Source organism: Nelumbo nucifera, chromosome 3 (assembly GCF_055504915.1).
Source record: "Nelumbo nucifera cultivar China Antique chromosome 3, China Antique-T2T, whole genome shotgun sequence".
Lineage (NCBI taxonomy): Eukaryota > Viridiplantae > Streptophyta > Magnoliopsida > Proteales > Nelumbonaceae > Nelumbo > Nelumbo nucifera.
This window is the reverse complement of record NC_142651.1, coordinates 73,951,276-74,095,454: the sequence shown is the minus strand read 5'-3', so window position 1 is coordinate 74,095,454 and position 144,179 is coordinate 73,951,276. Positions and strand designations below refer to the sequence as shown.

The window sequence follows — 144,179 nt, the reverse complement described above, 5'->3', positions numbered from 1 at the left end:
ACACTTCCTCCATTTATTATTGGTGCTATTATACAAAGTCACCATTTACATCCTCATCTCACCTCTATTTTCTCTCTCCTCTTTTCCTCCTATCTCCTCCCCCTTTTTTTTATTTTCTATGACACTCATGTGTCACCCCTTCCCCCTCTCTCTTCTCTTTTCATCCATTTTCATCTCCTCTTTTTTTCTATCTCTTTTTTACCATAACTTTTAATTAAATCTGAGGGAGGGTGATTTGACCCGACCTCCTGACTAGGTGACACATGGACATGACTCAATGTAAGTGATAGCTCAGCATGATAGCCTGGCTACAACTTGGCGTAACGAGCTCGCTACAAGATAGCTCGCTACGAGGCAGCTCGCTACAAGGTAGCTCGCTACAAAGCAGCTCGCTACAAGACGGCTCACTACGAGGCAGCTCGCTATTGAGCAATTTGAGGGTTTCGGTAAGCTTCTTATCTGACAAGACCATGCCCGTCAGACTGCTCCCACGTCCCTTGTCTGACGGCGCAGCACCTGCCAATCCAGAGGACTGCACCCACGGTTCTCATCAGGCGGCATCGTGCCTGCCAGCTCCGAATAAATGTCTTTCGACTGACAGGGTCGTACCTTGTGACTGTTACATGCGCCCACCTGCTCAATCCTGGCAAATAACGGTTGCGGCAGAGGTTCAGAGGCGGTTACACCCGATTTGACAGGGCATTAATATATAAGGGCTCCAACCCCCAAGGAAAAAGGTAATCGAAAATTGTGCATCTTCACTCTTAGCCTTTATTTCTTCGCAACTCTCTCAGTTTTCCGCCAAGTTCTAACTTAAGCATCGGAGTGTTCCCGCCGGGCGAGATCCCCGGGAATCCTTCACCTTCTTCTTTGCAGATACCTCGTCCAGCGCCAGCTAAGAGCATAGCCCTTGCCAGTTAGGAGTGACCAGATCGTGCACCATCAAAATCCATTTATGTATTTAAAATAACCCAACTTAGTAGGAACATGTAGAGCTTAGGAGAAATCTAGGTATTCTTTCTTATTAAAAACTTAGTTTGGGGCCATTGATCTAACTTATTCCATTTGATATCTAAATTATAAGGGTAAATTAAAAAGACCCATGTACTATGGGGTCAGTTACAATTAGCCCCCTAAACTTTCATTTGCGACAAAGACCCCTTCAATTTTCACTTTGTGACAAAAACCTCTGGCAAAAAAGTTAAATGACAAAATGCATTAGATTACCAAAATACCCACATGAACATTTCTTATTTTCTTTTTCTCTCCCTTTTCTTTTAACTAATAGGACAAAAAATCCTTAATTTATTGTAAATGAAACCAACTAAAATAACAAGTCATTTCACTAACACAGAAGAAACAAGTTTCTTTAAATTATTGTTTCTTGTCACTTACATGAATGTATCTCTTCATCTTAAAATATAAAAATTATCTAAACCAAATGAAACCTAAATTTATCTCTATCAGAAAGAAACTTCTGCCATCTCATCTAAATATTAAAGTCCAACTAGAAATCTGCAATGAACTATTAAAGCAATCAAGAAGACTTCAATATTACACTTATAAAACTAATCAAAGTATAGACAATTCAAATAAATAAGATTAATTTGGGAATTAAAAAAAAAAAAACTGAATGAGAACCTTTTTTGAAGTTAGCTAATGAAACTCTAACAATGGGGTAGTTGTTGTAAAGTATAAGTTTAGAGGGCTTTGTTACAAATGAAAGACCAGTGGGGTAATTCTCACCAACCCCATAGTATAAGGGGGTCCTTTTTATTTATCCTAATTATAAATTTAACTAATTAGGTTTTATTGGATTTTTAAAGGATTTTTTTCTAAATAGATTTTTTACATGATCTAAGAGTTTAAATTAGGTCTTATATGTAATTAATAACCTACTTTGTTTAGAATAAATGGTCCTAAACAACTTATTGTTTCACTTAAGATTCAATGTGTATGCTTATGTAATCCACTAATCCACCCACTAATTAACGGTTTGGGTTGTAACCATTTAACTTGGGTCACTAGCAGGCTGGTTAACCCAATAAAGTGTTATTTAATGAGTTGAGTTGGGCTGGGTCACGGTTATCCAATGGGTAACCACTATCCCCCCTCTCTTTCTCTCTTAAACACCTAAAAACTTCTCTCTCTCTCTCTATCTAATCAATCACATCCAAATATCAAAAAATAATAGAAAGCAACAATTGGAGCATGTGAAGACGAGCAAAACTTCACTCTTCCTCTTCTTGCATTTTTTTTTTAATTTTTCACTTGACTTACACAACAGTAGAAGTGTAAATTGGACCATGATGGGCTGGAATATCACAACTTTGTCGGTTTCCGGTGTTTAGTGGGCCTATCAGGGTCATGCCAGCCTCCTTTGGGATCCTTAAGTGGTCAAGCCCAACATAGCTCATGGAATGAACCCAAACGAGCCTGTGTTAGGCTTTAGGTTAAGCCATAAGAGGCATATTTTTTAAAAGAATTGAAAAAAAAATAGTGAAATTTATTAATAAATTAAAAAAATATACAAAAAATGAAAAAAAAATCTTAAAATTTTATTTTATATGAATTTTGATGTATACATTTGTTTATATATGAAATAATAAAATTAAATTAAAAAATAACAATACAATTGGAATAGAATAGACTTTGTCCCAAACCACTTATTGTAATTAAAAAAAAAAATCACAATACAATATAATAAAAATCCCACTTTGTCGTATCGTGCCAATGCCAACCCGCATGCTTGAAAATCGAAGCCCAACATGGCCTAGAGGCATGGGTTAGGCCGCAACATGGCCCGCGTGCAACAGTAATGAGTTGGGCTCAACACAGGCCGATTTACACCACTATGCAAGAGTCTTCATCAATTGGTGTTGAACACACTTCTTCATTGGGCTTCGTTTCATCGGGTTTGGATCGAGCTTTGCCTCTTTATTAACAAAAAATGTCTAGGCCCAAGTTTGAGCTAACCCTTATGTAAAGCCCCAAACCCAGTTTGAACATAAAAACTCTTACCTATGGTGTAATTGTTGTTATTTTATTTTTTATGTTTGTTTACAATCCTAGTTATATTTTCCTATAATTTTGTTATTTTTTCATTTTCTATGTTTATTTATAAGTTTTGTTATATTTTCTTATATTATTTCTTTTTAAGTTTTTTATAATTTTTGTTATATTTTCTATAATTTATGTATGTAAGATTAATGAGTTGGGTTTGGTTAAGGCAATTATGGGTTGAACCCAACCTATTTAAATTTTCCTAATTGAGTCATTTATTTTCTTTTTTTTTGCATAGATATGTTACATGTTTAAAGATAACTCTTTTCCTAAGAGTGGAACTAACTAGTCACTTTATTTTAAAGTAGGTATATTTGTTTTCATTGTAGAGTAAATATTAGCACCCCCAAAATACAACACCTCACACATAACAGAATAGATGTGAGCCTACGCCATTAGGTCGCCAGCAAAATCAAATATTTTACCCAATTTTCCTTCTAACTCTTTCTAGCGCCAATCAACCACCTCCAATGATTATTAGCTAACTGTTTCACTATTCAACAATTTCTCATCCAAATGATGAATCTAAGTTCTCATTCTTCATTAAAATACTACTTTAAAACATTTCTCATGGTTATTTTCTTGTTCTTTTCAAATTGAAATCCCACCTTAAAATGTTTCTCATTCCTCATTTAAATCCCATCTTAAAATACTTATTTACTAACAATAGTAAACAAGTATTTTCCTATAGCCTTCAACATTCTAGATTTGTTTCCTTTCCCCATTGATTAAACATTTAAAGAAATTATTGAACCATTTTCATTCTACATCCTAGAGTATTAGGTATTATACATTTCTTTGTTTTTTGGGGATATGTAAAACATATCACCTATATATTCACCCCATTTATATTGTTATGAAGCATCTAGTTCAACAAGTAGTATGGAACTATTATATTTTTCTTTTTCTTTTACTTTTCCATGTTGACTATTATTACTAAATAGACTAAAAACATTTTTTCCTTGTTGGCTTATAATAAATGCTGGTGGTGAATTTCTCAATCTCTATTTAATAATTCTTTTGAGCAAACAATCTTCGACAAAGGATATTATTGGTATTTGGACAAGCTAACAAGACTTAAATGATGATGAAGGCAATGTATTACCATGATGAAAAACATTATACAATTGCAATAACAATCTAAGAGGTCATAATATAAATATTTTAACAAAACTTATATTGATTAGTATGCTAATTATCTTTTCTTTTGTAGATCTAGGTACTTGAGTCATGATTCATTTTAATCCTTGTTAATGTTTTTATCATCTCACGATGGGGTTTTAATTTGAAAAGTAATAAATAATATGTGGCTTTGATGTATGATGGCAAAAAAGAGATTCAAGATTCTATAGCTAGTTTTGTCTTTTTAGTATTAGTTTTATTAGTGTGGAGTTATGACAATTTAAAACTAACATAAGAATTTGTGAAAATAATATAAGGGTCTTTAGCTAGGGTTTTTTATTTGGTTTATCTTAATGCCTTTATTTGGATAGGTTAAAACTTAAAAAAAAAAATTAGATATATTGATTAAGATAGAATTAGGGTTGAAAAGGCTAGGCTTATGCCATGAACAAATCTAAATTGTTGATTTTATACATTAATGAGAAGACAAATAAGGTTCTAATTGAGATGTTAAATATTAATCATTTACCATTACCAAGAACTAGTAATAATTGAGGAAAAACAAGCCCTATAAGTGGAATGAAGTATTTTTTTAATAACATATAAGAACTTAGAAATAAATAGAAAGATGGGATGGTAATTGAGAAAACATTAACTAATTTCTCCTTCTCAAAGTTCACATACCTAAAACTTAGGGCCTTGATGGGGTTTCCACCATAACAGAAGAAAGTCCTCTTTGTTAGGGTGAAGTAGGTAGCTAGGTTGTGGTTGGATGTTAGGTTCTTGGGTTAGTCTTAACCCATGTTCTATTAATGCTATAAATAAATAAATGAAAGAAACAACAATATTCAAGAGAAGCAAAAGAGAGCATATCTATATATAATATTTTTTGAGTTTTCTAGTATAGCTTAACAGATGGCTTACTTTCTCTTTACTAGCTTCATGTAACAAATAGACCGGTTGAATTATGACTCGAGGCACTAGTCAGTTCAGTCCTACCCTAGAAATAAAAATTAGTAGAAACTGGCCAAAATTGATTAATGGTAATTTCAAAATAACAATGGCAAAACTTGAACTCATGACATTATGTAGGTGGCCTAACCCAGGAGGGGGTGAATTGTGCTTTAAATTGTATAGTCTTCCCTCTTTCTAATATACATGCAAGAATAGAAAGATAGAAAGCAATAGAACAGTGAGTGCAAGAATAAATACAAAAATAGTATCTACAAAAAGCACACAAAATTTATAGAGGTTCAACTATTCAAAACCTACGTCCTCTCCCCAAGAACACCACTGTGAGTTTCAACTCCACTATTTAGTTGGACTTTCCAGATGCCAACAAGACCTCTTACAATTACCAAAGAGGCTTGAGGGCGCTATTCATACCTTTCCTTGTTCAATCCTAGAATACACAACAATTCCATCTAAAAATCCACTACTTGTTTAGGCTCAATTTGGAAGGAGTACAAATACAAATATGTAGATTATAAAACCTTGTATTTAGTATTATTTTGTGTGTATTTGTGCAGTGTTAAATTCTTAAGGCACCCCCTATGGTTTAGCAAATGAGCAAAAATTTACCTACAGTTCAACAAATTACCTAAGGTACCCCTAGATTTTATGACAATGGACAAAACCGTTAAATATTGACTAGAAAGGTAAAATGGCAATCTTGACCTTTCGTTAAGTAAAGAACTAACAAATTAAAAATTGCAAAACATACCAATGATGGAAAATGACTATTTTGATCTTATAATCTATGGGAAGGAAAAGCTTTAGTGAGAGAATATTTACTCTTACAAAAAGCTTTCCTAGAAACAACACGAAAGGAACAAGACTCAACCACCCAAACCCTAATCGCCAGAAGTCGACGTGCTTGCTACAAAGGGAAAAAAGCAAGGTTTTCAAAAGAAAACTAGGTAGTCTAACGAGATCTCCTTCTAGATGTGCCCTAAAAGCTCTACATGTTAGATGTCTATAAGAAAAATCAGATCTAAAGCCCCAAAACCAAATCTGCCCTAACAATTCTAGATGTCGGATGCCTATCAGAAAAATCAAATCGAAGTCCCAAAACCAGATCGCCCAACCACTCTTCTCTCTCACTCTCTCTCACATACACATTTCTGCTTATGTATCCCATAGATGAGAATACTCGCACACTTGTTGTGATGTGGAATGTTAAAAAAGTTTGCTTTTATGGGGGTAGCTTTACAACTAAGGATAAGTGTATGGAGAAGGAGTATGGAGGTTTTAGAGATTGAAAATCAAAACACGTGGAAGGAGAAATCCTACAGGTTTTGGAGTCAAAATGGGCTAGTTTAGGAAAGAAGCCCATCCAAGTTTTAGAAAGAAAGGGAGGGAGTATGGAGAGCTATGGATCTTATTCTCCTAATTTGCTTGTTTGAGAGAGAAATCAGCCCGAATAATTTCCCATTCAAACCTCACAAATCCAAGCACTTTACAAAATATGTTCCTCCTCTTTTGTTGCCTACCTCCTCGATCCACTCTCCCATCCTCTCATTGATAGGCTCTTAATGCTTGAAATTTGGAAGCAAGATTTCATGGCCTCAAGTTTAAAATTTTAAACACCTGTCTCCCACACGGCTACACCCATGGTTTTTAAAAACAAACCGGTGACCGAATCAGTCAGGGGTCCGGTTACTAGTTTGAACGGTCCAACCGTTCGATCTGAACGGTCGATTCGTTCTGACAAAAAATAAAAAAATAAATAAATAATTGGAAAACGATCAAAACCGTTTGAATGGTTCAAACGGTTCGAACGGTTAACCAGCTGGTTCAACGGTTTGCTGACCAAAATCAACAGTTTTAGAGGAAAAAGCGGTTTTGGAGGAATACAGAACTGGTCAAGTGACCGATTCTTGGTTTTTCCAGTCCGGTCCGATTTGAAAATAGTGGCCACACCCACTCTCAACTATTCTGAAGATCCATTATGTTCTTGTGTTTGTAGCTCTGGTGCCGTTGAAAAGAAATGAGTGTCTTTGTCTCATAGCTCTAATGTCATTGAAGTGAAGCAAATGCCTTTCACCACTGTCTGAAAAAGAGATTAAGAGAAATCGTCATCAAAGGTCAAAGGGTATTTTTTACCATAAAAGGGTTGTTTATGAATTTAAGAAAATAAATATGTCACATGGCATCCCATGTTAGCTAATATTAAAGGCGAGCTAATGGTAAAGGATTATTTTGTCCATTGTTAAAAAAGTTGGGGGTACTTTAAGTAATTTTTTTAAATAATAGGGTAAGTTTTTGTCCATTTGCTAAACTTTAAGTATTTAACCCGTATTTATACTTGTACTCCTTCCAAATTAAACCTTAAATACAATAAGATAATGAACGAATAAAAGTTTAAACCAACATAGTACCTCAAAAGGATAACATTCAAATATAAGCAAACTATTCAAATGCAAGATGTGCACAAGTAAAGCTAGGGCTTTAGCACTTGAAGAGATTTTAAGTTTCTTAGTTAGAAAACAACCAAGCATAAATCAATTTTCTCTTTTTCTCGTAAAGATAACACTCTTTAATCTCATAATCTCTTTTCAGACCTTTTCTTTCCTTTTAATCACCTTTTTCTTACTACTTTTTCCTCACTTGGTTTATTATTCTTCTTCAGTAGAAAACTTGTTTATCTATCCATAACTCGATGGAAGAACTCATATGGCTGTTATGGAGTTATTGAAAACACCTTTTTCTTTTAGGGCAAATCTCTTGAAGTACTCACCAAGTTTTAGGAAATTGACTAACTTCATCCCTACTGTTTGTATATTGTCTTAAAGTACCCTAAGTTTTTTGACAGTTGACAAAATCCTCCCCTGTTGTTAGTAGTGTCCATTAATTTTCATCACAATCCGTTCATATGTAACACCACGTGACGCATAGAATTTTTTTTAAACCTAATATTACCCTTATGTGGCAGATTTTGCCCTCCATTTTTCTTTTAATTTTCAAAATATAGTTCAACAAACTTCAAAAGAGATTAGAGCTTAGCATCAACAAAATTTGAAATTTTAACATATTCATCCACAACCCATGATTTCCTTTTCCCTCCTCTCCTCTTTCCCTCATCTCCCCATTAGAAAGCCTACATTTGTAGTGCTTGAGAACCAAACCCGATTGAAATTTTCAATCGGAAATTTTGAAAACTGAATGCCATTGTTTGGATGGCAAGCCTGGATTGTCTCACTTGATCCAACGGCTGTCTCACTCTCACCACTATTCCATTGGTATACCAAATTAACTTGGCGTGGACTGATGGTTGTTGTATTGTATGTAGCCATATAGGGACCCATCAATGGTGTTGGGGCCTACTAGAACCAATTGGATTTTGCCAAATTTAAGAGTAAGGTACTCTCATCCAGATGCATGTGTTGTTGGTATCATCATCTACCAAAATCACAACACAAAAATACATATAGACAGACTAAAAGTAAAGTGGAATTTTTATGAGCATTGATCTTAAAGTTATCTTTTGTCTACCCAAAACTTTTTTTTTTGTTCACACTTGGCTCTCCCACTCAAATCCATATGGCCTTCCCCCCTTCCTCTATCATGTCTTCACACCAACACGACCACCATTATTACTAGTATCAATACCAAAACAACTGCTAACCCACCTTTATTTAAGTTATTATATTTTCTTTTTATTTTAATAATTTATTAATTTTTTAAAAATGAAATTGGAGCAGATGAGATTCAGATTTCCATCATCCTAATTGCATATGAGATCCGATCGGATCTTCAGTTTGGATTCGAATACAGCCTGATTTGAATTCAATCCACTTCATTTGCATCCATATCTTCTTAGTCTCCGCCATCCATAGACCATCTTGTCAAGCAATCGTTACTCAACTCCTTCGGTCTTCCCAGACTCATCTCGCCACTTGCTACCTCAAACCCCAACTATAGAAACACCACCAGCATAGAAGAAACAATACCAATAAGAGCGCCTCCAAAACCAGCTAACCCTGGTGGGACAAACTAAGGCATGGGCCACTAATTTTCACCATAAAACTAAAAAAAAAAAAAAAACTGAAGAGATGACAGTCAAGGGTGTGGGGCAGTAGGTTTGGTGCTTGCATTTCCGTTAACATCAAGTTTATTCAAATGTTTCATTTTAAAAATTTAAAGGCGAATGATGGGTAAAATAGTCTTTTCCGTCTTTCCATTAACAAATGCTAATGACAAGGAGCATTTAGTCAATTATCAGAAAATTTAGGGATACTTTAAGTCAATTTCTAAACAATAGGGGTGAATAAGTCAATTTCCTAAAACTTATGGATACTTTAAGAAAATTTTCCTTTCTTTTATTAGAAATTTTAAGAGATGATTTTCAACCATTTCCATGGCTTTCTAGGAGATGAAAGAATCATTAAAGTCTTCAAATGTTCAAACATAGAGAACAATTAGGTAAGATCTGTGCAAAGTAGGTAAGAACAATTAGGTAAGATCTATGCAAAGTAATTGACTACTTCAGTTGTCAAAGTTGAAGAATTTTGATAGGATCTTCTAGAAGTCGACTCCTAAGGCTAGATAGTCGAATCACACACGATCTATAATCTTTTTTCTCTAGTACTCGATTATCAAAGTTAAGTATCCAATTGCTTGGTGTACCCAGTCTTAGCTATCACAACCAATCGACTATCATACTTGCGGTAGTTGACTACTTGGGACAATACCCTTTGGAGGGCTCAAGTAGTTGACTCCTGAGGTTAAAGAGTAGACCTCAAGTTTCCAAACTTAGTGTAAGTACATGTAGAGAAGCATTGCAGGGATTGTGATGAGGAACATAATGATATAGAGATGATTACCATAGCACGTACGATGAGCATTGTGCTTGCCAACAAATTTTCCAAACAAGCACAATCACGAACCTTTGCAATGATAAAAAATCACTCTAACATGAAAAAGACAATCATGTATACGTGCGATGTCATATATTCTTCGATCATGGCCACTTGGAGCTTTAGTGAATAGAGCTTGCCTCACGAGTAGCTGCGATTGCCTACAATGACTCGCCTTGCGCATAGTTGTGATGGCCTACGAGGAGTCACCTTGTCACACTAAGCCATGTCACCGAAACATCTCATCACCCATAAGAACTTTACCCCTAACATGTGACTGTGAGTAGGTGTGAAAGGGCTGTAACAAAAAATGTGCCATGTGAGAGTTCTAAGAGAAGGGGAATCCCACTCTCAAAAGATCCTCATTGGACACATGGCAAAATGCCAATAAGGTTTACCCGCTAGGTATTCAGAGGATTGTGATTCACTTTCCTAGTGAGAAAAGTTTTTATTTGTATGTTTCTCATTATAGCCTTGGCAATCTCTTTATAAAAGGGAGCTAGAGACTCAAAGACCTCCACAAAGATCAATCTTGAGATCCTTAGGAGAATCCTTGAATTCTAGCCTTCTTGCTCCCTTCCTTTACTACACACTATCTTCCTCCTCATTCAGACTCCCCCATCCACATAGACCTCCGGCCATCCTCTATCCTTCGAGGACCATTGCCTTACCACTCTACATACATTAGAATCTCCCATTATTTCCATAATCACAGAGATAGCCGCTAAAAGAATAAAACTCTCTCCTATCTGAGAACAAGCAATTGAAAAACCAGGAATTCATATAGAACGAGGAGACTGCGATCTTGATTCCTCCGGAGTCAGGGAACCATGCAGACATAGAATTCCTATCTTACAAAGTCAATGAGTTCGAAGAGGTACCACATCAGACGGATAGCATGACAACATTTGAAGATAAGACAGATGTTGTAGTTGCTTTTTTAACGCACGGTTGCACCCAAGAACTCACCCCTTACCCCGATTGGCCCACTTTTCCAACACTCCACACACCCTAGGATTGTCAACCCATGACCGTCTAATCCCCAACACCAAGACACCCATGGCTCAGCCTTCGCAGCATAAAAGACGGGAAAAACAACCCATATTTCCTATGCCCTCCCCCAAACTTTGGTAGATATAACAAAAAGCCGAACTATGCCAGTACGTTCAAATTTAATAGAGGCCAACCAAAACAAGTCCCAAGCCTCCACCCTCCTTCAAAAACCATACTCAAGTAGAATTCTTCACAAACCTTATGCTATCGGGTATGTAGCATCCCAATAGTGTCACACACAGTATTTGACGGTGCCTTGGGGAAGACCACTTGGCCTATGTAATGCAATTCCAGAAATCGACACTGTTGAAAAGTAAAATAAGTTGGGCCAGTCGGTGGCTCACCGAATTTATAATCGGTGGCCCACTGAGCTGAGCCCACCATATTGAACAGTGGCACACCGTTTTGTTGTTTATTTAACGTTGAAGAATATTTTTAAAAAACCCCATTATACCCCTCAGCTCAAGTATAAATAGGGGTCCCCCTATGTTATTTTAAAAACATACTCCATTTCATTTCAGTGTATAGTGTATGCAGTGTGTTGAGAGGAGTATTGTGTTTGGGTGTATTGAGTGTCGGGTACGGGTGTGATTTTGGTGAGGTCATCTTTGTATTTTCTCCTGTTTATAATAAGAATGAAGCTCCGAGCTGCTGCCCGTGAACGTAGGCATTTTGGCCGAACCACGTAAATCTGGTGTTCTCTCTTTCTTTTTTCTTTCTCTATTGCTATCTGCTTTTTATTTTCTTTTTGTGCACGTACAGATTACATTATTTTCGCTGTGCAATTCCAACAATTGGTATCAGAGCCACACGGTTCTGTTCCGGGATTCTGCCAAAATCTGTATTTGCTGTTCTAGTATTGCACGTGTTGAATATGGCAAGTTCGAGCTCTACCCGGTTCAACATACCGAAATTCAACGGATTCAACTATGCAATTTGGAAGCTGAAGATGCATGCTGTGTTGGTGAAAGAAGATTGTGCAATTGCCATAGAAGGAAAAGAGAAGAAGCCTACTGATATGAAAGGCGAAGATTTTGAGAAGAAAAACCAGATAGCCATGGCTGATATTCTTCTTGCTTTAGAAGATTTGGTTCTATTCAACGTGTCTGAGGAAACCACTGCCAAAGGTTTATGGGACAAGTTGCGGAATCTCTACGAGGGGAAATCGATGTCCAACAAAATCTTTCTCCGGCGACAACTCTACAATCTAAGGATGAAGGACGGAGCCTCTTTGCAAGTACACTTGAATAAGTTCAACACTCTAGTAAGCAAATTAGCAGCTGTAGAGGTACGTATTGATGACGAAGAAAATGTTGCTCTTTTGCTTTGTTCTATGTCAGACACTTTGGATAGTTTGATAATGAATTTGAGCAATACTAAAGATCTGTCATTAGAATCTACTATTTCTATGTTGCTTACGGAAGAATCTCGTAGAAAAGTTGGTGAGAATTCTTCAGGTGATGCAATGATGGTACGAGGTAGATCGAATGAGAGAAACTGCTCTATCAAAAATCAAACGAGATCCAAGTCAAGAGGCAACAAGAAATGACTCAAGTGTTGGAATTGTGGTAAGAAGGGGCACCTTCGAAAAGATTGTTGACAATCCAAAGCAGAGCAAAATCGGCCCAACTCTGACAAAGATCCGGCTTCAAATAATTCCCAAGGAAACATCGCAGAAGGAAGTGATTCATCAGAAGATGATGAGGTACTGTCTATTGATTCTTGTGAAAATTTAAAGCATAACTGGATATTAGATTCTGGTGCTTCTTTCCATATGACGCCATGCAGAGATTGGTTCTACACATACCAATCGTGCAATGGTGGGACTATTTACATGGGCGATAATAGCACATGCAAAATAGTGGGATTTGGAGATGTTAGAATTACTATGTTTGACGGCATCACTCGTACAATCTCTGGTGTATGGTATGTTCCTGAACTGCGAAAGAGTCTCCTATCACTGGGAAAATTTGATGAAGACGGTTACAAGTTTTCTGGAGAAAAGGGCCAATTGAAGATCAGTAAAGGAGCTATGGTAATTGCAAAAGGAAAATTACAAGGGAAGCTATACCACTTGATCGGGGATACCATGGTCGACGATGCCATCGTTGCAAATGCTGTGACCGATTCTGTCATGATTTGGCACAGACGTTTGGGTCATATGAGCAAGTAAGGACTTAAGGTACTTCTTGATCAAAATCTTCTTCCTGGTTTAAAATCTACTGATTTGAATTTCTGTGAAAATTGTTTATTTGGGAAACACCATAGAGCTAATTTTCACAAGTCTAAAGCTAGGAGTAGAGAGGTATTAGATCTAATACACTCTGATACGTGGGAAGCTACTACGGAATCTCTTTGAGGTTCATTATACTTTGTTTCTTTTACTGATGATTTCTCCAGGAAAGTATGGGTATATTTACTCCAACGGAAGAGTGATACTTTTTCCTATTTCAATAAGTTCAAAGCTCTAGTTGAAAATCAAAAGGGGAAAAGAATTAAGTGTCTAAGAACCGACAATGGGAAAGAATATACCTCAAAAGAATTTAAAGGATTTTGCAATGAGCACGGCATTCTGAGACAGTATACGGTTCCACAAACTCTACAACAAAACGAAGTTGCTGAACGGATGAATCGTACACTTATGGATCGAGCTAGAAGCATGTTGAGTGCAGTTGGGCTGGAGCAGTACTTTTGGGCAGAAGCAGTCAATACGGCATGTTACCTAGTAAATTGCTCTCCCACTACGGCACTTGATTGCAAAATTCCAGAAGAGGTATGGTCAGGAAACCCTGTTGATTATTCTTTCCTACGTACATTTGGTTGTGATGCTTATGTTTGGATTCCTAAGGAGCAAAGGACCAAGCTAGAGGCAAGATCCAAAAAGTGTATTTTTCTTGGCTATGCAGAAGGTATAAAGGGATACATATTATGGGATCCTACTGCCCACAAGATAGTTGTTAGCCGAGATGTTGTCTTCAATGAAGATTCGATGCAAAAAGAATCAAGCTCTAAGACAACAAAGAAAGTTGAAGTGGAATCTTTTCAAAAGATTCAAAAGCAACAAATTGATACAACTGTTGATGTACCTGAAGAGCACATTGAAATTTTTGAAGGAAAGACTCATGGTGATCAAGGTCGATCAAGGAAAGCTACAAGACCTCCTGTCTGGCCTCAGGATTATGTAACAGCTTATGCTTGCATTACAGAAGAGCATGAGCCTTGTTCATACCAGGAAGCATGCAAATGTCCAAATGCTCGTCATTGGCAAATGGCAATGGAGGAAGAAATGGAAGCTCTAAAGCAAAATAAAACTTGGGACTTAGTCAAACTACCTAAGAATCGAAAGGCCATTGGTTGTAGATGGGTGTACAAACTCAAAAAGGATACTAGCGGGAATATCGAAAGATACAAAGATCGACTAGTTGTAAAAGGATATGCTCAGAGATCAGGTATCGACTTCAACGAAATATTTTCTCCTGTTGTTCGATTAAGTACTATTCATATTCTATTGAGTATGGCTGCAGTACTTGACTTGAAGCTGGAGTAGTTAGATGTTAAAACTGCAATCTTGCATGGTAATCTTGAAGAAGAGATTTATATGACTCAACCTGAAGGCTTTGTCGAGAACGACAAAAAGGATCTGGTTTGTCAGCTGACCAAATCACTTTACGGTCTAAAACAGGCACCAAGGTGTTGGTATAAGCGATTTGATTCCTTCATTGTGAGCTTGGGCTTTAGCAAATGCGAAGCAGATCATTGTGCCTACACATACTTTGGTAATGATCATTTCATCATTTTGTTGTTATATGTTGATGACATGCAAATTGCAGGTACTGGATAAAGAAAGTATCTCAACACTGAAAGCTCGTTTAGCTAGGGAGTTTGACATGAAAGATCTGGGGGCGGTTAATCAGATTCTTGGGATTATGGTATATTAGGACAGAAAGAACAGGAAAGTTTGGATAACTCAAAAGAGTTATGTTCAAAGGGTCTTGTAGCGCTTCAACATGCAAGATTCCAAACCAGTCAGTATCCCATTTTCTGTTTGTTGCAAGTTGTCTTCGGAACAATCACCTAGCACTGAAGCTGAGAAGACAAAGATGTCCCACATACCATATTCATTAGCAGTAGGGAGCCTTATGTTTGCCATGGTGTGCACCAGACCAGACATTGCACAAGTAGTGGGAGCAGTCAATAAGTTTATGGCAAATCCAAGAAGAGATCATTGGACTGCGGTGAAGAGAGTCCTTCGGTATTTGAAGGGTACTTCTGAAATCTCTATTTGTTATAGTGGTCAAAGCTTAAAACTAGTTGGTTATGTGGATGCAGACTATGCAGGAGATCGCAATAATAGAAAATCAACTATTGGTTATGTGTTTTCTTTAACTAATGGTGCAGTGAGCTGGGCATCAAAATTGCAATCTGTAGTGTCTACAATAGAAGCAAAATATATGTCAGCTACACAAGCATGCAAAGAAAGTATTTGGCTAAAGAGGTTGCTTGATGAATTCCACATCAATAAAGAAGTGGTGACTATTCATTGTGACAGTCAAAGCGCATTACACTTAGCAAGAAATCCTGTCTTTCATGCACGGACTAAACACATTGATGTACAGTACCACTTTGTTCGTGAGGTAGTTGAAGATGGGCAGATCTCGTTACAGAAGATCCACACTAACAACAATGTTGCTGATATATTAACAAAGCCGGTGATGAGAGAGAAGTTCATCTAGTGCAGAACTTCTCTGGAACTTGAAGCCACATAGCAAGAGATGATCGGCAGCTATTCTCGAGCAAGTTTTTTCACTATGAAAATTGTCTTCAAGTGGGAGAATGTTGAAAAGTAAAAAAAGGTGGGCCAGTCAGTGGCTCACCGAATTTACAATCGGTGGCCCACCGAGCTGAGCCCACCATATTGAACGGTGGCACACTGTTCTGTTCGGTGGCACACCATTTTGTTGTTTACTTAACGTTGAAGAATATTTTTAAAAAACCCCATTATACCCCTCAGCTCAAGTATAAATAGGGGTCCCCCCTATGTTATTTTAAAAATATACTCCATTTTATTTCAGTGTGTAGTGTATGCAGTGTGTTGAGAGGAGTATTGTGTTTGGGTGTATTGAGTGTCGGGTACGGGTGTGATTTCAGTGAGGTCATATTTGTATTTTCTCCTGTTTATAGTAAGAAGGAAGCTTCAAGCTGCTGCCCATGGACATAGGCATTTTGGCCGAACCACGTAAATCCGATGTTCTCTCTTTTTTTTTCTTTCTCTATTGCTATCTGCTTTTTATTTTCTTTTCGTGCACGTACAGATTACATTATTTCCACTGTGCAATTCCAACAGACACACACAGTATTCTACGAACATGCCTCACAAAAGAACTTCATCGAGCAGTGCGTTCAGGGGATGTAGTTGACGTACCAAATTGGAATTGAAAACATCGAATTGGAAAGCTTCAACCAACTCTGGCACTATGTAGAAAGGACCACAAGAACAGCTGTTGCACCAAGCTTCCAACAATACAGAATTGGCCTACCTTGCCAATAGCCGCAACAAGAAGCATACGCGGTTGATCGCAAACAATGCACCAATTGTAAACCTGGTCAAACCCCATATTCCAGACTTGGAAGCCAAGGGAGACATGATGACAGACCACCACCACAATTCGGATGCAACAATAGTGAGGTCTAGGGGTGGCCACAAGCCAAATTTTTCATGAACTATTTGAGCTTAGCTCGTGAAAAGCTCGTCTTGATTTGGTTTAAACCGAGCTTCGAGCCGAGTTTGAGCCTGATATATAGACTCATTTGCTAATCGAGTGAAGCTTGACTCATGAGGATCGCGAGCCTAATCGAGCCTAGTATAATAAATAAATATTTTTTATTACATACATACATACATACATACATACATACATACATACATACATACATACATACATACATACATACATACATACATACATACATACATACATACATACATACATACATACATACGTACATACGTACATACGTACATACGTACATACATACATACATACATACATACATACATACATACATACATACATACATACATACATACATACATACATACATACATACACATATACATAAATATATATAATAAATAATTTTTATAATTTTTATTTTTTGTATGTAAAAGAATGCATTTTTATATGTATATTTTTTATTTTTACATGTATAATAATAAATAATTTTTCTAATTCTTATTTTTTGTATGTAAAATAAAAAATATTTTTATATTTATTTTTTATTTTTTAGAAGAAACTTGACTTGTAGTCAAGCTCGAGTAGAGCCAAGCTTGAACTTGCAAGCTTTAAACCGAGCTGAGTCGAGCTTGAACTTGCAAGGTTTGAACCAATCCGAGCTTGAGCTCAAGCCTAACACAAATTCAGTGAGCCAAGCTCGAATAGCCAAGTATTTGGCTCGGCTCGGCTCGAATCCACCCCCTATGAGGTCATAATGATCATGGATAAGCTTGTAGAGGACCGAGTCATAATCTTACCTCCCCCACCCTCTCGTGTCAACCAAGAAAAAGATAGGCATGGTCCCTAGTGATGCGATTCCCATCAATCCACCAACCATGACCTGATGAACTGCTTCACCGTACGGAGACCTCCTTAAGCGCAAACCAGCCCAAGTCGACACTAATCCCTAATTTAAAGTTATCAAAGAATATTAGTGCAATGTATTATTATTTTCTGATTTTTAATCATTGATTATTGAAAATTATTAGTCTAATTTATTGTTATTTAATATTTATTTTTTATTGTAATTTACTTTTATATTCTATTTTTAATCATTAATCATACAAAATTACCAAAAAATAGTGTAAAACTATAAAAAATTAATAATTAGTGCAATTTAATGTTACTATAGTTTAAAATTATTTTATGATATTTAATTATTAATTATTGAAAATTATCAGAAATTAGTGTAATTTATTATTATTTAAAATGTAAGTTTTTATTGCAATTTATTATTATTTTCTAAATTTTAACATTAAGTTTTGAAAATTGTAAGAAGAGTAATTATTTACTATCATTTTCTGATTTTTAATCATTAAATTTTGGAAACTACCAGAAATTAGTTTAGAGTTATCAACAATTAGTGTAATTTATTGTTATTTAATATTTCATTTGTTAGTATAATTTATTGCCATTTTCCGATTTCTAATATTGATTGTTGAAATTTATCATAAATTAGTGTACAATTACAAAAAAAAAATATATAGTGTAATTTATTGTATTTTACTATTATCTTTTGAGTTTTAAATCAGCAATTATTGAAATTTATTAGAAATTAGTGTGAATTATCAACTTTTTATTTTTAATTATTAATTATCAAAAATTAGTGTAATGTGTTATATTTTGGGAATTGAAATCAAAATGTAGTAGTGCATTAAGATAAATTAATATAATTTTGGAAAAGGAAATCATTGATTAAAATATTTATATTGGAAAATAAAAGATTATAAATTGGAAAAAGGATATTAATAACTAATAAGTATTGGAAAATAAAAGGTAAATTGGCATAATTTTGTAAATAAACTATTTAACCAGTATTTAATTACACCGGTCTCCACTAAATTCACTAATACATTATATGCATATATAGTCTAAATCAAACGTCTCTACGTGGTAAAAAGAAAAGGGTGGAAGGTACACCAACTCCACCCCTACAAGCAATTATAAGCTTTTTGAGGGGGCAAATGCAGTATGGTTTGGTTGTGATGGATTTATCTAAACAAGAAAATATATAAAAAAAAAAAAAAAAAAAAAAAAAAAGAAAGAGAAAGATTTGAGTGTGATGAAGAAGATGAGGGCTGTTTGGATGATCAGCCCAATGCCCCAATCACACTTCATACATTTGAGAAGCAACCCTATTTGTTGAAAAAGTCCAATCCCCTTTTAAGTCAAGGCGGGTTACTTGGAAATTTGAACTACTAATAAATGGTCTTTATTTTTCCAAGCGTCAATACAAATAATAAATGTAGTTCTATATGAAGTCACCCAAACACATAATCGTTCGTCATTTAATCTCTCTTAATCATGGCTATAATCGAATCATCTTTAATCTTAATTACAGTCAACTTGTCCGACTATTAATTAATTAATTCCGTTAATTAATATTAAGTAAATTGATTATTTATCTGTCCACGTTGACGTGTTCAAGATATGAGCCTGGCATTTGAATGAACGATTTGGGCTCACTTTGGACGCCTTTAAACTGGATGGGCGGGAAGAACGAAATCTAACAAGGGTACGACAGACAGAGAGACAGCTCCCCGTTCTCCGGCTCCAAGACAAAGGTTGAGCCTTGATCTTGGCGGTGGCATGCGTGCCAGCTCCTGTTTCCAAACTGGGAAGGTTCGGTTCCATGAATTATTTACGAAAGGCAACTTTTAGGGTTGCCGAAAACCGATGCCCATGAGCCCATCAAAAATTCGAAATGGGCATATTCCTGCAGCCAAACGTTCCCATTTAGCCTTCGCGGCCGTGATAACATGGCGTCGGATTGTACTCTTAAAATTCCGATCTGACGCAAGAGAGGCTTAGTGCCTATAGTGGCTCCATTGATTCTTTTTGTAATCATTTTAGGACATAAATCTATATTTATTATTATATATAAAAGTATGGGTGTAATGTGAAATTTTTTTGATTAAAATTATTTTTTATTTCTTTGTTTGATAAAGGATATAAAAGTTATTTTATTATAATTTTAATGGCTACTATAATGGCCATATTTCTGTATTTAATCAATCTCTAATTTTAAGGGTTGAAAATTAATTTTAATTATTACTTTCTACCTCATTTAATCCCCTCTCATTAAGTCTTATGCTTAAGGTATTAAATCCCATTTTTCTCTTATTAAGTCTTATATTTTTAAGTCTTTTTTTCACTAATAAATGCTACTAATTAGATATATGTCAATATTTTTAACAATTTAAACCCGTATATTTTAAAACTCACTGAAAAACAAAACTATTCTTTGTCCAAGTGTTAGCTAAGCAATTCAACCATCAAAAGCAAATTGATCAACCTATGAAGTCATTGTTAGGTAATCAAAATTTTAAAATATAAATAAATATAAAAGTTTACAAAAAATATAGGAAAAATGAAATGCATTTATGATATTTTTATTAATCAAATTAAAAAATAAGTGCAATAAACAATAATTTTTTTTATTGATAATGTAAATGAAATACATAACTTATAACTTACCAAAATTTGAAAATAAAAATTAATAATAAATATTTCAACTTTTCGGGTTAAATGTGTTAATCTTTAATGACATAAATAAAAATAAAAGCTAATAAATATAAAAATACATAAATTTTGCAAAAAAAAAAGCATTCAGGCACATGCATATCATGTATTTATCATATTAAACAAAAAGTAAGTGTGATATATCAAAATTATTTTTACACACAAAAAAATGCAAAAAAAAATTGAACACATATATAATTCTATATTTACACTGCTACTAAAAATATTAATAAAATTGTTGAACTTTCTTTTGATTAAAATCAATGCTTAAAAATTGACCTAGAAAATGAACTACTTTGGATTCCCATTATCATGTCATTAGTTCAACTATTTAGTTTGGGTGGATCAAACTAGTAAGATATAAAATATAATGTAACTTTTTAGTTTTATTGTTAGATTACGATTGGGTTAAAAGTCCACCATATACATACATTATTATGAGATATGAGTGTATGGCTTTGAGAATGAGGTAGTTGGTTAAAGCTGATAAGTAAGAAAAAAAAAGAGAAGAATAAGATAACGAAGCGTCGTCAATAACTATCTCTATATTCATCATCACCACCGTTATAACATTGTTTGCCCTCTTCATACATTTCTCTTATATCTTTATGAAAGAATGGTAAGCTCCACCATATGGACGCCAAAAGGGTGCGGAATGGGTGGACGAATTTAAAAAATTTCTTACCTTTCTTCCAACTGGGAATCATATTCCCTAAATTTAGAATACAGTACTAGGATCTGATTTGAACCAAAACCGAACAAGATCTAAACCAAAAGAGAAGGGAAAGGATATATCTAATTCGGAGAAACAGTATCTCCCAATGTCGGTGTTCACGCCCAAAGAAACTCTCAAGAACCGCTCCCACTGAAGATGACACAATGATAATGAAGCAAAACCAGCAGTGTTCGCCCCACGAACCATGTCCTTCTGAAGAACTCGATGGAAGCAATGAGCACCACACACGATCAACCTTTCAGCAAATATTGATATCAATAACCTTTCTTGATCTTTCCCTTACAGAGAAAACGAACTGGCAGTAGATGGCGACGGCTGCTGGAGAAGAGGGCTAGAGCAGAAGGTGGCAAATAGCTTTCTTCTCTCTAGGATTTTCTCTGAGATCCTATCTCTAGATGTAGTGTGTTCTACGAATACCCTTAAGGTTTGAATTATTGTAATCCGAAATTAGGGTTTATCCTCTTTTCTTAGTGATTAAGAAACATCATAATCTCATTAGGAGTTATCCTAATCCAAATCTGTATTTGGATAAGGAGTCTTCTTAATCCTATTTGCATATTAGATAAGCCCACTCATGATCTTATCATGAGGTTACCATATTCAAATCCTAATTTGAATTTGGTCTCCATGAGTGGATAGGGTTAAGACCCAATCCTTTTTAGCTTGACCTAACCTCATATCCGCTCCTTTAGGTGACTAATCAAATCAGCATAGTTCGAAATGGGCTTTAGGCCCAATATGCATCAAGTGCTCGATAGACTTCCAAACTGCTGCCCAGTTGGGCTTCTTTGTATGGCGTGGGACCCAAACATTGATCTACACATCAGCCACATGGGTTCGATCCAGCCTCTGTTACAAGGCCTAGCCGAATTCACTGGAAAGCTCTGTGAACCCCTTGAGCCCATCACATGGACTCTATGGGCCCAACATTTACACTAAGTGGTCCATAGGCCAAGCCATCTTATAAAAACCCAGTGATTGTGGGCAGATGCAAGATTAGCCCATCAGGTATAACCCTAAATGGCCTTACACTTAACCTCTCAGTCCATAATGATCCAAAACACTGTCCGACAAGAGAGGACCTCTCCCTCGACTGCAAGGCACAATGCTGCATTCTCCTATAGGATGGACCCCGGGGATTAAAACCTTATTGCAAACGAGTTGAAATCGTACATATATATTATATCATTATAAATATATTTTGAAAAACAAAATTCCAACGGTTGAAATCGACTGCCGGCAGCTTTTGATTTCCATTAGAGATAGTGCATCCCCAATCATTACCTTTGTCTGACAAAGGGGCTGATCCTGTCACTATGATCACCCACTCAGATGGGTTCATGAACCATTCCAACATACCCAGGTTTTGACCCCCTCTAAGGATCTCACTGATTGGCATATCAAAGACAGCCCAATCCGCCACCTAGTGCAATATCATAATCGAGTCTAGGGGTCAGGTGTAACTTTTCAGTTTTGTCCACTCATCACCAAAGTACAGGGCAATACTAGAAATCTGGTATGGTTCAAGGTTTTAAGTTGAACCCTCACTACATGTACCTCGGGTCTCACCCTAGCGACTGAGACAAGCCTCCCCAACCAACTTTGCGGCACATCAGTGTCAGCCTTATCAGGATAGGTTTTCCCAGACCGACCCACTGGCTGTGAACATTTTAAACTAACACGAGTCTCATTAAGTGTCCAGTTTAAGGGTCATACACAAAAACATACCACACAACATGAATCAAACATGCACTTTATTCATTTACACTAAATGTCTAAAGTACATCAAAACTGATTGGAGCTAAGGGCATACAAACTGTCTAACACTTTAATTATCTCTCAAATCTCATATTGTTTTTCATTGTTGTATTTTAGATTTGAATATAAGACAGGTATTTAATCTTTCGCCTCTTGCATCGATTTTTTGATTTATTCACTGTAGTTGTTATATATATATTTAATTTATATTTAAAAATAAACAAAAAATGGAATTAATCTGAAGCAACTCGAGAACCGTTAAATGGTCAAACATTTTAACGATCAAACCACCAAGGTCAACAATTCTTTGACCATTTCAATAGTTTTTTTTTGGTCTGTGTGTGTAAAATAGCGGCTCAAGGCCAAAATAGAATTGGTGACCTCACTGATTCCTAAGCCAATCAGTTTGATTGCCTAGTTTGGTTTGGTTTCTAAAACAACAACTAAAATACTTATTTTTGAATTTAGTCTATATTTAATTGCAAAGTTTAAACTGTAAATTGAACTATTACTCTTTTTCACCTCATTCAATTCCCTCTACTTAAATCTTACATTTATTTGATAAATGAACAAAATAAAAATAAAACACCAAAAAGATAAAACACTACAAAAAAAATAGTCTAACCAAGCAGGTGATTATATAATCAACCACATTTGGGTTTTGCAATTTGAATATGTTTAAAAATAAAAAACAAAAAAAATACATAAAATTTATAGAAAATCTTAAGTATATTATTATTATAATTACCATCATATAAAATTATCATATTCAAAGCATGTACACACTTATTAGTGTCAAAAAGTAAGGGATGAAATTGCATTCCGCCTCATTTGCATAAATGACAATAATCTCCTCTTATTTGTCTAGAAGCTGACTTTTTTTAGAAATATATAATACCAACAAAACATTTAAAATAAAGCCGCACATTGGGAATATCTCACTTATCATCGATGAGAAGATGTTCCAAATGTGCAGCTTCCATGGCTGGTTGGGACATGGTAGTTGATTCAACAACGTGTTTGCAAAGTACATACTTGAATTTTTAGGAAAATAAAGCATAGAGTTAATCATTTAAGGCCCGGTTTGCTTTTTGAGAAAATACTTAATCGAGTAAATGCTTTTCAAAAATATTTATCTAAATAAATGTATTTATTTATATTCTTTTTATTTCTCATGTATATAAGATAATGACTATTAAGCAAACTTATCCATCTAAATATTGACAACTTTCACCAGAAAATTATTCACCAACATGAGTATCACTTATCTAATTATATAATAAGTGATGCTTAAGGAAAATAGATTTTACCTGAACCTCGCGTAACCTCACGAAAAATGATAAAAAAATATTGGCAGCCAAGCAGTCGCCAGTCAGTCAATCACCAACCGTGGGCTATTTTGTTAATGGAGGGGCATTTTTTTGGTATCCTTGGACCGTTACATTGTAAACGGCAGATTCCGTTCGCAATATCTTTCCCTCCACAAAACTTTTTGAATTTTCTAAAATACCCCTGCATATCCCTCATCATGACAAATCTGCAATCCTGACCGTAGATTGTCAACACTTCCCACACATCCCCAATCTTGCAAGTTCAGCATGGTTCACAGAGTCACAGACATATAAAATGTGGGACCGGTAAGCCTTGTCGGAGGGTAATTTTGTCATAACAAGTAGAATGGTCACCTCTATAGTTATCAGAAATCCCTTAAAATTAAGTAAAGGCCAATAAACAAACAGGAATATTACAGTAATTTGATGCGGAGTGATTTTTTACCCTGTCCTCACTTTTGTTCTTCACTTTTTTGTTTTTGTTTTTCTTTTTTAAAAGTGCGGCCGATGCTGCACTGAAATAAGCAGGTTTTCAGACGATAGTCCATATCAAAGCCAACAGAAGTCTTATTAGACACATTCTCTCTCCGTCTCTCTCTCTCACTTCTGTACTGTTTATCATTTCTGTACTCATGCATTGCAGCGTAGAGTAACAACTTTTACTGTTTGGCCCTGGCAATGGTTTAATCCCTCGCGAGAGCTTAGTGGATCTAGAGTGAGTCGAAGACTGGAAGGTAAGATCGACAATGTATTCGCTGTTTCTGTTGCATTTTGGATTTTATAGCTTCAGATTCTCTGTTTTCTCTTCTTGAGTTACTTAGATCGATGTAACATACTCGGGTTCTAGTTCAGAAACCTGCATTTTCTTCGAGATTTTTCACAGATCTATGGAATTGGCGAAAAGTATTCGTTTTTATCATGCTTAAGTGGATGCTGGGACTGGGAGTTTTGGACTTGGAACCGGTTTGCGTGGTGTAAATTCGGATGTTTTGAGTGGGGTTTTGCTTGATTTTGTTGATTCTGAGTAAATGTGGTTAGGGATTACTTTATTGAAGCTGGATTAGGTTCTCTTTTATTTGGCTTTCTTGCAGAACTGGGTGGAGAAATAGTGCTTTTAGAGAAAAATGGAGGGTTCGCCAGTGGAAAGTGCTACGAAATCTTCGAAACTTGTAAAAGCGGGTGTTACAACGGTAGCCAAAGCTTCAGGGCCAACTACTTTGAGCAGGAAAAGAGTTGATGGAACGAGAGTTTCTGATTCGAGTTCAAATGCGGTCAAATCGACTCTGACTAGGCCTACTATTAGTAGTTCAAATGCAACTTCATTGAAGAGGAGAAATAGCACTGGAGGCTTGACAGAGAAACAGTCGGTATCGGTAGCCAAACGGCAGGAGAATGTTAATTACGTTGCAGGAAGAAGAGCGACATCTTCTGCTTCGGAACCATTAAGGCGATCAGCCACCGAAATTAGACGAGCTTCGTTGCCTTCAGCTACAACAAAAGCGTCGAATGCAGCCACTACAAAAGTACTGAATACCACGAACATTTCTGAGACGAAAAAGGCATCTCCAGTCACACCTACTTCTAGGACTTCAAGAGCATCACCAAAATCCGATGCCAGCAAGCAAGATTCTGTTAAAAAGCCCACACTTCGACCGTCACTATCGGTTTCTTCTGCAAAGAAGGTTCCTTCTTCATCCTTGGACAGTAGTGGCAGCAGCACCCTTAGGAAGACTGTTTCTAAGGTTTCTTCTCCATCAGCCCGTTCACCTTCGGTTACCAGTATGTCAAAGCTTGGGTCTTTGTCATCATCGGTAGACAGGGGATCTTCTTTATCTGGACGTAGAAGAGCATCAACTCCCGAAAGCCGGGATTCTTGTTTCATTATGCTCCCACAGGTGGAGATTAAAGCTGGAGATGATGTGGTGAGCACTGTGTTTACAAACTTATTAGGTGATATCCTACTCTGTGTATAGGTTTGATCAGGTTTCTGGTTCTGCTGGTTTGAAGAAGGAAGTGAATCTGCAATTATGGTCCCCTTGTTTGATCCATTTTTTTAGTTAGGTCTAGTGCCTATGGTTTGGTTGTTTAAGAATTTTGTCAGATCAATTAGGTTCTGAATCTGATATTGGTATGTGTTTCTTTGCTTTTTCGTATCATAAGTCTTGCTTTGGATCCATGGCAATGGGAATACATTTTTCGACTCTCTGAATTTAGTAAACATTAGGAGGAATAATTTTTCTATTAATTGTAGTTAGGAGGCTCTGAACAGAATTTTTATATTTTTGTTATTACCCTTCATGCACATGTTTTTTATTGATTCTTCGAGTGTATATTGCCATTTTCTTTGACGGAGGCAAATTCGAATTTTCAACTATGATGGTGAAATACAACACTTTAAAGATTATTTGCTTCTTTTCTTTGTGTTTTTTGGTGGTTATTGTCGTGAGAAGGTTCTTTTTCCCCTTTAACTAATAAAATTTTCCCCTTGATATTCTTTCTCATTGTTTTAGAGGCTGGATCGTAGAGGCTATAGAGTTCGAAGTCTCACAGGTAGCGGGTTGAACTTGTCACACAATTTAGAGGTAAATCTTATTTGCATTTTCTTGACATAGCTGTTTCTCTGTTTGGCTGTCTTATTGGTTACCTTGTAAGTCATTTCTCTTAATAATATCTTTTTTATTTATTTTTATTTATTTTTTAAGTTATAAACAAATGTAAAGGTGCATTGATGCTTGGAGGGGTAAGGGGTTACTGGTTAGATGATTAGCTCAATATATATTTATGCATGATGGAAAACCTAAGGGGGCATGGCTTTGTGTGCCATTGCACCTGTCTATTCTTCTTATGAATGCCTTCAACTGCATGCTAGATTATCCAGAAGCTTTTTGTCTCCTTGGTTGCTTGATGCTTAGCTCTGATCTTCAGTTGGGTGTTAAAATTGACCTCAGTTTTAGCACAGAATTGCAAAGTCACCAAGGCTAGCTTTTTTGTGTTTTCCCCCCATAAAATCTTGTAACTTTGAAATAGAGGAAGCTTTGTTTTCCCCCCATAAATCTTTTCCCCCCATTGTCTACCTTTTGCAAGCCCTCCTCTCATATGGAACACTTCAATTAGTAGGTATGATTTATTAGAAAAGGAAAGGTGGTAAGCATTAAATAAATGTTGCTATCCATAAAAAATGTTGCATTGACTATCCTAAAGGGATGATGTCTCCATGTTGGGCATGCGCCACAATCTGACACTCCATGGATTCTTGATGTCACTTCTATGTAACATTTCCTTTCCTAGCATTATTTGGCATAAATGAACAGATGTTGTACAAGATGCCATTTTCATATCACTTGTTACTTGGTAACAAACACAACATCTTAGATCCCTTTTGATGGTATATAATGTCAGAATTCAAGAAATATGAACTATTTCAATAGTATATACTTTTCCATAGATGTGTCCTGTGTCCATTAGTCCATGTTTTCTCATCTTGTTGAGTCAGACTTTGCATATATGTTAGATTTCAACTCCCATGTCACTGTCCATTAGTGATTTAAAAGGTGCACCTAGGCGCATAAGCGAGGCACATTTTAGGTTATGTGCCTTGTCTAGGTCCTAGGTGCAACACTTTCAAAACGCATACACCTGGTCTGCCTTGTGCTTCAGCCTAGGCGCATGTCTTTTGAAAGATTGTGCATTTTTTCTTTTCTTTTGTGTGTGTGTGTGTGTGCTTAGCAGCTGCATTGGGGGCTCCACCCCCAGACCCGATTAAACCAAGGTTCAAAATATCGATATGCCCGACACACCGGTAGAGGCGTATCGGTAATTTTTTTAGTTTTTTTTTTCAAATCTGGTTCAGAGGGGCTGGTTTAAGGTCCGTCCACCTCCTGAACCGGTCAAAACCCCGATACACCCTCTGCAGGGGCGTATCAGGAAGCTCCCGATATGATACATATCGGCTGATACATATTGATACTTTGAACCTTGGATCAAACCCCTCAAGGCTAGCCCAAACAAGTCCATATTAGGGTCTTAAATTCTTAATTCCTATAAAAAAAGTTTTATGACTTTAAATGTCTTTTGAAAATATATTTTATTAGGATGAATGAATGAGCAACATTAGCAAATACAGTTTCTTGACTGAGCGCATAGTCCTATACAAAACATTGGTCTTCATTCCTTCTGAGAATCTGCTTTGAAGACCTCTTTTAGTTGATAGTTCTTTTTAGGTTCATAATGCATTATTACATGGCCACTTTAGGTTGTGTTCTTGTTACTGTTGAATCTTTTTTTTTTTTTTTTTCCTGAAAGGTTGCAATTTCTGAGTTTTGAGCAATCAAATTCCTGGGGGGTGGGGTTCATCATTCATCTTATCAATGTCTCCAGATATAGTTGAGGCCATAGTATTTCTTTTTCTATTTCTACATGCTAATAATTTTCTGCTGCAGTTTGTTTATCTCAGGGACAATCTCTTATCATCTCTGGAAGGAATTGAGATTTTGAAGCGGGTGAAGGTCTGTTTCCATGATTTACCTCACATAAATGTGTATATAATCAATGGGCAGGGTCCGGCCCGATGGACCTGATGGACCCAAACTGATTGGCTGCTTCTGGTTCCAGGATCTGTATTGATGGGCCACTTCCGGTTCCTGATCCATTGTCCTAATTATTGTCGGTTTGGAATTGGTTCTACTCAATCCCGAACCGACTCAGACCCGACCTGATCCACATATATAATCATATACACATTAAATGTATATTAAATAAATTATATATGTTAGGTAAATATATATATATATATATTAAATAAATTAACTTATATATATATATATTAAATGCATAATATTTTCAGCAGGTTTATTATAATCGTCGGGTCCATCGGGTCAGACCTGATTGTCCTGAGAACTGATCGGTTCAGTTCTGGGTCTAAAATTACAGGCCCTGTAGGGTCTGGTTCGGTTCTGGTTCTGGTTCCTTGATATATCTTGTCAGGTTGGTTCCTGTTCTACCCTGTCCCAATTCCGACATGGCCCATTGAGAACCCTATTTCTGCTTCTGCATTTTTGGGATGACATTTTCCAATCTATATTTACAAATTTATAGTTTAGTGGCTGATTGAGATAACTCTGTCTAGGTTCTTGATTTGAGTTTCAATGATTTCAAAGGACCTGGGTTTGAGCCACTTGAGAATTGCAAAGTCTTACAGGTCTGTATCTCTCTCTACTTCTGGTGTTTGACTGGCTTATGTTACATGTTTAACTTTTCTGTGCATAAAGATCTGGGATACGTGTTATTAATACAGCAACTATATCTTGCTGGGAATCAAATCACATCACTTGGAAGCCTTCCTGAACTTCCAAATTTGGAGGTATGATCATAGGTAGATTTTGTGATATTGGTAATATTTGCGTCCATGCTTCCATTGCCATGGCTTTGAAGACATTTTCCATTAAAATCTTCTGTTTTCCAGTTTCTCTCAGTTGCTCAAAATAGGTTAAAGACTCTTTCAATGGCGAGTCAGCCTCGTCTTCAGGTCTATTTTTTTTTTCAAAAATTTGTCCTTGATATCTGTATTTCTTTGGGCAATGATATGTTTTGTTTCTTTATTTATTATTTCAATCCTTTTGGTGTTTCCACAGGTATTAGCTGCCAGCAAAAACAAGATATCAACTCTAAAGGGTTTCCCACATTTACCAGTTCTTGAGGTAGCTTTCTTGCTTGGTTTAAGTAAAGAATGCATATTACTTCATTATTCTTGCTATGCATTTGAAATAAGAGTTGATGTACTGTTTCTCTTAAGTAAACACGTTCATATATGTGCAAACGTACACACACAAATAAATTTCTGTGCCAATGAAATTTCATATAGCCGAGTCCATCCTTCAATTTATGAACTGTTATCATTAAAGTAATTGAATTTCTATTTTCATGATTCAATATTAGTGCCGTTCTTATAGTGGTATATATTAGTAGGGATATGCATGTCTTTTGTCCATACCTTTTACAAATTAATTATCTTTAATCATCCACAGTGTGCATTTATTTTGCCTTCTTAAGTGCAACATAATTTATGGCGTGCATAATTGTCCACATGTATATATTGTCCATGCAAAGCTTTTTTTTTGTATGGGTTTCTCTTTCTCTCTATATTTGTTTTCCATATTAAACTCTATGTTACTTAGATATGGATGAAACAGTGATTTAAAAGGTGCGCCTATGAATTTTGCATTGGGGCAGTGGTGTGGTGTCCTAAATTCAGAAGACCTCTGATTGGGAGATAGAGGGATGTGTGGGGCTGTTGGCAAAGCTTCAAGAGGTGGAAGTGAATCCATCACTTCCAGATGCTAGATGGTGGAAAGAAAAAGAAATGGAAGATTTTTTTGTCAAGTCTCTTTACAATGCTTTGTCCAGAAATCAGGTAAAATCTGATTCAGTTAAAGGAGGCTTTTGCTTGACTCATCTCAATGGGGAAGTAGTATCCTGACTGAAAGACAATCTGAAAAAGAAAGGCCATCAGTTTCCTAGTAGATGCCTGCTTTGTTGTCTGAAAAGGAGTCTATCCTTCACCTACTGGTCCGTTGCATATTCATTAGGAGTATGTGGGCCTATTTTTTCAAGCTGTTCAACATGGATGGATGGAATCTTAGAGACTGCATGGGGATATTTGGCTGCTGGCTGAGGGTGAATGAAAGCATCAAAGTAAAAATCATCTGGAGCTGTGTTCCTTTTTCTGTACGCTGGGAAACCTGGAAGGAAAGAAATAAGAGAATATTCAAAAGCAAATCGAGAAGCAACAGAGAGTTAGGGGCTGTCATCAGTTCAAGAATTGTAGGGTGGGTCTTAGTTTTGTCAGAATTTGAAGGATTAAGCAAAGCAAATATCGGAGATGACTTCTGGAACACTTTGAATGGTTAAGTCTAGTTGTAATCTTTTTGTTTCTTCTTTGGTTCTCCTTCGTAAGAGTTGGGGTGACTTCTTGTCATGAAAACATTGTATTTTTCTGCCTGATTGAATGATTTTTTTTCTTTATTCTACATCTTGAGATGTTGTCGTCATGTATATAAACATAATAATAATAACAATTCACATTGTAACCAATCGAATTAGAGCCGAGAAAATAAAATTGCAAAAAATACACACCTGCTGTTATTGACAAAAAAATACCACTGCTATTCTTATTATAGAGATTTGATATCTTCCTAAAATTTGAGATTCCACCTAAGTTAACTCAGTCATAAGGTATTCTCAGAATGACCAAAAGGAGCATATGGGGTTGTGGGCTCCATGGATGGTTATAGGTTCTGCAAGACAAGTGTCTTAAGAACTCAGGCTTTCTCCCCCATGTTTCTTTTTCTTGTTTGCTGTGTTTGCGACATGGGGATTGGGGTCTATGAGTCAACCCATTAGCACTCCTTACCCACTCTTTTCTTAAATTTCAAATGATTAAATGTTGAATAATGAAATTGCATCCCTTTAACAAAATCGTTTTTCGTCATGGAAGACATGTTATCCTATCTGAAACAATAATATATTCCATTCTTGTAAATGTCACAGATGGTTTCTCTAAATCTGGTGCACATCTGGATGTAATGTTTAGTAATAGTTCTCTTCCTTTGTAGCCTATTCGGCTTTTTTTACTTTTTTCCTGATGTACATCTTCTCATGTACTTCTTTTAATTGAATTTCAGTTATTTAAAAAAAAGTATATTTTTTGGAGCAAACAAATGCAGCAGACTAGTTTTTCTACCTCCACCTTTATTGTGTAGTTAGTTCTTGGATGGAGTCCTTATCCACTATGACATGTTGCAGCATTTACGAGTAGAGGAGAATCCCATACTTGAAATGCCTCATTTAGAAGCTGCTTCGATATTGCTTGTTGGCCCTACACTCAAAAAGTTCAATGACAGAGGTATTGTGGAATAAACTCATCATTATACATGGCCAAGACTTCTTGATTTTGTTTTTCCTCAAAATTCTTTTAACTTTTTTTTAAGTTGGTCATTTATGCTTAATATGCAGATCTTTCACGTGAAGAGATAGAAATTGCCAAGCATTATCCTGCTCACACGGCTTTATGCATCAGAGATGGTTGGGAGTTCTGTCGCCCAGATCTTGCAGCTGGTGAGGCTTTTTGGTGTTTTACATTGTACAATTAGTGACTTATTTTTGGTTACTGTATTCACCATTCCACCAATAAATATAATCATATCTTTTAGTAATTTAGCTAGATTATTCTCTTAAACTGATCTGTGAGGAGTTTTCTCAATTTAGCATTTTATGTTTTCACATAATGTTTTTTGGTAATAAATAGGAATTTTGTTAATAAAAGAAAAGGAGTACATCAACCAGGGTGATGAGGAATCTCCAAGCAAAAGGACAACAAAAAACATTCCAAAGGAACAAATAGTCAAATACAATTTTTTTTTTCTTGAATGTATTTCAAATAAATACTAAAACCCAATTCCAAGTACTCCTTTGAGACTTGTTCAAACTCTGGAAGAATGAAAATCCAATCCATGATCCTTTTTTCACATATTGCAGCAACTTGATCTCTTCTTCTTGCTTTGTCTTCAAATATCATTTGTCTCTCTCTTTCCAAACTTTCCAGCAGATGGCAAAAGGTACACAGCTCCAAACTGTCTTTGCCTTGATATTCCTTCTCAATGTAGGCCAATGTTCCCTGGGGTTCTTGGTTCCAAGATGTCAACTTTGAAGAGACCAAAGAAGAATCACATTCTCCCCAGCAGGTTTACATAAAATAGCATCTTCCAGCCAACTGAACTCCCCTGTTTTGAATGTGGTCCATCATAAGAATGCTATCCAAAGCAACTAGCCAAGCAAATGCTTCCACCCTAGGTGGAATAGGATTTCTCCAAACTCCTTTTGTCTCTGATTTCTCCACATGATTCCTTGGAAGGGCGCTGTAAAAAGATTTAAGAGAGAACACTCCATTCTTGGATTCCTTTCACCACCTTAAGTGTCTTCTTTCAATTTGTAGCTCAGCCAATTGCAGTTTTGATAACAAATCCACACAATCCTCAGTTTCCCAATCCAGCAAAGGCCTTCTAAACCTTGGATACTACACCACCCTTCCTTGTAACACAAGTGTAGTTATTGTTTTATTCTGTGTTATAGCTTTTGCGGTTGGTTGGTGGAAGCTGGACTAACATATGGTTGAAATTTGGGAATGTTGAATGCAAATTGATATCCAACTATTTGTGCACGGATGCAAGGTGCCAACCAGCGGGTTGGTAAGGTCTCCTGCTGGTTGTAGCAGAGACTTGGAATTGAATCCCACTTGCACCTGGGTTGGGGGATGGGCTACCCCCCATTGTGTAGCTCTTCGAAAAGAAATAAAAAAACTATTTGTGCACGGATTTTTTCTTAATTTCTTAGTTTTTTTTTTCTTTTCATCTATGGAAGTTCTGAACATTGCTGCTCTACCATTTTAACAGAGTCAACTTTTCGTTTTCTCGTTGAACAATGGAAAGATCATTTGCCTCCGGGATACCTTCTCAAGGAAGCCTCTGTTGATCATCCATTTGAAGATGATGCTTGTCGCTGCCACTTCGCCTTTGTCAAAGACCGCACTCTGAGTACAGATTCTGAATTGGTACTCAAATACCAATGGTTTGTAGGAGACAAAACACCTACAAATTTTGTGGCTATCACAGATGCAGTGGGAGAGGTAGTGATTATTTTCAATATTGTTTTTTTGTTGTAAACTTCTAACTGTTTGTCATGGTATGCCAATAACACTGGTTGATAAACCAGGTATACTGGCCGAAACATGAGGACGTTGACAGATTTCTGAAGGTTGAGTGCACTCCTATTTTAAGGGAGACCGAGTACCCTCCTATTTATGCAGTGTCTTCACCAGTTTCACCTGGTATACTTTCTGTGCACTTTTCTATGCTGTAAAATGTCTTATCATGCCCATTCAGAAACTAACACTTACAAACCTGATATCCATTTTCATGCTAAGAGTGGTGAGTGGGTGTTATAAATGAGTTTTGATACCTTGTTCAAATATCATATTATCATGTTCTTTTAACTTGTTATGACCGATGTTCAGAGAACCAGATTGGGCATAGAATTGGAAAGGTGAGAGGTTCAACCGGGATCAAACCGAAGGTTGAACTGCAATGATGTGGCATATATGTATATATACTGCGGGCCATATAACTGATATATATAATGTATTTTGCAAATTATGTCATAACTGAATGTGGTGGATAGATGGCAAGTTTCTTAATTTTTAAAGCAAATGACCAAGGTTCAAGCCTCTTAACTCACATTTTCATTAAAATACATGTGTAATAAAGTAATATATACAATCAATTATGAAAAAAATAAAGTAATATATACAATAGATTATATAAAATAAAGTGTCATTAATTAGCACAAATAATGAAATGGATTAATGGTAATTAAGCAAAAACACAAATAAGAGGTCATGGGTTCAAGTCTTGCCATATGCATTTTGAAATTTCCATTGTTTAGTAACCCAGATGGTTTCATGAAACTGGGACTGGTTCACCGGTTAAACTGGACGGTCATCTGGTTTTGATTGGTTTTTTATGAATTCCGATTTTTAGGGTATGACCAAACTGGCCAGGGAGTGGGTCACAGTTCAATCGGTCTGACCAGCTGGTCTGGTCCTGTTTTATAAACACTGATTCTGACCATAAAATCCTGTGCAGGAACTGGGTTTCCAAAGGTTTTGAACTTGAGTGTACATGGTGAACTTGTCGAAGGGAATGTGATCAAGGGATCTGCTGAGGTTGCATGGTGTGGTGGGACTCCAGGAAAGGGTGTTGCTAGGTAAGGTTTCCTCGAGAATGATTAAACTGGTTGTTTGCATTATTTCTACTATTTCAAAACCCTAATAATTAACTCTTTAGGAAACAAATTCAGCATTATTTATATCATATGAGTCGCACATGTATTCTCAATAATATTTTCCTCTGCAACTTCCAGCTGGTTAAGACGAAAGTGGAATAGTAGTCCTGTTGTAATTGTGGGAGCTGAAGATGAAGAGTATCGGTTAACTATAGATGACATTGATTCAAGCTTGGTTTTCATGTACACACCAGTGACAGAAGAAGGTGCCAAAGGAGAGCCTCAGTATGCAATGATAGATTTTGTTAAAGCAGGTAAGATGTTGCTCAAGCATTCATAATATTGAACTGCTATTCTAGTTTTCATTTTCCCTATTTTTGATCATATTCATTCTTTTTGCTCAATAAACTTCATCTCAGTTTACTATAGAATGTGAACAAATTATTATCAACTAGTGCAAACATACATATGGGTTAATCTTAACAATTTTCTTTGTTGAGTTATTGCTTGAAAATTTTCTGAATCTATCCCAATCACAATGGTTGAAGAAATACTGATTTTTTATTGATCAAAAAAAAAAAAAAGAAATACTGATTTACAAATTGAACTGTAATTAACTAATTGGTTCCATGAACCTTTTATTTGCAACTATCATGCAGAAAGGTGTGGAACCTTTGTACTATCTTTTCTTTAACTGTGGACATGGGTTCCACAGATTGAAATGAGAGCATAGTGCAAACCATGCCATTGTCCAATAGCCTGTACAAACATACCATCCATAGCACCATACAAAAGATAGGCTAAAAGCTCTGCATATCTAATGTATCTTTTTTCAGCAGCACTTTGTTTATTTAAGTAATGATCCTCAGATTCTAATGTTTGATTTTCTTGTGGCAGCTCCTCCATCAGTTAGTGATGTTAAGATTATTGGAGATGCTGTTGAAGGAAGTACAATCAAAGGTATTGGGAAATACTTTGGAGGAAGGGAAGGTCCTAGCAAGTTTGAGTGGTTACGTGAAAATAAAGATTCTGGGTATGCTGCGTTTCCATTTTTGAACATTTATCTATTTAGAAGTTTGAGATTACACCATTTTACTTGGTGGTCCATTTCGTCGCAAGTTTTCATTCAACTTTTTTGTTTATATATTTCCTTTTTGTGAAATTTATAGGAGACATTCGTGAAACATCAAATTTCTCGCATAATTTCTTTTTGTAGTATTTCTAAGATTGTTTAAGAAGAAAAACACAAAAGAAAAAAATAAAAGAATGGGGAAGGAAACTCCCTTTGTAAAGAGGCTGAATGGTGAGAGTAATCTAGCTGTATGCAAAGAACTAGAATTCATACAAAATATGAGCCAATTCATGTTGCAAGTGAACAAATCAGATCTCCTCAAGTTCCTTGAAATATAAGCTTTTGGTTTTTACCAAAATATGCTCGATAGGCTTGTAATGGTCTTTTAAAATCCATATTTTTTGATGAATAACTGATTACTTCATTGAATTTAAAAGAAAGTGTACAAGAGAAAGTGGGAGAGAGACAAGCCCTCTTATCTCTCCCCTTTAACTTTAGTTATAATTAAAATTATATTTGTGCCCAAAATGTTTGAATTCTCCCAACCCCTTGCTTGGCTAGTGCATCAGCCATCGAATTAGCTGTTCTTTTCACCCACTGTATTCTCAGTTCCATGTCTTTTGTGATCCATCTGAATTTTTTCTTCTCATTATTGTACTTCCACATCCTACTTTCCTCATCCAGTAGCCAAGCCACTACCAGTTTGGAATTCCCTTCAATGATTTGCTTTCTAACATTCATGGTTCTAGCCCTTTGCACCCCTTCCATAACTGCCATTACTTCTGCTCTTAGCGAGTCTCCTTCACCTGCTGGGCCTGAGAATAATGCACACACTTTACCCTCCTCATCCCTAAATACACCTCCAATTCCTGACCTTCCTGGGTTTCCCATGCTACTTCCGTCAAAGTTAAGCTTTATAAATCCTCTTTCAGGAGGGGCCCAGATAGGAATAACAGGCTGCTTATTGACATTTGAGTGTGCCACTACCTTCCAGTTTCTAATGGTGTCATCAGTGGATATATGTGAGAAGCTTTCTAAGGATTTCAGCCATTGAGCCACTCTAATCAGTATTGATTCAATCAAGGCCTCTTTTGTTCTTTCCTTTTCTCTAAAAATTCTTGCGTTTCTTTCTTTCCACACTACCCAGATTATTGCTGCCCTAGCACTCTTCCACATGATGTTACCTATCTTCCTTGGCCATGGACAGGAAGTTGGATCAAAGAGTCTTTTGATGTCAGCCGGAGGTGTCCACCTGCATTCAAATAAGGAAAAAACCATTCCCAAATGCTAGCAACAAACGGACAAGTAATAAACAATTGAAAGCAAGTCTCACTATTAGCCTTTCAAAGAAGACAACAGTGTGGGGAAAGGCACCACTTTTTCCTCTTCCTTTGTAGCCAGTCAAAAGTATTTATTTTTTCGTGTACAACTTCCCAACAAAAATCCACAATCCTAGGTGGGATAGGCTTGCATTATACCTCCTTAACAGGAAAAGATTGAAGGGGACTAAGGGGAGGTTGGGTTAAAGCTTTGAAGAAAGAGTTACAGGAGAACAGACCCGAAGATGAAGGTGTCCAAATTCTTTCATCAGACTTATCAGGATCAAGGAAAGTTCCTTCAAGGTTTTGGATTAAAGAGAGTACACTATCAATTTCTGAATCCCTTAATCCCCTTCTAAAGCCAAGGTTCCAATCAAAATCATTGATTGAGTTTGAAGGGACTAAGAAAGTGGAAATGGGCTCACTCTTGAAACATGATAAAGAATACAAAGAGGGGTATAAGTCCTTCAAAGGGGAGTTCCCATACCAGATTTGATCCCGAAATTTGATTAGGTTGTCGGAATTGAGTTCATACCTTACAAGAGGCAAGAAGCAAGGTAGAATCTCTTGTATGGCCTTCCAAGGTGAAGCTCTAGTAGCCCGTTGCAGTGAATCAGCGTCCCATCCATTGTCCAATAGCCCGTGTATGTGAAGGGATTAGAGATCCATCATATGGATGGCCGAACCCTGCAGGTAGGTTGGGCGAAATTTCAAAATTTCCTCTCCCCTCATCTGGGAATCACATTCCCTGTTTTAGAAAATCTGCATTTTCAAGGATCAATCTTGAACCATAAACCAAACCAGATCTGAAACCAGAAGCAGGAGAGGGATATACCTGTTACAGAGAAGCAGTATCTCCCAATGGAGGTGTTCACGCCCAAGGTAGGAACCAAAGATTGCTCCCACTGAAGATGGCGTAGTGAAGGATGGAGCAGAATCAGCAATGTTCGTCCAACGAACCGAATCCTTCACAAGAATTTGCTGGAGGCTGTGAGCACAACTTCAGATCAGCCTTTCCCAAAGACTGATATCAAAATCTAATCTTGATCGTTCTTGCTAGAAGGAGGAAATCGAACTGGCAGTAATGGCGGTAGCAGGAAGGAGGCGACAAGGAGAAAACAGCTCAGTCTCACTGGGTGCTTCTATAGCTGCCGCCCCCTTCTCCTTTTATAACCTTAAAGGGATCAACTCCTAATCCCATTAGGAGTTGCTGATCCAAATCATATTTGGATCTGAATTCCCTTTAAGAGATAAGGATAGACCCTTATCTTATCTGCAGATTAGATCAACCCTCTCCTAATCTTATTAGGAGGTTTCCAAATCTGAATCTGTATTCAGATTTGGACTCTCTGAGTGGATAGGGTAAGACCCTATCTCATCTGCTAATCTAATCTCAGATTCGCCCCTTCTTTAACTGATCAAATCAGCCCAGTTCGAAATGGGCTTTAGGCCCAATAAGAGTATGTGCTCACTTAGTCTTCCAAATTGCTGCTCAGTTGGGCTTCCTTGTATGGCGTGGGACCCAAGCATTGATCTACACATCAACCACAAGGGTTCGACCTAGCCTTTGTTACAAGGCCTAGCCGAATTCACTGGAAAGCCCAGTGAGCCCCTTGAGCCCATCACATGGACTCTATGGGCCCAACACTTACACTAAGTGGTCTCTGGGCCAAGCCACCTTGTAACACCCAGGGACTATGTGCAGATGCAAGATTAGCCCATCAGGTATTACCCTCAATGGTCTTACACTTAACCTCTCAGCCCATAATGATCATACACTGCCCGACAAGAGAGGACCTCTCCCTCGGCTGCAAGGAACAGTGTTGCACTCTCCTCACATGGATCCCGGGAATTAAAACCTTTTGCAAACAATTTGAAACCATAATATATATATATATATACTTTTATATCCGTATATAAAATATATTTTGCAAAACAAATCTCAACGATTGAAATCGGCTGCCGATAGTCTTGGTTTCCATTAGAGAGAGTGCATCCCCGATCATTACCTTTGTCCGACAAAGGGGCTGATCCTGTCACTATGATCACCCACTCAGATGAATTCTCGGACTGTCCCAACATACCCAGGTTTTGACCCCCTCTAAGGATCTCACTGATTGGCATATCAAAGACAACCCAATCTGACACCTAGTGCAGTATCATAATCGAGTCTAGGGGTCAGGTGTAACTTTCCAGTTTTGCCCACTAATCACCAAGGTCCAGGGCAATATCGGAAATCTGGTCCGGTTCAAGGTTTCAAGTAATCCTACACTGCATGTGCTTCGGGTCTCACCCTGGTAGCTGAGACAGGCCACCCCAACACTTGGCGGCACATCAGTGTCAGCCTTGACAGGATAAATCTCCCCAGACTTATCCAACGGCTGTGAACATTCTAAACTAACATGAGTCTCATAAGTGTCCAATTTGGAAATAAAATTCTTGCTTCTTCTCCCATTAGTTAAGGCGTGAAAAAAGTTTGTGTTCCCATCCCCTTCTCTAATTCATTTGTGTTGGGATTTTTGTCTCCAATTGACTTCCTCCTTGTACAAAATGTCTTCCAACTGCTTTTTTAGCTCCCATCTCTGTCCTCTATCTCTCTCCTCCAAAATTCCTTGAGTTTCCTTCTTATCTAGCCCTTCAATTCTATCAATCACTTCTTGTTTCTTCTCTTCTATTCTCCCAAACTCTGTCAAGTTCCACTCCTTAAATTTTCCTTTTAGCATTTGTAACTTTCTATGGACTCTCATTACTTTCCAATTGGCTCTAGGTTTGCCTTCTCTCCACCACTCCTCCACTTTTTTTAGGAAGCCTGATGGGACAACCACATGTTTTCAAACCTGAAAGGTGCAGGTCCCAGGCTGAAGCTTCCTTCCTTACAGATGGTAATCGGCCAATGGTCAGAGGTGACTCTAGGTAATGCTCGGGACACTAATCCTCCCCATTTTTCTTCCCAATCCAAGGTAAACAGGAATCTATCTAGTTTCTAACATATTGGGTTTAGTTGCATATGGACCAGGTGAAGTTATGGTGTACTAGAGGAATTTCCAGGTATTGATAAATTGGTTAAACTTCCTCATGCTAGTATTAATTCTCTGTCTCTGGTTATTTGTTTCTTCTGTGAATCTTATTACATTAAAATCTCCTTCAATACACCAAGGCCCTTCCCATAAACCTCTTATGTCACCTAATTCTTCCCACATCTCATTTCTTTCCCTATAGCCATTTGGTCCATAGACATTTGTCAAGACCCATTCAAAGTCATCCTCCACTTGTCGGAATTTAATTGAAATTGTGAATCTACCTATCAGTTCCTCCTTGCCTTGTACTACCTCATTTCTCCACAAAATTATAATTCCTCTTGAAGCTCCCCAAGAGGGTGACCAAGCCCAACTCAAACCTCTAGATCTCCAAAGACTTCTAGCCCATTTATTATCAAATTATTCTAGCTTAGATTCCTGAATTATTACTATGTCAGGGTTTTCTTTCCTAATGACCTCCTTTATTACTACTTTTTTCCTCACACTCCCCAAGCCTCTAACATTCCAGCTCAAAATTTTCATCTGAAATCACCTCAAATTAAGCCTAGGCTGGAAGACCTTACTACCTTTTCTTCTCTCCCTCCTCTCACTAAATTCCTTATCCCCCCTTCACATCTAGTTTCAGTCTCTCAACTTCATTTAACTTTTTCTTTCTAGTTTTTTAGGACCATCTGAATTTCTAATGAGGGCCTTTAGAGCATTCGGATTTTTCAGTTTGCAGCCTAATTTCTCAACAAATCCTGCTACAGTTTCTATCTCTTTTATTATATCTTGGGTCTTCTTCCTATATTCCTGTTTTGAGTCTGGTAACTCCTTACCCTTTTCTTCCTCTCCATTTCCTTTGTCCTCCCTTGTACCTAGCAACAGTTGTTCCTCCATCCTCTTTAACTGCTCCAAACTAGCACTTATTTGCTTCCAGATTATCTCTCCTCTTAGCCTCTCTTGCTCTTCCTCATATTCTCCTTCAACATTTCCACTTGCCTTATCATCCACTACTGCCCCAACTTTGTTTACACAGGCTCATGGCTTGGTTCCGATGTTGGATGCTTGAACACCTGCTAAAGGCACATACACCTTATTAGTATCAAAAACCAAATTGACTACCATACCTGGGGGGGAATGAGAGGGTTGCAACGAGGTGAAAGGCTTTTCTGAAGCAAAATTTTCCTGCTCGGAGTGTAAGCTTAAGCCTACTCTCACAGACGTATTGTGGTCGATGGGTGCTATAACACTATCTTGTTTACTTTGACCGCTGGGGGTTTCTTTTAGCCCTTTCTCAATTGGGGTAGTCTTAATAGACTTACAGATACACTTGGCGGTTCCTTCATTTAACACCTTTATGAGTTGTGGGTTTATGTTTGAATTTCTTGTATTGAAGTTGAAGGCTTTCTCTCCTACTGCTATTCTCTCTCCTCGTAGGTCTACAGTGCCTTCACAGTCGATATTTCGCTGTGCATAACTGCCTATATCTCTGGAGTCTTCTTCCTCTAAAAATAGTATGTCTGTGTTCAGGTCTTCCGAAACCACACCACTTTCTCTTTGATAGTCATCAACACTACCTTCTCGAAGAATTTTCGATGGAGTCTCCATTGTCTGAACCACTACAATCTACCCATCCTTCATCTTCACCGTCAAAATCTTCTGCTTTATCCCTAGAATACCTAGGGTTTGGTCTGTCACCATTGGATGTATTGTAGTCTTTTCGAGGTTGCCACTGCAAAGATGAAGTCTGCTCCCTTGAAGCTTGTTTCCTTCTCGACCGAATAGGAGGGAGCGAACTTGAAGATGATAGACCACAAGTTCGATCTAGAGGTGTAAAGGTGGGCGGCCTGCGCAGAGTGCGGGCTGTGTTGTGCTAGCCTGCGGGGCGTCATAGGTCGTGCTGCCCTCCTTGGTGAAAATTTTGGGGGTCGGCCCAGCATGGCCCACGGCCCAGGCCCGTGCGGGCCCGTGCCGTGCCGCGGACTTGTGTTGGGCCGTGGTCTTGGGCCATGCCGGGCTAGGCCACAGGGTGGGCCTTGGGCTTGGGCCAAACCGGGCTAGACTGAATGGATAACCCAAAAAATAAATAAATAAAACAATTCAAATAGGAATTTTATTTCATTTAAATTTGAATGATACAAATTACAAAGCATACAAGTATACAATGGTTGGATACTTCATACTTGGATGAATGAAATATGAAAATGGAATAAATTAATAAAATATAAAAAATACAATATAGTTACAAATTGAAAATACAAAATTACATTAATAGCAAATAAATTAAATAAAATTAAAACAAAATTTACAATAATTTGAAAAAAAATAAAAAATTCTATACAACTAGTCAACTATTGTTCATGAATCAACTATTAGCTGCTGTACAAGGGGTGCAATTTGCAAACCAGATGGGGGTACAACACCTAACAATCGAGGGGGATTCCAAAGTGGTGGTGGGTTGGTTGAAAAATCCTGAAGAGGCTATGTGGCGTTACAAGAATGAAATGAAGAAATTTAGTTGGTTGACAAGGAATATGTTGGTCACTGTATAGTGGGTGGGGAGATCAGCAAATACTTTGTCAGATGTGTTAGCCAAGCAAGGGGTAAATAGGGAAGAATTGTTTTGGGCTTAGTTGTGATTCTTGCTTTTCTTTCCTAGTTTACTTGTAAGATTCAAGGAGGGGCTGCAGCTCGCACCTCTCCCTGGGATGTTGTATGAACTCACTCTAAATTTGCTTTTGAATTACTAAATTTATTATCATTCATAAAAAATCATGACTTTAATCATATGCTTCAGGTGAAATATCCGGTGTATGTAGTAGTATCATGCCCTCCTTTGTCTTGTAAAGTTGTAATCTATCTTCTGCATGACTGCATCTAACCAACCCTGGTACAGTGGTACCTGCACGGCTGCACTAAAACAAGACTCCGATGGAACTGTAGACATCGGAGGGGTTAGTAGATCATGTGCCATTGGCGGCGGGAACTGGATAATTTTTTGAATGTTCACTCCACTAGGCTAAAATATCAAAATAATTTGTTCCCTCACCTAAACTAGAAAAATTTGCTTGTAAATAAATTAAGTTCAGTAAATGAACTTGTTGTAGAAGTAACAGATTTCTGCCTTCTACTTATTATTTCCTATTGCTTCAGATAATCAGATTCATATAAACCGTACATTTTAAAATAATAAATTATTAATTTTATTCTTTTTTATTTCCAATTTCAATATTCATATTTTCACAATATGTTTGAAGTGAAATATCAAAACCATCTTTCCTAATCTTAGGATCTAATATTGTAGCTAAGCAATAAAGGGGAGAAATGTTCTCCCAATATTTTTAAAATTTATTTTCCATTATTTCAACAATTCATTTAAATTGTGGATTATTTCTTCTTCCTTTTCATGTGTGAGAAAATGTCTGCTCAAATGGCCAGTACCACCCTTGCTACAATAGCTAAAGTCTTTTCTACATTTTTGGCAAACTGCTCTTTCCCCTTCTCAACATCCCCTATTTTAAATATTTTCCAAATTGGGCTACTAAACTTGAGGTTTTGGGAAGAGTCAACCATTTTTTTTAAATAAAAAAAATAATTTTTATTTAATTGGACTTACCCGGATTGTCGATTCAGAATCCCAACTTGATTTCAACGGTTAAAGCCTTTCAATGCCCAAGCCTCCCAAATTGCTAACTTGAGATACTTGAGCTGGTTGAGCAAGGCAGCAAGCCTTCTTCTTGTTGAGTTCACTCAGATTGCAAAGAATGTATGAGAGAGAGGGAAGAGATTAAGAGAATTGTTGAATGTTGAATTGGTATGGTGAGAAGAATGGTGGAGGATAGGGCTATTTATAGAAATTGAGAATAATTCAATTGCCCAAAATACCCTAAAAACTAATTGTTTTTTAGTTGATGGGAGGGGTATTTTGGCCATTGTAAAGTTATTTATAGATTTACCCAAAAAGCCCCTAAACTAGTTGTTATATAGCTATTGGGGGGCATTTGTGTCACTTTTCTTCCCTCCATAAGCAAAATACATAAATACCTCCCTATATAGCTGTTTATAACTGTTAGGGGGGTATTTATGTAAACCCCCCCCAAAGCTAAAACTAGGCGTTGGGGGGAGGGGGCCATCGGGCCAGACGGCTAGTTTTCGGATGGGTCGAGCACGACCCGCTATGGGCCGTGCCGTGTTGGCACGTGGACCGCGGGTGGCATGGCACGCACTGTCGTGTCGATTCGTGGACTACGAACCCCCGGCCCAGCACGACACGGACCATCGTGCCGAGCCTGGCACGACATGTGGGCTGTCGTGCCGTGCCGAGCCACGGGCGGCACGACCCGATTTACACCTCTAGTTCGATCCACTAGCTTGCCCCCCTTCTCTAAGGTCATGTGGTTACTTGAAAAGTCACGAGTAGGTGAGTCCTTTTTACCACCCAAGAGCATCCTGAGTGAGCCAATATGGGCCTGGGTCGTTCCTTTTGAGATTGGACCTAGTTCAGCTTGGCCTGCTTTTTTATTCAAAAAATTTTGTAGATTGCTTTTTAAGGAAGGTACCACCAACTGAGGGATTGACCTTTGTTCACTGCTGCAAGCAACCACTTGTGCGAAGATTTTGATGCTGGCCGTAAGATTAGATCCCAGTTTTTTGATTTGACACCATTCATTGGGGGCCTTTCTTCTTTTCCTTGTTCAGGTGATTGTTTTTCCAAATCTGTGATAACCTGCCAGCTTTTCCATTGCTCCCTTCCCAGGCTAACACCTATCCTCTTGCTTTCCACATCAGCATCGTCTTCCCCATCATTCATAGGGGTCGTTCCTACCAATTGCACCTTAGCTGCCTAGAGGTCTGAGAAGCTATATGATTCCATTTATCCCCCGCACATTTTAGATATTTTAATGAGGATATCCTCTGACCAAAGCTGAAACGACAGCCCTAGGATCCTCAAATTTATATGGCTTATTGGCTCCACCAACTTTTAGTTACAACTGGGAGACCACCACCCAGCTAGCACTAATCCTTGCGATGTTTCTAGAGATATCGCTTCAACTTCCGTAGGTTTTTGTTGGAAATCAATTAGGGCTTTTTTGTCCTTGAACGGGAATACCTTTACATCTCCTGTGACCTTCAAGACTTCTTTTACTTCTCCTAGGCTTTGCTAGTCTTGTATCTTCCGCTGTGCTGTCAGCACCCATAAATTTTGCAAGTTGTCTTTAAAGCCTTCCACCCACATCTTTAGTCTTTTGTTGCTTGCAGCAAACCTTATGTCTTCATCATCCTTTGTGACTTATATTCTGTTTCGCCTCAACCTCTAGACTTTCCACCTTCCTTTTTTCCCTACTTATCTCTGAATCTCCTTCCATTTTCCCATTCTTGACTGTGATATGTGCTTCAGTGTTGACCAGATATTCTTGGAGCTTTGATGTAAAAAATTTCCAGCCTCTGTTTTCCTTCCCCTCTAGGATGCTGAGCATTTGCCTTTTACCATTAGCGAACCATTCTGTGGCTACAACAAACCATCCTTTTCCATTTCGTTTTAGTTCAGTTGAGTAGCTAGTAGTCGCTCAAGATTGAACATACACTTAAAAGGAGAAGAAAAAAAATAAGGAGAGAGAGAGAGAGAGAGAGAGAGAGAGATTTTGATAAAAGAGAGTTGGGTTGATGTTTGAAACAGCCACCCCCCTCTTAAATTTATATACATAGTATCATACTTGTAAAAGGACTGAATTGCTTACATGGCAAGATAAGATAAGATAAAGCTGAAAAAAGACTAATCCTAATCTTATAAAAGACTAGTTCTAATCTTATCATAAAGAACTAATCCTAATCATAACTTATTGCTGACATACGAACAGTGGGGACCACCTTAGTGGGGTCCACATTAGTGTTCTCTACACTCCCCCTCAAGTTGGGAGTAGATGTTTGTCATTCCCAACTTGCATAGATTTGCCTCTAACTTCTTCCTTCAAACCGCCTTGGTGAGAAGGGTCTGCCAGCTGCATGTCGGAGGTGATGTATGGAAAGACATACTTCTTGAGATGTAACCCGTTCTCTGATAAAATGTCGATCCACTTCAATATGCTTAGTTCTGTCGTGTTGTACCGGATTATGGGCTATATTGATGGAAGCCTGATTATCACAGTACAACATCAAGGGTTTCTCATAAACAATAACTAACTCCTCAAATAATGATCTCAACCATAGAATCTCAGCTACACCATTTTCCATGGACCTATATTCAGCTTCAACACTGGAACGAGAAACAACATTTTGTTTCTTACTCCTCCAAGAGACAAGGTTACCTCCTACAAAAGCACAATATCCAGGGGTAGATCTTCGATCAACAACACACCCAGCCCAATCAACATTTGTGTAAACTTCTATGTTCATGTGATCATTATTCTTGAATAAAATGCCTCTATCTGGGCACCTCTTCAAATATGCTAGTATCCTCTCAACTGCAAGGAGGTGAGTAGTCCTAGGAGAGTGCATATACTGACTAACCACACTGACTGCATAACTGATGTCGGGTCGAGTGAGACATAGATAGACAAGTTTTCTAACTTTTTACATAGCTTTATCTTCAAGGGGCTCTCCACCCTTTGCATTGTTCTTGTGATTTTGTTCAATGGGTGTGTCAGTAGGCCTAACACCCAACTTTCCTGTTTCTTCCAACAGGTCAAGAACATACTTTCTTTGAGAAACAAAAATCCCATGCTTGGATTTGGCTACCTCAATGCCCAAGAAGTATCATAGTTCTCTCAGATCTTTTACCTCAAACTCTTGATGAAGGAGTTACTTAAGGGACTCAATCTTAGTATTATCATTTCCTGTTACTACAATATCATCCACATATACTACAAACAAGGTTAAGGAAGAATCCACTCTCTTAATAAACAAGGTGTGGTTTGACTGGGCCTGTACATATCCGAACCTTTCAAGGGCTTGTCTAAATCTATCAAACCAAGCTCTGGGAACTGTTTTAGTCCATACAAGGCTTTGCTCAACCAACAAACCTTCTTTCCCGTCTCTGTACCATAAAATCTAGGAGGCAACTGCATGTAAACTTCTTCTTGCAAGTCTTCGTTGAGGAAGGCATTTTTAACATCCATCTGATACAACGGCCAAGAGTAACTGGCTGCAAGAGATAATAAGACTTTGATAGTGGTCATCTTTGCTACTGGTACAAAAGTTTCCTAAGTAATCAATACCATATGTCTGAGTAAATTCTTTTGCAACTAATCGGGCCTTATACCTTTCAATAGAACCATCAACATTATGTTTCACAGTGAATACCCATCTACATCTAATTGGTTTCTTACCTTTAGGCTGATCAACTATCTCCCAAGTATTGTTTCTGATGAGGGCATCCATTTCTGCTTTTATTGCATCTTTCCATTCTGGTACTTCTAATGCTTCCTGTATTGTTCTGGGAATGGGAACATCAGTAATGGATGCGAGAAAAGACTTATAGGATTGGAGACAAATGGTCGTAGGACAAGAAATGAGAAATGCTGTGAGCTGTGGATGTGGTGCAACGACGCTTGTCCTTACGAACTGTTATGGGAAGATCAAGATCATCTAATGAAGGTGAAGGCTCCATGGTGGGATGCCTCTCATTTGTAGTATCTGTGGTACCTGGATCTGGCTTTGCAGAAGGAACTGGGGCTACTGTGGTACCGGAATTTGGATCTGCAGAGGAGATTGGGACTGGCCTGCATTGTTGATGTCCGAAATCAACCTGTTTCCATTGTCTGTGATAGACTCTCACACCCCTGCATCTCTGACAGCCCTCTCCATTACACCCCTCTTCACTTAATGGGATAGGTAAAGGAACTTCTGACGAGTTAATCCCAACCTTACTACTCTTCCCCTGAGGAGAAACCCTTGGATAATAGGGTACATCTTCAAAGAAAGTGACATCCATTGAGACAAATCTTTTCCCAGAAGTAGGTTCATAGCAGCAATATCCCTTTTGAGTTTGTGCATAACCAAGGAAAATACATTTTGAGGCCTTAGGATCAAACTTGGAACAATGAGGGCCAAGAATCTGAACAAAGCATGTACAACCAAAGGTTTTAAGGGGAATGGTAAATAACTCTTTATTAGGATATAAGAGGGTAAATGGAGGTTTCATGTTAAGAACCCGTGAAGGAATCCTATTGATGAGATACACTGTTGTAAGAATAGCATCCCTCCCAGAAATGTATAGGCACATTGGAGGTAAACATAATGCTTCTGGCTACCTCCAATATGTGTCTATTCTTTCTTTTAGCAACCCCATTTTGCTGTGGTGTATGAGGACAAGTATTCTGATGGATAATCCCATGGTCAAGCAAATAGGAGGCTAATGGGTTTGCAAAATATTCTTTCACATTATCAAATCTAAAAATTTTGATTTTGAAAATTGGGTTAAAATCATCTGATGAAAGATCCGGGTTAATGCTGGAACCTCATCTCGAGAACGCATGAGATAAATCCACGAAAAACGAGTATAGTCATCAACAAACAGTAGGAAATATCTGTACCCCCCCCATGGCAATGGCATGGTAAGGTCCCCAAACATCAGTATGCACAATTTCAAAAGGAATATTACTTCTATTATTACTTAATGAATAGGTTGTCCTATAGTGTTTTGCAAGTTCACAACTCTCACATTTCAAACTAGACATCTGGATAGATTCGAATAAACTAGGAAACAAACTCTTCAAAGCCTGAAAAGATAAATGACCCATCCTGATCAACAGACTAAGAAATACAAGGCCTCTTAGTTTCGCTATCTTCCCAATGAGGACTCCCTCTAAGCAGATAGACTCCATTTGCCTCACGGCCAGTCCTAATCACCTTCCTTGTCTCCAGATCCTGAACAACACATCGATTCGGAAAAAAAGGTTACTGAACAATTCTGGTTTTTTGTAATGTTACTAATTGAAAGCAAGTTAGTACTAAGCTTAGGAACATGCAAAACCGAAGATAAGGAAATAGCATTAGACAACTTGATGTCTCCCTTGCCAGAAATAGGAACGAGGGAGCCATCAACAATGGACACTTTGTCTCTACTTGAAGATAAGTGATAGGTAGTAAATAGTGACGGCAAGCTAGTCATATGGTTAGATGCTCTAGAATCTATTATCCATGAATGTTCTGTATTACCTGTAGCTGAGGAATGGTGAGCTGAGGCCCGACTACCTGATTGAGCAGCTAAGGTAGGGGGTGCTGATGGTGTCTGAGGAGGTGGAGCTGAATTACCAACTTCATTTTCCAGCTGATTAGAGCAGCTCAGACAGCAGCTAGAGTGTCTAGAGGATTGCCTTTTGTGCTAGACGAGGTTGTACTATCAGTGTTAACAGCCATATTTGCATTCCCCTTTTTGTTTCTAAGTTTTGTTGGAACTAGATGTGGATGCAACTTCCAACAGGTCTCTTTAGTATGTTTAGGTTTCTTGCAATGCTCACATACTAGGTCCTTCTTAGCTTCCTTCTTCATGTCTCTTTCCTTATCACCCTCAGATTTGGGCTTAACTACTGCCAGAGCTGGTTCAAAAGGCTGTTGCTGTAGCTTAACTTTTCTCCTAGTCTTTTCGCTGTGCACTAAGGAATAGGCCTGGGACAGAGTTACTCTGTCTCTTGTCAACAATTGCTGATTCACAATATCATATTCCGAATTTAGACCAGCCAGGAACTCAAACACTCTATTAGTTTCAATCTGCTTTCTGTAAATCTGTGCATCCTTCGGACTTTCCCATTCAATTGATCCAAGGTGGTCAATTTCATGCCACAGGGATTTCAAGATTGGAAAATAAACAGAAACTTGTTTCTCACCTTGCTTGAGATTTTTAACCTCACATTTCAGCTCATAAGCCCTAGCAACATTAAGGGGCTGAGAGTAGGTTTCTTTCACAACATCCCATATTTCTTTAGCTGTTTTTGCCCATAAGTAATTTCGGGTGATGTGTGGCTGCATGGAATTGCACAGCCATGTCATCACCAAATAATTTTTCTGAATTCACTTAGCATAAGTGGGATCCTCCTTATTTGGTTCCTTCACATCTCCCAACAAATAGTTCAGCTTTCCTCTTCCCCCAATGGCCATCATGGCTGATTGGGCCCACTCTAAGTAGTTTGAACCATCAAACTTTACAGTTGTAATCTGGAAGGTGTTTTCAGTCATGCCACCTGAACCAGTCCCAAAAACACCCTCCCCTTGGTGCTTGAACTCCATTCTTGGTTAGGGGTTAAGCAAAAAACACCTTCTATTTACTGTAACAATCACCCTACTGGGTCTGAAAACTAATGACAGTAGGTCTAGAAGCAGAAATCTAATTCAGAGAAAGAAAAAATTTCCAATTCACTGTATCACTGTATCAATCAGCCTACTAAATCTGAGAACTAATAGCAGTTGGCCTAGGTACAGAACTCCAAAAACAGAGATTAAAGAACAGAAATCTGATAGCAGCCAAACTTAAAAACAAGTCTAATCTCTTATCCGGACACAGTAACAGTCTTGGATTTCAGGGTTTTCTCTTTAAACCCTAGAAGAGAAAAAGAAAAAAAGAATTCTGTATAGCCGTACCTCACAAATTAAGCTATCCTTGCTGCTGTCCTCAAGAAGGAATAAGACCTTACCTAGGAATTTCTGAAAAAACCTGATTTTGATTAAAAAATCTTCCTGAAATTCTGATCGCCAACTTCAGTTTGCTCAAAACTGATCTTGATTCTGATCAACCCGAGAAACTTCTGAAACAGAACTGATCTCAGAGAAAAATCTTCTTGATCGCCAACTTCAGTCTTGATGAGAGAACCAAAAAATCTGATTGGCACCTCCAATCTTGATCAAAGACCTAACATTGATCACTTAATTCTTCTCTGATTCTTCCTGATTACAAGGAGCACTTTCCAATCCTTGGACAGTTGCTGAAGACTTCTCGTAATCTCCAAGAATCAGTTGAATGAAAAACTCAGCCCTAAATAATTCTCATGTGGTCGGCTGAATTAATTCCACATGAGAAACCCTAGATCGAATTCTTTGATACCAAGTAGTCGCTCAAGATTGAACAGACACTTAAAAGGAGAAGAAAAAAATAAGAAAAGAAGAGAGAGAGAGAGAGAGAGATTTTGATAAAAGAGAGTTGGGTTGATGTTTGAAACAGCCGCCCCCCTCTTAAATTTATATACATAGTATCATACTTGTAAAAGGACTGAATTGCTTACATGGCAAGATAAGATAAAGCTGAAAAAAGACTAATCCTAATCTTATAAAAGACTAGTCCTAATCTTATAAAAGACTAGTTCTAATCTTATCATAAAGAACTAATCCTAATCATAACTTACTGCTGACATACGAACAGTGGGGACCACCTTAGTGGGGTCTACATTAGTGTTCTCTACATAGCTCTTCCTATTGAGTGCTAGTTGACTCATCCAACCTTCCTTCTTGACAGAATAAATTGCTCCATCTAGGAATTTTTTCAACCATTCTGTTGCATCACCAATGAGGAATACTGTTGCCTTCCTCTCTTCCCTGATCTTCAATGATCTCATCCCGTTGTTTCTGCAGTCCTCAAACTTAAACTTTTTGGCTTCGACCTGTAGTTCCCCTCTCCATTTCATGGCGGCTCGAGACCTCTCCATCTCTTTTAAAATCCATTGCTTCCTTCCCTTTCAGGTAGAGAATTGCAACAAGAGTGGAAGTATCCAATCTGCCACTCTTATTTTTTTGATGAATAAAGAAAAATTTGATTACTTCATAACTTAAAAGAAAGTTTTAACAGCATACAGCAGCCTTTGGTGAGGCATGAGCTGCAGCCTCTTCCAACTGATTTCAAGGAAATAAGAAAGAAGAAAGAACAAGCATTACAGCTGAGCCCAAAACAAGACTTCCCTAATTGCCCCTTCCTTAGCTAAACCATCAGCCAAAGCATTTGCTGATCTCCCCACCCATTGTATAGGAACAGGCATATTCTTTGTCAGCCACTGAAATTTTTTGATTTCATTCTGGTAACGCCATATAATATCCTTGGGATTCTTCAACCACCCCACCACCACCTTGGAGCCCCCTTCAATCAGTAGCTGCCCTATGCCTAGTTGATTTGCGGATTGCACTCCTTGTAGGGGCCATAGGGCTGTTAGTAATTCTGCCCTGACTGAATACCCCCCCCCCCCCCCCCCCCAAATTCCAGAGCGTCTTGGATTACCTTGACTGCTCCCATCAAAATCCAGCTTCAAGTGAGCCTTCATGCAGTGGGATCCATCTTGTTACTGCCCTAGTCTTACTGGATGAACACCTTTCTATTGCTAACCAATTTCTCCATAAATCTATAAAGGAGAATTGATGGAACAGTTCCATGGTCTTTAACCAATGTATTGCCCTATTCAACACACAATCCTTTAAATCCTGACTATTCCCCTCCTTCTCTTGGAATATTCTAGCGGTCCTTTCTTCCCAGATTGTCCAGATCAAGGCTGGCTTAGAAGGATCCAAACAAAACTGATTTAAAAGACAAATCAAATTAGAGAGGGAATCAATCTCCTCACCCCTTAACCCCCTACGAAAGCCAAAATCCCAATTCGGATCCAAGGGGGTTCCCACAGGTGAGATAAAGTTTGAGACAATCTGCCACTCTTGTAGTCACTAATTTGGTGATCCAATTTCTTGTTGTTAATAACTGTGGCATTTCTATTCTTCCATATCCTCCATGGAAAAGGTGAAAATCTACACCTTTCATTTTTAAAACTTTGATAATTTTCTAGTTTTAAATTAGTTTTCTTCTTTCCTTTTTTTCCCACTTATTTTCACAACTTTTTTCTTTCTTTTTATATGGCACTTCCTGGCAGTGATTTCATTTTGGTATCCACCGGTACTGCTGAGTATGCTCTGACCAAAGAAGATGTAGGCCGGCGCTTGGCTTTTGTGTATATTCCTATCAATTTTGAGGGTAGGTGCATGCCCCATAGTATTGGCTTTTGTTCTGAATAGTCAATTCTCATGTATTTGTCTTCCACAAAGACTTTTAATTGTTTATTACAATGTGATTTTTATGATTTTTTTTTCAGGGCAGGAAGGAGAATCTGCATCAACAGTGACTCAGATTGTAAAGAAAGGTATCTTGGTTATGTTCTCTCTAGAGGTTATGGTTATACTTTCTTTTTAATATTTCCTGCATCTTTAATTGAACTAGTTCTTTCTTCCATTTTTTATATTAAAAGAAAAATTTTAAGAAGAGAAAAAGTATACACAGAAGTTACAAGGTACCCCACACCTATACAAAACTCACGAAATGACCAAACCTCTTATCATAAGCACTATGTATGGGGGTGGCAAATGGGTGGGTTGGGTGAGGGTAAGTTCTTTTGGTTCTTTTGTTGTTGAGGTCTTCCCTGAATCGTCTCAAGTGGGGAGTTTGGTTGCGGTGGACCAAGGGATTGCAGGGCCAGAGAGGGAGGAGGGTAGTGAGATGGACCAGGGGGAAGGGGTGATAGAATATGCAAGGGGAGAAGGGGAAGTCCAAGAAGGAAGGTCGGAAGAGGAGGTCGTTGTTAGGGGTGTGGACAAGAGATCGGAAGCCAATTGCTTGGCAGTTGTTGCGGACGGAGAAGAGGAGATTGGTTTATCTGTATGTCAGGAGGATTTTCTAAATTTGAAGTCCCAGTTGGTAGGCTCTGCGTCGATTTTGGTTGAAGAAGATCTTTGAGTAAGGATGGTGTGGACATCATTCCAGCAGTGTTGAAGAAAGCTAGAGAAACAAGTAAGTCTCATATTGTTCACGTATCAAAAGTTTTTTCAAGGTTAAAAGACAGACTGGTTGGAGTGGCCCTACCTATAAATGCAAAAGAGTATACAAGAGAAAAGAATAAAAAACAAAGGTTTGAGGAAGAAGGTTGAGGAGAGGCGATAAGGTGAGTCTCAGGCCTCGGAAGGGGAGCAACTGTTGACTTCTGAGGAAGGAGGATCAGTGGGTTGGCTAGGGCCACGGGGGGAAAGGAGAAGGAGAGTGGTAAAGCGGGTGAGAAGAGCCTTGTGGAGTGCCAGCCAGGGAGAAAGGAGGAGAATGGGGAAAAGCAGAAATTGAGAGTTTGGCTGACAGGACTGTTATGGTTGGCACGAGCTTAGGACTGTTCTATTGGGGTGTGAGGAGTTTGCCAGAAAGGCATTCGAAGCTTTTGAAAGAAGTAAGAGGAAAGAGAAAATGAAGGCCACATTAGGGGAAGGGGAGAGGTGTGGAATGAGGAAGATGATGGGCAATAAGTATTTGAAGAGATGTTTAGCAGATAATGAGATGGGGAAGTGTCTTAGGTGGTGGTTCCTTGCCTTGGCAATCACTGCCTTTGGCATTTCTGTTGTCTTTTGTAGTTGGATTAGGTGTTTTCTTAACTCTCTATTTGCTTGTAATCAGTTTTTTTTTTTTTTTTTTCCTTTTACAATAAAATTTCACTTTTTACCTTTCAAAAAAAAAAAAAAAAAAGAGGGTTGAGCCCATCCATATTTACCCAATAACCCATCTGACACCCATATTTAAGCATCTTAGTGGGTCACAACCCACCCTGAACCTCATCCATCCTAACTCACCCATATTGACTCGCTTACCCACCACACTCAACATTTTTTTTTTCAAAACATAGAAAAAATATGCAGAAAACACAAACATAGATAAAAATTAAAAAATTATACATTTTAGCAAAAAGAAAATATTTTAAAAACATAAAAAATGAAAAAAATAAAAAATATATTTCATCAAAAAAATCAGAATTGCAGAAAAATACATCAAATGATAAAATCTTTGTAAAAATTATATATCTCAAATAAAAAAGATTAATTGAAGAAAAACAAAGAAAATAATAAAAATTCAAAAAATATATATTTCATTGAGAAAGTAAAATTGTAGAAAATATATAATTTGGTGAAAAATAAAAAAATTATATATTTCAACCCAAAAAAGAAAGTACAAAATTGATAAAACATAGAAACATATATACTTTTCCTCTATTTCAAATGCATAAAAACATAGAATCATATATTTCAACTAAAAAATATAAAAATAATAAAGAAATTCAAAAAATACTTTTCAACTAAAAAAATAAAAAATTGCATAAAAACACAGAAAATGGTGTGTGTGTGTGTATTACATGTAAAACAGCATGAATTGCAGAAAAAACATATAAAACTATAAAAAATTTAAATGAAAGTATGCATATCAGCTAAAAAATAGAAATTGTAAAAAACATAGAAAATGATAAAAATTCAAAATAAAATTATATTAAAGCCAAAAATAGAAGAAATTGCAATCAACATAGACAATAATGAGGCCAGACTACGATGGTTTAGGTGTATGCATAGAAGACCAAAGACAAAACAAAGAAAATAATAAAAATTCAAAAAATATATATTTCATTGAGAAAGTAAAATTGTAGAAAATATATAATTTGATGAAAAATAAAAAAATTATATATTTCAACCCAAAAAAGAAAGTACAAAATTGATAAAACATAGAAACATATATACTTTTCCTCTATTTCAAATGCATAAAAACATAGAATCATATATTTCAACTAAAAAATATAAAAATAATAAAGAAATTCAAAAAATACTTTTCAACTAAAAAAATAAAAAATTGCATAAAAACACAGAAAATGGTGTGTGTGTATTACATGTAAAACAGCATGAATTGCAGAAAAAACATATAAAACTATAAAAAATTTAAATGAAAGTATGCATATCAGCTAAAAAATAGAAATTGTAAAAAACATAGAAAATGATAAAAATTCAAAATAAAATTATATTAAAGCCAAAAATAGAAGAAATTGCAATCAACATAGACAATAATGAGGCCAGGCTACGATGGTTTTGGTGTATGCATAGAAGACCAAAGACTGTACCAATAACAAGTGACTTGATACAAGTTAAATGATCTAGAAGAACTAGGGACTTGCACAAAAGAGCATGGGTTAAAGTAGTGAAAAGCAACCTGAGGCCAACAATCTAATTATGTATATGGTTGTAGACATAATGGAATGGTAAAGAAAGGTTCATGCAACTGATCCATAAGTAAGGTTCATAATGGAATGGCAAAGAAAAGCAACCTGTCCATCTTCCTTTTCCCACATAAGAAAGTGATTTGATCTTTTCTTCAAGCCTTTATATTCTTTTATCATTTATGAGTTTATTTGCTTTTAGATTTTTTTTTCTGATGTTAAGTAAAAAAATCCATTATTGGAAAAAAAGATTACAAATTTACAACCATTTAGTGGAAATATTTCACCTCCTTGTACAAAAACAAAAACATAAACCATATGGCAACCTAAAAATCTCATCCATTTGTATTAGCTAAGTCCAAATTTACTATAAACTTGACTCAAATACCTCTGTGTTACACTGTCAAATTCTGGATGAATTAATGCCTATTTTTTTGATAAAAATAAAAAGAAAATATCAGTATATAAACAAGATTGCAAGAGCTTAAGGTGATGAGGTAATAGGCATCACCCAATGCAAAAAGAAAAAGTGCATAAAACTTTTCAACCAAAGCCTCCATTTTCTATCTCAAGAGTCAAGAGTAGACCAAAAACTGGATCCAGAGATTCTTTATTGATCCCCTTAAATTCTAATGAAACCAAAATCCAGTCGAACAGTTTAGACCCTATTCCTGCATAGAACCTCCTTGTCTCTTCATTTTCCTTAAAAATTTCCTCTTTTCCTTTCCTTCCAAACCTCCCAACAAACTTCAAAAGGAACACAACTCCAAAATTTTTTTCCCTATCTATTCCCATTAAGAACTGGCCAAAATGCAATGCAAAAGTCAAAAGTGCCATTAGGCTGCCACCACATCTCCATTTTTTCTTTGATAATTGAAAAGTTACTTCATTACCAATATGTAAGCAAAGTTACAGCACCCCAAAGAGAGGCACTAGGTGCGACCTCTCTTGAAAGTAAAAGAAAGTGTAAGAAACCACAGTACACTATAATCAATTCATTACAAGGTTGCCCAATACAGATGTTCCCTCAAGATCCCCTGTTTAGCGAGACTATCATCCATAGCATTTACTGACCTTCTCACCCAACATGAACTAACATTCCTGTTGCTTGTTAACCAGCTTGCCTTCTTTAGGAAATCCTTGTAGCACCAAATTACTGAACTCGGGTCTGTTAACCAGCCCATAACTGCCTTAGAATCTCCTTCAATTAGGAGATGCTCCACTCCTATTTGATTTGCTATCTGAATACCTTGTAGAGCTGCAATAGTGTCCACATCTCCATGTTAAGAAGTCAGAAATGTATCCCCAAATAAATTTTGTATAGCAGCACCCAAAACATGGATGGAATACATTGTGGACTTCTGATTCACATAGAAAAAACCTGTTAGCCAGATGAAATCCTTTACTTTTGAAATGATCTTGAGGAAGCATACTATCCATTGCTACCAGCCACGCAAATGCTTCCACTGTTGGAGGTATTGGATTACACCAAACACCTTTGATTGAAAGATCTTCCAACCTGATTTCTTGCCAATGCTTTGTAAAAGGGTTTCACCAAAAACTTGCCATTCCTCCATTCCTTTCATTGTCTTAAATCTGAACTGTCTGGATGTATTTCCACCTCTTGAAGTTTAGATAGAAGCATCACACACACCTCCAACTCTCAATCTAAGAGTGGTCTTCTAAAAATGAGATACTACACCACAACCCTCCCCTTAACTTCATAAGATTGTGAAATTGCAATCCTACCCCAAACCTGACCAATCATTCTCCCAAAACTTAATACTAGAACCTTAACCAACCTTCCAAGAAGAAAAAGACACCAATAGGGAATGAAACTTCATAAACCCCTTCCACACACTCGACCCATGTTATGATATAACCTCCCTCGTATCCCAATCAAAATTGACCACCCTATACTTACAAGCTATAACCCTCCTTCACAAAGACTCCCTTTCCACTTCAAACCTCCAAAGTCACTTACCTAACAAAACTTTGTTAAACATCCTTATCCTCCTAATCTTCAAACTCATATCCTTCATGTCCCTACACACCCAATCCCATTTAACCAAATGAAAATTTCTTTCTTCCACCTTAATATTCCGCAATAATTCCCTTTGCATTTTTATTTCCAATTTCTTCAGCCATTGATGTTGGAACTCTGAGAAGTAATAAATTGGTAAATTGGTTAAGACACTCTTTACAAGGGTAATTCTCCCACCAAATGATTAACATCTCCTATTCCAGTATTCCACCCAGGCAGCCTTTGTTCAATCTTGTTCAAATCCAGTTGCCTTATTGGTGGTGTTGCCACCTTTGATTCAATTTGTAAACCCAAATATGTAGAAGGAAACTCATCCACTAAACACTGCATTGCCACTGCACAATCTTCAAGTAGTGTATGAGAAATATCACCCACCCCAATCTTAAGCACTTATTTAAATTAATTTTTTGGCCTATTGGTATCTCAAAACATTTAGGAGATGTTAATTTTTTGGCCACTGCACAATCTTCAGCACTTGCTCCACTGAAACATCCACAAAAATCAAGGTATCATCTTCATATTGAAAATGTGTAATGGTCACACCCCACCAACCTTAAAATTTTCAATTAACCTTGCTTTCACTCTTTTATTATTAACCTTCTTAACACTTCACCTTGTCTCAAACCCTTGGATGAAATCGAACCAATAGCTAGGGAAATCTGTGTTGGAAGACCGGAACCCAAGATCATGGAGTGTACTCATTCGGGAAAAGAATTTACGAAAGAATATGAAGAAGCTTTGGAAAAGATAGAGGAAGAAGACTTTTTTTTTTTTTGATATGTGATGGAGGAAGAAGACTTGGAAGAGCAAAGAGTAGCGATGGATGAAGAGCATAGTAAAGAGGTGGTTAGGACTGTGCGGGAAAGAGATGAAGTTAGAGTCGAGGAAGAGGAGCATGGTCAAGGAGATGAGAAGAATGGGGTTGACGGGACGGAGGAAACAATAGAAGAGGAAGAGCTAGGGGGGACAAAAGAGGAGAAGGGGTTAATGTTTCGGTAGAGGAGAAAGGGGTAAGGAATGAGGGAGGGGGAAGTGTGTTGGAAGGGTTAGGATAATAGGATCCATCATATGGATGGGAGAAATGTCAAAAATTTCCTAATCCTTTTGGGAATCGAATTCCCTATGTTTTCAAAAACTGCATTTTTCAAGATCGGTCTTGCACTGAACTGTACTAGATTTGAAATCAAACAAAGAGGGAGATGTATACCTAATACGGATACCACAAATGTAGATCCCAAGGTGGAAGTTCACGCCCAAATCAGTCCTAAAACCAGCCTCCACTGAAGATGGCACATTGTATAGGTGAAGCTGATTCAACAACACAGTTTTCAACAAAATTGCAACCCAATTGCTTGGATTGAACTGGGAAGGTGAGCCTGAAATTCCTCTGAATTTTTCTTGCTAAATGGAAGAAAACTGCTCTCTACTTGTCCTTGAAAGCCTAGGTCGTGATAGGGTTTCTTGGAAGATAAAAGAGAAGAAGAGAGAACAAGAGAAGTGGTGTTCTAGTCTGGTTCACCCTCTTCTTCTTTTATCTCCTTATGGAGCACTCTCCTAATCAAATTAGGAGATTATCCAAATCTAATTTGGATTTAGACTCTATTAAGAGATAAGCCTTATCCTCTTAAGAGGATGGGTGCTCCATACCCATTTCCAAACCCAGATTTGATCCAGAGCACATGAAGTTGTCATGTGACAGCTTACTTAATCTTATTAATTGTGGGCCTTAGGCTAGGCCCATTTCCTTCAAAGGCTCACGACCCAAGATGCTACATGGCCAACTTAGGCCTGATTTGTATGGCATGGGACCCCACAATGACCTCACATAAGTCCACATGGGTTCAACCCAGCCTCTATTGAAAAGGCTTAGCTGATTTTATTGCTAAAAACAGTGAACCCCTGAGCACATCACTAGGCTCAATATGGGCCCAACATTTACACCTAAATGATCATTGAATTCAACCATCCTATGAAGATCTAAGGATAATGGACTTAAGTAAGATAGAGTCCATCAGGTAATCAGCCCTGTAATGGTCTCTTACACTTAACCTCTCGGCCCATAATGATCACAACATTGCTTGACAGGGAAGGACCTTTCCCCTTGCTGCAAGGTACAGTGTCACACTCTCTGCTCGGATGGATCTCGGGAATTAAAACCTTTTGCAAACATTTTTCATAAAACATAATATATATATATATTTTGCAAAACCAAATCCCAAACACATTTGAAATCCACTGCTGACAGTTTAGGTTTCCATAAGAGAGAGTGTAAGCCCTATCATTCACTTTGTCAGACAAAGAGGCCAATACCCACTCAGATGAATTCTTAGACTGCCCCAACATACCCAGGTTTTGACCGATGATGAATTTCACTGATTGGCATATCAAAGACAACCCAATCCAACACCTAGTGCAGTACCATAATCAAGTGTAGGGGTTATGTGTAACTTTCCAGTTTTTGCCATCAATCTCCAAGGTCCAGGGCATAACTGGAAAATGGTCTGGGTTCAATATTTCATCCAAAAACACATAAAATATGCTTTTGGTCTAACCCTAGCAGCTGAGACAAGTTGTGCCAACTTCTTTGGTAGCACATTAGTGTCAGCCTTGGCAGGATAAACTCCCCAAGTCTATCCAATGACTGAGAACATTCTAAATTAATATGAGTCTCATAAGTGTCCAATTCAAGGGGTAATTATACAAAAAAGTACCAATGTCAACATGAAGCAATAATGTACTTTTATTCATTTACAATTATAGTATCTGTACATCAATCTGATTGGACCTAAGGGCATACACTGTCTAACAAAGTGGGGGTATAGGAAAGAAGAGTCATGGTGGGGTAGTATCTACAAAAGGGAAAGATATATATCTTTTCCTTTAGAAGAAAATAGAGAGGGGAGGGAGAAAGTGGACTCGGGGGAGGGATTTGGGGAGGAAAGTGAGGTTGATCCTATGATTGATGAGGTACATAAGGTGGAGAAGAATTGCTACATTGAAAAAGTGGTAAATAAGGAAGTGGAAGTCAGCAGGATTCTGGGTCTGTTTTCTTAGGTGGGGAGGAATTTGCGAAGGAAACCAGGTCTGTGGAGGAAATAATTGGAGAGAACGAAAATAAAGATAATCCAGTGGTTGACTCTAATTATAGTAATTTAATATCTCAAGGGATGAAAGAGCTGAAAGAAGGCTGTGAGAATAGATTCAAGGAAAAGGAAGAAGAATTGAAAGGGGAGGATGGGTCAGAAATCTGTTGGAGAATTTGAAGAAGCCATGGGAAGTTTAAACACAGAGAGAAGATGCAGAACTCGGAAAAACAGAAAAAGTCAACAGCAGATAACAGCATAAAAGGTTTTTGTAAGGATAAGAGGAGGCCCGTTTGGCATTAGGCCCAGCAAGATAGTAAGGAAACACAAAATTGGAGCCATAAGACAACAAGAAGATTGCATTCACAAATCGAACAAGAAGACTGATTGAATTGGAATCCGTTAGGGGCTTGGGTTTTGATTTGGGTTCTTGTTGGGTGGTGGCTGTGGGTGCTTGGGGCTTGAAAGGGAGTCTGTTTTGTTTGTTTTGATGATTGGAGTTTCATTGTTTGTTTTGTATCACTTTTGTTCCTTTTGTAAGGGGTTTAGTTTTTGGGGGGTCGGCCTGTTTGGGGTGTTTTGGCCTGGCCGGGTTTTTATTTTACTTTAGTTGGGTTTTCATTGGGAGTTTTCTTTTCCCTCTGATGATTGCTTATCACCCTTTCTTGTACCTTCTTTTGTTTAATAAAATTTTTCTTATCTTAAAAGAAAAACCTTGGATGCATTAAAAAATTCTGTAGAAACCCCATTTGCTAATACTGAAAAAAATCAGCAACAATTCTTTTTGTAGATCAGTATTTGTCTTCAAACAATACACCTATTTCTCTGTCCAAATCTCCCAACAAACCAACTAGGAATTGATGCTCTAATGCACTTTAGTCTAGCCTTCTCACTACTTAAAACAATAGGCTAAAGAAAAAGTATCTTAACTGATGAACTGTGGTAGTGCTTTGAAATTTGAAAATAGAGAAGTAAAATACTTTTAGACATGCTTATATTTCTTTGAGCTTGATGGTTTTCTTCAAGTTTCTTTGTTCATCCATCTCTTTAGTTTATTTTATTGAGCAATTTCTGATTTTGCATTTACTTCTTTTGCCAGTATGGCATTAATATCCTTTTGTTTTTCGTGCATTTGTTTGTCCAAATTCCAGCACCCCCAAAAGTCACTAATCTGAAGATAATTGGGGATATAAGAGAGGGGAATAAGGTATCTGTAACTGCTACTGTCATTGGAGGAACTGAAGGATCTAGTAGGGTTCAATGGTTTAAAACAACATCTTCAGAGTTGGAGGGTGAGAATGGTCTTGAAGCTGTGAGTACATCCAAAATTGCCAAGGTGAGAAACCATTGAAGTTATTAATGCATACTCATCTTGGACTCATTCTTCAAGTTAATACTGTTTCTCTTCTTCATTTATTTTCTTAATATGTAATTTCAGAAGTGAGTTTACTGTGTCACAGGCTTTTCGGATACCTTTAGGAGCTGTTGGCTACTATATTGTTGCAAAATTTACTCCAATGGCTCCAGATGGTGAATCTGGTGATCCAGCTTATGTTATATCTGAAAGGGCTGTTGAGAGTATGTAAACTGGAACATGCATTAACAGTATTTGATTTTATTTTTTTTTTGTTTTTTAATGTTTTGTTAGAGGTAGTCTGCATAGAAATAAGGTGCATTTTATCCTGGAAAAGTGTATGGTTTCCTCTTTATTTTTTGCTACTTCCAAACCTTGAAGACTTGTATTGGTTTATTTTTGTATTGTGCAGTTAATGGGTTAATGAGCCATGCCAATTTTGTTCATTAGATTATCATAAGAAATTTGGTGCTGTTTTAAGTTAAGAACAAGACAGTCTTACATTTTTTATATATTACCTTAAAAATAAACATCTTCATTTGGTAGCTCCATTCTCTATGGTGTGTTGGCAATTATCATTTTTGTCTTTGCCTCAAATAGGGCTGTTCACGGGTCGGGTTGGGTCGGTTTACTGGGGTTTTCTCAACCGACCCGACCTGGTCGGGTTACCTGAGGTGGAAACTGAAACCGACCCACTGATAGGCAAAACCGACCTGGTCGGTTTGAGTCGGGTTGGGTCGGTTTGGGTCGGTTTCGGTTTTGCTCCTGTACAAAAAGGACAGAGAAGCCTAGAACTAGAAGGAAATTTATTTGAGAAGATGGGAGAGTTGGGGGAGCCAAGTTCAAAAATCAAATGATGTCTTGAGTTGAGGACTTGAGGGGGGCGGACCAAGTTAGAGAATAGAAGAGAAGACAAAAGTTATCAATAAAATAGAAAGTCAAACTGTTTTATAGAAAGAAGGCTGAAATATTTATTTTTTAAGAAACTTTCTAAATTCTAATCTAGGTAAAAAAGGACACCTAATTCTAATTGTAATTGCCTAATGGGTTGCCTATTTGGTGTAAAAGACTATAGAAACTAGGATAGATACAATTTAGGTAAAAAAGGACACCTAATTCTAATAGAAGACAAAAGTTATCAATAAAAGTTATCAATAAAATAGAAAGTCAAACTGTTTTATAGAAAGAAGGCTGAAATATTTATATTTCAAGAAACTTTCTAAATTCTAATCTAGGTAAAAAAGGACACCTAATTCTAATTGTAATTGCCTAATCGGTTGCCTATTTGGTGTAAAAGACTATAGAAACTAGGATAGATACAATTTAGGTAAGTAGGAACTAGAAGACTAGTTAAGTAGGAACTACCGAACTAGAAGACTAATTGGTTTGGTTCGGTTCGGGTCAGTTTTGGTTTTCACACAAGAAAACCAAAACCGACCCGATATATCGGTTTATGAATTTGCCCAACCCGAAACCGATTGGTGCTGATGAAAACCTGGCCGACTCGGGTTGGGTCGGTCCGGGTTGGTCGGTTTGGTCGGGGGGCCTTCTTATGAACAGCCCTAGCCTCAAACATGTATACATATTGTAGGTAAGTTTTGCTTTTTATGTGTATATGTATCTGTTGTTCTTTTATTTTCTTTATTTTTGGTTATCATTTTGAAGTTCATCTTAGCTTTTATGAAATTATTACATTGCGTCTTCTTTATATTTTCTTATTGTATTTTTCTGTGCTTGCAAGTTGCAATGACCCCATGATGTTTTTGATGTGACAAATTTATCATGCATGAGCTGTTAATATTAGTGCTAACAGTTCAACATTGATGCAGCTCTTCCCCCAAGTCTGAATTTCCTATCTGTTACTGGGGATTACTCAGAGGGTGAAATACTAACTGCATCATATGGGTATATAGGGGGTCATGAAGGCAAAAGCATCTATAATTGGTATCTCCATGAGGTATTAACTTCTTCTGAGCATGTTATTGGTACCTAGATCTCTCAGCACTTTAGTATCCAGGTTACTCAGGCTAAGATAGTGCTGCATTTGTTTGTTATAATTTTTGATATTATGGAGTAGGAGTGCTATTTTTATTTTATGGTTATTTTCTAAAACTCCCCTTAACATTTTTCATTTCTCTTAAACTTATTCTGACTTTTCAAAACCTCCAGAAAACCCCTTGCTAGAGAATTTTTGTTATTTGTAATTTACCTTCTGTCAGGGCACTGTTAATGACCATTAACAGAAGTTGTCTAGCTAAGTTATTAATCTTTTTAATGACCAAACTAACCTTGAGTAGAGATAAATGGAGGTCAGTCTTGGGCGGGCCGTGCTTGCCTGGCACGGAAGCCTTAAAGGTCAGGCCCGGCACGGCCCACAACATGAGTCCAGGTGGGTCCTTGCCAGGCTGGGCTGTGGGAGGCATATTTTTTTTTTTTAAATTGAAAATATTAATGGAAAAGTTAAAATAAATTAATAAATAGACAAAACTTGTTACAAAATATTAATATCTTGGAAGTCAATTTTGGAATTCTTCCTTCTTTATTGGATTAGTGAAAAGTTATTTTGAAAACACATCAAAAACATTATTCAAACATGTCCAAAGGAAATATTTCTTCCTCAGATTTCTAAGCATGTCTTTGTTGTGGTGCTTGAGAACAAGGGTCAGGGTGGGGTTGGGTTGAGGGTACCAAATGGGTCAAAAAGGGTCAGGGTGAATTGGGTCGTGGGGAGGGTCGAAAGTAAATTTCTTTATCTCAGTTAGGGTTTGAAGCTGCTACTCTGTTAGGGTTTGAAAATATTTTTTCAGTTCTCTGTTCCGCCAGTGGAAGTTGCCTTTGAAGCTGCTATTCTATCAATGTTTGAAAAAAGAATTTTTCTCAGTTCTTTGTTCCGGCAGTGGAAGTCTCCATTGAAGCTGCTATTCTATCAGGGTTTGAAAATTTTTTTCTCAGTTCTCTGTTCCGCCAGTGGAGGTTGTCATTGAAGCTGCTACTCTGTTCGGGTTTGAATTTCTTTTCTAAGTTCTTTGTTCTGCCATTGAAGCTATTAGGGTTAGGATTGAGGGAAGGGTCAAAAGTAAATCTCATTGCTGCTATTTCTCAGTTCTTAAGCCACCAAGTGTTTTCTATACCAATTGTCGCTAATCTGTATATGTATACAATATACAAAAAGCTTGTTAATCTGTAGATAAGAACTTCCAAATTTGGATAGGTGATGCTTTTGTTGAACCTCTCTCTATATTGAAGTCTTTTCTCTTCTTTCCTGTTGCCACATCTTTTTCTCCTCTATCCTGTCTGCCATCGTTTGAAGGTTTTATTACATCTGAAATCAGTAAGTCTTCATGGTCTCCTCTTATTTTCATTATTTGGATAGTTGCAAGACAAAACTGTTTTCTTGGTTTCAATCTATTCAAATTTTGTCAGCTTCAATCAAAGGTTTCACTCTTTTCAAATATTCTCATTTCCAATGTTGTTGTCGCAGCTCATATTCACTTTAAGTTGCAACTTGCAAGCCTCTGGAAACAATTTATTTGAGTTTGTGCTTAATGTTTCTAGTAATTAAGAATCTCTAAAATTGGAAGAGTATAATTAGGTTCCACAGTTCCATTTTTCATGAATTTCTTGCACTTTTTATATTTTTTTGAAAATTTTCCTATAATTTATTTTTTGTATTTTCATGTTTTTCTATAATTTCCAGCTTTTTAGTAACTTTTTTGCAATTTATACATTTTCTTGTATTTTTTGTTATTTATTTGCAACTTTTTGTATTTTTAATATTTGTTTGTTTTTATAATTATATTTTTGTCGTTTTTTTTCAAATTTCTATTTTTATTTTTTTATATTTTTCTGAAGTCCTGTATTTTTTCTACAATTTTCTATGTTTTTTACAATTTTCTGTTTTTATGTGAAATCATACTTTCATTTAAATTTTTATTTTTATTTTGTCTATAATTTATGATGTTTTCCATGAAATATATTTATCATTTTCATTAATTTTTTATTTATATTTTACATGGAATATATTTATCATTTTTAGTGTTTTTATTTTTATTTGAAAATATTTTTTTTAAACTTTTTTATTATTTTTTATATTTTCTTAGTTGAAGTATATATTTCTACGTGTTTATGCATTTGAAATAGCGAAAAAGTAAAAAAAAGGAAAAAGTCCTGTTTGGGTTAGGGTGGGTCATATGGGTGGTTCAGGATGGGTCAGGGTTAGGGTGGGTTATGACCCACTAACATCAATAAATATGGGTGGCAAATGGGTTAGAGGGTCAATATGGGTGGGTCAGTGCTCAACCCACACCCATTCGCCACCTCTCTCTCTCTCTCTCTCCCCCCCCCCCTCCTTGGCAGAAATCCAGGTCTTTCTTATTTTCCTTTGTTATTTCTCTTCTTTAATTGCGTCTTTCTCATTTAGGTAATTCATTTCCTAACGTAGATATCTGACAAGAAGGATAGTATGGCAAATTTGCAAAATCTGTTAATTTTTGACCGGGGAGGGGGGCCTCCAGAGGTTTTGAAAAGTTTGGGTGAGTTTAAGAGAAACGGGGAAAAGTGAAGGGTAGTTTTATATAATAACATTTTATTTTGTTATTAACTAAGAGAATGAACATGCACTTCTTTTTGGCATATTATTTTAGCTAATAGTTAATTTGAGGCAATGGATGCTTGCTTTTGTTTATGGGTATAACAAGGTTTATTTTACTTGATAGGACCTGTATGCATCTTTTTGTTGCCTCATCTTTCATGGTTTTGACTTTTTGATGTTGTGTAGGTTGAGTCAGATGCAGGTGCTTTAATACCTGAGGCATCTGGGCTTCTACAGTATCGTATTACAAAAGATGCTATTGGGAAATTTATTTCTTTCAGATGTACACCAGTGCGTGATGATGGGATTGTGGGCGAGCCAAGAACTTCCTTGGGGCAGGAGCGGGTTCGTCCTGGTGATTACAATTCCTTCAATATTTGGCAAATATAAATGCACATTTGATTGTGTATCATGTTTTGTAGGAAATATGAAACATGCCTTCCACTGGTTGCTACTGGGTATTGATCATGGGTTGGGGAGGGACAGATGTATGCAGCCATACCCCTGCACATACAGAGAGGCTCCAAGATTTGAACCCTGGTCACCCAGGTTGCAATGGAGCAACCCAACTGTTGCGCCAAGGCCCACCCTCATATACTAGTTTATATTATATGACATATAATATATGGATAAAATATATGTTATAGTTTACCTAGGCCCAAACCTTGAAAATATCTGGGCTGGGCTGAAAATGATCACCCTTGCAACTGGCTGGATTGGTTTGTGGCTTGGGGGTTACCACAATAAAAAACCTATGAATCAAACATTTAACCTGTCAATCTTATCATAAATTGTAAAAGTTGAATTGAATCAAATTGTAAATCCTATGGTAAATTTTAAGACTATTTCTCTTTTAGATACATATGAAAAGTGAAGATATTTTTAATGAGTACTCAAATATATAGAAAAGTGATTTTAGCCCCTTCCTCACCCACCTTACTTTATTTGCAAGCATCTTTTTGTGAATAATGAGAGAGGAAAGAAGAGAAGAACAAGAAAATCACAAATGGGTCTGCTATTTCATAAAGGACTATATATTTTATTCCTAAAATTACCCCATTCTTCATATAAAGTGAATATTTCAACAATCTCCATTAAGCTAGCCCCGAATAGCTTGCTTAAAAAGAAACTATGTAATCTTGGTAGCAACATTCTAGATCATCTCTCATACAACTCAACTTGAGTATTCCAGCATGGTGGCAGGTATCTCTTACACAACACCTTTAAGGATCCAATCAGCTTGATTGCACTCATGACAACACTTTGCTTTTTACTCATGGGAGACCAGTCATTAACTGATTAGATTGGTGCTCCTGGTGGTTTATGGTTCTTACTCAAGACATCATCAACAAAGTACTCATGGAGGTCCATTGGCTTTTATCCAAGACATGATCAGTCATCGAGCAAGTTCACCTTTCATCACATTTACAATCACAAAAACATGCTACCTACTTAACAAAGATCAAACCCAGAAATCTGAGGAACACTCTTCAGGGAGTTTAACATATCAAATACCCCAATGACACACAAAAGAAACTAAAAGTAAAGAAGAAATAAAAGGACCCTTGAACACGACAATGACTCTCCCTTAATCAAAGCTTGTATATTTTCAAGAATATCTTTAAAAACACGTGGGAGCATGATGAATCTTGGTGCTGGAAATCATTTGGTTTATTTTTGCAACATGCATCTCCAAGGAAGTTTAATGAAAATAAATTTACCCATGATCAAAGAACCATTCACTCTGTTCTTTGTAAGCTTTGGTGTTTCTCCAATCTGCCAGCAGTGTTTTAAAAGGCATGGGAGGTGTATGCTTGGAAAATCAAAGGGAATGGAAGGGAAGGAAAGAGAAGGGGAATGAAAGATTTTTATGCATCTTCACTCTTCTTAACATAAAAGATTTTTATTAAAAATAAAGAAAAAAGAGATCATCCTTCTTCTTCTTCTACCTCCCCCCCCCCTTCTTCCTCCTCATCCCCCTCCTTTGAAGGAGGCTTACACCTCCTTGTGTTCAGGAGGCTTATGCCTCTTATGTTCTGAACTACGCCTCATGCCTCCAGGTAGTGGAATGCCTTGTCTCATGCCTCTGCATTTTAAAACATTGCCTGCAATAGGACATTTGAATACTTTCTAGTAGCATTTGAAACAAGGTTGTCCTTTGCTAGTATTATGCATATTCATTCTTCTTCATATAAATGATTTTTATTAAAAATAAAGAAAGAAAGAGATCGTCCTTCTTCTTCCTTCTCTCCCCCTCCTCTTAAGTAGGCTTACACCTCCTTGTGTTCAGGAGGCTTACACCTCTTACATTCTGAACTATGCCTCATGCCTCCAGGCAGTGGAATGCCATTTTTCACTCCTCCACATTTTAAAACATTGTCTGAAACAGGACATCTGAATACTTTCTAGTAGCATTTCAAACATGATTGTCCTTAGAATGGATCTCAGAGAATGTCATAGAACTCAAGAGGGTTTATATTCACAATAATAATAACATACCCACTAAATATCACCCAACCTAAGGAACTCACACCCCAAGGTAGTGCAGGGGTAGCTCAAAACAAGTTGATGGTAAAACAGAGAGGGATAAGAGGTTGTTGCTTGCTTCCTTTTTTCATGTAAACTTGTTCGGACACTTCCTACCACTGTAGAAATTTTTGAAGTGATCAATAAATGCTTGATTGCAGCTTAAAAAGCAGCTAACAGTTATCTTTTTTTTTTTGATAATTATTTCACACTTCACAGTTACTGTGATCAAGATTGAAATTGATCTTTTGATTTTTCTTAGATTTTTTGGGCCATAATCTCTAGGATACATTCCTACATTCCTAGGCATCAAAATGTTCTGGAAAGTTTTCCAAATGTCTTCTAAAACTTCAGTTAATTAAAGAATGGCATTGCCCATAGCAAATGATTACTATTTATTTATTTATTTATATATTTGAAAATTTAAAGTATTTATAATAATTCATGGATTTGTGGACTTTCTTTTTGTACGAATTCCCACAGTTACTATTTGTAGTAAAATGTGATTTGATAATAAGAATCACAAGAGAATAAATTAAGATTAGGATTTAGGAAACTGGATTGTTGATTGAGATCTCAAAATTCCAAATGATAAAGAAAAGACTGAATGAAAGATAACAAGAACAATGAATATTGAACTGTAACACAGTAGCAGAATAAATAATGGGTTTTCAAGAAAGAAAAAGAATTTAACTTACAAGTATGAAGTTGGTGGATGAGCTTGATCACTTTCAACATGTTCATCATCATCATTGTCTTGTTGCTTTCACCCATCTTGTTGTGAATAGTCAGAATAAGGATAGGACAGATAGTTGCTTCTGGCAATACCACATTGCCAATTTTGTCTCTCTCATTTTAAGATAATCCCAATGGGCCTGATAATTTCATCAATGTCCTGGCTCAATATTTTCTTCCTAAATTAACCACATTCCTCATACTGACTTAATAGTCCTAAAATAACCACATTCGTCCACCATCTGGTCAAGTCCAGCTGTGAAGTTTGACAAGCTCAATTCATAGATCCGATGTATGATAAGGATGCTTTTCTGTGGTTGCTTTCCTTTGTGAGATTTTCTTTTCTTCATAATAGGTTTTTCTATGTCATCAAATTAGCTAGGCTGCTGGGTTGCAAAATTATCTGCATTCACATTACGCATTTGTAGTTGTAAACTTGTATTTACCTCCATTTCTTTTCTATGTGAATAATCTAACTTCAATGAGACATTCTACACCAAGACAGAAAATCTTGTGGCAGTGCATGAGAGGGGTGGTATTGTGGGGTTTATGGAGTAAAAGGAATAGCGGAATATTTGAAAAAAATTACAAAGAAGCAGAACTGATCGAACTTAAAACTGTAAGGGTTGCACATTGGGTTCAAGTTAATGAAAAGTTTAGTGGAGTAAGCCTGAATGATTTATTAAGAGGGTGGAACATAATTGTGGGTTTTAATAATAGGGTACCACCAAGGTTTTAATAGGCTAAAGGCGTAGGCGAGGCGGTTGGGTGCTAAATAGGTGAGGTGTAAGCCTCAAATTAAAAACTTAAAAATTATGGAAAAATAAATAATTGAAATTTTATATAATTATTTGTGACTTATTTAATGTATCAATGGTTCAATAATTGTTGATTGTTCAAATATTTTCAAGATTACTTCTATGAAGTCGCTAACTAGTAACTAGTAACTAACTACTAACTATTTTATAGAATTTGTTTCTACAATACAAATGTCCAATACTTAACCAGCACATAAAGCGGATATGCATAAAGAATTAATAAAAGTAATTAAACTAACAATTAGATAAAGCAGATATCCATAAACATTAATGAAACAAACTGAATTTTGATATAAATAAGACAAAAGGCAAAGTAGAATTCTAAACCAACAAATAGTGAAAATGTATAATACATTTCAATGATTTGAAATAAAGGATTTCTTATTAGTTCCTGTGGTAAAATCCCTGTTCAACATGCTTAATCTCATGATACCATCTTGCTATGCAGGTAGTCGAGATACAGTGATACTATAATCCCATTTTATACTCAATCAACAATCAATAAAAGCAATTAACCTAACACTTAGATAAGGCAAATATGCATAAAGACAATGGTAGTTGTTTACAGTGATATTGTCTTTCTTTTATGAATTTTGACACCAATCAAATTTGTAAAATCTGTATATGGGGAAGGGATGGATTTCATGAATAGAATTAATTAGAGAGATGATGGGGGGAAGAAGAACGACTGAAGACAAACAAATAAAGAGCATTGGCGTTCTAAAGAAATTGTTACATTCATGGAAGCTGGAACTGCAACCCAAGATGTAAAAGCTGAGACAAAAAACCAATGGTAATGGTAAATCTGAGACAAAAAATTCCACCAAAAATATTACATTTGTCTACGTTCCACAACGATTCAAGAAGAAGTCTAGAAGAAGAAGAAGGGGGAAGGACGGCTGACTTGTACGATTTGATTTTGGTCCCTCCTTGAATTTGAATATTCAATATTTCGATGAAGATTGAAGAAGTCACTACAGAGTTCAGTGAGAACTGAGAAAACCCCGAGTTTGGTCTGTGAATGGAGATTTGATTGATGGGAACCCTAAACTTTTGGGGGTTTTACTTTTTTTTTTTAATTTTTTTCCAAATTTACCCATGATGAAATCATTTTTTCCCCACCCCAAACTATCTTAACTTGAGGCCCCCACCTCACATAAAATGAGGCAAAAGGCTAAAGGCCTACACCTCTATCAAACTAAGGCTTACGCCCCTTGTCTTGCAACTGAGGCTACTGAGGCCAGGCGAAATCTGGCTTCCCTGCCTTGAGGCGTACGCTTCTCACCTCGCCTCAACCGCCTTGTAAAACCATGGGTACCACAAAGAGTGGTGGAATGGACTCCACCAGCAGTTGGGAGTTGTAAACTAAACGTTGATGGGTTCCTCTCCCCAAATTGGTGCATCCTTTGCAAGGATAATGGTGAGACTAGTTACCACTTATTAATTTCCTGCCCTTTTGCTCGTTATATTTGGGATTGGTTTTTCTCTTTTTTTGGGTGCAGGTGGAACCCCCCACCAAATGTTCATGGCTTGTTTGATTCTTCCTGTGTTAACTAGAAAAAGAGGAGGGGGGGGGGGAACCCTTTGGTGGTCTACAAGAGAGGCAATATGCTGGACAATATGGGAAGAAAGGAATTGAAGAATTTTTTTTCAGACAAGGAAAGGAACAGAGAAGCAATCATAGAAGCCATCACTGTTAGAGTAATCCATTGGGTTAAATCCTTGAGAAGCTTTGATGACATTCTTACAAATGACTTGCTTAGAAAGTGGAAGGAGGCGGCTGATTATTCTCTTCCAAGAGCTGTAATAAGGTCTGTTTGGGTCCCACCTCCTTGTGGTTTTTTTAAACTGAATTTTGATGGTAGTAGTGAAGGGAATCTAGGCCCTTCATGTATTGGAGGTGTTTGTCGGAACGAGGAGGGAGGAGTTATTGCCCTTTACTTGGGACCAATATGTGTGGGAGACTCCTTGAGAGCAGAAATCCTGGCTGTGATGGAAGGGATCCAAAAATCCAAGGAGCTGAATATAAGTAAGTTGATCATAGAAGGGGATTCAAAGCTGGTAGTTAGCTGACTGCAAAAAGGTGAGACCGTATGGTGGAAATTTGTCAATGAGAGGAGGAAGTTTAGGCTTTTTAACTCAGGATATAGAGATTAAGTTGCAGTGGGTTAAAAGGAGTGCAAATGCCTTTGTTGATGTTTTGGTAAAGCAAGGGGTGGGAAGGGATCAACTCTTTTGGGCTGTTCTGTAATTGCTGTACCATTTTGTCATCTTGGAGAGAGCTAAGAGAGTTTATCTCTGTCTGGGATGTTTTCTTGTATCTTCTTTATTAATTAATGAATTAGTCTGGTAATCTGGTTGGTCAAAAAAAAGGGTTCTGTTATGGAAACCCTGGGAGCTCAGGAGTGGGAGTGTTAAGAGGTTCTGTTGGCAATATAATTCTTAGCTTTTCAGGGCCAGCTATGTTTGGAAATTCTCTAAGGGCAGAGTTGCTGGCTTAATTCAAGGCCTTAAACTGATAATTGAGCAAGGGTTATTGGATATAGTGGTTGAGGGGACTGTCAAACAGTTATTTTGTGGATGCAATCTCAGGATTTAATACCTTGGAAATTTAGACAGTTGGTGAGATTGGCTCATTCCTTAGGTGCCAACTTGAACATCTTGTTCATTTGGGTACCCAGGAGTGCAAATAGTGTAGCCGACTCCCTGGCGAGATTGGTGGTAGGAAAAAGATGGTTTGGATTGGGGTTGCCCAGGGCCGGGCTGTAATTTGTAAGAGGAATTTGTTCTGCTGTTTTTGTCCTTTTTATGGCTTGTTCTAAGGTTATGTTGTAATTTTTGTCCCCTTGCTCTGGTTCTAAGCAGCGTGGTTTCTGTTTTTAATGAATTTCTCCTTGATGCTTATGAATTAAATCTCACTTTAACAGTGAATTAAAAAAGGAGTTTGTATTCTACATTTATGGTCTGATATTTTTCTTGGTGCTTAGCTTCTTCATCTTGGCACGGGGTCTAGGTACCTAATTTAACATGCTATGGTTTTGTAAGTTTTCTAATGGTTGGCTGTAATAGTAGTGCTACAGACAGTTGAACTTTAACTTCTATTCTTGTGATCTTTAATACAATGCATATTTACTTTTATTTTTTAAATGCTGATGGGTTTCATAATAATATTTGAATGCACATTAATGAATAGGAAGCCCAAGATTGCTTTCTCTGCAAATACAAGGGCGGGCTGTAGAAGGAACTACACTACATATTGATAAAAAGTACTGGGGCGGAGAAGAAGGAGAATCGGTTTTCCGTTGGTTCCTGGTATCAAATTTTTTTGCATTACAGTAGAGTATATGTTGATTGTTAACTGTTGTACCTTTCAAGGTGACTTGATTTGGATTAGATTAAATTCTTTATGTTTCACATAATACTAAACAAAGAACACTGTTTGTTCTTCCTAATTGTTTTCCATGGTAAATGTTCAATAATAATGTGCCATTCTACTCCTAACTGGAAAAATATTGTGATGTTCCAAATTTTCTTTCCTTTTATTTGTTATAATTTTTTTTAATTTCTTTTCTTCTTTCGTTAGTCAATGATATTCTAGAATGTTTGAATAACAAACAATATGTGTTAGCAGACTGCTTCAGATGGAACACAGACTGAAATCAAAGGTGCAACATCTGCTTCATATATGATTTCAAGTAATGATATTGGCCAATTTATCTCTGTTTCATGTGAACCTGTTAGAAATGATTGGGCTCGTGGTCCCACTGTTGTTTCTGAACAAGTTGGACCAATTATACCTGGTAAGTTGTCGACTTTTAGATATGAATTTTATGAACTTGGTTGAAATAGATGTTAGTGAGGGATCATCTTTTTTTGTCCTTTTTTTGCCAATGAGATGGGTGTCGTTGACAGTGTGGTATTCTATTCATTTTAAGATGGATGATGCTAATGATTTTTCGTTTGTTATTTGTAAGAACTTGAAAGTTTTACCATAGAAAAGTAATTGTTTTTTGAATTGATTCATTGTGCAGGGCCACCAACTTGTCGGTCTCTGGAATTTCTTGGCTCAATGATTGAGGGACAACGTTTGAGCTTTATTGCTACTTATTGTGGAGGGTAAGATATTGTTAACAATTGTAACTACTCTTGGGTTTTGATTTTTGAATTTTGTCCTTTTATTTTAATGTTATGCCTGAGCATTAAGTTAAATTTCTGATTCTTGTTTAGTGAGAGGGGAAATTGCTTGCACGAATGGTTTAGGATGAGAAGTAATGGTGCAAAGGACAAATTAAGTGTTAATGGTAAGTGTATTGGGTTATTTGGTAACAACTACAAAGCCTTTAGCCTATCTTATGGAAAAGAAATATGAACATACTAGGTTAAATAATTATTTTGTTATTCTTAGCAGATTTTTTGGATTTGACCCTTGATGATGTGGGTAGACGCATTGAGCTTGTTTACACACCTGTTCGGATTGATGGAATGAAGGGGAGTCCTAGGAGTGTACTGTCTGAAGTTGTTGCTCCTGGTAAATGCTTTTTTCCTTGTGGCTAATCCTGTATTTATTTTCTTAGGGGGTGCTTTATTGCAACCTTCGAAAAAAGTTTCTTTATGTACCAATTATAAAAGAAAATATCTTTGATGTACTGGTACTGTCATGGCCTGATGGTAAGTGCTGGAAGTTTTTCCTCATTTGTAATTTCTATGGAGAGAATGACAATGCAGTTACTGTTTATGTAATTTGTTGTCCTTCATGAATTGTATGCCAAACTCTAGTGATCTTCTTCTTTATCTTTTTTTCCTCTTATTTACTTATTCATTATTTATTGTACTGGTTCAGTGGTGTTTGATGTTTATTTTCCTTTCTTTTTAATAAATTATTTTTTATCCTCATTATTTTTCTTGAGCCAGCGGATCCTATGGGCTTGGAACTTATCATTCCTGAATGCTTTGAGGACAAGGAAGTGGTTCCTCAGAAGACATACTATGGCGGACAGGAAGGTAATGGTGAATACATCTGGTACAGAATAAAGAAAAAGCTTCAGGAATCCGATTTGATTAATATATCTAATGTTCATGAAGATGCCTTTATATGTGGAAAAACAATGTAAGTCCTTTTCATACTGTGATTACATGTTTCTAGTTTTAGAATTATATTTCCTGCAAAACTATGTTAGTGATTGATTTATTAACATTTCAGTGTATACACTCCATCTCTGGAAGACGTGGGAACATACCTGGCATTGTATTGGGTGCCAACTCGTGCAGACGGAAAATGTGGTGATCCTTTGGTTAGGATTAGTGAATACCCAGTCACCCCAGGTATGAGTTTATTTGCTGTTTCTCTAATTTATATATTCATGAAGGCAATAAAAGTCCTATTATTCACAAAGACATAAAGTAAGGAAAAACTGTGGATATTTTCTGGAATTCTAGGATAGTTATGTGGATCGTTGTCATACTAGAATGTGTATTCAGACAGCTCTGCTGAGGTTAGAGTGCAATTGTTCTCAATTAGATGGTCTTCACTACGAATAAATCTGATTTTGTTAAGTTTAAACATGCTTTCATATAATTCACTTTGACCTTTCACTCATTTTTGTTCTCTTTTGGATTGTGCCCTTTGCTGTTATCGGATCAATTTTGACCCTGTAGTTTTCTGTCAGATCTTTGAATGGGGTTTGCCTACCCTCTGCTTTACTGCAACTGCTATTATGCTGTGTATTTTTATTGACCCTTCTTTCAACCAAGAAACTTTAACCATGTTTTGAACCATTTTACAACATTGGACTCATCATTTGAAATAATTTGGCAGCTCCACCAGTAGTTTCTAATGTACGTGTGAAGGAACTTTCTTCTAGTGTATATTGTGGAGAAGGTGAGTACTATGGTGGATATGAGGGCTCAAGCCTGTTTAGCTGGTACAGAGAAACTAGTGAGGGAACAATCGTCCTTATCAATGGAGCTGATTCTACAACTTATGAAGTTATGGATTCCGATTACAATTGCCGTTTGTTGTTTGGGTAACCATTCTGTTCTCTATTTTATTATAAGTACGGAAATTGTTGGCCAGATTAACTGATTTTAAAGTGTGATTAGCAGCATTGAGCTAATTAAATATTTTAATTTCTCTCACTTGTGATTGATAGCAATTATTTATTGGATTGCAATTATTCACATGGTGCTATTTATGGCAAATCTTAGCTTAAGGTTTTAATGCAAATTCTTGCTAGAAAAGTGTAAATTTTATTTGTTAGACTTACACATCAACTTCTGGATGAAAACCATCTTAGACCTATCATAAATTATAGAAATCATGGATGTTTGCCTGTGTTTCTGAAGTTTGAAGATATCCTCCTTAGGCTTGACCATGGGATGAAATCTTTTGGAAAGGGGAACCTGAGGGGTTGTTATCATATCCTTCTATGTTCTGTTAGTTGGTTATTTGGCATCATGCATCATGGGGAAGCTTGACTCTTCTAGGATGGATGCATTTATATGGTTGCTGTTCCTTTGTAAGATGCTTATTATTGATCACCTAAATAATTGGGGGAGGGGGTGGGATTGGAGATTTATTACTGTTGTGTTGTAAGCAAATGAGGTAAGGATACAACTAACCATTTATTCTTCTTTTGTTGTCTTCTTCCTTTGGATATAAGTTGGCTCCTTGAGACAGGCATGGAAGCAAGGAAAGAATCCATGGAGACAGAAATCAGCTTTCTGCTGATTCCTTATCAAGTAGCAATTTTTTAATTTTTGGGTTTTCTAATTGGGTCTTTTGATAATTATTTTCTAGTTTGTTTATATCTCAGGATTTTTTTGGAAAGTTATTCAAATTTCCACTATACTTTTTAAACTGGCTGAAATGGATCATCACATTATTCCATTATGGAGGTTTATGTGCTTTTTATTAGATTTAGAATCGAGATTTTCATATATTTACATGCCAAGATTTATATTTTTTATTTTCTGAAAAGTTGTGCCTCGCTTCGTTCTGGCTCATGCCTCACTTCATTCTGGCTCATGCCTCAGTGTTTTAAAAGCACAAGGGGCAATTTGCACCCAAGGCGCAAGGTGCAATGTGAGGTGCACATATTTTCAAAGCAAGGTGCAAAATTACAAAAAATGCCAAAAATTAAAAAAAATGCAAAAAAGTTTAACAGAATATTAATAAAAATATAAACCTAAATTTTAAAAAATCTATTATCTGAAATTAAAATACATAAACATAACATGTAAGGCATATTCAAATGAAAATTTAAAAATAAAATCAAACATATAAAACATTTCCAAGCATATAAAACCCACAATTTCTTTTTTTCCCCAATTGCATTACTTCAAATAGATAATTTGATGTAAAACATCTTGCATTCTTGATCCTCCAAGCCGCCTTTTTACCAAGCCCCTCAAGGCAAACCCAAACAAGTCCATGTTAGGTTCTTAAATTCTTAATCCTTACACAAAAAATGATTTTATAATTTAATGGCATTTTAAGCAGACATTTTACTAGGACGAATGAATGAACAACATTAGCAAATAGGGGATTCCTGGAAAGTGCTGTGCCTGGGGTCTAGGTGCATCAGGTGCATGCCTGGGGCCTAGGCACACTGGGCACATGCCTTTTGAAAGTGCTGCGCCTGGGGCCTAGGCAAGGCAAATCCCTTAATGCACCTCACCTGAGTGCCTAGGTGCGCTTTTTGAATCACTGTCATGCTTCAGGCATTTGGAATCTCTTTGTTCTTTTTTTCTTTATTTTGGTTTCTTAGGTCCCTTTTCAGATGTCTTTATTCCATTAAAGGTTAATGGAAACAAATACCCTTAGTTGATAGGTGCAAATATTTAACATTTTGGTTACTTTTAAAAACCAATTTGGTCTAGATACCACTACTTGCATTAGATTTGGTGAAGATACCACTAATCATTTGTCATTGGAAATATGAAATATCTGACTGTTGAAGACATTGGTGATGGCATTTGTGGTTTCTATCTACTTTCAGGTGTATTGAAAATGGGAGTTCGAACCTGGTCCCCCCCCTGTTTTGAGGAAAGAAAACAGGGACTTAATTACTGGCTTACTAGAATTTTCCTGTTTCTATTTGTGGTATACACTGGTGTTTGTTTTATTGTGCTAAGAGAAAACCTTTTCCTTTCAATAATTTCTCTATTCTAATATTTGCTCACGTTATTTATAGTGGTTGAGGGGCGACTTAGGCACAATCTAATTGTGTTGGTGCACTTTTTTCAATGTGCAACAACGACATTGGGCTTCCAATTCCATGTGTTGGAGATGGTACACTTAGTTAGGGCCCATCATTGGACCTTACTTGAAATGTATCAGAATATATGTTTGTTTTGTCTATTTATAGGCTTGGATCAATATAATGTCTTAAGTAACTGAATTAAATGCTAATTTTAGGTAGACATTCATCATAGTAGTTGCAATATAGAACCATTTGGTGTCATTTACTGGGAAACCTTTAGCTGAGCTGTCTCTTCCCCCAAAGTTGTTAATATTTCTACTGAATCAATTTTTGTAACTAGTACACATTTTGAAAATACTGTTTTTTGAAAAATAAATAAAAAAGGAAATTCATTAGAAAGAAGGAATACAAACACCCCTACATTTTGAAACATAGAGCTCACTCCACACAATTACAAATGGATCGGAACAAATTTTAGATGTGATACGAAGATCTGATCGGATCTCACAAATGTCGATTTGAATCTGAATCCGTTAAGGATGTTAGATATCTGAGTATGATCAAATCCAATTTAATTTCTAAAAAATTAAAAATTTATTAAAAGAAAAAACATAACAGTTTATGTAAATAAAAACAAAATATACAAGTATATTTTTCAAGTATTTTCATCATATGTATACATGTCTTTTTATAAAAAAATTACAAAAATGCAACATACACATTATATATATTTATAGATTGGATTGAATTTTTTCAGATTGGATAGAGGGTCATTTGAATTTGATCCGTTTTATAATAGAATCCCATTATCCTATTCGATCCAAAATCCGATAGGGGATATCCAAATCCAACAAAATAGGATCAAGTTCGAATTCGGATCAGATCATGACCTGATCCTCTTCCAAGTCTTCCCTTCTTTAAACAACATAAGTTTTCACTTCCACTTCTCATGCACCGAGCCATCTGAATCCAAGGCTTCCCCAAGGGCCTGAGCAGGGTTTTCCATCATCTTCACCTTAGCTTCAAAGCCATCCTCCCCTTCCTCTTGATCGGAAACTTGACAAGTAATGTTGGCTATGCTGTCAAGAACATCTCTAGATTCCTTCAAACAAAAATCTTGAATACGAGAAGACCGAAGATCACCAGACACCCCAACTTCACCTTTTATACACTCTCTTGAACTTATTGGATGGGCCAACATCACAAACACCTTTCAACTGGGAAAATACTTTTCTCACATGCTCCAACTAACCATTTTTTGAATTCTTCATTATTTTTGGGTTAACCGGAATCTTAATGGCTACCTTTATCTCCCTTAAAAAAATACACTTCCCATTCTCTTTTCTTTTCCTGCCCAAGTCTTTGCCCAGTTTCCCAATTACAACTTCAATGAAGTTACTTGGGTCAACGTCCCTCCAGTTCTTTGAAAACTAGTCACTTGGTAACTAGAAAAACCACCCAACACTGGCGAGCCCAACTTACCTTCCCCAACTCGACCCTCTGCGGCTCTGCCAAGCCAATCCCTTGTTGACAGACATAACCTTCTTCAGAGTGCACACCAAATTCTTCTACCACCACACTCTCAAACCTTAGATGATTCAAAGCCACCATTGAACCCAGCTTAAGAGTCTCTCCCCCGGACAAATTAGGAAAATTAATACATATGACACCTACAAACAAGGTTGTTCTCTTGTTTCTACATGACTCTCTTTCCTCAAAGACTGTGGCGTACAATGATTGTTCCTAACATGTCTTTAACTTCCAAGAAATCACTTCCCCACAAGAATATTTACCTGCTGCATCGCTAGAGATCTCTTGCTCCTCTATCATTATCTAATAGCCCATGGTACCATCTTCCTTAAGCCTTGTAATTCCAATAACCACTGTTTCAACATCTAAGAGTTGAGATTCATCTCTGATGATTGACGACTTCATGCCAACCCGCTTGCTAGAACTATGCTAGGAAGAATCCTTTCACCAAAAACCTCAGGACTAGGGTTCATGCCACTCCCCAGACCTGCTTGAGCGACAGAAACCCCTCGGTATTAAGGGGATCAAAATTTGGCTTAACCTGACTTGTTGATCCTAGCCCACAAAAACCGATTCATCATTGACCCGATTAGGCCTACTGGCTTCTGAGTTTTCTGATCTCCAACCTCATAAACCCAACTTAAAACCGACTCCCACTTGTCTCAAAACTTCTTCATCCACCTTTGAGCCCAAATTGTTGAAGATTCCAAAAATACTCTTGTCTTCTACCTCCTGACCTGACTATTCATCTTCCATTTTTCCAAAATCCCCTCCAAATCCGCCTCCATCTTTGACTCTGCTGCACTTCCCTGAGCAAAATCACCTCCCAACCATCTGAAAGTAGCCCTTCCACCACAATCCTTAAATCATACCATTCTCCTGCAAATTTCAAGACCAGTGACATTGGAATCAAATGAACTTCCTCTACTACAACCAGTAACCTTGCTGCAACTATTTTTCCAGGCCCTATTCCTAGCATTGTTTTTCTCCAATCTTCCACACACGTCTCCAACTGCTCGAAAAGTTTTCAGACACCATGCATGAAGAGGGATGCCAAATACCATGATCTGGAGTCTGGACCAGGCTTCTAGTATCCTCTCCCACATTTCTAAATTCTAATGGTGCCCACAAGAGGATTCCATCTATGCAATTGAAGCTCCGACAAACTGGCTCTATTTGATTCCTGCCAAAGCACCTCCTTTGCTTCCTCTTTACAACTGAAAATGGAAAGGAAGAAACCCGCATTGAGTTTTATAACCTGAAATTTGTCTTTCATCCGCCATTCCGAACCCACCCACTTTGAAACCTCTTCCTCACCGAGATCCATATTAACGAAAAACCCAACAAGACTTGACTCTAAAATTTTTACTCACTTCAAAAGTTTTCCAACTTCACTCACAATCATCTCCTTCATTCATTCTTGCTTCATCAACATGAACAGTTTTGATCTGCCATGAAGCCTTTAAATCGTCACATCAAAAACCAGGTGACCAGCCTACAAGTAAGACTGTCAATATCTTCTAGTGATAGTAATGGTAATAGTAATAGTAATAAAGATTCCCCTGTTGATTAAGTGACTTGGCCTTGTTAGCTAACTTCTAGTGACAAATTTTGGCATTTTTTTTTTGTTGTTTCTGTTAGGTTTACTAACTTTCAAATTTTACTTCCAGCTATACACCTGTTCGTTCAGATAATGTTATTGGGGAGCTCAGATTATCAGAGCCTACAGATATCATTCTTCCAGGTAACCCTAAACTCTTCTAATGCCCTAAGCTGGGATCCAATATACTATTGAATGTGTATTGTATCACATGCTGTCTGAAGTTAAAACCAAGTTGTTTGCTGGTCTTATTTATCATTAATCCCAAATTGGAAAATGGAAGACTTGGCATCAGATTGATTTATACAATCAACACAGAGAAGCAGATCCTGGTTGGTCATCTTTTTTGTTGGCAAAACTTGTTTCAAACTTTCAATCGAAATGGAGGAACAAGAACTATCTTTCAGACCCCCAGATGAGGGGAGGCATGATAGCAATAAGGACCATAAGGCCTCAAAAACTGCTTGACAGATAAGGAATAAAAGAGCCATATACTGAAATCTTACACAATGTGTCAGATGATCTTGGGATCCATCTTAGTGAGATGTTGATGTGGAAAATAATCAATCCTTAATATAAATCATGGACTTTCTGATTTGGTGATTGCTGGACTAAGAAAAATTAATTAAATCCTAGGGAAATTTAATAGGAAGGGGGTTTGTGGCCTGGGGCTTAAGATTGAGTATGATGAGGCCTGAAGGCTAGTATAGGTTGAGGTCTGGGATGTATCCTGATGATTTTGTGGGTTGATTTGGGTTTTATTTGATAATTATATGAATCTAGATTCAGATTTCAGACAATGTAAAGAAACAAAAGAACAATAGAACTCAGAAAAGAGTACTGATCATTAAAAACGGAACTCAGAAAGTGAAAGAAAATAAAGGAAAATCTAAAAGAAATATACATATAGTTGTTTGGATCCAAGGTATAGCTGAATGAAAAAGAATTCGAGAAATTAAGTGGTTAAATTCTTTTGTGGAGTGTATTGTTGCAGAGAAATGCTAGTTTTGTTGAATAACGACCAAATGTTGCTAAATGTTGATAAAAAAACAATGAGCAATGTTAGGACAAGGGTCTACTTGTCTGAGTAGTTTCTTGATATGAAGTTTTCTTGGTAGTAGTAGGGGTTTGATTTACATGCTTTGGATCTTTATTTTGTGCTGTTTTATTGTTGTTATAGAGGTGATTAGTGGCAAGGGGTAAATTGGTCACTTTATTGTAATTTGAATTTGATACATAAATCAGTATTTTCACTGTCGTTGAACCAAATGGTCAAACTATTTGACTTGTCACCTAGAGGCCCGGACGGTCTAGTTCATCCCCAAACCCATTAACTACAAAAACCTATTGACTTAGTCAAAACCTATTCATCCCAGATGTTCAAACTTGTGAACTGTTCAACCCAGTCCATGGGTGATGGTTTATATCATTTTAATCAACTATTTGTATTGTATTTTTATTTGTTAACATGATTTGAATGTTAAAGCTCAGATGACCAATCTGTCAATCAAACATCTAAAAAGAGGTTTGCCACTGACCAATGACTGATGTACATTTGTTGATCTAAGGGTTTAGATTTCACCATTGTTTAATGGTCCAATCTGTTGACCTCAGATGTTTGAACCACTGACCCATCACTCAGAAGGAAAGTGATTTGGTTTCTAATTTGGTTTTTAAAACAGCGATGTATGCAATAGAGTTACATGCCTCATGCTCTTTTGTGGCTCTGTAAAACCATTCTTCTCATATCCTACACCTGTTCCACTCTTAAATCTAAACAGAATCAGTTAGATATTAACCAAGTTTAAACATTATTTGTGGGCTCTTGATGATATCCTGCTGTGGCTATACTTTGCCAGACAGTTGAACTGCTTATCTGGAAACTGGTAGCTTAAGTGATTCTGGTTCCAGGTCAATTACATTTTTTGTAATACTATACCATTTTGTTGAGAAGAGATGCTAAATCCACATTAATGGAAAGAAAGAGATAGATCCCAATGAATCACTCCATACTGACCAAAAATACAAAAATACAGAAAATTTTAGAAAATTCCATATTTGATTATTCAGCTCTTGCATTACTATGTTACCTGGATATGCATACATTCCTAGCACACCAGTATTGTATCCAATACTTAGGGATAAGGTACCGGATACTGCATGGATATTTCTAGATGAACTCTATAGCATTAACACTTTTGAAATTTGTAAAGAGGTATATTTTAACAAATTACACAATAAAGCTTTATGCACTTGTTAGAAATTTAATTAAATTTGGCAAGACATAAGTCTTGAGAAATGACATTTTGCTTTGAAAACTAGACACAATCCATGTCCAAAATCTTAAGAAATGGAGAGTTGCATCCCCATTTCCTTATGTGTCAATGTCCATTTCGTATCTGGGCATCATAGTATGCAAAGCTTCTGTTAAACCAGAAATTACGAGTTTTATTTCTATTCAGGTTTACAAGATATCTAGTCAAAATTTAGGTGTAGGTGAAAACTGGGTCTGGGTTTTAGAACCTCATTCTGTGAAACTATTGACACCTTGAACTCATACTTATTGATGTGTTTCCGTATGATTGAAAGAAGAAAGTTCAAGTGTCTAACGCAAAATATGGAGATCAAGATGCAGTGGTTAAAAAGGAGGGCAATTGCTTTTGCTGATGCTCTGTCAAAGCAAGGGGTGGGAAGGGATCAATTGTTCTGGGCTGTGCTGTAATTTGTGTAATCTGCTGTCATCTCGGAGAGAGCTAAGAGAGTTTCTCTCTTTCTCTCTCTCTGGTGCTACATTGTATCATTTTCTATAAATAATGCAATTATCCTGTTAATGATCAAAACAAAAAAGGATGTGCTTCCGTGTGAAGTAGTGGAATTAAAACTTGCCAAGACTAATTTACACTTTAACATGGGAAAAAATGGTGTTTTGGTGCATGATCAAGCCTTTTGAATTAGTCAACTTTTTGATCCTTGAGGGTTTACTTGTTTTTCGTGAACTATTCTGGCCAGAGTGGTTTTGTTTCCTTTTGTTTTTCTGGAAACTACTGTGGTTATCCAGATACATAAAGGCATGAAATGAAACTTGCTGTACTTGTTTTATCTACATGGTGGCAGATATCCGCATTAGAAATGGCACTTTTGCTCAATTATAAAAAAAAATGGCACTTTTGGTCCTCTCTCTCTCTCTCTTATCTTTTGGTGTGCTGCAGCTGTATTTTGCCTATTTTATATTGTGGTTATTTCTCAATTTATCTTCAAATTTTGACTGTTATTGCCTTCTAAACAAGTGAATGTCTAGTTCTCCTTTGCACGTATAAAACATATGGAGTTTCATCAATATCCGCATTATGATACTTACATAATATGCTTCTATTGCATGTGGGGTTCAATGATCATCAGAACTTCCAAAAGTTCAGTTGCTTGCACTTACGCGAAAGGCAGTGGAAGGAGAAGTTCTCACAGCTGTTGAGGTTATCCCAGATAGTGAGAGTCAACAACACGTTTGGGCCAAGTACAAAAAGGACATTAAATACCAATGGTATGATGCTATATTTTTTTTCAAGATTCTCTTGTGCAGAAATGTTTGTGCATAATTGTTTGTAAATAGGGCATGAACCAATGTTAGTTTCAACTATCTGGGGTCTTGGGTGGGGTGGACTGGAAATGGGCCTAACCTTTGGCATTTTCCCCCACAAAATTACTACTCTCAGACTTGAACCTTTCTTGTCATGCTTGTAAGCCTGAGGTTTTACCATTACATCAAACAATGGCCCCTATTCATGCATAATTGTATGTAATTTCTTCTGAGAGTTTAAAGAACCTGCTCAGAACTGTATATATAATTGAATAGGTGAATAAACAAGCAATATAATAGTTTGTTTGGTTCAAGTCATTGATTGCATTGTTTTGAAAGTATTATAGTAGTTTTTCAAGGGCTAGAATAGTTTTTTTTTTTCTATCAAAAAAATAGTTTTTTTTTGTTGGTTGTGGCTTGTTTGGGATTTTCTGCTTTTTACTGACAAGTCTGAGTTTGAGGAATATTAGGAGTGGAGTGATATATAAACTAGCCTTCAAGTGTTCCAGTGTTATTTGGCTAAATAGAATTTTTTTTGATAATTAAGTGTGGTTTTATTAACAAGAAATGAGAACTATTACAGGCATCCCAAGGAGAGGCACGAGGTGCAACCTCTTCTGAAAAGAAAATTACAGATTAAACAGTAGGGAATAAATTACAAATACAAAGCAGCCCATTACAATTTTCCCTATTAACCCCTTTTCTTGGTGGAACTATTAACCCCTTGTTTGGCATTGGCACGACACTCAGCTAGAGCATTTGCTGACCTTCACACCCAATGTAAGCTAATATTCATGTTTCTTGTTAGCCACTTAGATTTCTTTAAAAGATCCCTATAGCACCAAACCACTGAGTCCAAATCTGCGAGCCACCCCACAACAACTTTAGAGTCTCCTTCAAGTATTAGATTTTCCTCGCCAAGTTGATCTGCAATTTGAATACCTTTTAGGGCCGCTAACGGCTAACAGTTCAACCCTATTAGAGTCTGATGCAGGATCTTTGTGATTCAGCACTATTTTTGCAACCAAATTAGGTCTAGATGTGTAGCACAAACAAAGAACTAACAGAGAAAGAAGAGAAGAGAAAGGAAGAGATGGAAATAAGATGAAACTCTAGGCAATCACACCCAAGGGTGAGGGCAATCACAATAAATTTTGTAGAGAACTTTCTTTGTTCATTAGCAAAAACCATTCTTCGAATGAGCCTTACAAGCTTAATGAGAACGAAGCTTCCAAAGGAAGAAACTTGCCCCTCCAAGTTAGCTTGCCCAACAAGCCACTTACAAAAAGAAGCTTGGTTAGACTAAACCTGCCCCAAACAATTACAAACATAAGACCAGATGCAGGGAAATTACTAGGCTAAGACCTGTTCCCTAACATAACCCCTAGATATGCAAAATTACAAAAATACCCTTGCCGTCTAGAAATGTAAGAAAGTCAAATAAATCCTGTCCAGCAGTAAATTCAACCACACAAAGAGCACCTTAAGGAGGATTGAAGACTCTAGGGTCTTCCCAAGTTGATCCACTGTTAACTCAGCTCCCATGTGGTCCCCACGTCATCATAAAGGTGCCAAATAATTATAGGAGCAGATTTAGTTGTCTTTTGGTATGCCTTAAGTTGATCCCCAGTAGAGTGTCCCAAACCCAATTGGATAGAGAATAGAGCTAAGATGTTACAGTCCTTATTGTTTTTTGATGAATAATAAAGCATTCCGTTAAAATTAATTAAGATGAACTAACAACTGATATAACACAACCCATGAGGTGTGAGATGCTGCCTCAAAAACAAAGTAAAATTACAATTTAGCCTAGAATAAGTGATCCTTGTTCACCCCTTACTTTTGCTTAGCTAGTAGGTCTGTCAATCCATTAGCTGATCTCCTCTCCCATTGAACTTTAACTATTAAATTAGAAGTTAGTCACTTGAATCTTCTCATCCCCCCCTTGAAAGACCAAGCTACTGTCTCTGGTTCTTTCAGCCACTCAGTTACCTCTTTAGAGTCTCCTTCAATGACCAAATTCCTGAAGTTCAACTCTGTAGCAATTTGAGCTCCCTGTAAAACAACTTGGACCTTTGCACTAACCACATCTGCCACTCCAATTGGGCCAGAGAATAAACCAACAATTTGGCCCTTTGCATTCCCGAATACACCTCCAAAACCAGAGGGCCCAGGATTACCAAGGCCATTTCCATCAAATTTTAGCTTTATGAAGTCTTCTTCCGGGGGCTTCCAGGCTACAACAAGTTTGTCCTTAACTGAAGAAGATTTAGCAACTAATTCCCAGTTTCTCCATATGTCATCAAAGGAGAAGAGTGAAAATAGATCCAAAGCTTTAGCCCAGTTAATAACCCTAATCAGCAGACAGTCCCAAACAGTAGCCTAATCCCTTTCTTTATCATTGAAAATCTTGTTATCTCTTTCCTCCCAACTGTCCATACTAAAGCAGCCCTAACACATATCCATAAAACTCTCCCTCTTCACTTAGACCACCTGATTATTGTAAGGTCGAAAAGCCCCCCGATTTGCAAAGGCATCATCCACTTGCACCCAAAAAGACCAAAAAATTTTTCCCGAAGTTTCACAATAATGGGGCAGGATATTAAAAGATGGTAACAACTTTCTCCATTTGCTTTGCAAAGGAAACACCAGCTTGGAGATATACAAAGGTTGGGTCTTTTCTTTTGTAGGTTATCCAAAGTGCTCAATTTCCCAATAGAGGCTTTCTAACAAAGGGCTTCGACCTTAGGGAGAATGGGCTTAGACCAGATTTCCTTAAAAAAGAAAGGAAGAGGGTTAGGGACAAAACACAATTGAGAGAAAAAAGAGGCATAAAAAAAGTTGGGAGTCCAGATTCTAGCATCAAGTTTAGAGAAATCCAAACAAACCATGTCAAGGGATATAGGTATCAAAGCAGCTTGATCAAGCTCAGAGTCTCTCAGGTCTCTTACGAACCCCAAATTTCAATTGAAACCAGAGGACAGGGAGAAAGAAACAAACCTTTGAGTGGGTTCATGTTTAAAGAGGGAAAGGGATTACAAAGATGGATAAAGGTCCTTAAGGGTGGAGTTACCAATCCAAGTGTCTTCCTTAAAGAGAACCCTATCTCCAATACATACATCATACCTGATGAGGCTGAGGAATTAGGGAAGGAAATAGCCTTCCATGTAGAGTTCAAAGTAGCCTGCTGAGACACTCTAGCATCCCAACCTTTACCTGCACGTCCATGAATACTTCCTACAACCTTATGCCAAAGCCTCTCTCTATTGGCCATCTCCATAGCCATTTAACCAATAGAGCAACATTCTTCTTCCCCCAGGCTCAACCCCACTACATAGCTCCTTTAAAAATTGATCTTCAATTTAGAGACAAATTGAAGTTCATCTTTACACTTCCTTCAGGAGGAACGCATTCTGCATTTACTATCTTTCCTGGAAGAGCTAACTGCCACAACTGACTGGCTACACCAGAGGTCATCAAAGGAAAAGGATTGGAAGGAGTCCATAGTTCTCAACCAATGCATTGTTCTTGTCAAAATGCAGTCCTTGACATTTAGGAGGCTTCTTTCTTTTTCTTGAAAGATTCTTGCTTTCCTTCTTTCCCAAATTGTCCAGAGAGCAGCTGTTTAATACATTTCCACATGCTCCACCCTCTTTTAGTGGGCCACCCAAAAGAAGGTTCAAACAATAGTCAAACATTTGTAGGTAGGTTCCACCTGCACCCAAACAAAACAAAAATCCAATTCCAAATAGTTGCAACAAAAGAGTAGGATATTAGTAAGTGAAAACAATCCTCACCATTAGCTTTGCAAAGAATACACCAGTTAGGATACAAACACATAAAAGGCCTTTTTTTCTTCAAACTGTCCAAAGTATTGGTTTTTCCATTGTGGAGATACTTTGGTCATGTCATTTTTCCATATTTTCAAATTGTTGGTTTTATGGACATGGTTTGCCAATGTGCACTTCTGCCCCGTGCCCTCCTTCAAAAGTATCTCCACAATGACCTTGAACACGTATTCCTTTCTCGGGAACATCAGAAGATATAATATTTTCCATGTGTAGATTATTTGAAGTATCTATATATGCATGCATTTCCTTGCTTCTTATGATACATGATGCTAGTTTTTGGTACTGCAGGTTCTGTTCATCCGAAGCGGGGGATAATAAGTGTTTTGAGACATTGCCTTCACAGCGAACATGCTCATATAAAGTGCGGTTGGAGGATATAGGTCGATGCTTGAGATGTGAATGCATTGTGACAGATGTATTTGGGAGGTCGAGTGAGCCTACAGTTGCAGAAACTTCTCCCGTCTTGCCAGGTCCATTTTCTTTGCAGTCTATTTACTTTACTGAAGTCTCTTTTTCTTCTTTAGTTCATTGATATATTCAGTATGCCTATGCCATAGTGGAAATATTCAATATCTGCTACAAAGTTTGAAGCTAATGTACGATGTTTAATCACCTTTGAGATCTTGATTTCTTAGAGGGGAATCAAGGAAAACTTTTATATATGTAGTAAATCCAAGCAAATTTGAAAGTTGTGGGGAACCAATTCGGCTTTTTGGTCTACTATTTCAGCTGCCATATGTAAGATGTTGTACGAATGAATGCTAAGTCTCTTTTCCTAAACAGTAAACTGTCACTGGGTATTTAATTTGAATCCCAATGTCTTGAAAGCAAAAATCGTGCAAACACCCTGGATGCAAAGCATCGAGCTGCACATGGGGAATATCTGCCATACTTTTATGTTAAATTCATGTGGAGATATTCCCAGTGTGCAGCTGGATGCCATGCTCTTGTGCGATTTTTGCTTTCAGGAGATCCCATCTCATTTAATTCTTATTGTATGTTTCCTTTGTGCTTTGATCTGTTTGTTGGTCTTGCCTTAGCATTGCCAGTATGTTATATTAACATTATGATTATTGCTTTTGTTGGGGAATGTATTTTCATATTGTTGTTGTTTTTCTTTATTTGAGTTCTTTTGCTGCTTTGCAGGGATTCCCAAAATTGATAAACTAGAGATTGAGGGGAGGGGTTTTCACACCAACTTATACGCTGTCCGGGGCATTTATAGTGGAGGAAAGGAGGGGAAAAGCAGAATCCAGTGGCTTAGATCAATGGTTGGAAGCCCCGATCTTATATCTATACCTGGTATGTTCAATTTGTGTCTGAGATGGTCATATCTATGTCTTTTCAAAATTCAAACCACCATATATACTGTAGTCGAGTAAAAACAATTTTCATGGTTATTCCAAGAAGGCATCAACATGATGCTTCAATGATTTTGGATTATTGACAGACATATTTCAATTGCTCTTCAGTGATTTAGGATTATTGACAGCCATATTTTAATTTCTGCTGTTTTATTTTTCATTGTACATGGTGATTTCAGATAACAACAACAACAACAACAACAATTATGATGATAATAATAATTTCTGTATCAGAACCCATGTAACAAAGACAAGAAGTGTTGATGCCTTCTTGGAATATAGATGTAGTAAATTCAGGCATGTCTCTAATATTATATAATCTGTCATATTAAACAAAAATGTGTGACTATATAAGAATTAATGTTGTTAATGAACAAGTTAATATCTATTCAAATAACCCATTGACTGGGCCAAATGGTTAATTGGGTTGTTGACCAAGTCAAGGCTCTTTTTACAAAACAGTGGTCTGGGGAGAAATAGACTACATATATTGTTTAAATTGTGACATCACAAATTTACTTGCATGACCTTGACAGATAAATTGCTGATGTGGAGAGAAATGTGGTTCCATTTTTTTAATATTGGTGTTTATAAGTGTTTTCAACCTGTGATTTACTAGGCTGGTTGGACTGGTTGACCCATCACCAACCAGGATTCTAGGTCTATTTTAGCACCAAACCTTTTGCTTGCAAAATACTGTTGACTCAGTCAATGACCCTTTGACCCAATGGATTGAACTATAGAACCATTTGACCTGGTCAGTGGGTCATGGGCTAGATATTAAATATCAAAATTTCTGACTAATTTGTATTCCATTTTATCAATAAAAATAATTCATGTTTGTTGCTCTTATTTTTTGTTTAATATGGTGAATATATATTATTAAAGATGCGTCCAAATTTTTCTACAAATTTTTTGTATATATATTTAAATTGTTTCTTTTTAATATGACATCACTAGCTGACCCATTTGACCTTGATAGTTGAACTGCTGAGTGCTGACCCACCACCAGGATGGAAAAACAGTTTCATTTCTGGATCAATTTGAAAAACATGGGAAATTATCTAAAACCTTCCTTCACCTTTCTAATAAATGTCTAGACTTTCAGATACCTTCAGGAATGTTGAAGATATTCCTTTAAATGATAATAAGTAAATCATGATCATCATCAAGACCTTATCCCAACTATATTGGGGACTGATCTGGGTCCATGATCATGAGAATTTGGCAAAAGTTTTAGTGCCAGATGCCAACCTGATGCAAGCCGCCTCCTTTTTTCTGGTCTTGGGACCGGAGGGTGTTTGATAAAACTGCACTCTGGTTCAGTTTTGCAGGTGTTTGATAAAATACATTTGTGTGCTGAAAATGATAGTTATCACAAGTTCCAAGGCATGTTGGCATTAAAATTGAGAGCAAAGTTTGCATAAAAAAGTGGATACAAACTTTGCACTCAAAATTGGTCAGTATAAAAAAGTGGATTTCATTCTTGGTAAGAAAACAAAATTTATCAATGCAAAACTAAACCAACTTAGCATTTTCATGAACCAGCATGTTTGTTATTTGCACTCATCCCAAACAGAGCCTAAATGACAAGCAAATCAATGCCAATTTACTACTTTACCCATCACACATGCTATACTGAACAAACATGTACATTTTAATATTCCCTAAATGCCCTTAAATAATGATTGTTCTACAAATGAACAAAACGATGCTGATGTTACAGTTGAGAGTTGTGATACACATCCAAGTGACAAATTGTTGTTCATGAGAACATATCAATGTTAGGTACTGGTACATATTTGGATGGTCATGATCAAAGTTTAGATCTTTGCAACAGATAGTGGACAACTAAATCAATGTATTTCATTGCTTTCTGAATCTTATAATTTGTGTATAGTTTGAATAATGATAAAATTAATCAATCAGTATTAAGGTCCATTTGGTTGACGATTGGAATCGAAATCAGAATCGGAATTGGAATCCCTTAGAATCAGAATTGGAATGGTCTATTCCTCCTACCTGTTTGGTTCAGGCATGAATAGAAATCAGATTCCGATTAATGATGTTTGGTTCATCAAGAGGCTGGAATCAGAAACAACCATGATTTCCAATTTTGCCCCTAATAAAAAACATATAAAGAGATAAAAATCCATGAAGTCCAAGGCCAACACTATCCAATTAACATGTAAAGAAACAAGTACATAATTTTAGATTCAAGTAACATATAAGAAGATTAAAAAACATGGAAGAAAAAGAAAAAGTGAACATATTGTTTCTGTGCATGAAAAAAAAATAAAAAAACATGGAATGGCCTTTCATTACATCAATTAGTCAAATACCCAGATATTGATAAATGAAAAGTTAGATCAAACTCTGGTATATCTCAAAATATTGTACCCTTGTACATGTGGAGGCATAAATACTGATCTCAGAGAGCATTCATTATGAGATCAATGAATTTTTGGCCTCCTTGTCAGTCTTGTGCCAGATAAGATTCCTTAAGATGAATTTAACTGCCAACTAGATAGTGAGTGTGAAAGCTTGTGTATGAAATAATATCTCACCAACAGAATATTTACAGAAAAATGATAAACAAGGATGCAGGGGCACCCTGCATCAGGGAACACCCTTCTTTATATTTCAAAAAAAGCAGCTATAATCTTGTACAATTATGAACTCATATTAATTAAAATTACAGTTTTATAATGTTGTACAAGGCTGCTCAAATACGGGCCTATTTTTTTTGAGAATTAGGTGAAATATCGAGATTCAAGATATTTTTGAGGGAATGAAACTCTTTAGAGTGAGTTCATACATCATCCCAACGAGAGGCACGAGCTGCAGCCCCTCCTTGAGTCTTCCAAGTAAACTAGGAAAGAAAAACAATAATCACAACTGAGCTCAAAATAATTCTTCCCTATTTACCCCTTGCTTAGCTAACACATCTGACAAAGTATTTGCTGATCTCCCCACCCACTGTACAGTGACCAACATATTCCTTGTCAACCAACTAAATTTCTTCATTTCATTCTTGTATCGCCACATAGCCTCTTCAGAATTTTTTAACCAACCCACCACCACTTTGGAATCCCCCTCGATTATTAGGTGTTGTACCCCCAGCTGGTTTGCAAATTGCACCCCTTGTACAACAGCTAAGAGTTCTGCCATGATGGAGTTCCCAATTCCCAAGGGACCTGAGTAGAGCAACAAAATCTCTCCCTTCTCATTTCTCAAAGCACCCCCACTCCGGATAATCCTGGATTACCCATGCTGCATCCATCAAAGTTCAATTTTATTGAGCTTTCGGGTGGAGGAGACCAGCTTGTAATTGATTTGTCCTTTAAAGATGAGCACCTTGCTACTGCTGACCAATTTCTCCAAAGGTCATTAAAGGAGAATTGATGGAAGATTTCGAAGGTCTTCAGCCAATGTATTGCCCTATTTAACACACAGTCTTTCAAATCTTGGCTGTTCCTTTCCTTGTCTTGAAAAATTCTGAGATTCCTTTCTTCCCAAAGAGTCCAAGTCAAAGCAGCACGAGCACATCTCCACATAATTCTCCCTATTTTTGTAGGCCAATAAAAGGTAGAATGGTTGAAGAGCATGTGAATTTCTGCTGGTAGACTCCAACTACCCCCAAACAACGAAAGTAGCCAAGCCCAAAGGTCTGCAGAAAAGGGACAAGATACTAGTAGATGGTAACAATCCTCACCGTGAGCTCTACAGAGGATACACCAATTAGGAGAAATACAGAGAAAAGGTCTTCTCTTTTGTAGGTTGTCTAAAGTGTTTACTTTCCCATGGAATACTTCCCAACAAAAAGCCATAATTTTTGGGGGGACTGGCCTGCACCAAATTTCTTTAGACGGAAAGGGTTGGTGAGTTGAAAGTTGAGAGATGGACTTGAAGAAAGAAGCACAAGAGAAGGTTCCAATGGGTCTAGGAGTCCAAACTCTCTTATCTGGCTTGGAGGGATCCAAACAAACCTGATTAAGACAACCAAGCAAAATAGAAAGGGACTCAATTTCAGCATCCCTAAGTCCTCTACGAAACCCAAAATCCCAAGTAGGATCTAAGGGTGTTCCCAAAGGTGAAACAAATTTTGAGACCACCTTGTTTTTGTACAAACAAATAGAAAAAAGCGAAGGGAACAAGACCTTTAACGGTGAGTCTCCTACCCAAATATCCTCCCAAAAAAGAACAGAGTTGCCAGAACAAACTTCATACCTGATAAAATTGAGGAATTGAGGAAGGGTGTTGTGAATAGCCTTCCACGGTGCTGCTAGGTTAGCTTGCCTCGATACACCAGCATCCCATTCGTTCTCTGACCTCCCATGAATGCTTCCCACCACCTCATGCCACAATCTCTCTCTTTCCAAAGGCCATCTCCACAACCATTTCCCTAACAGAGCTTGATTCTTTCTAATTACACTATAGCCCATTTTTGGTTCATTTTCTCTCTGAAATGCTTTATAGCTCCTTTAGTGTCATATCCAGCCTCCTATTCTATGGGTTTTGGCTTAGGCCATTAAGTAGGACTAAAGCTCCAAATGGGTTTTGAATTAGGCCAATAAAGCAGCTGGTAATTAAAGAGGAAAGACAATAGTTAGAAGGATAATTATTTCTGCAGAAAAGGGTTGTGATGAAAGCAATTAAATGTTCTCATGTACCTGTTCTTTCTTTAATGAAATCTGGTTATCTTTCTTTCAAAAAAAACATGAAAGCAATTAAATGACAAGAATCAAAGAACATTGATTGAATGCCCTTGGAGATTCTGGTCTTTATTTTGGAAGTTAAAACCCAGAAGTTCAACCAATCTTTAAGGGTAATTAAGTAGATCAATTTTACTGGTTTACTATTTGTACTGTTAGTAGATTAGGTTTAGGCTAATCTAGGGTAGGTATCCTATAGATGAGTGTTAAGGTTGCAATTAAAGTTGGAGAAGAATATTACTGTTCTGCATTTAATGCTTTTGGAGCTTCTGTTATGGGGAGCATAAACAGCTTCTCTTGCAATTAAAGGAAAAAAATGGTTATCTTTTGTCAGTCTGGCAGTTTTGATCAGTCAATCTGAGACCCTAGAATCCAATAATCCCATATAGGAAGTTAATGCCCTTCACTCCCCACTATCAGGGACATTATGAGGGAGGATAAAGGTACATCAGTTATGTATCAAAATTGGACCAGAAAGCAAAGGAGGGTTTCAGGAAGCATGGTTTAAATGTTGTGGCTACTGAGCAGAGAACTTGACAATTTCAAAAAGGCAGCAGGGGTGGACTCAGATTTCCTAAGCAGTTATGTATCAAAACTCGAGATGGGGCTTGAGAAAGTCAGGTCGGTTTTGCAATATGAGAAGTCAAATAAACAGGGGAACTTCTTTGAAGCCATGAAATTATTTCTTAAGGAGGCTGAAGAGGAGATCCTTAGAGCCAAGTGTGATGAAAGGAAGGCTTTTGGCCTTGTGAAAGAGGTTACAGAATATTTTCATGGAGATGCAGCAAGGGAGGAAGCCCATCCTTTCAGAATTTTTGTGATCCTAAGAGATTTCTTATTGGTGTTGGACCAGGTATGCAGAGAACAAAGGTGGGTTCAGCAACATTTCTGATATCTGCTTGTGCTTCACTACCAGTTCTTAACAGATACAGTACAAGACAAAATGGGAGCTCAGATGAAGATAGCTTGTTGCCATAATACCAAGTAAAGATAATGCATTCAGAAGCCAACAAATTATGCAATGCCCCTATAGATCCACATCAATTTTCATAAATCCTTTGGGTGGTACTGATCAAGAAATGAACAGCTCTGGATGGTAGCTTCCATCATTTAACAGATCCATCCATACAAAGGACAGAAAATTTTGAACTCACAGGTTTTTCTTCCAGAAGGAAAAACACAAAATGCATGAAAAATGCAGTGGCCTAATCCAAAATTCCTATTAGGACTTGGAAGTTAATGAGAATGAAATAATCCAATAACAGAAAATTTAGTTTGGTCTTGCTTATTTTTCTTTTTCCTATTTCTTCTTGGTTAGGTCTTCCTTTTTACAAAGGATCTAATCAAATCATACCTCGATGTTGCCAGGAATGAGAGTGTGTACTCGGAAATGGTTCCTTGGGTGGTCTGGTCTGCTGCAGAAAAACAGGGGAGGAACAAAAAAAAGGTGAGAGAGAGAGAGAGAAGAAGAAGAAGAAGAAGAAGAAGAAGAAGAAGAAGAAGAAGAGGAAAGGGGGGACAGAGAGAAATCAGTGACTTGCCTCCCCGGAGTTTAGTTCAATTCGGTTCCTTTTAGCTGCCGAATGAGTGAGTGATGAGAGATGAGGGAGAGTGGGTTGGAAGCCTAGAATTGGATAAAGAGAAGGGTTTAAGGGGTTTTGTGTCTTTTTTGTTGCAGGGTGAGCCAGGATTGACTATTCCTTCAAATGGGGGATTTCTATTCTGCGTGGAATGGGAATCATATTCCTATTCCGCCCAACCAAATGCCTGGTCCGATTCTGATTCTGAACCCCTATTCCTGTGAACCAAACAGACCCTTAGTTGTTGAACATTATTTTAGGGCAGAGGAAGAGAGAGATGACATCATGTGGGTTAGGGTTATTTTTGTCTTTTGAAAATTACATTTTTATGAGCCCCTGAGAAAATATGACAGGGGATTATATGGTTTGGCAGGGACCAGGGGGTTTCTTGTAGATATCTAAAAAACGTTAATGGAAGTCTTGGACATTATCAATGAGGGGAGTCTTTAGATGATCTGCCTAAAAAGTTGATTTTTAAACTATCAAAATTATGGGGTATAGAGTTAACTAGTGGAATTTAATGATTAGAAACAAAAGTACTGTAAATATGGGAGTTGATGAAAGAGAAGCGGGGTTAATACCTTATGTATTGGAGTAAATGAGATAGGATAGGATGAATTGAACAGTAGTAGTTAAAGTTATGCTTTTTGCCCTGACAATGGGGGGAGGGGGATTCATAAATAGAGGTATTTCAGCCAGGTCCATTTATATGTATGAAATCACTATGAATGCATGTCTGGTTGCTAGACAGCTGTCATGTACCGAACAGGCCTATCCATAATATTTTGTAGAATGGGGAGTAGGATTACAAGATTTTCTGGCCCACATGAAACTATTGGGAAAAAACAGTGATTTAAAAAGGCACACTTTAGGTATGCCTAGGTGAGGCACATTTTAGGGTATGCAACTCACCCAAGTTCTAGGTGTAGCCCTTTCAAAAGGCATGCACCTGATGTGCCTCAGACTAAGTGTGTGTCTTTTGAAAATTTCATGCTTTTTTGCTTTTTTTAAAGGGTTTCTAGCCGATAAGGGCAACTTTTTGCTCTGAATATCAATAAAAGATAATAATTTTATAAAATAACAAAAATAAGGTAACGTTTTTTGGAAAATATCAAGGAAGCGCATGACATTGTTCATCGCCTTCCTCTTCATTCTTTGCTCTCTCAGTCTCTCGCACTCAGAAACCCAAACAAAAAAGAGCGGAAACACAACTACGGTGCCCTTTCTTTCTGTCTCACTCTCTCAGTGACGGTAAGAGATGATGTACAGTGTCAGCGCCATTGTAGCGATAAAGAGGTGTCGCTCTCTCAGTCTCGCTCTTAGCGATTGAGAGATGATGTACAGTGCCGGGAAATGGCGTACAACAAATAAAGAGGCGGTAAGAACCCCAAGAACCACTCTTCCTCTGTATAGCAGTAAGAGAATGATGTATAGCGAATAAAGAGGTGTCGCTCTCTCAGCGACGGTAAGAGATGATGTGTTTCTGAACACACCATATGTCGATCGAGCACAACGAATAAAGAGCCGTTAGTGCGTCCTTTTTCTCGTGAGAACCGTCGTTCTCCAATAGGTGTACTAGAAATGGGCTGACGCCATTTCCTGCGAGAACCGCCGTTAATGCACCCTTCATCGAGGTTTCAAATCCGGTGTATTCGGATGAATACAGAGGAAGAGGACGGCGACAAATAGTATCATTGCCCTTCCTTGATACTTTCCAAAAAAAGTTGCCTTATTTTTGTTATTTTATAAAATTATTATCTTTTGTTGATATTCAGGGCAAAAAGTTGCCCTTATCTGCTAGAAACCCTTTTTTAAACCTAGCGGTTGGCCGGGGTCTCCGCCCTTGGACCCCCCCGTACCTCACTCCTCAAAGCAAGCCCAAACAAGTCCATGTTAGGGTTTTAATTTCTTTGTTTTCGCGCAAATAATAATGATTTTATAATTTTAATTGCTTTTTTAAGAAGGTATTTTATTAGGATACCATATTTGCTAATGTTGTTCATTCATTCATCCTAATAAAATATTTTCTTAAAAAGCAATTAAAATTACAAAATCATTATTGTGTGAGAACTAAGAATTTAAGACCCTAACATGGACTTGTTTGCGCTTGCCTCAAGGGGTGTGGCACAAAGGCGGCTCGTAGAATCAGGAATGTAATATGTTTTATGTCACATTAGCTACTTGAAGTAATGCAATTGAGGCAAAAAAGGGATTGTGGATTTTACATACTTGAAAATGTTTTATATGTTCGATTTTATTTTTAAATTTTCATTTGAATCTGCTTTACATGTTATGTTTATGTATTTTAATTTTAGATAATAGTTTTTTAAACATTTATTTTCAAATTTAAGTTTATATTTTTTATAAATATTATGTTTAACATTTCGGACATTTGTTTTTTTAAACATTTATATTTTTTTCGAATTTTTTTAATTTTCGGACATTTGTTTTTTATTTTTTTAGCTTTTGTTTTGTATTTTTTGCACCTTGCTTCAAAAAGGCATGTAGAGAACATTAGTGTGGTCCCCACTGGTCGTTGGTCTATGTTTATCTTTATATTTATTCAGTTCAGCAGTTAACGGTTATTTCAGTTTGTTTTATTAGTCTTATTTTATTTATTTGCCATGTAAGCAGTAATGGTAATTCAGCCCTTTCATCTTTATTTAAACATTAATATAAATTGTAGAGTGGGGCAACAATCTTAGTCAACACTCTATTTCTGAATTCTCCTCTTCTCTTCGTCTCCCTCTCTCTCTTCTCAATCTTTTCATTTTGATTATTTCATAATGAACCTAGGACTGATTGCAGTCCTATTCGACTACTTGGTATCAGAGCCAACCTAGGAATTCTTATGCTAGTCTAATAAGGCCGACTACATGAGAAGTTCCTAGGGTTGGAAGTTTCAGCAGAGATATGTTCATCGGCTGGTTCTTGGATGTTGCTGGCAGTGTGCAATTGATGCTCGAGGGTTTGTAGAACCCTGGAGTTCAGCGATTAGGAAAGAATCAAAAGAAGGGAAGAAATCTCAGTCTTTAGGGTTCTGACCTTGGATTGAGGGTGGCAGCAGAATTTTTCTGGGTAAGCTAGTATCTTGAGATTGAACCTAAAAATGTATTCTTTTATCAGTCTGGGAGGTGCGATTGGAAGTTTTTGAATTTTCTCCTCAATTTTTAGGGTTTCTTTCTGACCTATGATCATTCTTTGGGTTTCTAGGACTGAAATCCTAAAGATTTTGTTTGTTGCCAATTCTAGGGCAATATTTAGAACAATTTCAGCATTCAAGAGTGGGTTGTACTGCTCTTTGGAGAATTAACAAATCTGTTTTCTCCTTTCTGGGTGGTGGCTGAACCTTCTAGGTCTTCTGTTGAGTAAAATCTGGGTGTAATTTCACCTATTTGAGTCCTAAAAGTTCTGTTTTGACCTATAAACTGAGAAGGGCTGGCAACAATGGAGTTTAAGAACCAAGGGGAAAGTTTTTTGGGGGCTGGTGGTTCTGGTAGCATGCCTGAGAACAGTTTTCAGATTACCACTGTCAAGTTTGACGGATCCAATTACTTGGAGTGGGCCCAATCAGCCATGATGGCCATTGGGGGTAGAGAGAAACTGAATTATTTGTTGGGGTATGTGAAGGAACCAACCAAGGAGGACCAAAACCTATGCCAAATGGGTTCAGGAGAACTATTTGGTTATGACATGGCTGTGCAACTCCATACAGCCACACGTAAGCCGAAACTATTTGTGGGACAGAAACAGCTAAGGATTTGAGGTAAGCAACTCCTTCATCAAGAATTTGAGGTAAAAGACTTGGGAGAGTTATGATACTTCTTGGGTATTGAGGTAGCTCGGTCCAAGCATGGGATTTTTGTTTCTTAGAGAAAGTATGTTCTTGATTTGTTGGAAGAAATAGAAAAGTTGGGTGTTAAGCCTACTGACACACCTATTGAATATAATCACAAGATTAGTGCAGAAGGCGGAGAACCCCTTGAAGATAAAGCTATGTTCCAACGATTAGTTGGAGAGCTTCTCTATCTTTGTCTCACTCGACCAGACATCAGTTATGCAGTTAGTGTAGTCAGTCAATATATGCACTCTCCCAGAACTATTCACTTACTTTCCGTTGAGAGGATATTGGCATATTTGAAGAGGTGTCCAGGCAGGGGTATTCTATTCAAGGATAATGGTCACATGAAAATAGAAGTTTACACAGATGCAGATCGGGCTGGGTGTGTTGATGATAGGAGGTCTACCTCTAGATATTGTGCCTTTGTAGGAGGTAATCTTGTTTCTTGGAGGAGTAAGAAACAAAGTGTTGTTGCTCGCTCTAGTGCTGAAGTTGAATACAGGTCCATGGAAAATAGTGTGGCTGAAATTCTATGTTCAAATCATTATTTGAGGAGTTGGGTATCACTTATGAGAAACCCCTAATGCTTTACTGTGATAATCAAGCTGCTATTAATATAGCCCATAATCTGGTACAACATGACAGAACCAAGCATATTGAAGTGGACCGACACTTTATTGGAGAAAGGGTTGCTTCTCAAGAAGTGTGTCTTCCATATATCACCTCCAACATGCAGCTTGCAGATCTTCTCACCAAGGTTGTTTCAAAGACAAAGTTAGAAGCAGATCTATGCAAGTTGGGAATGACAAACATCTATTCCCAACTTGAGGGGGAGTGTAGAGAACATTAGTGTGGTCCCCACTGGTCGTTGGTCTATGTTTATCTTTATATTTATTCAGTTCAGCAGTTAACAGTTATTTCAGTTTGTTTTATTAGTCCTTTTATTTTATTTATTTGCCATGTAAGCAGTAAGGGTAATTCAGCCCTTTAATCTTTATTTAAACATTAATATAAATTGTAGAGTGGGGCGACAATCTTAGTCACACTCTATTTCTGAATTCTCCTCTTCTTGTCCTCTTCTCTCGTCTCCCTCTCTCTTTTGTCAATCTTTTTATTTTGGTTATTTCATATTGAACCTAGGGCTGATTGCAGTCCTATTCGACCACTAGGCGCACATCTCACCTTGCACCTTGCGCCTCGGGCACAAATTGACCCCTGCACCTTTTTTGTGCCTTGCGCTTTTAAAACACTGGGCGAAAAGATGGACCATTTTGGTAAACGAACGAATGTAGATTCTTTCATAGTGTGACCTTTATCTTGCCTTAGCACGTAAGATTTGCTCCTTGCAGGACCTGGTTGGACAAAAATATAGGACTTATTTGACAGGCATTTAAATTTTTGACTGAAATGCTTCGCATGATTGGTTGTGTGCAATGATACCTCAATATGGTGCATAGCAGCAACAAGAATGTAAATAAATAAAACCTCATAATAGTTATTGTGCATGGGTCTTTTTGCTTGAATGTCTGTGCAGAATATGTGATGTTGAGCTTAAGGCCGTGAATATGGGCTGGCCTAGAATTTGAATCTCCTAATTGATGATCCTCTGTGGGTTTGACTGTTTTTGTTAGTTCTGCATTGCGACAGGAAGCTAGTCTATTGCTCTTTACCATCATAGTAGGGATGTATCTTTGGTTTTCTTTTATCTCCTCTCTTTTATGTGAGTTTAAGCCAGTTTATCAACATATTCTGAGCTTCAATTTTTTTATTTATCTTGTATAATGTTCATGAGCTACTTGTTATATGCAGGTGAGACAGGGAGGATGTATGAAGCTAATGTTGATGATGTGGGGTACAGGCTTGTGGCAATTTATACTCCTGTGAGAGAGGATGGAGTTGAAGGGCAATATGTTTCTGCATCTACGGAGCCAATAGCTGTTGGTAAATTCCAAACTCCATCTTGCCACTGTTGTTTAGATGTCAGCTGTCTATATTAGATATTTTAGCTGCTTCTGTGATTAAACAAATTATGGCCTCTACTTGATTTCCTTTGATCAGTCATTTGGTCTTGCCAGTTGCTACTCATGATTGGTTGTGATTGCTTAGCATATTAATCATTGATATTTGATTGTGTATGCATAGATTCTTCATTAAGTAACTATCAATTTTATGTTCTGTTTAAACTTCTATTTTGTGTTCTGGATAACTAAGCTACCGCATATGTTGGTCCAATTTCCTTAACTTGTGTTCCATATAGAGTGATTTGTTTATTTGTTGAACCTGTCTTCTTGATGTGGCTTTTCTTATATATAAAGTTAATAGAATTTTATTAAAACAAAAGAGAGAGATTGAGGAGTGCAATTAGACATTCGAATCTAGGGCTTTATTTTGTTTTATGCAAATTCATTTAGCTGGTTACAAATTTCACTTTTATAGCTCAGCCCCTACTACAATAATAATGATTTTTAAATTGTCATGAATGACACCTCTGATATGCAAAGACCCATCATTGTCAAAATCAAAGAAAATTTCTGTTTTCTCCTGCATTCTTTACAATTGTCAGTGTATGTTACCTTAATTGCCATGTTGTCCTTGTACCTTACTTATCAGTGTAAAACTGTCAATTGCTCAGTTGCTTAGAAAAATCTGTGTGTTTGTGCACATGCACACACATGAACGTGTATTTTTCGTCTTAATATTTAGGCTGTGGTTGTTGATCTGTTTGCAGAGCCTGATGTCCTCAAAGAAGTAAAGCAAAAGCTGGATCTTGGAGCTGTCAAGTTTGAGGTGTGATTGTTTTCCTTTTTATTTTCTTTTTTTTAGCTTAGAACCCTTTTTTGTGTGCATGCAGGGAGAAAAGAACTGTGTATTAAACATTCTGATATTTTCATGAAGTACATATACACCAATTTTATATATTTCCTGTTTTTCATTTTTAGTAAGAAAATTATTTCCTAGAACTATGCATCCAATACATGTTTATCCAGAACCAAATATAAGACCACTGTCTTGTAAGATACGAACCCCCAATACAAGTTTTTTCTATTTGGCTTCTCTACCTATTTGGATTCACCACATTAGTTTTTGGGATTCCCAGTTCTTATAAATGTTGTCCTGGTCCAAGCTACCAAAAAAACATTTGTTAGCAGGTCTTATAGCTTATGAATATTTACTATTTTAAGACTATTTGTATGTAAAATAGCTTTAACAGATGGTTTGGAACCATTGCTACTCACCCAATTTACATTGTTCTCCAGACCCAAATATAAGACCATTATCCTGTACGATATGAATCCCCAATACAAGTTATTTTTTTTCCTTTTATGAAGGTGATGTAATATTGTATTAAAGAGTGAATGTGCAATGGAATTCTGTACAATAAATCCACAAGTACTCAAGTATCCTCAAGAAAGTTTACAGCCAATAAGGAAGATGAGAAGTCATTCTCCTAGAAAAGAGCTGAGGTTGATAACCGTTGCTTAAAAGCCTCAGTAATACCATTAATCACTCTTTCCACAAGGCTACTCTTCTGCTCAAAAACATGAGAATTAATTTCCAGGCAGATATACCAAAAAACTGGCAAGGGATAGTAGACCAAAATTCTACCTTTCCTGTCCGTGCCAGCTACTTCCCATCCCTTTAATAAAGCCTGAACAGATTCTGAGAGCATGCATCCCTTGTACGAAATGGCCTTGTAAAAGAAAACCCAAATCTTATGAGTGAAGGTACAGTGGAGGAAAAGGTGGTTTGAATACTGTTCCTCCACCATGAATACGGGACAAAAGGAATCTTACAGGTTTTGTCTGTTTGCTTCTTCTCTACCTGGCTTGCTTTTATTTTTTCCTTTGAATAGAGCAATGCATGTTGGAATTGGATCAGACTGGATAATCGGATTATTTGGATCCGCCAAATCAGGTTTTAGGATTCCCTGTTTTTAGAAAGGTTGACTTGGTCAAAGCTACCCAAAAAAAATTTGTTAGTAGGTGTTATGCTTATGAATATTTATTGTTTTGAGACTATTTTGATGTAAAATTGCTTTAAGAGATGGTGGACCATCTCTTAAATGTTTTGAGACTATTTGTGTTAGGTGTTATGACTACTTATTGTTTTGAGACTATTTAATTTTCATATTTCCTAGTTTATATATATATATATATATACAACAAATAATATTTTTAATTTCTTTATACATTTTCAGATACAATGTTTTTCTTTCATAGTTAATTTGTATACTTTCTATTAAACTATACTATTTTTAATTTGTATACTTTCAAGACCCCTCCTGCCCAGTGAACTGAATTCGGAGAGCTTGGATAATTTGTTTATCCACTCCTGGTGGTGTACGATATCTGATTACACTTTTTACGAGCTACAAATCTCTCTCAGGTGCCTCCTAGGAACCTGAGGGAGCTCCTTTCTAGTTGGTGACCTCTGAGTTCAAGTTCAGTGGATAAACAAAACTGGAGTCTGATTCCTGCAGCTGTGGTTTAGACAGTTTGGACTGAAAGAAAAAAGATAATCTTCCAGAGGAACATCAGCAGGTTGATGAGCTGGTCAGAGCTGCTGTTGGAATATTGGTCTCCTGCACTGCAGTTGCCAGGGATCCTTTCAGCAGCCCATTTCTAATTTCTTGCAATCTGTAAATCTGCAGTATATTTGATTTATAGTGGTTTGTGGGAACGGGTTCACTGGTTGTAACTCCATTCTCATGTATTGTGCTATTTTCATTATATTCTTATGTTATTTTATGATTTTTTTTATTAAGTTGGAACTGTGACTAATGTTCAAATTGATGGGTCCCACTATGGTCTGTCATGGGTGAACATGTGAATGGAGATGCCATTCTAACATGTACATTAAGAGAATCTTTTCGGGTTAAAAGAGATACTATGAGATACTTTTGAGTTTAAAATGTTTTGTTTTATTTTTGGTTGATTAGTTTATACTAAAATATTCTTTTTTTTTCCAGTTTTAACGCTTTTTATATGAGGCATATGCTTCACAAATTTGAAGTGCAAAGTGGTCAGGTATATGCCTCTCAAAAATTGAGGCGGTAGTTTCTAGGATAGGGGTAAGGCGCCTGGGGTTAGGCATTTTGGCTCCACCTCACCTCACCTTTTAAAACCATGGTCCATTCCAAGTCTGACAACATTGGGAAAGTAGGTAAAAAAATATAATGACTTTGGTGCTAAGGTACTTATGTTATAGGAGTTAATTTAATTAGTTCATGAAGTCAACTTTTTTTCTGCCATTGAAATTTGAGATGAGAAAGTTCTCATTCATTTGAGTTAGTGGTTCAATTAAAAGTTCATAATCAATTAATATTGCCGACTTTCCTGCAAAGAATAATTTCTGATCTTGTTGGAGAGTGTAAGTTAATTAATAGGCATTCAATAAAAGAAAAGATTAAAGATTATTTATTTATCAAAAAAAAGATTAAAAGATTATTTTAATTTTCTGATTGTTGCTTTTACTGGAAGCAGGCTTTGTGTGACAAGGACCGTTCTCCAAAAAAGGTGCTCATCTTTTTATTTACATGAACTTTTCATTTCTTTCCCTGTTTCTCTTGTCTTAATAAATTAATTTGTCTTAGTATTACCTACAATTAGAAAAGTAAAGCTTAAACCTTCATCATTGCAGGTTCCTGGAGCTGGAAGTCTGGAAAGAAGAATTCTAGAAGTTAACAGAAAGAGAGTAAAGGTTGTGAAGCCTGGTTCAAAGACTTCCTTCCCAACTACTGAAATCCGTGGAAGTTATTCTCCTCCTTTTCATGTAAGTCTTTCCTCCAAGTCAGGATTCTTCAACTTTTCCTAAGGTCAACGCCATTTGAGGGGTTGGAGGATCAATGCCACATTTCATTCCATTTGTGGGACATGGAGTGCCAATGGCCCCTACTGTTTCCACATAAATTAGGAAAGAGGTCTGAGGTGTTCTTTGTCCAAGAGGATGAACTATCTGGTTAAGTTGTAGCTTTAGGAGGAGTTGCCTACCAGTAATTCAGTGGAAAAACTATGAAACACCTATTAATTTGATTCAGCTGTCCTTTTTCAGAAATTCCGTTCCCAAACCATAACAAATAATACTGATCATTTGATTGCAAGGCTCTGTCAAGGACAATTTTGTCATATTTGCTTTCTTCCGTTACAAAATGTGGCAAATAATTCAATGAGTGCAATCAGTTAACCAACCTGTTCTTTGGGATGGGATAAATCAGCAGATTAATTGACAATTACCTGGTGTATGTGGTAGTACAAGATTGGTAGTCCATGTAGTATTTTAGAAAAATGTTTTTTCCAACATTGACTCTTTATGCCATCTGTAGAATTTTTTGTATGAGTTGATACAAGAATAATATCTTAGCTTCTTTATACTCTGTATTTGTAATACTTTAGATTTAGCAGAAATTGTTAGTAATAAAGTAAAATCATCACCATAATATTTAAAAAAATGTATATATGAATCTCTTATGTTGGATAGTCTTCCAAAAATCTATCCGTTATGAATCTATACTGTCATACTGATGTTAAAAGCATGAATGCTTCTTAAACTGCTTTTGTTCCTAACAAGACTAGTCTTATTGCCATCTATCTTAATCCCTGGATACAAGTTCTCATTATTGGATACTCTCTTAATCTCTTATTGTGATTGATTGGATGAAGAAGATACCTAGTGGGCTTTAGAGGTTAAACTATGAAGTAAAGGATATGTGTTATGGTCAATTGTTATGGTCCCGCACGTAGGATCCCGTCACGGGTCGGTCCACGGTGCGAAAGCCCTGCTTCCCCTTGCGCCTTCCCTTGCTTGCAGACCCGATTACGGAAACTGAATGGGTGATTTGTCCAAGAGACCACCCTTATCTGGACACATCAAGCCAACTCGCCGCCAGCTTACCTTATCCTTATCTTATCCCTTATCCCTTATCCCTTAGCTTTATCTTAATCTCATCTTTATCTTATCTTAAGTAAGAGTGAGTTACCAATAGGAGTAGGTAATTAGGAGTTTGAGTTCGAGTTGGAGTTTGAGTTTAATTAGGAATTTTCTTCTGTAAGCTCCTATTTAAGGAGCCACGAATTGAAATAAAGCATTCAGTTTTTCAGCCAAGAAAAGAGTGAGGAGAATTTGGGTGGTCTCTTGGACAAATCACCCCAAGGGAGAGTTCGGGTGGTCTCTTGGACAAATCACCCATTCAGTTTCCGTAATCGGGTCTGCAAGCAAGGGAAGGCGCAAGGGGAAGCAGGGCTTTCGCACCGTGGACCGACCCGTGACGGGATCCTACGTGCGGGACCATAACAATATGACACCTGGATACGTCTACATGATTAGCATATTGGTTTTAAAACCCAAATCCAATTAAATTTGGCAAGTTTTGAAAGAGCCTTTGCTCTCCTTGGATAGTTGGAATATATAAAGAGATCTTCCAAATTCTCCTAATTAATAGTTACTATTGATGACCCAGAAAATGCCATTTGCTGGCTTGAGATGCATTTCATTCTTGCTGTTACATTTGCCAAGTAATGTGCTATATGCAAATTGTATTGGGGTGTCGGACTGCTGTAGTACTGTTCTCTATTTTTTGTTGGTTGCTCCTCTTCAGTCCATAGGTTGAGGTGCCCTTTTCTCCCTTACCTAAAATTGTAAATATGCAGGTGGAGCTTTTCCGAAACGACCAACATCGTCTCAGGATTGTAGTGGACAGCGAGAATGAAGTGGACCTGATGGTGCAGACTCGACATATGCGAGATATTGTTGTCCTTGTGATCCGAGGCCTTGCACAAAGATTCAATAGCACTTCCCTCAATTCGCTTCTCAAAATAGAGACATGAATATAAATTGTAAAGAAAGTAGTCACTGGATCAACAAAGTACACAATCTTTGGATTTAGGTAGGGAATTGCATAGCTTTTTCCCCCCCGATTCTTCCTTGGTTTTTGGCACGGCACTGTTGCTGTCATTGTTATTGTCGTTTTGTTGTTTTAAGTCAGGAAATCTTGTGCAAGCAGCGGTTTTGCGGCATCGTTTTTTTCTTTGTAAATTATATTCTATCTTGTGGTCATGGTATTCTTATAGTTGTGTATACAGACTTTGTAAGCAAGACATGTGGGTATATATTATTAATTGATTTACTTTCTTTGTAATTTCTGGTGTATTATCACCAAGGATAAATGCCAATTTCTGAATGTTTGTGATCATGACCGCTGCCAATTAGCAATATGCTTGGGAGTTGGGAGGAAGGGGGTGGAATCATCAGTTGAATTCTTGGAATCCTTAGTGGAAGATTAATGCTACCAATGGCATTGTACAGGCTGCAGGCCTTACTGGAGTATAAAGAGAATGGGAGATCTCCTAAAAGCAGAAATCGTGTGACTGGATGCCGTGCTATCAGGGTTAATGATTTTTGCTTCCAGGAAATCCCGTCTTGAGTATAGGTGTAAAGCAGCTTGGATGATTAATGTCTGATCTACCAGAATATTAACAGCATCTTATCTCAATGGAAGTAACCTGTGCTTTGAGCGTAGTGACACTTAATAGACCGACTTTCACTTCTGACGACATATCCTGCACTTTAGGCTGTGTTTGGTTGCAGTGCAAGTTTATTTGGACTAGTACAAGTAATTATTTTGCATGTTTCATACAGATTTTCTAAAAACTGAATAATTATTTATTTTTATTCAAATAATTATTTTTCTTATTTTATTCTAAAAATTAAATTAAAATTAGGAAAAGTAAATATGTAACAGAAATATTGAATGGATTTATGGACATAATACATCAAGTAGTTATTTTGCATGTTTCATTCTAATTTTCTAAAACTAAATAATTATTTATTTTTATTCAAATAATTATTTTTCATGTTTTATTCTAAAATTTAAATTACAATTAAGAAAAGTAAATATGTAACAGAAAAATTGAATGGATTTGATCTATGGACATGGTAGATCATCCATGGATCTACAACATACTCAGCCTATAGGGTTAAATTACATAAAATTAAAGAATTTATAAATATTTTTTATTCCAAATATATATATATATATATATATATATATATATATATATATATATATATATATATGACGATGAATATTAAAAAAACTAATTTATTTGCGTTCTTTGAAACAAAAATTGTTTTATTCATATCATACGATAAGATAAAATATGATGGGGGGTTAAATTGAATTCTTGCTGAAATTTCTCCAGGTAAAATACAAACCTAGAAAAATTAAAAGTATAGATTACTATGTACTATGTACCGATTGAGCCAATGACTATTCAATTGATCTATGGACATGGTAGATCAACCATAGATCTAAAACAAACTCCGTCTATAGGGTTAGATCATATAAAATTAAAGAAATTATATATATATATATATATATATATATACTAAAAATAAAAAAAAATCAATTATTTAGAAAAAATTCAATTGATCTATGGACATGGTAGATCATCCATAGATCTACAACATAATCAATTTCTACAGGTAGATCAAAAGAAAAACCTAAAAATTTCTTTTTTTTTTCAGATTTTTTATTATTCTGGAATTTCTTCAAATATTTACAATATAAATCATTTTTTTATAAAAAAAAATTCAATTGATCTATGGACATGGTAGATCATCCATAGATCTAAAACAAACTCAGTCTATAGGGTTAGATCATATAAAATTAAAGAAATTATATATATGTATATACCAAAAAAAAATCAATTATTTAGAAAAAATTCAATTGATCTATGGACATGGTAGATCATCCATAGATCTACAACATAATCAATTTCTACAGGTAGATCAAAAGAAAAACCTAAAAATTTCTTTTTTTTTCAGATTTTTTATTATTCTGGAATTTCTTCAAATATTTACAATATAAATCAATTATTTATAAAAAAATTCAATTGATCTATGGACATGGTAGATCATCCATAGATCTAAAACAAACTCAGTCTATAGGGTTAGATCATATAAAATTAAAGAAATTATATATATATTTATATGCATACCAAAAATAAAAAAAAATCAATTATTTAGAAAAAATTCAATTGATCTATGGACATGGTAGATCATCCATAGATCTACAACATAATCAATTTCTACAGGTAGATCAAAAGAAAAACCTAAAAATTTCTTTTTTTTTCAGATTTTTTATCATTCTGGAATTTCTTCAAATATTTACAAAGATTTACATATAACAGCAAAATAAGTGGGATTTTTTGCACAAGAATAGCAAATCAACATACATAAAGATGTTTTCAACCATCCAAATTAAAAAAAAAACCAAAAACATTGGCTGAAAATGTTAAAAATTTTGTAAAAAATCCTATTTTTGCTACTTTTTAAACAACCTTGAAAAACTTGTTGAATTTTCAGTTTTGTAGGTGTTTTGATGGGTTTTTTCTAGATTTGTGTCTATAGTAATGTAAAGAAAGTTTTGGAGGGTTTAGGGAAAGAGGGCTGTGGTAATGGGCTTAGAAGCCCTCTTTCGAAGGCTTTTTTTTTTTAACAGTGAATTCGTTGTGTATCAATCGATACTCGGCTGAAACATAACGAATCAGACTGATACCAGCCCAATACAAATTCGATACTGTTTCAGCATGGCGAAAAGAGATGGTACCTTCGATTTCAGACCATCTCGCATGCCAGTAAGTCGATAAACCGATACGTATTGGTCGATACATGATGAAATTTTAAACCTTGGTTGGGGATGCAAAAGGATCCAATCGAATTTGGATAGGGGACTAGGAGTATATTTGAAATCGATTTGATAATATATATCTTATATCCAATCTGATTTGATGATTCAATGGATTTCACAAAGATTAATTTTAATTGAAATTCACTAAGGATTTTGGACACTTGAGTTTGATTGGATTTGATTTAATTACCCAAAGAAAAACAAAAACACAAGCAATTTTTCCAACCGTTTTTATCATATAAATTTTAAACAAAATGGGGGTATACATGCCTTTTTGTAAAACAACATTAATAATATAAAAAGTCAAATTGCAAAAAAAGCAATATAATATATGCACTAGTGATAGTGCAATATCTAAATCCAGCAAAACAAGATTGATTTGAATAGAGATCCATTTTGCACCCCATAATCTGTGTGCTAGCATTTTTATCATTTTGCAATTTTATTCTTTCAGCTACTTTTGGCATCTTGGTAAATTTATGACTCATTGTAATGTTTGTTGATGTATTTGGTGTAAGAGGATAGACTTATATAATACTAATACATCACGCAGATCAGCAATAGTAATAATACTACAGAATTCACTGTCGCATAGCTAGTAGTACTATCCCAAAGAGAATCATGGACCCTTCTACAAGGGGCTAATCGTGGATTTTCTACAAACTCAAACCCTAAACCTACAAATGCCTTCCATAAAACACAAGACAAAGCAAATAAAGTAAAATTGTAGTTTACCGAATGGTAGAGAAGTTCCACTTGAACTGGTTTGTGGTAGAGAGCAAACTCACCATGCCCGATTTGAGAAGAGTTCGCCAATTGATACGCCTGATACATCGGTAGGGGCGTATCATGCGAATTGATACTCATTTTTATTGCTTTTTTTCTTTATTTTTTTTGCAACCAGTTCAGGAGGGCCGGTTTAGGGGTCCTCTACCCCCTGAACCGGTGAGACCTCCGATACACCCACTATAGGGGCGTATCGGATGGGTCCCAGAATGATACGTATAGGCCCATATACTTTGAACCTTGGTTGCTGGTGTATTTGGAAAGGTTTAGGACCACCACCCACAAGGTGAAACACTATCAGGTAAGGGAAGATGATCTAACATTCACCCCCACTATCGTGTGAATCTAGAGAACCCAAACCTATACGACTTCACTAGCCAAACATTGAAGAGGCTGAGGGAGGACCGTGGATGGGGGCAATAGTTAGAAGAAGTTTATTTAGTAGAAGAAGGAAGCAATAGAGGGAGGTCACCATCCCGTGGAAGAGGAGGGAGTTTATTTGGAAAGGTTTTGTTGTGGCAACCGATCCTTGTGCCATTCACGTATGGGAAAGAGGTATTGGCCATCATGGAGAGGTTGTTTGCGGATGACAAGATCCAGAGGTTGTTGGTTGTGTGGCAACCCACAAAAGAGGAGAAGCAGAGAAAGTACTTCTACGAGTTCCACTATAGGCTACGAAAGTACTTTGAGGAGTTCATGCAGCTAAAAGGACTCGTCTCAAGTCTTAGCTAGAGGAGTGGATGACCATCCCTTGTTGCTCCACCCACCTTTAGGACGCATTAACAAAATCAGTGGCGTGGTCTTCAACATGGCTTCACCTATGGTGCTAGTGGTAAGGTTTCTCAGGAGCGACCATCTACGATAGTTACTTCAAGAGGAAGGCATTTCCATAGAAGCACAACAGAGGATGGCTAGAGCCTTAGCCAAGATTAGGAGGGAGGGAACATGAATGGTGTTGTCTCTTTTAGCCCCGAGGATATGATGGTGGAGGATCTCCACCATAACTAAATGTTGTACATGATAGGGTGCCTCTAGGGGTGAGAACACGGTTTGTTCGGTTAAAAACCGAACCGAATAAACCGAATTTTCAAAAAACGAGGGAAACCGAACTTTGCAAAAACTGAACAAACTGAACCAAAATTTTTTTCGGTTACTTCCGTTGATTTAGTTAAAACCGAATCTGCTTGCTACTCTTTTAATCAAAGCACTTAAAAACTAAAGAATCTAGTGGCTAAAAATTGTCACAGTCCAGATTCGGTGGCTAACAAAAATACCAGGAAGAACTGAAGATTAAAAGGGAAAATAGAAAAAAATACTTGTACTTAGAGATTCAAATGGCAAAGAAGAAAACAGGGAGGGAACTAAAATGAACAGAAAAACTATAAATTAAAGAAGACCCACCGGACTCTATCACTTGCCGCTGCCCGCCAGAAAGTAAGTTTGGTGGATGTTGAACCTTGGAGTAGTGGAACTGGAACTCGTAGTTTGCTGCTACTTTCTTGCTCAGACGCTCACCGCTGTAAGGGACTCACCGACTCAAGGCTTTTGTCTTTAGAGGTTAGAGGAAGATGAAGGTCGATGGTCAAAGAGACACAGACTAATAGGTTTTGGCCTATGGGCTTTTCACTATATTTGTATATTTACCAAGTTATCCCTGAAAGTTCAGTTTTTTGGGTTTCGACCAAAGGCTAATAACCTTTGGGGTTTTCATTGTATTTGCATATTTACTAATTTACCTCAATTCAGTTCTTTTGGTTAACCAAACTATTAAATCTCACAACCGAAACCGAAAACCAAAATTTGGCAAACCGATTTTTAAAACCAAAACCGAATCGATTTTTCAAAATAACCGAATCAAAAACACCAAAACCAAATTTTTTGTTCGGTTGTTCGATTTTAACCGAATTATACTCACCCCTAGATGCCTCAATAGGTACAAAGTAACGAGGATGCTGATAGATGCAGACAACTCTGTGAATGTAGTGTTCGTTCACACTCTACGGGCCATAGGGATTGAGGACACTAGGGACGAAGCATGGGTATGGAGATCTTAGACTTCAATGGTAATGTCTCTTGGACCTTGGGTTCGCGGGTGTTGCAGGTGGAAGTTGGACCCTACAATTTAATGGTGGAGTTTCAGATCGGGGCAGGTCACACCATGTGTCATATTTTTTTTTTGGGCAGACCATTCACCCATCGCCTACAACTCGTCCCCTCAACCTACCACTAGTGTGCCAAGGCCATCTACCGCATAAAGGTTGCAAGTATAGTAGGAATCATGGCACTGTTTGTGGTTGCCGAGTCACACCTCTAGGATGCCATGTACTACACAAAGATGTTATCAAAAGTTGATACCTGATTTATCAAGATATCCACCCATCCAATTGCCAAGGAGACGCCCCCCCACACACACAAGAAAAAGTAGTGAATTACCCTGGAAGGAGACAACTTCTACACCTTAATGCCAATAGATGCCTATCTTGGTTATGACAGGATTTTGTTGAAAGAACTGCATGGACAAGCCTCTATGCCCACCCCAACCTCTACATCTGTAAACCAGGAATGAGTCCCACCCACCCCAACCTCATGCTGGTTGTAAATTTCTCTTACAATTGTCTCATCTCCCTTCATGCAAGAGTCTGTTATTAAATACATAGTCTCTTTGACTCTAAATATTATCAACAACTTTTCTTCGTTGAAGTTAATAACTTAACATTGAAGTCCCTGATGCAAGTTGTCATATTTTCAACCCATTTCGCATAATTAATGTTCAAGGGACCATCAGCCCATCACTTTCCGTGTGTTAAATAGTGCATGTCATTAGTTCAAATTAGATTGATGTACATAAACATTTATTTATAAATGAATAAAGTATATTATTGTTTCATGATCATATTTGTATGTTCTTTGTGAATTACCCCTTAAATTGGACACTTAAGAGACTTGTGTTAGTTTAGAGCGTTCTCAGCTATTGGATAGACTTGGAGAGTTTATCATGACAAGGCTAACATTGGTGTGCTACCAAACATTTGGAGCATCTTGCTTCAATTGCTAGGGTTAAACGCCAAGTACAACCAATGGGTTTTTACAAGAAGCACTGATTATGATAATGGAAAGTTCAATTTTACTCCATACTTGATTATGATACTACACTAGGTGTTGGACTAAGTTATCTTTCATACTTTGATATGTTGGGACAGTTTTGGAAATTCATATGAGTGGGTGATCACAGTGATAGGACTGACACCTTTGTTATTCAAAGTGAATATCAAGGTTTACACTCTCTCTAATGGAAATCTAAACTTTCGGCAATGGATTTCAACTATATTTGAAATATGATTTGCAAAATATATTTATATTATTATATTATGTTATTTATTGAAAAAAGTTTGTAAAAGGTTTTAATCCCGAGATCCATCCGAGTAGAGAGTGTGACACTACATCTTGTAGTTAAGGGAAGGTCTTTCCCTATGAGTAGTGTTCTGATGATTATGGGCCAAGAGATTAAGTGTAAGAGACCATTACTGTTAGACAGTGAATGCCCTTACCTCCAATTAGCATGATGTGCATTATGACATTTATTGTAAATGAATAAAATACATATTTGATTCATGTTATTGTGGCATGTTTCTGCGTAATACCCTTAAACTGGACACATGAGACTCGTATTAATTTAGAATCTTCACAGCCGTTGGATGGATCTGGGGAGATTTATCTAGCCAAGGCTGACACTGATGTACTGCCAAGTTGGTTGGGGTTAGCTTGTCTTAGTTGCTAGGGTGAGACTTGAGGTACATGCAGTGTGAGTTTTCTTGAAATCCTGAACCGGACCAAATTCCAGTATTGCCCTGGTCCTTGGAGATAGATGGGAAAACTGGAAAGTTACACCTGACCCCTAGACTCGATTATGATACTGCACTAGGTGTCAGATTGGATTGTCTTTGATGTGTCAATCAGTGAGATCCTTAGCGGGGGTCAAAACCTGGGTATGTTGGGACAGTCCGAGTGACGGGATCATAGTGACGGGATCTTTGATGATTATGGGGATCATAGTGACGGGATCAACCCCTTTGTCGAACAAAGTGAATGATCGGGGACATACACTCTCTCTGATGGAAACCTAAACTGTCGGCAGTGGATTTCAAATGTGTTTGGAATTTGGTTTTGCAAAATATATTTATATAGATATATACTAATATATTATGGTTTCACGAATTATTTGCAAAATGTTTTAATTCCTAGGATCCAAGTGAGTAGAGAGTGCAACACTGTACCTTGTAGCCGAGGGAGAGGTCCTCTCTTGTCGGGCAGTGTTTGATCATTAAGGGCTGAGAGGTTAAGTGTAAGACCATTGAGGGTTATACTTGATGGGCTAATCTTGCATCTGCCCACAGTCCTTGGGCCTTCATAAGATGGCTGGACCCAAGGACCATTTAGTGTAAATGTTGGGCCCATTAAGAGCCCATAGTGATGGGCTCAGGAGTTCACTGTATTTAGTAGTGAATTCGGCCAAGCCTTGTACAGAGGCTAGGCTGAACCCATGTAGCTGATGTGTAAATCAATGTTAGGGTCTCATGCCATACAAAGAGAGACAAGCTAGCCAGTATTAAAAGGAAGTGAGCCTGAAAGATTAATGGGCCTAAAGCCAATTTTGAACTGGGTTAATTGGGTTAATTAAATAGGAGTGGATCTAGGTTTGGATCAGCAGATAAGGATAAGAGGATAACTCTTATCCACTTAAAGAGACTAGATCCAAATAAAGATTTGGATCAAGGAACTCCTAATTTGATTAGGAATAAGCTGATCTAGAACTGTAGATAAGATAAGAGATTATCCTTATTATTTAAAGAGTTCAGATCCAAATAAAGATTTGGATCAAGAGACTCCTAATCAGATTAGGAGGTTGTCTCTTTAAGGCTATAAATAGAGAGCAAGGCGGATCTGAAAAAGACACATAGACATTATAGAAGACAACCCAGTTTGACTGATTTTTGCCTTCAGTTCTTTTCCTCTCTACTCTTGCCGCCCTACCCTATTTGATCTCCAATTCTTGGAACTGATTAAGATTTGATCTTGATAATGTTTCTTGCCAGAAGAAACAATTCTGAAGCTGTGCTCACTACCCCATTCGATTCTTGATGAAGAATCACAAGTTCTTGGTGAAGAACTACATGGTGATCCTACCTCATCTTAAGTTGTGTCATCTTCAGTGAAGGGAGGATTTGATACACTCTTTGGGTGTGAACGCCTACGTTGGGAGGACCTTTTTGCATGGATTCCGTATTAGGTATATCTCTCCCTAATCTTGGTTTTAGATTTGGTCAGGTTTGGTTACAAGAACGAACCTTGAAAATGCAGTTTTCTAAATTGATAATACGATTCCTGGATAGAAGTAAAGAAAATTTTGAAATTTCGCCCAACCTTCTTGTAGGGTTCGGCCATCCATATGATGGATCTCCCATTTCTTCTATGGTATCAGAGCCAGGTTCAAGTCTTGAACCAAATTAGATCAGATCTGAATTTGCGCAAATGGGCAGAAGGTGTTCTACCCGATTTGCACAGTTAACGTTCTTTCTGGGAATTGGTTCTCAGATTATGGGCGAATGATATGGAAAATAAATCTTTATTATTCTATTATATTTATAGAATTGTTTTGTGAATGTTTCTTGAATATTTGGGCTACACATGTGATGGAGATCGAATCTTTCTGGTGCCAAGATTGGCGCACCCTGTTGTTTCTTTTCTATTCAATTTGGTCTGTAAATAATTTTTTTTTTTTATTTTTAGACAAATTGTATAGGAATTCGATGTGATGTAATAATAGAAAAATTAGGTTTTTCTATTTTATTTCCATCTGGAGATTGCTGGAGTGTGCAATAGAGGAGAAGAAGATTTCATAGAAAGTAGTTCTACGATCTATGATTTTGCAGATATCGGTTCTGCTATCTACGATTAATTGTTCTTTGCAGGTTTACAAGATGTCCAAGAAAATCACAGTGCAGCCCTTTGATTTTGTTTTCTTGATTCTTTGATTATCTAGATTTAATTTATTTTTCAGATCATTATTCTTGAATTGGACACCAAAACTTGGGTCGATTTACACCAGATTTGGTCCAAACTGGTTGGACCGAATTGTTGGTTTGATGGGGTTGGTTTTTCTAACCCAAATTCGATTTAGGCTAGAGGGTTGATGGCCCACTTTGGCCCGCCTATGTAAAATCCCAGTTTTAATATGATAAAACTGAATCAGCCTTGATTTAGCTACATGGGTCGAACTGCTTTTTTTAGTACATCCCATGTACCTAGATAATGTTATATGATAACATTATGGGATCTGTTGGGCTGATACTGATTTAATCTAATTAATTAAGGGTTTTATAGATATTTTAATTGATTGGATCAATTTGTTTCATGCATGTGATGTATGGATGTGTGATGTGCTACGTACATGGGTCATAAGTACTTGGCCCATGTTAATTCGATAGTGTCTCTTTTGCACACCACTGATGAATGCACATCATTGCTATAGTGTCCATAAGTGAAGGGATGAGAGATCCATCATATGGATGGCCGAACCCTACAGGAAGGTTGGGCGAAATTTCAAAAATTTCTCTCTCTCCCATCTAGGAATTGCATTCCCTATTTTAGAAAACTACATTTTCAAGGATTAATCTTGAACCAAACCGGACCAGATCTGAAACCAAAAGGGAGGAGAGGGTTATACCTGATACAGAGTAGCAGTAACTCCCAATGAAGGTGTTCATGCCCAAGGAGAAAACCAAAACCTGCTTCCACTAAAGATGACACAGTGTGAGGTGAAGCAGGATCAACAGGACGACTCTTTAGCAAGAATCGAATTCTTCAGCAAGAATGGAGTAGACGGCTGGTGAGCACGACTTCATATTGCTTCTTCTACTAAGGAGAAATATCAAGAACAAAATCTTTATCACTCCCACAGCGGCAAGAATAGGGAAGAACTCTGCACTTTGATGTGTCTTGTCTGGTGTGTTTTGCATGTCCGCCCTGCTCTCTTATTTATAACCTTAAAGAGACAACCTCCTAATCTGATTATGAGTTTCCTGATCCAAATAAAAATTTGGATCAGGACTCTTTAAGTGATAAGGATAATCCCTTATCTTATCTGTAGTTTAAGATCAGCTTAATCCTAATCAAATTAGGAGTTTCTTGATCCAAACCTTTATTTGGATCTGGACTCCTTAAGTGGATAAGACTTTTCCACTTAACCTTATTTGCTAATCCAAACCCAGATATGCCCCTATTTAATTAATCTAATTAACCCAGTTCGAATTGGGCTTTAGGCCCATTAATTTTATGTGCTCAATTAACCTCTTAACCTGCTGCCCAGTTGGCTCTCTTTGTATGGCGTGGGATCCAAACATTGATCTACACATCAGTCACATGGGTTCAGCCCAACCTTTGTTACAAAGCCTGGCCGAATTCATTTGTAGGAGACAGTGAACCCCTGAGTCCATCACCATGGGCTCTTAATGGGATCAACATTTACACTAAATGGTCCTTGGGTCCAACCATCTTATGAAGGCCCAAGGACTGTGGGTAGATGCAAGATTATCCCATCAGGTATGACCCTCAATGGTCTTACACTTAACCTCTCAACCCATAATGATTAAACACTACTTGACAAGAGAGGACCTCTCCCTCGGCTGCAAGGTGTAGTGCTGTACTCTCTACTCACATGGATCCCGGGAATTAAGACCTTTTGCAAACATTATATATATATATATATATATATATATATATATATATATATATATATATATATATATATATATATATATTGCAAAAACAAATTTCAACGGTTGAAATCAACTACCGACAGTTTAGGTTTCCATCGGAGAGAGTGCATCCCCGATCATTCACTTTGTCCGACAACGGGGTTGATCCTATCACTATGATCACCCACTCAGATGAATTCTTAGACTGCCCCAAAATACCTATATTTTGACCCGCTCTAAGGATCTCACTGATTGGCATATCAAAGACAGCCCAATCCGATACGTAGTGCAGTATCATAATCAAGTCTAGGGGTCAGGTGCAACATTCCAGTTTTGCCCATCTATCTCCAAGGTCTAGGGCAATACTGGAATTTTGGTTCAGTTTAGGGTTTCAAGAAAACCCATACTGCATGTACCTCAGGTCTCACCCTGGCAACTGAGACAAGCCACCCCAACCAACTTGGTGGTACATGATAGCATAAATGAAATAAAATTCCTATTTTTCTTCCAATTTGTTATTCCATCATTCTTATTTCAATTTGGTTAAGTATTTTTTTTTCATTTATGTGTTAGATAACTTAGATTTCTCATTTCTTAATTTTTCAAATAGTTCCCAAAGTTCAAAGGAAAGTTAAATATTTTAGTTTTACACTTTTACTTAGAAAATAAATAAAAATTTTCAAAAAACAAAAAAAGTAAAAAAAAAAAAATAGTCTATTCGGCCAGGCCCAAGGCCGCCCTGTGGACCAGCCCAACACGGCCCAAGCCACGGTATGGCCTACAGCCCAGCCCGGCCCGTGATGGCTCGCGGGCCAGCACCACATGGCTCGCACTTTGCACGGGCCGCCCATGGGTCGTGCCGTGCCAGCCCGACACAGCCCACTTTACACCTCTAGGGATGGGAAATCCCCAAATTTTCCCCACCCTAAGGCAATCACCTAAAAAATCTAATTTATGGATATTTTACAAATAGGATTATGGAAATTTGGAAGTATTTTAGGAATTAGATTATGACAATTTAGGGGTATTGTATAAATGAAATTATGGGATCTTAGGATTATAAGAATATTAGGAAAATTTAGAGATATTTTAAAAAACAATATTAAATTTACGGATATTTTACTAATTTATCATCGGGTTTGGGGAATTATATGCAAACCCCATCCTTAATTTAGGGCAAAAAAATTTTTCCTGTCCCCACCTCGTCCTCGTTTAAGATTTGAGAGAACTTGTCCCGTTTAGGGTAGGGCCCTAGTTTTACAAGAAAAATTGCCATCCCTATAATTCTATTAATTTTCTATAACTAATTAACTAATAGTAAATTAAATAACAATAAATTACAATATTTTATGATAATTTCCAAAACGTTATTGAAATTGCTATTGATTAGTAGTAATGTATAGTAAATTAATTATTTACAATAATAATAAATTAATGTAAATTATTTACTCTTTAAGCCTAAATTATTTACTATTAATCAAAGCAAATGTAATTATAGTAAATTAATCTAATTATGGTAAATTACATTATTTTTAATTAAAAGTAAACCATTTGTTGTTAATTAATGTAAAACCTAGTAAGAATTTATAAAAAATATGTAAAACCTAGTATATTGAAATCAACCAAGTGGACTAGATTGGTGTGGAGAGACTTAATAATTTTCCTAAATTTTTTAATAATTATTTAGTTGAATAATAATAATGGATTATTATTTAAATAGTTTCAGAGAATATTTTTTCATAGAATCATTTCTTATTTAAAAAATAATTATGAATTATTACTTAAATAGTTTCTCTAAATTATTTGATAACTATTAACTATAATTGTTGATTTTATAGAAATTAGTAAATAACTCTAATTAGTAATATCATTTATCAATAAATTATTATTGTAAAAATTTAATGAAAATTTATTAAATTACAATGATTAATGTAAGTTACACTAAATGTTGAAATTTTGAACATTTATTAATAATAAAAAATTATTTAATAATGGATTTTTTATTAATTTCTGGTAGATTATTAAATTATTTAATATTTGTTAAATAATAGATTATTTCTGAAATAATTATTTCATAATCTTTGGTAGATTATTTTCTAGAAGTTGTTAATAATTTTCATTACTAATGGGTTATTTAGCAATAGATTATTATTTAAGAATAAATTATTTAACAATAATGGAAGATGCCATGAATATATAGGAAACATTGATTTCCCCTTGTTCCCCTCTCTTTAATTTGCTTGAAATCACGTCTATAGATATAAATATTGTTTGATTTGGAAAATCAAATCTTAATAAATTATGGCCCTACTTTTATGGGAAAGTGGAGAGAATAGAGGGGAATTAGAGATAGTGGAAAAGTTTTGATAACCTATTTTGATATAAAATCTGTAAAAGATAGAAGAGAAAGAAGAGAGGAAAAAGTTTCTACTAGAAAGAAAAATAAGAGAGATAGAAGAGAATGGGGAAGAAGTCAAAATCAGATCTGGCCGCCCCCCTTCATTAGATTAAATACTCATAAATAAAGAGTGTACAAGTACAAGAATGCCCTTAGTAAGCCGGCTACTTGTAAGAAGCTGAAAAGTCACACTTAACTTAAACATAAACTAATAGGCCGAAGGCTCAACAACTACCTAACTAAGTTATGTAAATAAAAACAAAACAAATAAAATTGGCCTACAACTCAACACTTCCCCTCAAGTTGGGAATAGATGTCACCCATTCCCAACTTGCATAGATCATGTTCTAGCTTATTTCTTGCAACACCTTTTGTAAGAACATCAGCAAGCTGCAAGTCAGATGCAACATATAGCAAACGAACTTCTCTGAAGGTCACCCTTTCCCTTATAAAATGTTTGTCCACTTCGATGTGCTTTGTCCTATCATGTTGAACTGGGTTGTGGGCAATGTTAATTGTTTCTTGATTGTCACAACATAGCATCACCCCTTGAGAAGGGGTGGGAACCGGAAGTAGTATAGATTGCTCACTTCCTCACCCAAAACACTCCCCCTAAGAAGAACTGACTATGAAAAAAGATGTGGACTCAAAAAAGGAGACAATCATCATAGCATATCGACTCTCAGAGACTAGGTCATAGTAATAATACCCCTTCTGATTTCTTGCATACCTAAGGAAGACACACTTCCTCACCTTAGGGTCCAACTTTGAGCAGTGAGGACCAAGAACATGGACAAAGCATACACATCCAAACACCCTTAGAGGAATATGGAACATCTCCCCCTTAGGAAAAAAAGGCTGAATGGAGCACTATATCCAAGAACACGAGAAGGCGCCTGACTAGTCAAGAAAACTACTGTAAGAACTGCATCACCCCCAAAATGAACTAGAATCATAGAACTCAACATCATGCTTCTTGCAACTTCTACAATATGTTTGTTCTTCCTTTTTGCTACACCATTCTGTTGTGGAGTGTATGAACACTTTCACTTGTACCCCAAATTGCGTTAGCACCATCTGATGAAACTGTCGAACCAAAGATGGTACCTCATCATGGAATCTCATCAAATATAGCAAAGAATATTGGGAATAATCATCCACAAACAGAAGAAAATACCGATAGCCACCCATAGAGGAAACATGATATGGCCCCCACACATCACTATGAACAATATCAAAAGCATAACATCTTTTATTATTTGCTTTAAATGAATGTCTAAAATTCTTTTCAAACTGACAACCTTCACACTCCAAACTGGACAAATTGTCAAACTCAAACAACTCGGAAACAAGAAAGGCAAAGAAGCAAAAGACAAATGCCCTAATCGATTATGCCAAAGCATAATCTGACCCACTGACTTTGACTCAATACCCTTACTGACATGATGATTCTGATGACTAGGAAGCACATCAGGAAGATAGATTCCATTCACCTCATGACTACTCCCAATCATCTTCTTTGATTCTAGATCTTGCAAAACACAATGACAAGGAGAAAAAATCACTGAACAATTCAAATTCTTTGTCAAGTTACTAACAGATAAAAGGCTAGTACTCAGTCTAGGGACATGAATGACAGAGGGTAAGGTAATGGTATCGGTTATCTTGACAGACCCTTTCCTAGTAATGGGAACATGTGATCCATTAGATGTGGAGACTCTATCTTTGCTAGAGCATAGGTGGTATGAGGAGAAAATGGTGGAAATGTTGGTTATATTTTCTGAGGCTCCTGAGTTTGTAATCTAAGGAGGTCCCTCCTTACTTGTGGTGGAAACATAGTTTGTAGTGACATGTGAATTACTTGTATGTGCAAACGAAGTAGAATTGCTACCTCTTGATCCACTTGTACCTTGTTGTCTACCTGATAATGGGTTGCAACTGATTTTGTCCCTCTGATTCAGAAACTACCCATATCTCTCCAATTCGGCCCTCATTGTAGCTGCTGCAATAGACTCTAGGAAAGTTGTAGTAGGTGGTCCTGATAAGTCATCGATCGCTGCCATATTCACATTTTCCTTCTTGTTTCTGAGTTGGCTCGGCACAAGGTGTGGGTAAAGCTTCCAATAGGTATCTCTGGTATGTTTAGATTTCTTACATTAGTCAAAGATCAGATCCTTCTTGTCCTCCTTCCTAGGTTCATTTCCACCCTTGTCTCCACTCGACTTAGGCTTCACTGTGCTAAACATAACTGATTGCTTAAGGCCTAGGTTCCTCATCATTACATTCATCCTACTCTCCTCTCTAGACACAAAGGCATATGCCTAAGAGAGAGTTACACTATCTCTGGAAAGAATATGCTACCGTGCAATGTCCTCCACCTTTATCATAACACCAATTCCCATACTCTTATATACTCTCTTATACACACTTATATTTTCTTTACTATCTAATTCTCAACTTTATTCAAGTTTCAATAAGTAGAAGGCTTGCTCAAATATCTCAAGTTAACAACTTTGGAGGCATCAATTGTTGAAATCAAGTTGAGATTCCGAATCGGAAGTCTAGGTAAGTTGCAATTAAATTAATTTTATTTTTTTAGAAATTAAAAAATGGTCAACTCTTCTCAAAACCAATTTCCTAACATGTTCAGTGTCGTCAATGTTTAGTCATAGTATGATAGTGTTAGCACCAATATGGATGTTATTAAAATTGTTGGAATTTCCATCCCTAGTACTACTACTAGGGAAAGAAAAAGAAGGGCATTAAGTTGACTAGCTCTGTCTAGGAAGTATTTAGAATAAAAGATGTTGAGGGGAAGGGTAAAAGAGTCATTTGCCATAAATGTAGGAGTAACTTTAGTTATAGTAGCAAGGGTGATATTGGCCAGGGGTGTCAATTGGACATGATTTGGTCCAATCTGATCTAGTCCAATGTGAGTCCATTATAAATGGACCAGGTCCAATCCAATCCAATGAATGTTTTGGACCAATTTGGACCAGTCCAGTTCAATATCTGGATCATCCAATATGTTCAAATTCATTTTGATTTAGATTGGTTTTAACCCAAACCCAGTCCATTGACACATATATTCTTATCTTATATCAATGGACCGGATATTGGCTTAATCCAACCTAATCCAATATAAATTTGTTACAGACGGACTAGGTCCAATCCAATCTAATAAATATTTTAGACTGGATTGGTCCAATCCAAAATGTCTTGTTGGTCTATCCAATCCATCCAAATTGGTTTTGGACTGGATGGGGTCCAATTCAAAACCGGTCCATTGACACCCTTAGTTTTAGCCACTTCACCAAACATATTCTCAATCATAAAAAAATGAAGGGAAATAATTATTACAAACACAAATTGGGCGTGGTTTTTTGGTAATTTTAAATATTCTCAAGAAAAAATGAGACAAGAATTAGCAAAATATAATGTACATGCTAAACAACCATTTTTATTAGCTAAAGACACTAAGCTTGAAATTTTTTTACAAATCCCTAATTTAAAAAGTTTCTAGAAATATTATTAAATTAGATGCTTTAAAAGTTTTTTATTCATATAAACAAAAATTTAATTTCTACTTTATCAACACTTACTTCTAAAGTTGCAATTACTTCTTATATTTGCACTTTTAAATATAATATACATTATCATTGTATTATTAGACATTCTATTGATAAAAATTGGCTTTTACAAAAAGGAATTTTAAGTTTTAGTAGGCTTAAATGGCCACATATTGGCCCGACAATTGTTGTAAGTATTTTAAATATTGTACATAATTATGGAGTTAAACATAAACTTTTTCTATTAGTTTTGATAATACTAGTAATAATGATTCAGTAATAAATATTTTAAAATCTCACTTGAAACCATATTTAAATGCTAAATTATTTCATATTAGATGTGCATGTCATGTCTTAAATTTATGTGTTCAAGATGCTTTAAATATTATTTCTCATCATATTTCTAAAGTTATAAATTATTTCATATATATATATATATATTAGAAGTTCTGGAACAAGAAAACAAGAATTTAAATATTTATTTCAAAAATATAGTGTAAAATATAAAAAAGATATTCTTGCTAATTTTTATAATAAAAAAATACCACATAATTTTATAACTAAAGATGACTAGGAAATGACAATCTGTATAGAAGATTTTGAACAAGTTTTTATGATGCAACAAATGAATTTTTAGGTGTTTATTACCTAACTAGTTGTGCTTTAGTTAATCATTTATTTATGATTAGTGGATAGTTTGCAAAATATAGAAATAATTCAAATTATAAAAGTATTATTGAAATAATGGAACTTAAATTAAAAAAAAAGTATTGGGAAAACATTTATCCTCTATATTGTTTAGCTACAATATTAGATTCTGGGATTATGTAAGATGGTTTGGATGTTTTACTTGAATCATATTATGAAAATATGAATACTGAAATTGGAAATAAAAAAAGAAGAAATTAATAATTTGTTATTTAAAATGTATAGTTTATATAAATCTAAATTATTAGGGCATAGGAAAACTTCAACTTGTACATGTGCAATTTCCACTTCTAAAACATCTAGTTCCATTAGTGGAAAAGAAAAATTTTGGTCTCTAATAAGTAAAAGTCGGAAATCTACAGTCACTTCATCAACAAGTTCATTTACTGAACTTAATTTTTATTTACAAGAAATTTTTTCTTATTTAGATGATTCCTTCAGCTCAGAGGAAATAAATAATTTTGATATTTTAGCTTGGTGGAGTGAACATGGAAAAAATAATCTAGTTCTTGCCGCCATGGTACGTTGTAAGTATGGCGGTGAGGCTAGGTAGGGTAATCTCCTTAAAGGACAAAAAAGGAATGAAGTTTTAGGGTTGTGGGTGAAGGTAGTGGTATGTCCTCTATTGTCTGAGAGTCTTAAGGCCTTAAGGGAAAGGATCTAAAAAGAGGTTGATTCTTATTAGGAAAGGGAATCCTTGCCTTTATGTCGGCTATCGAGGGGACAATACTGGGGTTTCGCCATGTGCCCAGTGAAATCCCCTAAGGACAAAGTTTCCTTTCTCATGAGGATTCTCATCTAGCACGTGTAGGCAACATCCTGTTGTAGGTTTCCTCGTGGTCATGTGGTAGAGGCAGGACCCTAGTTTGACAGGCGTGTTTGGTTGTGCGCTTTGTTGCCTTGAGGCATTGTGTCTCGGCTTCCTCAAGTCTCAGGCGATGTTTTGTTTTCATCGCATGTTTAGGACGATTCCTTGGGCTCATTGCAATTTTAGGATTGCTTTCTAAGTTCATTGTAGGGTTAGGATAGCCTTCTAGGCTCATTGCAGGCTTAGAATGGCCTTTTGAGCTCATCGCAAGTTTTGGATGGCTCTCCGCTTACAATTAGCCCATTTACTTATTGGTAAGTATCATCGATAAGCATTTTTTGAAGTCGGCGTTTTATTTTTTTCATAGTCACGTGTTTCATAAATTGGTGTTTTTTGGGGGTGAGAATGTTAGTTCTTCATTGATCATGGCCGAAGGTAAAAGAAGATTTGTGAGTTTTGTTTTGTCAGAGTGTCAGTTTGCCACTCAGGTTTAGGTGTCGTGTATTGGTGGGGTTTCGTGGCCATGGCCACAGGAGTTTAGATTGGAGTGTTTGACTGGGTCATGAGTTCGTTTAATGACCCATCGGTTGGTGACAGAGGTCAAAATGAATTATTTTGGCTTATTCTTTGTTTGTTATGGGGAATGTAGAGTTTTGAGCTTGTTACCAACATATAGCTTGTTAACAACTTTGGGAAGAAGATTGTTGTTACCAACATATAGCATATACCAAACGAAGGTGTTATAATTCGTTGCTCATTGTATTAGTTTCTTGATAGTAGGCATTGTATTGAGAAACAAGTATTATGTTCCCCCCGGTGTCTTGATGGAATGCTTTCTATCGAGAAACATATTATGTGCTTGCGCAACCCCCTGTGTCTATGGCCAGAAGGGGATTGTTCGCTTTGCTTCTTGACCTCCTGTGCGTTTAGCAGTCCATTTTTGTGTCACAATTATTTTAAGACATGATGGTTGTCTTTAATTTGTTGTTAATTGTGTCCTGCCCCTTTTTAGGGGTCTTGTCATAATTTTCATGACAATTCGTCTCCCACTTGCATGGTGAAGGGGAGTGATTGGCTGGTTGTGCCAGTCTTTTTTGTGGTGCGGATATGATTCCAAACATGTGTAGGGAGATTTTCTTCCTTTCTAAGTATCCTTTATTCTACAACCTCTACCCTTAGTTTCATTCATGGTATCAGAGCCTCGAATGGCTTCAGCCGGCCAAGCAAACTCCACCGCCAACTCTGAGTCTACTATACCCAGCACTGAGGCCTCAACCTCTGATCTTCCTGCCTTACTCACAACCTTCGTTGCCACCATGCCCAATGTAACCCATTACATACCCATTAAACTCTCAACTGATAATTACAATATCTGGAAAGCCCAGTTCTTTCCAATCTTTAATGCCCATGACCTCTTGGGACTGGTCGATGGTTTAGTATCTTGTCCCCCCTCCAAGATCCTTGATCCAAATAACCCCTCAAGGCTTGTTGAGAATCCCCTAGCAGTGACATGGCACAGATTCGACCAACTAGTACTGAGTTGGATCATCTCCTCTTTAACTGAAGGAGTCATTGCCCAGGTCGTTAGCCTTCCTACCTCTACTGCAGTTTGGAGAGCCCTTGCTCGCACATATGGCTTTCTGTCACAAGCTTGAGTACTACAGGTGCATCTTCAGTTACAAACCATGAAGAAAGGAGCTAGTACCATTCATGAGTATTTCCAAAAGGCTAAGCAACTTACAGATAGCCTTGCCGCAGTGTCTGAACCTGTTCACGAGTTGGATATGATTCTCTATATCTTGGCTGGTCTCGTTCCAGAGTATGAGTCATTCGTCACCTCTCTCACGACTCATACGGATATAGGCTACCTCACTCTAGAAGATCTTCATGGGCTTCTTATTAGCCATGAAATTTGGCTTCAACAGAATCACCATTCTTCTATGGATCTCGTTGCTCCATCTGCTAACCTTGCGCGCACTGGAAGCCGCAACCCATCTCAAAGAGGTGGCCGCAGCTCCAACAATGGGGGACGTGGTTCCAATAATGGTCGTGGTTATGGCTATGGTGGTTGTGGGCGCGGACGTGGTCAATCTAACAATAGTGGGGTCGTTTGTCAACTATGCAACCGACCTGGACATGATGTTCTCACCTATTGGCGGCGGTTTGATATCTTCTATAATGGCAAACAGAGCACTCCAGCATAGGCCTATCAGGCGACTACACCACCAACATCTCAATTCTCTTCCACATTTGATCCTAATTGGTACCTAGACTCTGGGGCAACCAATCACATGACACCAAATTTCAACAATCTCCAACCAATACAAGAGTACACCGGCAGTGAACAAGTGCTAGTCGGAAATGGGTTAGGTTTGGCCATAAATCATGTTGGACGGTCCACTCTTACCTTTAATAATCAGTCATTTTCCTTTAATAACCGTCTCCATGTTCCTTCCCTTTCAAAAAACATAGTTTTTGTATCTCAATTTACTCGTGATAATAATTTAACTATTGAGTTTCTCCCCTCTCATTTTCTTGTGAAGGATCTTATCACGGGGACGGAGGTTCTTTGCGGACCCAATGTTAATGGGCTCTATCAGTTTCCATCATCTTAAAATGGTACCCCTCGCTGTAGTTCTCAAGCTCTCACTGCTCGTGTTAGCTCTTCCCAATGGCATGCTCAATTGGGTCATCCATCTCTTCAAGTTGTTCGTTGTGTTCTTTCATCCTTAAGCTTATCTGCTAATAATGATTTTGGCTCTTTGTGATGCTTGTCAATGAGCCAAAGCCCATCAGTCACCATTTTATTCTCATTTCAAATCCAGTGTACCTTTGGAATTAATTGTGTCTGATGTTTGGGGGCCTTCCCCTTTTGTTTCTAATAATGGGTACCATTACTATGTTTTGTTTATGGACCACTTTACTCGGTTTACTTGGCTTTATCCCATTGCTCACTAAAGTGATGTTTTCACTACATTTGTTCATTTCAAGCATCATGTTGAGAATACCTTTTCCACCTCTATCAAGCACTTTCATAGTGACTGGGGTGGGGAGTATAGATGTCTCTCCACATACTTGAATGACTGTGGCATCTCACATAGCCTCTCATACCCTCATACTCATCAACAAAACGGGGCTGTTGAGATGTTGTTACAAGTGTATGTATGGTTTTGTTTTGGTACCTTTATCATTGTCGTGGCAATGGAGAACTGCATGTACTTACACATGTGATCTACTAACCCCTTTGGTGTCTATAGTTCTATTAGTGTCTTGTTTTAGTGCAAGTACTAGGGTGTTGGATGCACCCTAGTACTTGAAAGATGAAGGGAAAGGAGATCAATCATATGGATGGCCGAAATATGCAGGGAGGGTAGGCGAAATTTCAAAAAATTTCTTTCTCCCTTCCGGGAATCATATTCTCAGTTTTAGAAAAATTACATTTTTTTAAGGTTCGTTCTTGAAACAAACCGGACCAGATTTGAAACCAAAATAAGAGAAAGTTATACCTGATACGAAATCCACAAATGTAGCTCTCAAAGTAGGTGTTCACGCCCAAAGAGATCACCAAATCCTGCCTCCACTAAAGATGGCGTAGCTTGAGATGAAGCATGATCAGCAAAGCAGTCCTTCAGCAAGAACTGCAATCCTTCAGCAAGGATCACAGAAGGGAGGTTAGCACAAATTCAGATATGATTTTTCTAGCAAAAATCAAAATCAAGATCTAATCTTGACCGGTCCAAGAACTAGAGATCGAATAGCCTAGGGCGGCAAGAACAGAGGAAATAACTGATTGCAAAAAAAGTGTTAAACTGAAGGAGTTTTCCCTTTATTTATCACCTTTGAAGTTCAACTTTCCTAATCCTATTAGGAAAGAGTTTTTTATCCAAATCTTTATTTGGATCTGAACTCTTAAGGGGATAAGACTTATCTTATCCTCTTGCTGATTCAAATCCAGATCTAAACCCAGATTCGCCCATATTAATTAATCACATTAACCCAGTTTGGTATGGGCTTTAGGCCCATTAAGTTATCAGGCTCACTTCCCTTTTAATTGCTAGCTGACTTGGCTATCTTTGTATTGTGTGGGACCCTAACATTGATTTTCACAAAAGCCATATGGGTTCAACCCAGCCTTTGTTACAAGGCTTATCCGAATTCACTGCTAAACACAGTGAACCCTTGAGCCCATCAGTATGGGCTCTTAGCATGACCAACATTTACACTAAATGGTCCTTGAGTCCAGCCACCTTATGAAGGCCCAAGGACTATGGTCTTAAGTGAGATTTGCCCATCAGGTATATAAGCCCTAAATAGTCTTACACTTAACTTCTTAACACAAAACGATCAAACACTACCCAACAAGAGATGACCTATCCCTCGGCTGCAAGGTATAGTGTACCACTCTCTGCTCAGGATGGATCCCAGGAATTAAAACCTTTGCAAACCTTTTTCATAAAAACATAATATATATATATATATATATATATATATATATATATATATATATATATATATATATATATATATATATATTGCAAAACAAATATCAAACAAGTTTGAAATCAACTGTCGTCAGTTTAGGTTTCCATCAGAGAGAGTGTTGTCCTCAATCATTCACTTTGTCCGACAAAGGGGTTGATTCTGTCACTATGATCACCCAATTAGGTGAATTCTCAGACTGCCCCAACATACCCAGGTTTTGACCCCCGCTAAGGATATCACTGATTGGCATATCAACGACAGTCTAATCCAACACCTAGTGCAGTATCATAATCGAGTCTAGGGGTTAGGTGTAACTTTTCAATTTTGCCCATCTGTCTCCAAGGTCCAGGGCATAACTTGGAAAGTGGTCCGATTCAAAGTTTCAAGCAAACCCACAATACATGTGCTTCGGGTCTACCTTGGCAGCTGAGACAAGCTGCCCTAACCGACTTGGCAGCACATTAGTGCCAGCCTTGTCAGGATAAACCTCTCCAGGTCTATCCAACGGCTGTGAAAAAACTAAACTAACATGAGTCTCATAAGGGTCTAGTTTAAGGGTAGTTACACAAAAACATACCAGATATAACATGAATCAATTATATACTTTAATTCATTTACAATAAATGTCAAATGTACATCAATCTGCTTGGAGCTAAGGGCATACGCTAGCTAACAACTCCCACTTGCACTTAGGTCCAATTGAGTACAAGTCAGAGTCTCATACTGTCCACGTGTTTCTCAAACACTTTCTGTGTCAGTGGCTTAGTCAATGGGTCTGCCACATTCTCCGCTGATGCTACCTTCTGAATCTGGACGTCTCCTCTACCAACAATCTCCCGTAGTATATGGTACTTTCTCTTAATGTGCTTTGACTTCGAATGGGCTCGAGACTCCTTAGCTTGAGCAGTGGCTCGAGTTTTGTCACACAATAGTGGAATGGGTGATGTGCTAGATGAAAGTACTCCCAATTCTTGAATGAACTTCATCCAAACGGCTTCCTTGACAGCTTCACTTCCGACAATGTACTCGGCCTCGGTTGTGGAATCTGTTATAGACCTTTGTTTGTTGCTTTTCCAGCTAACTGCATAGGACCCCATCGTAAAGATGTTGTTTTCATGACTGGGGAGATTATGGCAGTCGGAAAGTGGTCGAGTCTCTATAAGTCCGGAGGAGAAGGTGATAGGGAAAGAGAGATGGCGTGGGTAAGAGAGGAGAGAGGAGGAAGTTGCCCTCTTGGTGAGAAACCTCGGTTAAAATTATTATCCTTTTCGTCCCCTGGGTAAGAATTCCTCTCTCCCATTTATAGAGAGGAAGTTAAGGTTATCAAGGAAGAAGTTTTTTCCTGTTAGGAAAGGGAATCTTTTCTGTTAGGAAATGAGATATTTCCTTTTGCTTGACTATTATAAGGGATCATTATTAGAGGATCTTAGCCCTTTCAGATTCTCTCTATATGTTATCCTATTATGCTGACGTGGCACGAGTGACATCATCATTTGGCGTGCGTACCCGCATGCATAATTAAATAGCGCTTGTGTAACCGACATTTATTCCTGATCTACCATGATTCCGTAATTCTTGCAATGGTGTCGGGTTCATCGCAATTCCGTGTGCGTTCGACGTTCATCGTAAATCTGCACATGTCCTAGCTTTATTACAGATTTGCACTAGCTGAATTTCATCACAACTTGTCCTGGGTATGAATTCATTGCAATCGTGGATCTGCGATGAACTCATCGCAAACGTGCGATGGGTTCTGGATTCATCGCAAGCGTTCGTGTAGTGTTGGTTCGACACCTTCTGTACTCCGAGGGTCTTAGTGACCACTATGTACCTACAGATGTAACCAGATGTAGACTTTCTATCATCTGGGTCTGACTGGAAGTCAGCATCGGTATACCCTAGGATCTGTAGTGAACTACCATCGAATACCTGACAAAACTCTTTTATCCTTCAAAGGTATTTAAGTATGTTTTTCACAGTTGTCTAGTGCTCCTATCCTGGGTTTGATTGGTATCTACTTACCATACTCACTGCCTGAGCAATGTCTAGCCGAGTGCACAACATGGCATACATAATGCTCCCTACGGCTGAGGCATAGGGAATCTCTCTCATGCCCTCAATCTCTTCGAGAGTCTTAGGAGACATACCTTTGGAGAGAGTGACTCTATGTCTGAAAGGGACAAATCCCTTCTTGGAGTTCTCCATGCTGTATCTTTTGACAATCTTGTCAATGTAAGTAGACTGGGATAGTCCTTTTATCCTTTTCAATCTATCTCTATAAAGTCGAAGTCCCAAGATATAGGAGGCTTCTCCAAGATCTCTCATGGAGAATGGCTGCGAAAGCCATACCTTCACCGTAGTTAGACCTGTTCATGGGCCAGGCTCGGGCTGGGCTTTCACTCTGTATTAACAGATTTTTCTAAGTTCCGAGCCCGAAATTTATCCCATGTTATTACTACTGCTGAAGTGGTTGAATAGAGAGAGAGAGAAATTATAAATAAAAAAAATAAAAAAATGTATATATTAAATTATAAATATATATATTTCAATAAATATTATATTATTTATATGTTTTATATAATATATAAAATACATATTATGTATTTTATAAAATATATAATGCTGAGTCGGGCCGGGCCGGGCTCGAGCCGGGCTTTTTTGACAAATCTCGAGCCTGGCCCGTAATACCGTCGGGCTTACTGTGTTAGGCCCGAGGTCAGGCCCGCAGGCCTAATTACATAACCAAGCCCGACCGGGGTGCGGGCCGGGCTGGGTCGGGCCATCGGGCTACCCGACCCATGAACAGGTCTAATCGTAGTTAACATTCCTACATAATTCCCAATGAGTAGAATGTCATCTACATACAGAACCAAGAATGTAACCTTATCTCTCACTGTCTTCCTGTAAACACAGGGCTCATCTGGATTTTGCTCAAAGTCAAACTGTTTGATGGGAAAGTCAAATCAAATGTTCTAACTCCTAGAAGTTTGCTTAAGTCCATAGATGGACTGGTTGAGTTTACATGCCATGTGTTCCTAACTTGCAACAATGAAACCTTGCAGTTGCTGCATGTAGATATCTTTAGTAAGATCTCCATTCAGGAACGCGGTTTTGACATCCATTTGCCAAATCTCATAGTCATAGTTTGCTGCTACAACTAGCAGGATCCTTATGGATTTAAGCATGTTCACTAGCGAAAAGGTTTCCTCTTAATCGATTCCCTCTTTCTGAGTATACCCCTTCACTACAAGACAAGCTTTATAGGTCTCAATTTTCCCATCAGGGCCCTTCTTTATCTTGTAGATCCATTTGCAACCAATTGCTTTCACCCCAAGGGGTGGGTCTACGAGAGTCCAGACCTTGTTGGTTTCCATCGAGTCCACCTCGGCTTTCATGGCATCTACCCACTTCAAGGAATCTATGTCCAACATAGATTCTGTATAAGTCGTGGGATTTTCCTCACTGATCGTGGCTTCCATCAAGTAATTTTCTTGATCATAGCCATAATGAACTAGAGGCCTAGAAACCCAGGTAGATATTCTCGGTTGGGTATTATTTGGAGCTTGTGGGACATCTCCGGCTACTCCTGAGCTCTCCTCATCAAGAACAATTTCCTGATGATGATTGTTTCCAAGAAATAGGCATTTCGATTGCAAAACACATTTTTCTCTTTTGAGTCATAGAATAAGTAACCTATAGAGCTTTTGGGGTAACTTACAAATAAGCAATGGCTGGTCTTAGATTCCAATTTGTTAGCACTTGTTCTTTTAACATGTGTTGGACAACCCCAAATCTTCAAGTGTCTTACACTTGGTTTTTTGTCGGTCCAAAGCTCATACGGAGTCTTAGGAATGGATTTGGTTGGAACCCGGTTTAGTATGTATATCACAGTCTCCAATGCGTAACCCCAAAATAATATAGGTAGTTTTGAGTGGACGAGAAGTAAATGGACCATATCCAATAGATTCTGATTTCTTCTCTCCGATACGCCGTTTAATTGTGGTGTAGTAGGAGGAACTAATTGTGATACAATCCCATTGTCCTTTAAGTAGTCCCTGAATTTATCAGAGAGATATTTGCCTCATCGATCTATCTTCTTAACTGTTTCTCGACCTCTTGTTTGAACTCTTTGAACTTTTCAAAGGATTTAGACTTGTGTCTCATTAGGTTCATGTAACCATACCGTGAGAAATCATCATTAATGTTATAAAATAAACGTGTTAGTTACGTGTCCTAACATTCATGGGACCACATACATCAGTATGTATCAAGTCAAGTGTGCCCGTAGATCTTTTAGGCTTTCCCGTAAATGGTCGTTTCGTCATCTTACCCTAAAGGCAAAGTTCACGGGTTAGAAGATCTTTTACAGTTAGAAAATCGAAAGGACCATCATTTACCAACCTTGTGATATGATCTATATTAATGTGGCCAAGTCGGTAATGCCACAGGCACCTGGGATTAACCGTATCGCATGATCTTTTCTTGGGGATTATTTCCGACATAGTTTCGGTTACGTTTGTTTCTAGAGAAGGATGTAGGACATAGAGACCATTCTCAAGTTCTCTGTAAGCGAGGAATTTGTTATTCAACTTAATAGTAATTGTATTACTAAACAAAATAGAATAATCATCCTTGCACAAATTTGAAATGGAAATTAAATTTCTTCTCAAAGTAGGTACATAAAGACAATCTTTAAGTGTAATAATTCATTCTTTGAAATACAAATCTACAGTTCTTATGGCTGTTGCTGCAACTGTTGTAGAAGTCCCTAAGTAAAGCGTCACTTCTCCGTCACTCAGCCTTTTAATTGTCTTGAACCCCTACAAAGTGTTACATGCATTAGTAGAAGCCCCGGAGTCAATATACCAAGATGCAAAAGTGACCAACAAATTGGTCTATATGACAAAAGATTCGAAATTATCTTCTTTCTTTTTGGTCTCTAGATACTGAGGACAGTTCCTCTTCTAGTGATTGGTCTGCTTGCAGAAATGACATGCATCCGATGCTTTGTCCTTTTTCAGCTTTTTACGTTTGCCAGCTTTCTTCTAAGGCTTCTTCTTAGCATTCTTCTTTTTCTTGCCCAACTTGCCACCTTCAACAAGCATGACTATCGACCTGTTCTTCTTTATCAGTTCTTCAACCCTCTGCAACATATTGCTAAGTTCCTGAAGGCTAACCTTTAGCTTATTCATGTTATAGTTCATGATAAACTGATTAAAGGAGGGATGTAGAGAGTTTAAGACGGCATCAATCTTGGTGTCATCATCTAGCCTAGAGCTGAGAGCCTCCAGTTCATTAATGTAGCCCATCATCTTAAGACATTGGTTATGAACTTGTTAGTTCTCAGACATATGCGTGGTCGTAAACAACTTTAGGACCTTCTGTCGAGTAAAACGATTATCCTCTTCATACATTGTCCTTAGACTATCCATGATATCCTTGTACACTTCGATCTTATCGAACTGTCTCTATTTCGAATTGTCTAAGGAGGCTATGATATAACACTGGGCAAGAGAATTCTTCTCCTCCCATTCTTGATATTCCTTCTTACGGGTTTTGGAAGCCCTATCACCTGGAGGTTCCGGTGCAGGGTTTTTGGCTACCTTGTCCAATTTCTCAAATGTTAGAACCAGTATAAGGCTACGGAACCAGTCAATGTAATTGGGTCCCTTAAGCTTGTTATCATCCAGCGGTTTGGCAAATTGTTCGTTTGCCATTTCTGATAAAAGGAAAAATATTAGTCCACGACCTAAAAGCTTATTCGTGTTATTTACATAGAAAGGGCTTTTATCTATGTTCCATTTCTATTTCTTCATCTCTGAGATTTCCCTCCCATCTCAGTGATGGAGACGTGGTTATGTCTCTAGAAATGTGGGAAATCACATAGGTGCATGGAGCCAATTGTTTCAGCTGCAAAACCCCACCACTTTCTGTGAAGGATCATATCCACTCATCTTATGAGCTTTCCCTTTGGCCTCTGTCAGACAAGGTTCATTGTCATTTTAGGTTAAACATTTCTGTCTAGTAAGTGCTGACCCGTCATATTCGTAGACCCCAAGGTACCATGAGAGAGTCTTTTATTTTAGGATAGGCCCCTCCCACATCGGTCTATGATGCCCCTATCATCTTATGAAGCAATTAAGAAGACTGGATCAGCAAATGGGTAGCCCAATTTTATGGTGCATCTCCTCATTACTAATACAACCCATCTTCATGCTAATGATGGAAGGCCTTTAGAGAATTCATCATATGAATTTCCCTTTCACTTGCACTTATATATCTAGAGGGAACAAGTTGAAACGTCCTTAGATCTTATTTAGGTCAAACTAAATTGGCTCCCACTGACTTTCTTAAAGTCAGATTCAAATGGACCCAAAACGGGTTAGGGTTCCGCATGATTCCTCTTGGGGAGGAAGCTGATATGGGGCCCATTTTGAAGGGAGATCATCCAATGATCTTTAGGGCACCATGGCAATGATGTGTGATGGTGCGCAATCTGGTCACTCCTAGCTGGCAGTTGCGTGGTTCCTGGATGGTACATAAGATGGAGAAGATGAGAAATCCCCGGGGTCTTGCCCAGCGAGAACACTCTGACGCTTAAGTTAGAGCTCTGTAAAAGATGCAAAGAGAGTAAAAGGGGGCTAAGAGTGCAGATAGCACGAGTATAAGAAGATTACCTTTGTCCTTTGAGATTGGGCTACTTATAACAGAACTCTGTCGAATCAGGCCCACTTGCCTCTGACAGGGCAGGTAAAACCGCCACTGTCATCCTGCCGCAGCCGTTACAGCTAGGGCTGAGGTGGCACGCGCAGGGCCGTCGTTGTAGGGTACGTACCTATCAAATGTAAGACACCTTCCAAAGGTGGCGGGCACAACACTGTCTGATGAGAGACGTGGTTGCAGTCTCCAGGTTTGTCAGGTACGGTGGTCGTGCAGGAGACATTCCTTCGATATGCTGAACTGCTATTCTTTGAGCTACCCTATACCGAGCTACCCTACAAGTGGCGAGCTGCCTGGGGCAAGCTACACCGAGCTGTTTGGCCCGAGGTGTCTCTACCTCAAGGTATCTAGAGGCGGATCGGGGTGTTCCTGTTTGGGAGTGGCCTAAAATCCAGTAGGAGGAGCTTGGGCATTAGGAAAGGTCAGGGGGCCCCGAGCTCGGAGGTAGCTCGAAGTGCCTCAGCCTTGGGAGGAAGGCGCAAGCCAGGCGGCTCTCGGCGAGTAGCCTAACCCGCCAAGTTGCTAGACTATAATCGGTGAGCCCTTCCCACCGAGTTGCGGCTACGCTTGCTGTGCTATCATGTTGAGTCATCGCTTGAGCAAGGTCATACACACGTGTACCCGTGCTATGAGGTCGGGCCAAATCACCCTTCATCAATTGCCCCCCACTCCCTGTGCTGGCGGTGTTGACCTAGTGTGGGGAGTTCATGACGCACCGGGTGGATTTGGCTTCGGTACTCATGCCACTCCGTCGCACGATTCGCCTAGCTGGACCGGTCCAATTTCCGGCTCAATCAAAAGAAACCCGGGTCGCGTTTAGTTTACACGCGGACATCATGCGATTTGGACTTCGCGGACGCCAAAAAATGCGCTAAACTAATTTCACCTCGAGGAACCCATATCTGGTTTCCTTGAGAGCCGTTGGATCATCTCAATCTCGACCGTTAACGCCCGGATGCAGTGGCTATAAATAGTGGGGGACCCTTGGTTGTTTCTTCGCCACAAAGTCTTCAGCGTCAGTATTGAGTTCGCGTCTGAGGTTCCTAGCTCGGGTTTTCTAGTTCGGTTATTTCCCCAGTTCGGTTTGCGTTTTCTACGGTGAGTCCCCGAGCTTCCTTTTCTTTTCTAAACTTTCTTTTCTTTCCGTGCTTTCATGTCGTCTAGTGTAGACAGTCTCATCGACGAGCCCGAGGTGGGTACCTCGGCTCAGGGTGCCTCTTCTGCCGCCCAGTCGTCCGATGTACGGGTGGCTTCGGGCCATCTGGCATCCACCTCCCACCGAGGTCGGGTGCCAGATCAGTTCGGTCCACTATAAAGGCTCGGAATGGCTGACCCGGCTTTGCCCCCCAAGCTACGTCCTTCTTCTTTCGGCTATCTCCTTGGCTGGAAAGTTATCCTTCTCTCTTTCTCTTCTCGGGCGCGCTTTCGCCCTTCTGGTTGATCTCTTCTTCCGTGGCTATGAACCTATATGCGAGCTTGAGGAATTCAGTTATGGCCGCCGGCTGGTTGACAACCATGTGTCACTTGAATTCCTTGTGCGTCACACCCTTCTTGGCTGCTGCAAGGCGCACTGCGGGGTCCATCTGCATGCATGTATCGTTGAACCGCTTGATATAGCCCCGGATGGACTCTCCCTTTCTCTGGACTATGCTGAGAAGGCTTTCCTCAGTTCGCGGGCACCACTTGCTGGTGACGAAGTGGGACATGAAGGCTTGCACAAACTGCGCCCAACTTCTTATCGATCCGGGTGCAAGGTTTCGATACCATGTGCGGGCCACTCCTCTGAAAGTGGTGGAGAAAGCCACGCACATGCAAGACTCACTGGCCCTCACCAGGTGCATCTGTGACTGGAAAAGCGTCTACATGATCATTCGGGTCGAACGACCCATCATATTTATCAAGAGGGGGGAGCTTGAAGTCCTTGGGCATTGGAACAGCTAGGAGCTCGAGAGACAAGGGGATGGAACAGAAAGGAGGGGAGCTTTTACTTCACCCGAGCTTACCTCTTCCCTGCCTCTGAGTTCGGGCAGGTTGTGGGTGGTAGTTCAACGAGCTCAATGACGACGTCTTTGCTTCTTAGCGGGCTCCACGTTGGTGCTGCTCACCTCCGTACTGTCAGGGATAGTTTGCGTAGGAAGGAACTCGGGCTGCTGGTGATGGCTGCGGATAGAGGGGTTCTGCTTAGAGTCTGCAGCTAGGATCTCAAACCGGTTCTCCAGAAGTGGGGCTTCGAACTTCGATTGCTGGGGTTAGACCTGGCGAGCTGGGGTCCTCCTGACCTGATTGCCCGCGGTGAGACTGGAGTGGCTGGTCTTTCCTTTTTGCCGCGGGAGGAGGCTTGGCTCTTAGGGGGGTTCTGAGAAGCCTCTTCTTGGCGAGAAGGGAGTTCATCCTGGTGGCGAGACTTAGCTTGTCGTGAGGTTGGGTGCCGAGGAGGGAGATAAGATTGAGGCTGAGGCTGAGGCAGCTGAGGGAACTGCTGCTGATAGTGATACTGAGAGACGTGATGCAGCACCTGTTGCTGGTAGAGTTGGTGTTGCTGAAGCTGTTGCACTTGGGCTTGCATGGCCCGCATGCACTGCATCAAATCATCGAGTTGGTTCTGGCTGGTCGCCAGAGGGACAGCAGTTGGTTCAGCGAAAGTTGTCTCAACAGAGGGGGGAAGGGGAACACTCACAGGCGCCACTGCTCGTGGCATGTTTAGGCTAGGGACTCCGTCCACCAAGAGGGGAATGATGAACTACCCAATGCAGACCACGGGGACTTGGAGTTGTTCCCTGGCGATGTCCGTCTCCACGTTGCGTCCGACGTTGCTTGAAGAAGCCATGAGTGCTAAGTCTTAGAAAGTAGTTGTAGAAACTAAGGGGAGGCTTTTTGAAGTCTATCCCACAGACGACGCCAAATGATGGTGCACAATTCGGTCACTCCTAGCTGGCTGTTGCGTGGCTCCTGGATGGTACCTGAGATGGAGAAGATGAGGAATCCCCGGGGGCTTGCCCGGCGGGAACACTCCGACGCTTAAGTTAGAGTTATGTGGAAAATGCAAAGAGAGTAAAAGGGGGCTAAGAGTGCAGATAGCGCGAGTATCAGAAGATTACCTCTGTCCTTTGGGATTGGGCTACTTATAATAGAACTCTATCGAATCAGGCCCACCTGCCTCTGACAGGACAGGTATAACCGCCACTGTCGTCCTGCCGCAGCCGTTACAGCTAGGGCTAAGGTGGCACGTGCGGGGCCGTCATTGCAGGGTACGTACCTGTTAGATGTAAGACCCCTTCCAAAGGTGGCAGGCACAACGCTGTCTGACGAGAGACGTGGTTGCAGTCTCAAGGTTTGTCAGGTACGGTGGTCGGGCAGGAGACCTTCCTGCGATATGCTGAACTACTCTTCTCCGAGCTACCCTGTACCGAGCTACCCTGCAAGTGGCGAGCTGCCTGGGGCAAGCTACACTGAGCTGTCTGGCCCGAGGTGTCTCTACCTCGGGGTATCTAGAGGCGGATCGGGGTGTTCCTGTTTGGGAGTGGCCTAAAATCCACTAGGAGGAGCTCGGGCATTAGGAAAGGTCAGGGGGCTCCGAGCTCGGAGGTAGCTCAGAGCGCCTCAGCCTTGGAAGGAAGGCCTAAGCCAGGCGGCTCTCGGTGAGTAGCCTAACCCGCCAAGTTGCTAGACTAAACTCGGTGAGCCCTTCCCACCGAGTTGCGGCTGCGCTTGCTGTGCTGTCACGCTTAGTCATCGCTTGAGCAAGGTCATACCTACGTGTACCCATGCTATGAGGTCGAGCCAAATCACCCTCCATCAATGTGCATTCAGCCATGGTGTTCGTAAAGAGCCACTAACGATTAAACATGGGCCAAGTACTTATGGCCCATGTACGAATCATATTCAGCACATCACATACATCCACATGCACATAATTGATCCAATCAATTAAATAAACTATAAAACCATAATTAATAAAGTTAACACACTATCAGCCCATTAAGGCCCATGTATTATCGAATAATACCATCTAGGTATATGGCTAATCTGCAAAAATTAGTTCGGCCCACATAGTTGTAATGCTGAAAAGGGGTTGATTCTGCTTTAACTTAGCAAAAGCAAGGTTTTACAGGGGTGGGCCGAATTGCATCATGTGATGGCCATCAAATCCTTGGCCCATAACCGATTTTGGGTCACCTAAAATGTGACCCATGGGGCTGAGAACAGACCCCATCGAACCATAGGTTGGGTCCAACCAATTTGGACCAAACTAGGTCAATTCAGCCTAGGGTTTGGCGTCCAACAGATGATCCAATTATCAAGAACATGATCTGAAATTAATTACAGCTGAAAAAGACAATCAAGATCAGCAAGAAAACATAATCATGGGGCTGTAAGTGTGATGATTTTGGACAATCTGCAAACCTGCAAGAAAAAGATTAATCGCAG

General features: G+C 37.6%; 1 protein-coding gene across 3 annotated transcripts; it reads left to right on the top strand.

The window, feature by feature from the left end:
- Positions 1-24,739: 24,739 nt before the first annotated feature.
- On the top strand, positions 24,740-109,973 carry AIR9 (Outer arm dynein light chain 1 protein). Of its 3 annotated transcripts, none has more exons than XM_010242878.2 (38): positions 24,740-24,951; positions 25,309-26,139; positions 26,728-26,799; positions 28,657-28,722; positions 29,343-29,414; positions 29,511-29,576; positions 29,679-29,741; positions 29,848-29,913; positions 32,018-32,117; positions 32,228-32,329; positions 33,664-33,896; positions 33,983-34,097; positions 34,912-35,032; positions 35,189-35,364; positions 35,948-36,083; positions 53,298-53,398; positions 53,517-53,564; positions 62,711-62,895; positions 63,020-63,137; positions 64,743-64,870; positions 67,691-67,859; positions 74,777-74,895; positions 75,215-75,383; positions 75,615-75,699; positions 75,811-75,884; positions 75,992-76,111; positions 76,495-76,690; positions 76,784-76,905; positions 77,399-77,606; positions 82,985-83,058; positions 86,314-86,452; positions 90,628-90,809; positions 91,486-91,641; positions 103,649-103,780; positions 104,568-104,626; positions 107,323-107,355; positions 107,480-107,611; positions 109,486-109,973. In XM_010242878.2, the coding sequence occupies exons 2-38, from the start codon at positions 25,342-25,344 to the stop codon at positions 109,660-109,662; spliced, it is 5,112 nt and encodes a 1,703-aa protein (XP_010241180.2). In that variant the 5' UTR covers positions 24,740-24,951; positions 25,309-25,341; the 3' UTR covers positions 109,663-109,973. The 3 variants fall into 3 exon arrangements, with proteins under 3 accessions (XP_010241180.2, XP_010241178.2, XP_088758365.1); XM_010242876.3 differs by having other exon boundaries at positions 75,989-76,111; XM_088902239.1 differs by having other exon boundaries at positions 24,937-24,951; positions 25,282-26,139; positions 75,989-76,111.
- The last annotated feature ends 34,206 nt before the right edge of the window (positions 109,974-144,179 follow it).

Excerpts from the sequence above, each read along its gene's own strand:
- AIR9 (XM_010242876.3), top strand. The coding sequence starts at position 25,342 with ATGGAGGGTTCGCCAGTGGAAAGTGCTACGAAATCTTCGAAACTTGTA. Across the intron at positions 75,384-75,614 it reads AGTTGGACCAATTATACCTG|GGCCACCAACTTGTCGGTCT; the intron begins GTAAGTTGTCGA and ends TTCATTGTGCAG. Across the intron at positions 103,781-104,567 it reads TACGGAGCCAATAGCTGTTG|AGCCTGATGTCCTCAAAGAA; the intron begins GTAAATTCCAAA and ends ATCTGTTTGCAG.